At 39.5% G+C, this 132,620-nt stretch overlaps 1 protein-coding gene and 1 long non-coding RNA gene across 6 annotated transcripts; one reads left to right on the top strand and one right to left on the bottom strand.

Annotated features, from left to right (window-relative positions):
- Positions 1 to 25,899: 25,899 nt before the first annotated feature.
- On the bottom strand, positions 25,900 to 53,651 carry LOC116568029. Its single transcript, XR_004276479.1, has 3 exons — positions 53,398 to 53,651; positions 52,873 to 53,008; positions 25,900 to 28,696 (listed from the first exon to the last, which is right to left on the bottom strand). It is a non-coding gene; the product is annotated as an uncharacterized LOC116568029 (long non-coding RNA).
- Positions 53,652 to 53,718: 67 nt separating this feature from the next.
- On the top strand, positions 53,719 to 132,339 carry RAP1A (RAP1A, member of RAS oncogene family). Of its 5 annotated transcripts, XM_032303462.1 has the most exons (10): positions 53,719 to 53,849; positions 60,974 to 61,067; positions 67,264 to 67,333; positions 112,136 to 112,219; positions 116,620 to 116,688; positions 118,702 to 118,758; positions 121,079 to 121,219; positions 122,994 to 123,137; positions 128,763 to 128,878; positions 131,647 to 132,339. In XM_032303462.1, exons 4-9 carry the CDS (start codon positions 112,163 to 112,165, stop codon positions 128,847 to 128,849), a joined length of 555 nt encoding a protein of 184 aa, XP_032159353.1. In that variant the 5' UTR covers positions 53,719 to 53,849; positions 60,974 to 61,067; positions 67,264 to 67,333; positions 112,136 to 112,162; the 3' UTR covers positions 128,850 to 128,878; positions 131,647 to 132,339. The 5 variants fall into 5 exon arrangements, with proteins under 5 accessions (XP_032159353.1, XP_032159354.1, XP_032159351.1 ...); XM_032303463.1 differs by lacking the exon at positions 67,264 to 67,333 and having other exon boundaries at positions 60,974 to 61,063; XM_032303460.1 differs by lacking the exon at positions 67,264 to 67,333.
- Positions 132,340 to 132,620: the final 281 nt, after the last annotated feature.

Raw genomic sequence — 132,620 nt, 5'->3', positions numbered from 1 at the left:
TCGGGAACTCTGCTTCTGAGTGCCTGGTTATCTTTTCTCCTCACCTGAGTTCCCCTGCGATCGACAGTCTAACCATCCTGCGATCCGCAAGTATTTACTGAACTCCTATGGGGTGTCAGGGACTGTTCCAGGTTCTGGAAATACATCACCAGACAACACAGGAAAGGGCATGCTCTCGTGAAACCTGCATTCTAGTCAACAGCATGCCAGGTGGTGAAGGGCAGTGTCATGAGAAACGAACTTCAGGGGTTAGGAAATGACTGGCAGAATAGGGTCTATTTCTGAAAGCGTGGCCGGAAAAAGCAGCTTCGATGAGGTGCTTGAATGCTTTGTGGTAGCAAGTGAAGTTCATTGGCTCTGCAGGGGAAAGGCCATCCAGGCTCAGGGAACATAGCGCTGAAGGTCTGAGGTTAGCACATCTGCAGGACTTCCATTAATGGCCAAGAGCCGGATGGCTACAGCCGAGTAATCAAACGGAGGGGAGGAGGGAGGCGAGGCCCAAGAGTAGGTCAGGGACCAGATTCTGCTGTGCCCTGAAGGCCCAGAGAAGACTGTGGCTGTTGAGGCATCCAGTCTCGTTCAAACAAACACCCTGAGCAGCTGTTGGAGCCCAGGATTGCTGGGTGCAGAAAAGACGAAGATGAATAAGACAAAGTCCCCACTATCAAGAGGCATAGACTCTAAAGGAAAACAGAGACAAGCAAGCAGGCAACTCTATCACCATGCAATAGGGACTGTGATGGGATTAAGCCCCAAATCCTATAGCAACATGGCGGGGGGAGGGGTGCCCAGTGCAAGCCGGGGATGCCAGGGAAACTGACGTCTACATTGTAATTAACACGCTGGCCACTTGCCACATGAGATTATGAAGCACTTCAAGCGTGACCAGTGTGACTGAAGAAATGGACTTCTAACTTGACTAAATTTTCATTAATTTAAATGTAAAAACTGAAGCAGTGTGAAACATTGTCCCATTAAACAAAACTATTGTGTTGGCGGGACCACATTCTATCCTTGGATTTATATCACCAACGCTATTACGGGCTGGAGTGTTCGCCTACTTTCCACTTTTTAAAAAGAAATGTGGCTACTCGAAAATTTACAATGCAGTAAACATGTGGCTCCTGCAGTGTTTGTATTGGAGAGCGTGAATCTAAACTGAAAGTGGGAGAGATGAGTCAGGGCAAAGCAGAAGCAGAAGCCTCCAGGCAGAGGGCCACGTGTGCCAAAGCCAGATGGTAGCGAGAGCTTAGTACCTTCGAGGAATTACGAGTAACTCATTGTGATGGGCCCTGAGGTGACAGCGAAGAGCGGGGAAGATAGGAAGGGAAGATGAGCAGCAGCCGGGTCCTGAGGGCTTGGGGCAGTGTACCAAAGAATCTGAGCTTCACACTGAGGGCCTCAGGTAGCTAACGAGGGCTTTAGGCATGGAAGCTCCACGACCAGCTTGGAACTGTAGAAAAGGTCACTCCGGCTATCGTGTGAAGGCTGAATTGAAGGGGACAGGAATGGAATGTGGAAGAGCAGTTAGTGCCAGTCGCATAATCAGGCAGGAGTCCGAGACAGGGACAGTGGAGGCAGAGACAGAAATGGGCTCACGTGGGACACCACTGAGTCGTCAGGTTGGCTCAACTCTCCATCGAGCAAGCATGAGGAGCAGAGGACTACTGCCCTCAAGGCTGAGCATCCAGGCAAATGGCTGAACCCCTCAAGGATCACCAGGTTTGAGGCCTGAACCTTCTGGCTGTGCTTCCCCTCTGAGCCATGGCGATGAGTAATAGTTGGTGGGAAGAAAACTCTTCTGGAGTCGCACTCAGGGCATCTGACTTAGCCCTTAATGAGTATGATTTTTGGAAGTCGGTGTATTCTATGCTTTCAGGCACACAGCTCAAGCATTTTCATTTCCTTTGATCAAAAGATGGCTGAGTGACAAGATTATAGCTCTCAAAAATAGTCTTGGAAAAAGACCCGTATTGTGAGGTGCATCCCTCCCTTCCGGTGGCCAACAGGGAAGGGAAAAAATATTAAATATAGCAGAGAGCCACACCTCACCTTAGCAATACACCCAGGTTTTCTGGAGCCTAAAATTTATATAGATTTTTTTGAGGGTTGGGATATTTTTAAAGAAAAGAATACTAAATCGTGACTTCGAAACTGCCAGGTAGGTCCTCCTGCAAATGAAGGGCTCTGATGCTTAAACTTCATTAGCTCCATGGTATACTGGCTTCAGTATTAACAGCTTTCAGACGCCATTTTGTTTACCCATCAGAGGCTTATCAAATATCTAACGTGTTATTGGCATTGAGCAGGGCACTGGGGATATAAACGGAATGAACACAGGCTCTGCCCTCAAGAAATCCATCCTTTTTGTGGGAGAGAGTGTTAAAAAAGTCATCGTAGCAGTGCATCAGGAATGCAGGGATATAAAGTCTATCCATTGGGTATCGTGGGTACAGAGGAAAGAGGCCCCTGTCTCACCGGAAGGGTGGTCTGGGTGTCTTCCTGGGGGGTGTGGGTAATCGTTTGTGTCCAGTGAAGCTGCAAAATTTGCCAACCCAAAGTAGAAGGGTCTCGAATGGCAAACTCAGTTCTCACTAAAAGACTCATCACTACCAAGATGAATGGTTTACTGAGAACTTGAGATCCTCCCCCCAAGATAAAATGACAGCCTGTTATGAGCTGAACTGAGTCCTTCCTAACCCTCAATTGTGACTGCATTTGGAGATAGGCTGTTTAAGGAGGTAATTAAGGTTTCATGAGGTCAAAAGCATGGGGCCTTGATCTGATAGGACTGATATTCTTATAAGGAAGAGACACTATCAGAAGGAAAAAAGGAAAATAAATTGTTTAAAAAAGAGAAGTAACAGCGAAAAACACAAAAATTTGTAAAAAGATTAAAATTAATTAATTAAAAAAATTTGAAAAAGAGATACTAGGTCCATCTCTCCCCTCCCCCCACCCCACCAACCTCCTTGCTTCTTTCTTTCCCTTCTTCTCTGGCACACCAGGAAGAGAGGCCTCACCAGAAACTGAATTGTGCTATATCTTGTTCTTGGACATGTGACCTCCATAACTGGGAGAAGGTTTAAGAAGGTTAAGAAGGTCTAAGTTGCCCAGTCTGTGGTAACTTTGTCATGGGAGCCTGAGCAGACAAGACAGACCTCTAGAGCCATGTGGTCAGTTTCCCAATATGCCAGGTCCCCGGATGAGAAAGCCAGGAGCTGCTGGCCTTTCATGTCTCTCTCCACATTCCCAGGGGAAATGCAAGAACTGTGACTGGTGTCCCCTTGCCCCCCTGGGCTCTACTCCTTCTTCCTGACACCTTAGCCTCTCTAGGGTTTTAGGATCATCCCCCAAGAGTCATGTTCATAGCTAGCAATTGATTCTCTGCTCATGGATTAAAGGAGGTAGCCTCATAGTGCCTAATGATACTTAGCAATAGTCCAGATTGGCCACTGTCTAAGGTCCAGGGCCTCAGGCAAATCAAGTCCTGACTCTCAGTTGTGAAATGAGGGGTGGGCTAAGTCATCCCTAAGCTCCCAGATTTTAAGCTGCATTTTTCCAGGGTTCACTTTCAAGGGACTCTAAGGCCTGAAATGTTTCCAGGTCCCACAGAAACGAATCATTCTCTAAGATGGGGAGGTACTTTTGGCTAAGAGACAGTATTCAAATCAGCCTTGGGTTCACAGGTGACTGTACTACCCCTGCGAAAGTCTCAGAGTCCCCTGCTTTTTGTCACTTTTGGAGCCACAAATGTATTTTGGGAGTTGGGAATTCAGAGGTCTCTCTGGAAGGTTCTGATTAACAAGAAATATCAGAGGCTTTTCAGAGTTAGAGAAGGAGCCTCTGTGGTGTTCCTTCCACTTGGAAAAAATATAAAAACCAAGCATAAAATGTCAGGGAGGAAACTGCTGAGTGCTGTGTCCTGAGCATGTGATATGGGGAAGCTTCTTAATTTCCCAGAGGACATGCAAAAGTTCGCCAGCCTAACCTTCATTTTGGCATGGAGACTCAAATGCTCTACGAGCAAACAATGGCTAGACCCCTGGCTCTCGTGTCGCTGCTGTGTTGTGGCTGGTCAGTGTGGCTGGCTCCTGAGAGGCAGGCTGCAAAACCACGGGCCCTGTGGAGGGAGGAACCATCCCCTGCCCCATGCTCTTCTCTTCTAGACCTATAGTCACGCACCCTAGAATGTACATGAATTAAACCCAGTGACGTTGAAAGGGATTCCAAGGTCAAATGAAGACCCAGGGAGTTATAGCAGTTCACTCACTGGGCACTTATAAAAATGGCTTTGAATTGTGCATTTTTTCATGTGCATTGGAACCCCCAACTGATTGTAAACTTGAATGACCACGTATTACTTCTGTGTGTCCTTTGTGCTTAGTATATTCATTGCTCAGTAATGTTTCCTGACACCCAGTATGTGGGAGTTTCCCCATAATGCTCCACTTCTTCAGCACCACCCAACTGGGTGTCCAACAACTCAGTTCTGACTTTCACTCCTGGAGTTAGCATCAGACCCCCTGGGTAACGGGTATAGCTGCTTCCACTTAAGAGTCCGGCTGAAAATAGTGTGCTCAGGTATCCACACTTATGCTTAGTGAGCTACAAGTTCAGGTTCCCACACCACCACCATGCCCTTGCCCAGTTCCATAATAGGCTAGGAAAACTCAGAGAATTCAGGAAAGCATTCTGCTTAGATTTTTCAGTTTATTACAAAGGATGTAACTCAGGAACAGCCAAATGGAAGAGACATGTGAGGCAAGGTATGAGGAGGTTGGGAGGAGGGGGACATCCTGTGCTCTCTGGGCACACCACCCTCCCAACACATCCGCATGTTCTCCAACCTGGAAGACCCTGGGTCACCGTCTCCGGCCCTCTCCTCTCTCCAGTGGTCAGGAAGTAGGGCTGAAATTCCTGGGGTATTCCTGGGGACCAACCTTCACCATGAAGCTACCTAGAGGTCCCACCCCGCGTAGACTCGTTAACGAAAACACGGTAAGGTCCAAAGGGGCTCTTTAGGAATAACAAAAGACATTCCTATCCCTCAGGAAATTCCAAAGGTTTTAAGAATCTGAGACAAAGTTTAATATATTTTTTATTATGCCACAATTGCACACAGTAGGCTCTTAGTTAAACCCATATCAATTAATGCCTTGACTAACATGGAACGCAAGAAGCATAATAAGGGACTAAACATGGCCAAGAGATCCCCTTTCCCTGAAGTCAGAAAAATAATAGGAGACCCTTGTTTTTGTGATAGTCCCAATTTTTTCTGCCTCTACCAGTTCCATTTATAACCCTGAATTTGGTGAGAGAATGGATAAAATAACATTCATTTTGGCGATTTTTGGTGGTGGCTATTTGGGAGTTTCTATAATGTAACTAATTGTGAGGATCCCTGAACTAGTCTTTACTTCCTGACCCCTTCGATGGAGCATTGAGGGCAAACAGAATAACAAAAAGCAATGGCTGGAGCACAGTGCCCTCAGCACCCCTGCTGCGGAGTGGCTTACCACTGCCATATTGCAGGAGCTCGCCTGAAGCTGCATCTAAGGGAGCTGCCAAGAGACCGTGAGCCAGAGATGCTCCACCACCAGCGAAGGAGCAGAGCAGGTCAGCAGGGCTGTGCTGAGACAATTGTGCTATAGGATTTGGCTGCCTTTCAGAAGCTCCTGTCCCCACATTCTAAGGCCTCTAGCGTTTAGACAGGGCAGCCTTCCCTGTTCTCCCCCAAGAAGACCGACTCAAGAGAGGGTGTCCTGGGCACCCACAGCTCCCCACTGTTCGATTTTCACACATGCTGTTAACTGAAATGGAGAGTTTATCCAAGGAGGGGTGGCAGGGTTTTTGGAACTTGGGAATTCCTAAGTCCTGAGCTGAGGAATCTCGAGAAATTATTTTGTTAATTCACGGAGCTCCTGCTTCCATCAAGAATAGCCATGCTGACGTGTGTCCTCTAGGTCAGTTCCCATCAGAGGAGGCAGTGGGCGGCCCCAGATTATTTCTACTTCAGCTACTAGGGAGCCACCCCGGGTGAAGCTGAAGCTTCATTGGCCCACCAGTCCTTCTCGATCTGGAAAGTGGGTTCCATCATGTGATGTCTCCTCCTTCCTCATCCTCTGTCCCAGCAGGGCACTAGTTGGGGAATAGTAGGGTGACCAAAGATGATGGTTTGTCTGAGACAGAAGAGGTTCTCTGGGGGGACGCAGGACCCTCAGTGCTGAAACCAGGGAAGTTCCAGTCCTGGGCAAACAAAGATGAGTTGGTCACGGTAGGAAATGGCCAGGACTGATCTGAAACAATTATAGTCCCAGACAGATGGTGATGAGGCTAGATTCAGGGCCCAGTTTTGTTTGGAAGGTTGCTGTATTATTCACTTGAATTTGGTGATAAATAATGGTGTGAAGTTGCACAAAAATGGATCTCTACAGCAGTAGGGGGGAAGCCCATAGACTCTAGAATAGAAGATAATCCACAAAAATGTAAAGTTTATGAGACCAAAACCCATGATTTCTGTATCCCTATCACATATTAGCTTGCACAGCACATAGTAGATATCTAGTAAATATTTGCAGAACAAACAAGTAAACAAACTCATGAGTAAACAAACAATTCCCCTTTTGGCTCTGTCATTACTAATTGTGTGACATCAATCAGTTAATGAACTGTTTAAGCCTCTGTTCCTTCATCTGTAAAATGGGGATGATAATTATCCACTTTACAGTCATTGTGATCTGAACTGTGTCTTGCCAAAACTTATACGAGGTCCTAACCCCTAGTACCTCAGGCTATAACCATATTTGGAAATAAGGACTTTAAAGAGGTAATTAAGTTAAAATGAAGGCATCAGGGAAGCCTGGGTGGCCCAGTCGGTGAAGCATCTGCCTTCGACTCAGGTCATGATCTCAGGGTCCTGGGATCGAGCCCCACATCAGGCTCCTGCTTCTCTCCTTCTGCCTGGCGCTGCCCCTTTTTCTGTCTCTCTTACAAATAAATAAGTAAATAAAATCTTAAAAAAAAAAAAAAAAAACAACTGTAGTCATCAGGGTGGGTCCTAATCTGATCTGAATTCTAAGAAGAGGAAATCCCAACAGAGAGATAGGACACGGGCCTACACAGAGGAAAGACCACATGAAGACACAATGAGAAGTCCCTGTAAGCCAAGGAGAGAGGTCTCAGAAGAAACCAAACCTGCTGACACTTCATCTTGGACTTCTAGCCTCCAGAATTGTGAGAAAATAAATTTCTGTTTTACCAGCCACCCAATCTGTGGGACTCCGTTATGGCAAACTGATCAAATTAAAATAATCATAATTAAACAAAATAACACATGTATATCACCTCGCACGTGAATGCTCAGTAAATACTTCTTGTTACTGTTCACTATTAATTAAAATACTGGTCAGGGCTCTGGAAAAGTATAAAGAGTGCAAAAATGTACAAAAAGGATAAGTAGAGTTATTGTTCATGCAGGACGATCTTGGGGGAATAGAGAAAATGGACCCCTTGGAGGGGGACAGAGAAAATGCACCCTAGAGTGTACGGACGGACCACCGTGCTGGGATCACAGGAGGGTCTGTGTCTGTAAACAGCATGGTAGCCCAGAGTTTTCTCAAAACTTAAGGCACATGTGAATCACCTGAGGATCTTGTCAAAATGCAGACTCCAGTGGGTGTGAGGGGGACTCGCGAGTGGACACGTCTAACAAGCTCCAAGCTGATCTTGTGCTCCTGGTTGGAGAACCCCACTGAGCAACACTGAAGAAATACGCTGCTTGGTCCCAAGAGGAGGTATACACTATTTGGAAGCACAAGACACAAACAGTGGCTAGAAAACCCTTGCTCAATGGCGTCCTGTATCTGTATCTGATGCTGAGAGATCGCAGAACCATTTAAGGAGATGTATAATTTGGAGCCATAGGGGTAAGGTGCTGAAGCAAGTGATGTTATTTGGAGAATTCCTGGAGGAAGAGAAGGTCCATGATTCAGCAAGGGAGATGAAAGCCTTCTCTGTAGGAGAACCTCTCCGGGCTAAAGCAACCTTTACTAGTCCAAGGGAGGTCATCTTCAGGTCTTTATTTCCCCATCCAAGTAAGGACAGAAGTGTCATTTTGCTGCCCCTTTGAAGGGGTGAGGAGAGGAAGGTGTGGGTGTGTTTATGGCCCTGTTTGCTACCAACCAGCTAATGTTTGGTTTCCTTATCTTTGGTGAGTATAATGGATGCTGGTGCCAGCTCGGAGGTCACCTGATCTCAATCAGTCACTAAAGTCATTCACAAATTGACCGGGAGGTAGACTTCCCTGGGGACCGGCAGCCAGAGCTCTGGAAAGAGGACGCGTGGAGGAGGAAGAGCGGACTGGACCTTGGGTGGTGAGGTCACCTGGGACGAACATCTCAGACAGACAGGCGCTCATCAGGACACGCCGTGCCCACAGTGCCCCCAGGACCCCCTTCCCGGTACCAACCACACCTAGGGCGGATTCTCCTAGTCCCTGGAGACCCACGGGTTTCCCTGGGGGTGGGCAGATGTGGAGCCAGAAACTCAGGGAAGCTTGGGCTTTTAGTGCTTCTCTAGAGTTGGCTGCGTGAAGGTGAGTGGAGGAGTAGCGGAAATGTCAACCTCTGAAAATCTGGAGTGACCAGGCGCTGGCAGGGCATGCTTCTGCAGGAATCCAGCTTTCTTGTGAGGTAAGCGGTCAAGATGGCCCCAATGGTAATTTCTCCCGGCAGAGTTCTTTGAGGATTTCATTCAAATATAGGATCCAATGTGTTACCGTATTCAGATGAGGAGTTCGGATTTTGGAAGCTTACTAGCTGCTTGGTCAGGTCACTTCACCTCATTTAAGCCTCAGCTTCTCATATTTACAAAATAATGGTACATATTTCCAAGGAAATCATGCACTAAATGAGAAAGAAAGCATATACCGTGTTTCGCTGTTGATATAATCTCTTCTTTCCTGACCTCACTTGACAACGTTCGTTTCCATGATACAGTTGTGAGCCCCAAGCGTCCCTCCCTCTTCTCACCCTAACTAAGGTTTCCTGCAGATTTCTCAGATAAAATTGAAATGAGCTTCTCCTCCCTGCCAAATAAAGACCCAGCGCTTGCCCTTAAGGAATACACAGTCCTTAGAGGGGGACAGATGAATCAACAAAGAGGTATAATCCACTATTGTTTGTTAGGTGCCCTAACAAACGTCCAAATGGGCCAAGAGTGACAAAGCGGAGGGTGTTTACTTGTAGTTTGGAAGAGCTAAGGAGGAGTTCGGGAGCTTCTTGGGTTGACAAGCACAAAATTTGGGGAGAGTGCTGCCTAGCCATCTCTCCCAATGAGCTGCTAATAAACCAGTAATCTAGGCTCCTGGCTCTGTCCTTTACCAGGGCCCCACCAGCCCCCAAAGTCTTGGCTATGCCTGAGACTGGGCTCCAGTGGCAGCCATGCCCAGACAAACTGATCTGACAGACAGACATTAATAATTATCTGTTCGCTCCAGGAACCACCACAACTATCTCTCTGGATCCATTGCACTTTTTGTCATCAACCTGCACTGAAATCAAACTGGTCCAGCCTCTCGGGGGCAAGCCCGCGCACCAGTATTTACTGTAGCCCAATGGACTAGAGGCTCTGAAGGCCAGTCCTCTCTTTAACAGTGATAATGGAAGGTATTGGAGGGTCCCACCAGCAGAGTCAGAACTCCCAGAGGGTTGATGGAGTGGAACTCAGCAAGCATTCATTTGAACTACTATCACAGGCCAGAAGGCAGAGAGCCACCATAAAAATTAAAAATGAGAAACAATACCATCTAGCAGGCAAAATGATTCTAGTGCCCAGATAAAATAAAGTGGAGAAGGGCGCATACTTAAAAAAAAAAAAAGTTTCAGAGCGGATGTGTTTGGATCGCACTTTGAGAAGCAAGAATTGTCCAGGTGTCCCAGAGTGTGTGTCTGACAGTGGACTTGAACATGGACACAGGATGGGAAGGAAGGGGATTGGGGCATGAGTCAGTCACCCAGCAGAGGGGGAATCCTATGCAGAGACAAGCAACAGCCAAGCTGAGATTTGGAGGGGCCTGCATGTGTCGTGTTGGGCGAGGTGGTAGAGGGTGAGATAAGGTGCCAATGCTAGGTCAAGGCCAAATCACAGAGACCCCTGTAAGCCATGCTGAGAGGTTTGGACCTGACCATGAGGGCAACGAACAGCCATAAAGAAGAGTGGTGTGACCAGGTTTTCCCGTAAGAGTGTTTTAGTAAGACTTTCCTCCTGAGCTGCAAAAATAATTTCAACGGGAAAAAGATGAGAGAACACAAAAGAAAAATCACTTATAATCTCACCCCACTAAACCACTCTTAATGTTGAGGAGTGCGTCTTCTAAAAGAAAATATCAGGGAAAGGAAACTAAGAGGTACTGAGCACCTATACTCTACCGAGGTTATGGCATTTCATGTAATACTAAGGGTGGTTGTTTTATCTTTTTTTTAAAAGATTATTTATTTATTTATTTGAGAGAGAGAGTGAGAGAGAGAGAGAGCATGAAAGGAGAGAAGGTCAGAGGGAGAAGCAGACTCCCCATGGAGCTGGGAGCCCAATGTGGGACTCGATCCCGGGACTCCGGGATCATGACCTGAGCCGAAGGCAGTCGCTCAACCAACTGAGCCACCCAGGCACCCCAGGGTGGTTGTTTTAATTGGGCAACAGCCAGAAGGTTCTGGGCAGGGCCTGGGCGGGAGAGGAACTGACTCGGCCTTGCATGACGAAGTTTTCTAAGAGGGACATCTTTACAACAGGGCCCAGTATCTGCCTCACCAGGGCCTAAGGCTCCCACTGGGCTCCACTGGGTGGATGAGATAGGGCATGGAAAGATGGGAAGAGAAACAACTCTGGGACGAAGAGATAAAGGAGATAAAGATACTAAGTTCTCATAAAGAGATCTTTATGAGACACAGAAGTGGGTATGAAGGTTTGGGACTCAGGAGAAGAGAGCTGGCCTGAAACTAAACATTTCAGAGTCGATGTTTATCCTAAAATGAAAGACTTTTTTTCTTTCTTTAAGACTTTATTTATTTATTTATTTGCAAGAAAGAGAGAGAGCACAAGCAGGGGGGAGCAGCAGGCAGAGGGAGAGGGAGAAGAAGACTCCCCACTGAGCAGGGAAGCCCTTGTAGGGCTTGATCCCAGGACCCCAGATCATGACCTGAGGCTTAACCAACTGAGCCACCGAGGCACCCTTAAAATGAAAGCCTTGAGGGAGAAGAGAGAAGACCAAGATCAGAGCCTGGGGGAAAGACAGACCTTAAGAGGCAGAGCAAGGGACATCACACTAGAGTTTATGACAGAGAGTCAGGAAAGAATCAGGAAAGAAAGACATGCTGGAATGTATCGAGTGTCAGATGTCACAGAGGCTAAGGCAAGACGAGAGCGGCGGAAAGAGAACATGGGTTACGCCTTCTCTCAGCAGGAGTATGACCAGAGCCGTTCCTGAAGTGAGGTGAGGGGAGCTTGGCCGCAGCAGGTGGAATGGATACCAAGGGACAATGAACACACACTCTGCTTTGGAGAGTTTCACCATGAAGGGAAAGGGTTTGGGTCTTGATTCATTTGTTTTGAGAGACTGGAGAAAAGACATTTTTAAGAGATAACTGTGCCAGGAGAGGCTGAGCACAGAGCCAAGAGAGGGGGAATCACCAAGAAAGCAAAGTTCTAGAGTTGTTCTTCCCAACCAAGGGCAGTCAGTGTCCGGAGACATTTTGGGTCATCACATCCGGGTTGTGGGAGTTGTTGGGGGCTTGTGGAGACGATCGGGGACAGCGATGCTGCTCAACATCCCACAATGCACAGGGACACCCCCCCCCCCCTTGTCGTAACAAAGAATGATGTGGCCCAATGTCGATAGTGTCAAAGAAACCCTATTCTAAAGGAAGAAAAAACATATCAAGAACACAAGTGAGGGGCTTGCCTGGGTGCTCAGTCGGTTAGATGTCTGCACTTGGCTCAGGTCATGATCTCAGAGTTCTGGGATTGAGCCCCTCATCGGGCTCCCTGCTCAGCGGGGAACCTGCTTCTCCCTCTGCCTGCCATCACCATGCTTATGCTCTCTCTCGCTCGCTCGCTTTCTCACTCTCTCAAATAAACAAATAAAATCTTTAAAAAAACCCAACCCACAAGCGAGAGGATTAGCTGCCATCTGATACCATTAAATAAATATTTGTTGAATAAGTAAATGAATTAAAATTCCATCTGGAAACCTTATAATTTAAGCATGTCACGAAGAATTGAATACTAGGTAGAAACTACAGACTGAGAGATAAAACACAGACATACGCTTAGGTTTTGAGTAAAATGATGCTGCCTGGAGAATTAAGAAATGAGTGGAAAATGGGCATGGCAAAAGGAAATTGATATTTGTTGAGTGTCTACTGTATGCCAAGCACCGTCTATAGTTGTGTGAATTCACTATAAGCCAATGAGTAAGGTATTATTAGCTCCATTAACCACAGAGGAAACAGACTCACAGAGGTCAAGCCAACTTGTCCAAGGTCACCCATCTAGTGAAAACAATGGTATTAAGATTTAAACCCAGATTCATCTTACTCTGAAGTCCAAGTTCTTTCCACTATGCTATGCTGTCTATATGATATGACCAATTAGAGGGATGTCTCAGCCTTGAAAGTTGAGCAAGAATTTGCCGAAGAGGAGAGAGACGAGGAATAGGGCCATTCTAGGTGTTGTAGAGCACATGTAAAGGTCACGTGGTGTGAAATGGCCTAGTTGGTAGGGCTGTGTGTGAAACAAATGGGACATGGACAGGGCAGTGGGCAGACGTGGAACCTGGCACAAGGGGTAGGTGGGTAGTGTGGCCGCCATCCGGCTAGGTCTTTTCTAGAAGTCAGCAGTCCTTAATTTTAGCCTATCCTGAAGCTAGTCAGCCAACTAGAGCCTGCTTGTCCTCTGTTTCTCATGGTTTGCCTTCTACCCAGTAATAAAATTTCCATATTCCAAGCACAGAGGTATCTAAATATTGGTTTAGGGTTTAGTAAATCTTTTCCTCTTCTATGACAGCAAACACGAGCTACGTAACTTACAACTCCCTTGCCTGAGCGAGACACTCATTTTATGAGGCAAAATGAGTTATAGATGAATTTGGGAATATTTAAGCACCTGTTAAACAGCAGTGGGCACACAATTGCCCAGAACATAAAACCTGGGTTGTCAGGGAGCGGTGCTAGCTTGTTAACTGTAATGTCAGTTAAATGTCATGTTCTGCTCAGGCTTTTTAATGGTTTCTTTAAAAAATAAAAATAAGAAGTGCTCAGTTGTGCTTCCTAAGGCATTTCCTGTTTACAGGGTGTGTATTCTGACAGCTGTGTTAGAAAGCGTGACCTAAAGGCTTTTGGGTCCACTCGTCCTTTGAAGCTACGAGGTGCCAAACGAGGGGATTACTCCCACCCAGGCCAGAGCCGGGTCTCCTGGCCCTGATCCTGGCTGTTCGGTTTCCCAACTCCTCCGTCCATACAGTCCTGTCATGACTACAGGAGGAAGGGTGCTTGGAGGCCTGGCGTCCACTGTGCTCCCACGGAATGGATCGTTCCATTGGAAAGGCAGGACAGAGCGATGTTCACAAAGGATTTTGCAGAGATTCCTGTTCTTGGTGACAGAGCAGAGGTAACCAGGGCCAGATCACTGCTGATTTTCTCTATTCTTCCCTCTAAACTACTCCCAGTGTATTTCCTTGTTCTGGAAAAGGGCAAAAGGGCGGACTATGTCCCAGGCTGCTGGATGTATGCCCAATTATTCTCTGGGACAAGGGTCCACCCCTGACAGTGATAAGAAAAGGTACAGGCTTATAAAACAAACAAAAAACCTTCTTCTTAAATACAAGCAAGTTAAACACAATTGATCACTTTTAGGCCACTAATTCACAAATTAACATTTCAGTATATTAAGAAATACCCAGCCAACCTGAAAGAGGTGACTGTCATTTCACACAGAAAGAGATGAATGCAAAAAGATGTTTATCACATCATTATCTGCAATAGCAAAAACCCAAAAACACACTAACTGTATAATCATGGGAGAATGGAGCAAATTTTAAAAGTGTGATATTTTCACAGTGGAATATTATGCAAATACTTACACTTAAGAGAGTCAGTAACGAACAGCAGCACCTGGGTGGCTCAGTCAGTTAAGCATTGGACTCGATCTCAGCTCAGGTCCTGATCTCAGATCGTGAGTTCAAGCCCCACATAGGGCTCCACGCTGGGCATGAAGCCTATTAAAAAAAAAAAAAAAAAAAGGAATATCATAAGAGAATGCTTATGCGATAATGCTGAACAAGCAAAATAAGCTACATGATTATATATATGACAGATACTTGAACTGGGAAGAACATGTACAGACAAGGGATCTGCAAGCTTGGTGCCGTCCTTTGGATCCATTTTCATCAGTTCTTACACTTGCCTGCCAAGAGGCCTTGAGCAGTGCATGAGATAGACTCACAGCAGTGCTTCTCAGCAGTGAGCTTCTCCACCCTGCCAAAGGAGCAAGGCTTTCTGTCATTCCCTCTAAAAAGTGGGAATTCCTTAAAGTTGAAGGAGATATGGATGACCGTCTGGACATTGCTTCAGAGTATCAAGTCAATGGATGCCAACCTTCCAGTTTTTTAAAAAGGGACAAGAGGTGGGTGAATTTTCTGGAACTAATAGGGAAAAACTTGAAGCCACCATTAATGGATTAATCTAATCACATCTTCTGAAGCCGTAACCAGCCATCAGCTGTTTAAAGTTCATTGTTTTATTGGAAAAAAATTTCGGAAAGGATTTTTATTTAGTTATTTGACAAGGAAAGAGGGGACAAACATAAAGAATGGCAGGCAGAGGGAGAAGCAGGCTTCCTGCTGAGCAAGGAGCCTGATGCGAGGCTTGATCCCTGGACCCTGAGATCATGACCTGAGTGAAGGCAGATGCTTAACTCACTGAGCCACCCAGGCGTCCCAGACCAATTTATTTCTAAATAGGCATTAATTGACTAGTGTGGCTACTGACCAGAATGCCATTATATAGTAAGAGTAGAAACAGTAGCAGCTAATATAACCAAAATTAAAAAAACAAAAAACAAATTTGAGTTTTTTTCAGTTGAGATACTGGACCTAAGAAAATGAACTGCTCACCATAAAATCTCACCCTGAGAGTCTGCAGCTTTCTGCTGCAAACTAGAGAATGAAGTATCCTTCATCCTTATGTTCACACTTTGCTGTAGTTGGTTACTAATATTAGGAGCTGCGGACAGCAGAAAAAAGAGATTACTCCTATGATATCATGAGCCAGGAGGACAGGGGTAGGAGGAGCTACCCCTCTCTGGTTACCCCACCACTGTCCTTGCTTTAATCCGCCCTTTCAAGTTGGGACATCTGCTTTCCTTATCGATCCCAGAGCTGGGGAAGGACTAACAGTGAAGCGACGTTGCGTCTTCAGTACTGAAAACATATCAAATAATAGATTGCTGTCCATCATTTTTTTTAAAAAGACATCTATTTATTTATTTGACAGAGAGAAAGAGAGATCACAAGTAGGCAGAGAGGCAGGCAGAGAGAGAGGAGTAAGCAGGCTCCCCGCCAAGCAGAGAGCCCCATGTGGGGCTCGAACCCAGGACCCTGAGACCATGACCTGAGCCGAAGGGGCTTTAACCCACAGCCACTTAGGTGCCCCTGTCCATATCATTTTTAAGACTACCTTATGTGTCTTGAAAACATCTTGAGAGAAATAAAGAGGACCCTGAAACTGTATGCTCTATGAAGCATTGAAACTATAAGGCCTGCAAGGCTTGTGATAAAGGAGATGAAATGGATATTGATGGTGGGTGTAAATTGAAAGCATGTTGTCAAAGATTAGTAGTTACTAAACCTGTTTAGTGTCCTTCCAATGGGGGGAAATAAGGGATCATAGGATTTTTAATGGAGGTCTGAGCCATTAAGCCATTATGTAATTGTTATCTTTTCTGGTTCCTTTTGCCAGAAGGCACAGCAATATCCTCTATAGTAAATTAATTTCTTCTGCCTCCAACGTGCTATCAGGTGCAATTCTGGGTCAGCCGCTATCTCTTGGGACTCAGTTTCCTTATTTGGAAAGGAGGGACTTGGTTCTTACGGGTCTGACATCTATGTTTCTTCAAAAGAAACTATTTAAAGAATTTTAGGACATGAATCATCATATATCATCCATTCTAAGCCACATTTAATTGCAAGACACACCACTATTTTATTTATCACTAAGATAGGGGAAAAAAATCCCACCAACTAAATTATGACTCAATGCCTTACACATAACACCGGGACACAGAGTTAGTCACATCAGCCTCTCACAGTTTTAAAATGTGGGACAATTCTCCTTGCCTTCAGTTGCATTGCTTGGCTTTTCTTAGGCAATTACTTTGTGTATATATCAGTAACAAAATGTAAAGCAATTTTTATTTGTCTGTGGGTCCCCTAAAACACGTGGCTGTTGTGTTTTTGTTGTTGTTGTTGTTCATGAGAATATATGGAACTGTGATGATTTCTCCAAAATAAGTATTTGCTTCTCTAACATCAGATTCATCCCCACTATTTCCACGCCTTCCACAAGTACAATAACTTTTCATTTCAATGCCAAATGATAGTGTAAGTTTTGCAATTTCAACAACAAGAGAGCTCAACGTGTTATTACGAATGGTGTGCTTAACTCGACTGAAGTCCTGACCACATGAAGAGCTACGACGACCTTTGAGCCCGGGCAGACCACGACAACCACACCTTGACGGCAGCCTGGCTGACCTCAGCAGAAACAAGCATCCCAGCTGAGTTCAGAGACGTGAAACAATTTTGGGCTGGCGTGGGGTGCGCATTCCAGAACTGATGGATGGAGACAGGCCTTGCTCCCCTCCAGCCACGGGAGTCTGGCACAGAGTGAACGTTCAGGAAGTACTTCCAGGTTGTCGAAGGACCGGAAGGGAAGTGGAGGTGAAGTCACGCGTGAACAAAGCAACAAGCAGCTAACTGGGAAGGCAGGAGGGCCAGCTCTCTGCCTTCTGTCAGGCTTTCCTGTTGGGTGGTGACCTAACCTGCAGTCTTGGACCACCGGAGTAGGCTGGAATCCCAAGGCTCCCAGACGTCGTGGAGGACTTGGCATCCAGTCTGCCTTCCTTTTCCCACCTGTCCTTCCTCACTACCTCTTAGGCCTGTACCAGTCACGCCAATATCCACATGGAAGACTCGTGTCCCGTGGTCTTACAGTCCCCTGGTTCCTCAAGGCCAGTGGCCTGGCCCTCTTCTCTGCAGCGGCCCCCACCAACCTTATTCCCCCTTGACCTTGTAGTTCAGTCACTATAACATTCCGGCCTTGATCTTGGACAGTCCTGCCTTTTGGGTTTGGGCCCCCCTCGGTTGCTACCAGCCATCCCACACATTCATGTGTCCCAGGTTCAGGTGACACTCAGGCTGTGTTAACCTGTTCTTCTGCCATTCCCAGCAGCCCGTCCACCCCTCCCCTCTTCCCTCCAACCCCCAACATCTCCACTTTCAGCAAAACTGTCTTCCTTTCTACACGAGAAAAGGAAAACCCCCCTATTGGAAGCCCCTGGGCTCCCTTCCCGGCACCTAAACATGGAAACCTCTGATTCCATCTTTCCCTCCTCACCTGTTCCATGGTGACTTTTTCTCCAGGTCAAGGCTAATCCCTCCATGTGGCCTCTGCCTCCTCCTCAGGAAACGCTTGCTCTATTAATCATCCCATCTACCTCCTTCACTCCGAGCTTCCCTCCACTTGATCTTTCCTGACAGCATGTAAATATTTTCATCTCTGCTCTCTTAAAAAACAGCCTCCTCCGCTCCACAGTATGCTCTCTCCTAGCAATAGCCCCTTCCCTCTCCTCCAAAGCCAAGTTTGTAAAGTTGACCCATTCCCGTTGTCTCTGCTTTCAGTTCCCATTCACCTGAAGGTCTACTGCAATCTGGCAAACATCCTCAGCAGGCCAAGAAAATTGTTCTCCAAGGTCACTAGTGACTTCCACGTAGCCAGTGGGCATTTCCCTTCATCTCCAGATGGCACGCAATGCTATCGAATCTCCCTCCTTGATACGGCTTCCCTTTTTCCCACTGTGTCCTTTTGCACATCATTCTCTGTATTCTTTGACCAGACAGAAGCAAGCTCTCTCTTCAGCCCTTGGTTCTCCCAGTCTACATATGACCTCTATTTGGTGGTCTTCAATCCAACATCCAGCTGCAGCTTCCACCTATGACCTCAGCCCCAAATCTGTTCCAAATCTGTTGAACTCAAACTTCTCTCTGCAGAGATGAGAATGGAGCTCCATTAAACCCGTCATCTTCCCCCGCCATAAACCTGGTCCTCCTCCTGCCTTAGTGATGAGCATCGCCATCTACACAATTGTCAAGCTGGAGATGTGGCTACCCCCATGTTCTCATCCCTTTCTTGCCTGTCCCGCTGATCAGTTACTTAGGCTTCTAGAACCTTCTCCTATCTTCTCATGAATCCAATTCCACCACTTTTACTTTAGTGAGGGCTTCGTCATCCATCACCAAGATCATTAGAGTGGTCTGCTAATTTCTTCTTCTCCAATCTACCTCCCACATTACTGCCAGAATAATCTTTCTAAAATGCAAATCAGATCATGTTATTTCCCTGCTTAAAATACTTTGATGGCTCCCCAGTAGCTTTCAAGATAAAATTAAAACCCCTTAAACACCTAATCCTTCATAATGTGCCCCTGCCTACATGTCTGGCCTTTATTCCACTAAGCACCCCAACACTTTCCTTTTTCTAGTCATACTTACCACATGCATGGGCTGTTTCATGCCCCTGGGCCCCCTCCTCGGATGCTCTCCTAATCTCTCTCAGTGGTCCAGCTGACTAACTACTAAGTATCCTCCTCAAACATCTCTTCCTCTAGGAAGCCTTCCTTACCTCCCCGATTAACTGCTTCTCCTCTGTTCCACGAGGCCCTCCTATGCACACCTTTATCACCACTGTCATCATAGCTAATGGATTCATATGTCTGGTACTAGAAAATATGCTCCAAGAAAGCCAAGACCAGGTATTATTTGGCTTAAGCTGTTATAAATATTAGTAGAAGGAAATGAATGAACAAATGAGTCACTGAGCCTTCAAAAACAAGTCCAAGTGAATAAAAAGTTGTTTTATACTCAAGACGGGGGCAGAGTGTGGATAAATTAAGTAGTGACAACAGTGGAAGAAGTACGAAAAAAGCAACACATTAAATTAGAGATCTTCACACACTTAACATCTTTCCCTAAGATGTATCATTCCCAGGGTGCCTGGGTGGCTCAGTTGGTTAAGCGTCTGCCTTCGGCTTAGGTCATGATGCCGGGGGTCCTGGGACCAAGGTCCGAGTCAGACTCCGTGCTCAGTGGGGCAGTCTGCTTCTCCTTCTTCTACCCCTCCTCTTGCCCTGCTCGTTCTCTCTCTCTCAAATAAATAAATAATCTTTAAAAATAAACAAATAGAATATATTATTCCCTTAAATATGTGTTAAAACAGTTGGTATTAATGTTTTAATGTCTTACTGATACTCTCATTTTTAAGTGAAAAAAAACAAAACAAAAACAAAAACAAAACCTAAATCATTAGAATACCTTAACCTGATCTCCCAAGGGAATAAATTCAAGGGGGGCCTAAGTACAGAGCAGAAATCCAGGCACCACAAGACATCTCAGACATTTTGGTTTTCTTGCCCAGCACTTTAACTTGGATTTAAATATCTCCAGGATCTTCTCCCAAACTGTTTCTCACCCCTCCCCTGTTCTCAGCCTATATTCCAATCAAATTGCTCTTCTAAATTTCAACACTCCACATTTTCTTGGCGCTGTATTTCCCCCACCTCGGCCTTGTTCCTTCCATCAAGAATCTCTTCACTCCATTTCCAACTACTTAAATACTAAGTGCAGCTTCAGGTGTGAGCACTTCTCTGATTCCTTTTGGAGAGATTAATGTCTTCTTTCTCGGGACTCTCATACCATTTTGTACCTGCTAGCATATCGAATTTAACTTTTTAAACTTTCGTATAGCAAAAATTACAATAAGTTATGATATGTGACTTTATGTTAAAATTTTTATTTAACATGTTTCCGCCCTTCGAAGACAGTACAAATATAACTCTTTTAATGACATAGTCCAAACAAATATATTTTAATACAGAGATTCATATGATGTACTGATACATGACTGTTCTAACTCATGCATGTTTACTGGCATACATTATTCCACTGTGTAAACATTCTACAACCGATTCATCTGTCCTCTTCCGACTTGCTGCTACTTTGAAACAAGAGGCGTACTTGGCCATGATCTCCTGACCACACATAAAAGGGGTTTCCTACAATGCCTTCCTAAGAATCATATTCTTTGAATGGACAGGTTTGTTTCTTTTGTTTGTTTTAAGATTTTATTTATTTGACTATGAGAGAGAGCAGGAGCAGGGGAAGGGCAGAGGGAGAAGCAGGCTCCCTGCTGAGCAAGGAGCCCGATGATGCGATGTGGGATGACTGAACCACCCAGGCATCCCAGAGTAAAGTTACATAACATGCATCTTCAACTCCACCAGTGCTTGCTGTCGCCTCTCGGAAGTTCTAGCACTGTTCCAGGCACTGGGGAGCACACCTGGGAACAGAAGGAAGTTCTGTTCTCTCTGTTCTGTTCTCTCAGAGAGCCCCGCTCTCTGGGGCTCACGGTCTATTCAGGAGAGGGGGACACAAACAGCAAGCTGTCGCCAAATGCACTCCCACATCCTCACCAGCACTCAGATGTGTTTTTTTCCCCTTAATTTTACTCATCTGACAGATTTAAAATGACACCTGGTTGCGTTGATTTATCTCTGATTATAAAATGCTTGGCCGTTTTCCCTTATGTGTACTCACGAGTTTTAATGTTTCTTTCTGTATCTGTTCAAGTCTTAAGCCCATTTTTCTCCCTGTGAATTGTCTTCTTCTCCTTAATTTGTGATATATATCATTTATAATGCTAATTTTAGGGACATCTATATATTGTCTATATACTGCTAGCTGCTGGCTTGACTTCTCACTTTCAGTCTTTCTGGTGTAAAGAAGTTTTAATTTTAGCATAATAAAGTATACCAGTCTGGACCTTTATGACTTGTGCTTTTTGTATCTTTTTTTAAAAAAGATTTTATTTCTTTATTTATTTGACAGGCAGAGATCACAAGTAGGCAGAGAGGCAGGCAGAGAGAGAGAGAGAGGGAAGCAGGCTCCCCGCTCAGCAGAGAACCCGATGTGGGACTCAATCCCACAACCCCAAGATCATGACCTGAGACGAAGGCAGAGGCTTAACCCACAGAGCCACCCAGGCACCCTGCATTTTGTATCTTGTTTTAAAAGTCATTTCCTTTCCTAGGATCATGAATATATTCTCCCATATATTCTTCTTAACATCTTAAAGTTTGTCTTTGACATTTAGGAATCTAATCCACCTAGAATTAATTTTTGCACATGGTATGTGCTAACTGCGTAATTTTATTTTATTTTTCTCTGTGGATGCTAACTGTCTTAGCCCCATACTTTAGGTGATATGTAACACCACCCACTTGTCATACAATAAGTTTCCATACACATTTGGCACAGTTTCTGGGCTTTTCATTATGTTTCATTGATGGCTTGCCCATCCTTTGGTCAATGGCACAATATTTTTTTCTTTTAAAACGAGACTCTATTTTTTTTTTTTTAACTTTGTTAGTTAACGTATAGTGTAATATTGGTTTCTGGAGTAGAATTCAGTGATTTATCCCTACATACAACACCCAGTGCTCATCATAAGTGCCTCCTAAATACCATCCCTTGCCCGCCTCCCTCCATCAACCCTTAGTTTGTTCTCTGTCATTAAGAGTCACTTATGGTGGGGATGCCTGGGTGGCTCAGTAGGCTGTGTTTGACTTTTGACTTTGGCTCAGGTCATGACTTCATGGTCGTGGGATTGAGCCCCATGTTGATTTCTGTGCTCAACTAGGAGTCTGCTTCTTTCTCCATCTCCCACTGCTCCTCCCTGGCTCTCACTCTCTAAAATAAATAAATAAATCTTAAAGAAAAAAAAAAAGAGTCACTTATGTCTTTTTCCCTCTCTCCCTTTTTCTTTTCCCCCTTACCATATGTTCACCTTGTTTTCTTTCTTAAATTCCACATGTGAGTGAGATCATATGGTATTTGTCTTTCTCTGAGTTATTTCACTTAGCATAATGCACTCTAGCTCTATCCATGCCATTGCAAATGGCAAGATTGATTCTTTTTGATGGACAAGTAATATTCCATTGTATATGTATTCCACATCTTCTTTATCCATTCTTCAGTCGATGGACACTTGGGCTCTCTCCATAGTTTGACTATTGTTTATAATGCTGCTATAAACATTGGGGGCATGTAACCCCTTCAAATCTGTATTTTTGTATCCTTTGGGTAAATACATAGTAGCGCAATTGCTCAATCATATAGGGTAGTTCTAGTTTTAACTTTTTGAGGAAGCTCCAAACTGTTCTCCAGAGTAGCTGCACCAGCTTCCCACCAACAGTGTAAGAGGGTTCCCCTTTCTCTTCATTCTTGCCAATACCTGTTGTCTCCTGTGTTGTTAATTTTAGCCATTCTGATAGGTGTGAGGTGGTATCTGATTGTGGTTTTGATTTGTATTTCCCTAAAGATGAGTGATGTTGAACATCTTTTTATGTGTCTGTTGGCCATCTGGATGTCTTCTCTGGAAAAGAGTCTATTCAAGTCTTCTGCCCATTTCTTAACTGGCTTATTTGCTTGTTAGGTGTTGAGTTTGGTGAGTTCTTTATAGATTTTGAATACTAACCCTTTATCAAATATGTCACTTGCAAATATCTTCTCCCATTCCATAGCCTGCCTTTTAGTTTTATTGATTGTTTCCTTTGCTGTGCAGAAGATTTTTGTCTTGATAAAGTCCCAATAGTCCATTTTTTTTTGCTTTCCCCCCTTTCCTCAGCGACAAACGGCACAGCATCTTGTATTGATTTACACTAACTTGATATGTAGTAAGGCAAATGCTCCAAAACTTGTTTTTCTTCAAAATTGTGTTGCCTATTTATGACCTTCTGAATACACTACCTTCTTAATTTAGATTGAGCTTATCAAGTGCCATTCAAAAAATAAAATAAAACAAGCCAAAACAACACTTGGGGATTTTGATTGGAATTGCACCAAATGTATAAATAGCCTTGGGAAGAAGTGACATCTTTACTGGATCTTCTTTTGACAAAATACAGTACCTCTCGGTAACTATTGAGGTATTCTTTTATGTAAAACACTATTATTTAATATCTGCTTCCACAATTATTTTATATATCCTTTGATTAGAGTCAATATATATATATATATATTTTGCTGCTAGGAAATGTCATTTTAAAATTACAGTTTCTTTTTTTTTTTTTTAAGATTTTATTTATTTATTTGACAGAGAGATTACAAGTAGGCAGAGAGGCAGGCAGAGAGAGAGAGAGGAGGAAGCAGGCTCCCTGCTGAGCAGAGAGCCCGATGTGGGACTCGATCCCAGGACCCTGAGATCATGACCTGAGCCAAGGCAGCAGCTTAACCCACTGAGCCACCCAGGAGCCCCTGGATTCTCTTATTTTAATAGTTTGTAGATTATCTCACATTTCCTGTATAATACATATATTGGGAGTAACAATGGTTTGTTTTTCTTTTCAAATCCTTACACATTTAATTTCTTTTTATCTTAAGGTTGCTTGCTAGGCTCTCCAGTACTCAATTTTTTCCCCCAGTACTCAATTTAATAGAAGTAGTGATGGTAGACATGCTTGTTTCATTTCTGACTTTAAAGGGAATGCTTCTAACAAACATTATTGTTTGCAATAAATTTTGGGTGGACACCTTTTATCAAGTTAAAGAAGTTCCTTCCATAATGAATTGGTTAAGAATTTCTACCATGAATTAAATGTTACCAAATGTTTTCTCTGCCTCCATTATGATGATAATTTGGTTGTTTTCTCCTTTAATATATAAATGTAGCTAATTACAGTGAAAACTTTTTTAAAGATACTATTTATTTATTTGATACAGAGAGCGATTTTACCTTCTTCTAATGCCTTTAGAGCAATTTATTTATATTTAAGGATTTTTATTTATTTATTTGACAGAAAGAGAGAGCACAAACATGGGGAGCAGCAGGCAGAAGGAGAGGGAGAAGAATGCTCCCTGGGAAGAGAGGCTTAATCCCAGGACTCTGGGATCATAACCTGAGCTGAAGGCAGAAGCTTAAACTGAGCCACCCAGGCTCCCCTATTAATACTTTTCTAATGTTCTAGTATTGTATTCTGGGATATACCCAAACAGATCATAAATATTAATTCCAGTGTGTTGCTGAATTTAATTTTCTACTAGATAATTAGGATTATTTTCATCTGTATTTATGAGAGGTCGATTATTTTCCTTCTCTAGCTATCCTTGTCTGGTTTTGATATCAAAATTCTGTCAGCATTCTATAATGAGTTGTAGTCATCTTTTCTTTTTCTGTTCTCTGAAACAGATTGCCTGGGATTATGCTTCTCTTTTTCATAAGTGACAAATCTCTGTCAGATTTGCTTATAAACTGCTCTAGCCCTTTTGTATTTTGTTTCACTTTTGTAGGTAGATTTTAAACCACCATTTCAACTGTTAAAAAATAGCTATAGCTCTCTAATTAGATTTTCTATTTCTTCTTGAGTCAGTTCTGGTCAGTTTCATTTTTGTAGAGAACTGGACATTTCATCTAACTGTTCAAATTTAGTTGAATGACATTTTAACATTCTCTTTTTTTTGAAAAAAAAATTTCTACTACATATGTAGTGATTTTCCCCCTTTTAATCTGTCAATTTTATTAGTCTTTCAAAGCACTAGCTTTCTTTTTTTTAACGTTTATTTATTTAAGAGAGGGACAGAGAGTACAAGCATTTGGGGAGGGGCAGAGGGAGAGAATCTTTTTTTTTTTTTTTTTAAGAATTTATTTATTTGACAGAGAGTGAGAGAAGGAGAGAGAGCACAAGCAGCGGGAGCAGCAGAGAGGGAGGGGGAAGCAGGCTTACTGCTGAGCAGGGAGCCCGATACAGGACTCAATCTCAGGACGCTGAGATCATGACCTGAGCCAAAGGCAGAGGCTTAACCCACTGAACCACCCAGGTGCCCCAGAGGGAGAGAATCTTAAGCAGACTCTGCACTGCCAAAACCAAAAGTCAGACGCTTAACTGACTGTACCACCCCAGTGTCCTTCAAAGCAATAGCTTTCTGTTTTCTTGATCATTTCCATTTTAACTTAGTTTTCTATTTAATTTTTTTTGAAAGATTTTATTTATTTATTTGAGAGAGAGAGAGCACAAGAAGGGGGAGGGTCAGAGGGAGAAGAAGACTCCCCACTGAGCAAAGAATCTGACTCAGGACCCTATCCCAGGACTCTGGGATCATGACCTGAGCCAAAGGCAGACATTCAACTGTCTGAGCCACCCAGGTGTCTCTGTTTCCTATTTAATAAATTTCTCCTCCATATTATTTCTTTTCTTCTACTTCCTTTGTGTGTATGCTATTGTTCCTTTTACCAATGTCCTGAGTTGGACCCATGGCTCATTAATTCTAGACTTTTTTCTTTTCTAAGTAAGCTTTTTAAGGCTTTTGTAGTTTCTCTCTGTAATTGCTCTGTAGCTTTTCCTGCATCAAACAAGTCTTGAAATATATTTTATTTTGCTTCTGTATTACCTAATCTTAGTTATATATAAGATGCTATAAATATGTATTTCTTTAAACCATTAGTTATGATTTATTCCTAATGTTTTTAAAAAGTATTGTAAAATTTCCTAATTTATGAAAATGAAAGTAAGGGTTTTTAAAGAGTAACTTTTAAAGTAAGTTTTCTTGTAGTTCAGAGGATGTGATCTATATGATACTGATTTGCTGTCGTCTGGGCTGAAACAAGATGGCTTCACGATGCCATCGGAGATCAGCATCCTTCCGTCTTTCTCTGTTGTCCTGATACAGCACTTCTATCACATAGCTTCTTTGTACTTCTCACTGTTTCCAGGAAGATGGTTTGCACGTAGCAGCTGTGGTACAACGTACCGTTGTTGCATAAGAAAGACTCGACAGCCCAGACTGAACAATCATGAGATTTGTCATGAAATCCATGAAGCTGTCCTCTCCCTCTGCTCATCAGCTTCTTCCTCCCAGCTGGAGTTCGGAAGCTTGGGCTCTATCTCATGCCCCAGCTCTGGACCTCAAGGCCTGCCTCCAACATTAAGCATTTAGGCAATATTTGTCAAAGTCAAAAATGAATAATTAAAAAGGAATGAGAACACTCAGCAGGCTCCTCTTGCAAGCCCCAAACCAGAAACGGATGGCAAATGTTGCAAACAGCAATTCAATAGTCTTACTGAAGCTGCGGGGACTAGAACACGAGTGACTTACAGTCCAGGCAGAAGCGTTGTGTACGGCATGGGCTGAGGCCAGGGAGACAATTAATTTCTAAACAACGACTTTCTGGAAGTCTCTCAACATATACATTCATGGATCTTCCGGCTGACCTGTCCCACGTGATTTTTCCATTGTTCACATCAGCCTCGCCTACTCAGGACACCAGCAACTCCCCACGGCTATTGTCCACAAAGCAGATCTAGATGATTGAGCCAAAGGCACATGGGTATTGGGGAGGGGGAGACTGAGGCTTGGGGCAAATGATTCGATTGTATTTTGCAGGTGGTGTTTGGCTGTCCCCCAGCTGCCCCCTTCCACCTTGCACTGGCCAAGTGGACACAGTTTGGGTGTGGTTGTTCATAGATATTCCCAAAGAGCAATGACGATTCTTTTGGATTCCTGACCACACCATCTCTGTTGTGGGAGAACTACCGGGTGTGTGTTCAGGCCTCTCAATGAAGTTCTAATCAAAGCACTGTTTCCTTCCCGTTGTTGCTTTTGGAATGGCCTCGTTCTGAGTCCAGGCTTTGACCACAGCACCTCAGCTGAATTTTTCCATAGCAGCTTTGGATTTCTGCCCCACCCCCCACCCCCATCTGCACGCCCCCATTTCCTCCCTTCTCTGTTTTGGCTCAGTGTGGTTCTTGGTAAAGTGGCTGAGAAGTAACAAACCCAAAATACCTTAAGTAACAAATGAGTCACCACACTTGAACCCGCAGAGCTCTGAAGATCGGCTGGGTATGTTAGGAGATAAATAGCAGAGGGGGTGGCTGCCCAGAGAAAGAGAGGGAGAAAAATAGAAACTAAAGGAACAAGTTGGCAGAGGTGGCTGACAGCCGCTGAGTGGGTGGAGGGGGCGGGGAACTTGGTTGGCTTGCAAAGGTGAGATCAGCCCTGTGGCTTGTCACACCCTGGCTGACTCAGGCTCAGAGCAGGCCCCTCAGGAACTGCTAATACTGGGCTGTCTGGTATAACTCAGCTGGATAAGTCACCTGACTGCTCTCCTCTTCTGTTTACAAGTTCTGGGTCCTGGGGCTTGGAATTCTTTGTTCAGGTTGCTGCAAGGCTGCTAATCAGGGACACAGTGATGTTGCTCCAGGGACATTCCCTTTCTGGTCATGTGGTATCTGGGTGACAAGAGTCAGGGTGTAACCCAAATGACTTCTTGGTACTTTTTGGTCGGTCGGGATTTTTTAGAATGCATTATTTTCCTAAGCCCTGATCTTGAAGTGTAAGAGTGGAGCTGGATGCCGGCCCAAGGCTAAGGCGGCGAGCAGAATGGGGGTGACCACGATGGCCGATGGCCGAAGCTGGCAGACGCTGCTCCACCAGGATGGGCTTCGCTAAGATGCCACAGGGGCATGTGTCCTGGTTAGGACATGACTCCTACTTTTTGACACTTATCTAAGTGGAAAAAAAGGAGAGGAGGCTGAGCCCTCGGAACATGTCTAATGGTCTGATTTCACAGGGATCTGGCTGGCCAGCCCATAATCCTTCTCGAAGACTCTCAAACTGTCTCAAGAAGCCAGAAAGAAAAACCACGTGCACAAGGAACAAGGGCCAAGAGGCACGCAGTACTGCTAATGTGAGACTCCAGAAGGATCTTTTTGGAAAAAGAAAAAAAAAATGTATAAAATGTCCTCTGAGATAGGCTGTCTCAGATTAGGGGGATGACAGGATTTGCTCACAAGTTGTCTGGTTCTCGTTTTAGGACAAAACCAGGAAGTTTGTAGAGACTAGCTGAAGAACAGAGGAAAACAAATTAAGTTGATTTGGGTTTTTTAATGCCTGCAGCCAAGTTCCGCTTCAGTTGACCCTGCAGGGGGGCCTGCCTCGGCCTTGGGTTTCATCTCCCGCAGCACTCCTGCCCCTATCCCGCATAAGTGCACAACCAGATGCCAGGACTTGGAAAGAGCAAAGCCTGATCTCAGAGGAAGTAGGGAGACTTAAAGCTAGGGACGCTTGGCAGCCAAAGAGAAAACAAACGCAGTCCCTGTAAAAAAAGACCAGAACTCAAGAGTTGATCAGGGCAAACTTTCTGATTCCCTTTAAGTTCCTAAAAAGTGTGATCTCTGCTCACTTTGACCTTCACCCAGCTGAGGCAAGGGGTGAATTACTGAATATCCTTCTTAGAAATGATGCAGGCAAATCGCCTCCGGGAAGTCCATATTCTTGGCCTCAGAAGTCTTCATTTCAAAACGCTTTTTTAAGATGCTATAATATAAACAATATATGCTCGTTATAAAAATAAACATAGACACAAAAAATTAGCCACAGTTCCAACACTCAAATGCTGAAGTGCTTCCTTCCAGCTTTTTTACAGGCATAGATTTATTCTTTTAACACAGTCACTCTCATTCCATATATAGAATTTTGTACACCGCTGTTTGCTAAATATATCTTACTGGCTTTTTTCCTGCTTTCATATGGAAAATTATGTTATTATTAATTACTATTATATATATATATATAACTCTGTTATATACATATGTAACTCTGTTATAGATGTAATATATATAATAACTCTATTATTATTAAAATTATTAATTATGGTTACATAACTTTCCTTGTATATATAAAATTAACTTAACCCATAGAGTTAATTTAATCACCCACTCTGTTTAGGACATTCTATTTATTTCCTGTTTTTAAGACTGAGTGTTTATTTAATTAATGTACATAATTTAGAGATTTCCCCATCAGCCCATCACTTAGCCATGCAGTAAATTCTTCCAGTGTCTGGCTCTGTCACCTGAGAGCTTGAGGAGGTCCCTGTAGGACAAGACAACCTGTAGGAGCTGCCCGTCAGACTCGATGGCAGATCTCCCCTGTCTTGAGCTGTAAGGCTCATGGATTTCTGGTACAGGGGTCTTGAAGGATGTAGAAATTGCTTCAGGCAATGTCACTAGTATCTAGCTGTATATTTCCCTGCCAGATGTGGCCACGGTTCCATCTCCAGCTCCATATTTTCCTGCATCTTGGCAATAACAAAAAATACTTCCAGTAAATGGAAAGAAGAGTAAAATGGAGGATGGGGGCTACACTTGGTGTGACAAAGCTGAGGATCTCGTTTAAAAAAACACAGAGTGTCTGTCTCTTATTCTAACTTCTTACTGGAACATTCTGATTTCTTTGGGGCTTTCCTGGTGGGGCCACTTCCTGAAGAGGTACAGTTTGAGCACCAGAGTTGGGGCGACAGAAGCAGAAAGAGTTGGCAGCATTCGGGATGGACAGAGTCAGCTGTGGGTCTAATTTACCATTTACCAAATAGCTCACGCTTGTGTATGGTTGTCATTAAATATTTCACGCAAATGCTGTATTCTTTCAAAGGCAAGACCTGTGTCATATAGAATATAGTTCCCGAGCATCATGGAGGAGAACATGCTGCATAGCAAGCACTTCCTAGTGATTATTTCACTTAGGAATGTGAACAATCCCCAGCTAAGTGCTATTTTCCCCATTTTGCATGAGGCAAATAAACCGCAAAAAAGTGAAATAATCGTCCCAAGGGAAAATGGCTAATAAATGTTTGAGCCAAGATTAGAACCCAGGGCTAACTTCAGAGTCTGTGGCCTTTGCATTATATCATGCCACCTCCCTTGTTAAACCTAATAGATAAACATGAAAGATGAGTTTACACTCATTGATTAAAGATGGGGCTTTCCCTGAGTTCCGGAAGTCATCATTATGGACGGGTAGGATCCTTCCTAGCATTTTCTTGAGGCCCCAAGGACAACCCATGAAGACCAGGGGTCAGCCAAATCAACCGTGGATTAGGAGTTCATCCATCAGGGGATTTTTTTTTTTTTTTTTTAAGATTTTATGTATTTATTTGAGAGACAGAGAGTGCGGGCATGACTGCTGTTTTACACACATTATTTTATTTAACTCTGACAGCTTTCTTATGATATGATCATGGTTGTTTTTCAGAACCAGTATCACAGTGGCCAAATAATTTGCTTGACATCATATAACTTAGCCTATTTTGAAAATCTACGCTCTTTCTCCTCTATCATACATAAGAAGCTTCTAAGGCTTAAAATCTCCCACTGAGTAGAAAAGCTGATGCGGGGCTCAATCCTGAGATCGTGACCTGAGATCATGACCTGAGCAGAAGGCAGACACTTAACTGACTGAGCCATCCAGGCGCCCCCATAAGGTGGTTTTAATGACCCTTGGGGCCTCTGACAACGGGAGCCCACAGGGAGCTTCTTCCTCCCATATTTTTTCCCAGGCCGGTCCTTGAGACTTATTATGTTGACAGAAATGGAAACAATTGATTTACTGTGCTTTTTAATACCTTTATAACAGAATGATTAGATCATAATGTGTTTTCCCACTAGACTTGAGTTTTGTAAAGTCAAGGACCATACCTGTCATCTTCACTGCTATATTCTCACTCCTAATACAGTGCTTCAACCACAGTAAATTCTCAATAAAATTTATTAAATGGATGAATGAATATAATATCTTACCAAGTCTGAGTCAAAGGTGTTGACCGGAGTTCAGGATGTTCAGGACCGGAGTTCAGGATGTTGACCAGGTATAGATGCGTTTCTTAGTATGTATCATCTGAATTGAGGTGGATTGATCAGGGAGGGTGTGCAATCAGCTTCTATTTTTTTAAATATTCATAATAAAGTCTTGGCTGGGAAGCATGTAGCTATCTGATTTGGGAAGTGAGGAGTTTGCTTTCGCCCCTGCTCTTGCAGCATGGAGTGAAGATAAACATTCTCCTTTTCTCTTGTCCTTGATTCCTCAATCAAACTGGATTTATGCTAGGCTGAGGGAGAGAATCCCTCCTGCAGAGAGTGCTTACAGCATCCTGCTTCCTCCCCAGAGGGGAAATTTGGGCTGAAAGTATACATTAACTGTCTTCATTAAACAATTAATATTGTGCCCAAGAAACAAAAAACAAGAACATTACAAGTGGATTTTGTCATAATCCTGCATCTCCCAAATGTGTAAACTCCAGGAAAGTCCAGATCTCCAGCAGGAATCCATCTGCTGTATTTCTGGTGTGATACTCTTCTGTTTATATTTGCTCATTTCTCTCACAGAGTGCCAGGAAAGAAAAAGTGATATTTAAAAAATTCATCTGCTAGTATTTATGCAAACACATTTCTCTCCAAGTGTGGGTTGAGCAATGTGAGTGGAGCAGACGTAAATGCCTCCAAGGGACCATAGTGTCACTTTAATAAAGAGAAGATAAAAATACCTGTAAGAGTTAAAGATCAGAAGACAGGCACTGTCCTCTGAGCGGCCACACTCAATGGGGAGAAACCTTGGGTCTTCAGCCCTAGATCTGAAGGCTCATTTGAATCTGTCAGTGAGTCCACAGAACTTCTCTGTGCTGGAAGTTAGGAGATTATAAAAGCTTAAAATTCCTGATTGAGGATGTAACAGTAAATAATTATAAGAGAACATGTCCCTGACATGAGAAAGGGGAAGAAACTTCGGTTGAGCCTCAATTGTGTGCCAAACTTTTTTTTTTTTTTTTAAAGATTTTATTTATTTATTTGACAGAAAGAGATCACAAGTAGGCAGAGAGACAGGCAGAGAGAGAAGGGGAAGCAGGCTCCCTGCTGAGCAGAGAGCCTGATGCGGGGCTTGATCCCAGGACCCTGGAATCATGACCTGAACTGAAGGCAGAGGCTTAACCCACTGAGCCACCCAGGTGCTCCATACCAAAATTTTTGCTAAGTGTTTCAGGCACATTATTTCATTTAATTCCGACAGCTTTCTTTTTTCTTTCTTTTTCTTTTTCAAAAAGATTTTATTTATTTATTTGACAGAAAGAGATCACAAGTAGGCAGAGAGGCAGGCAGAGAGAGAGGGGAAGCAGGCTCCCCGCTGAGCAGAGAACCCGATGCAGGGCTTGATCCCAGGACCCTGAGATCATAACCTGAGCCGAAGGCAGAGGTTTAACCCACTGAGCCACCCAGGCACCCTTCCGACAGCTTTCTTATGATACGATCATCCTCGTTTTTCAGAACCAGTATCACGGTGGCCAAATAATTAGCTTGATATCATATAATTCAGGTTATTTTGAAAATCCAACCTCTTTCCCTATATCATACATAAGAAGCTTCTACGGCTTAAAATCTATTATAGGTGTTTGTTATCTAAATACTTAGCATTTTGGGGGGGGGGGCCTCGGTGGCTCAGTCAGTTGAGGGTCTACATTCAGCAATGACCATGGTCCCAGAGTCCTGGGATTGAGCCCTGTGTTGGGCTCCCTAACCCTCTGCCGTTTGGCCTACAGCTCCCCCACCTCTGCTTGTGCACGCACTCTCTCAAATAAATAAAATCTTTAAAAAAATAAATAGCTAGCATTAGGAGATAGGTGAAAGTCAGAGTTTTCTTCATAATGGTAACTTTGTAACCATCCTATGAGGTAGATGTTGCTATTATCTAATCCTCCATTTTAAGGATGGGGAAACTGAGTTTCCAAACAAATAAACTTGTCCAAATTAGAAGGAAATAGCAGAACCCAGTCTGGACCCCAAGTCTATACATTTATAAACACTGGACTACACTGCCCCTCCTTTGAGGAGCCCTTCTAAGCACATTCTAGAATCCCACTCTCCCCTTCACCACCCCAAGCTTACATTGATATATTACAGATAATATCCAGGAAACACAGCATTTCAATCCCTCTTAATCCCTCTTACAGCTCACATCCCAGAGGCCTGCCTGGAGGCGTCATGCCTCAGGCTGGTCAGGACTGTTACCACAAACTTGAAAAACAACCTCCGTCTTCTACACTCTTGAGGAGTTCAAGAACCAAGCACTCTGACTTCAGAGTTTCCCTCTTAGTACAAAAACAGATTCCTCTGCTTGTGATAGAAGCTGGCAGGCCTCCTCTTCCAGCCACCAGATGCCAGGAGGAGTGGCAGGCCGCATGCCAGGCCTGGAGTCCCCTTACCCTTTCCTGACCTCTCCCATCCGGATCTCTGCCTGAAGGAGAATGAAATAAATTAGGAGAATCAAAGCAAGACAGCTCTTTCCCATTCCCTGTGAAATCCCTTGTTAGGGCACCATGTTTAAAATAGCGTAGCAGCCACGAGAGCGGGCCTGGGGTCTGGTCTCCCAACCACAAACCCCACTTAGAGAGAAGCAAGCACAAGATGGGAAGAAACTGAAAGACTGCACCTTAACCCAAAGACACAGAGTTAGGCCTAAAGAAACTGTTTAAATCACTGAATGACTACATTTTAAAACCTATTGAACTAAAATTAGTTTTTTCCCTCTTGCTACCCAGCAGGTGCAGGCTCGTAAGAGATATCAGAGTGATTCAGAGAGAAAAGAAACTATGTGTTCTTTACACATCTGAGTGGAGTGAGTAATTGCGAATCCTGGTTTACACATGAAAGGGTAAGCAGATGTGAGTTTCAGCAGTCAAAATCAAAAGCAGAGAGGCTCCTATGGCTTCATTCCCTCCCTTCTCCATAGAGGAGCGGGGTGGGATCCCCGAGACCTTTCTTTGAAGGTCTGGTCTCTCCCCAGTGAGGTCCATGTACTTATATTTAGGGAATAAAAGAACACGTTCGATGGGGTGCCTGGCTGTCTCAGTTGGTAGAGCATTCTACTCTTGACCACAGGGTCATGGGTTTGAGCCCACGTTGAGTGCAGAGATTCCTGGGGGTGGTGGCGGGGGGGGGGAAGAGCACATTCACTAACCTCAACCACCATGTTCAGTGTGGGTAAACTGCCTGTCCGTTTCTGGTGAGGTCAGCGGTGATGGTGGCATCCTCTGGGTCCAAAAGGAATAGAATGGCAGCCACTTTGTGGCTACCACAGGGGTAAAACCCCCAACTGAGAATGAAGACCCGAGGTTTGAAGTGCCCCTCGTTCCCATCACAAGAGGAAGGTGCTGAAGACCCCCCTGAGGAGGAGGAAAGAGAGGAGCAAAGCTGTCGGGAATGGCTGAGGAGTTAGTCTCAGTTGGCCTCTCGAGGGTTAACACATCTAGCGGGTAGAAGGACCTAGTGCTCTTTGTGCAAGAAGTTTGCCGTTACTCTATACATGGAAAATGTGAAAAAAAGTCTCTTCTTCTCCAGGTTCCAGAATGAGCCTTCCTATCTCTGCCCATCTTCCCTGATGATAGGCAGCAGAAAGTGTAGTTGATAGACCCCCAGGTTGGGAAGTTCAAATCCCAGTTTTGTCACTTCCTTCCTGTGTAACCTTGGGCCAGTTACTTAACCTCTCTGAACACCTTACATGTGTACTTTCATCTATAGAATGGAGAAACTAATAGTACCTTCCTCATAGGATTGTTAGAGAAATAAACAATACATATAAAGCCTAAAGAACAGTTCTTGGCACAGAGTAGGCTCTCATTCAATTTGGTGATGATTACTTTTCTGGCAAGGGTAAAACTAGTATGATTTTGCAGGTTCTTCTAGTTTAGGGCATCCCTTTCTTTATCGACAAGTGATGTGGGTAAACTCTAAGAGGATTTTTCAACAAACAAGTCGTAGACTATCTCCCTCCATAGGCCAATGACTTTTGCAGGGACCTGCAGCCCACACCCTGGAAAAAAAGGTGTTCATTGAGACCCTTCAGTGAAAGAGGGTTTCAAAATGAGTTTGACATCCTGACCATTCATGTCATTGGACGTTCTGATAACCCTATTGTGTCAGAAGAGGGTATAGGATGATTGTCCTTTTCCTGCTGAAGGCTGAGTTCAGGACCGGGCCAGTCTTCATTCAAAATGGGCGCATCAGCAAAACAACAGTACTCACAGAAGGAATGTGGAGTCAGTTTTAAATGCTGGGTTTTAAATTTTGGTCTCTTGGCTTCCTAACAAGAGTGGAAGAGGGCTGTCTTTAAAAAATAGGGGGGTAGGAGGGCAGGCACCTGGGTGGCTCAGTGGGTTAAGCCACTGCCTTCGGCTCAGATCATGATCTCAGAGTCCTGGGATCCAGCTCCGCAGTGGGCTCTCTGCTCGGCGGGGAGCCTGCTTCCCTCTCGCTCTCTCTGCCTGCCTCTCTGCCTACTTGTGATCTCTGTCAAATAAATAAATAAAATCTTAAAAAAAAAATAGGGGTGTAGGGTTGGGGGATGGGGTAGCTGGGTGATAGGCATTACGGAGGGCATTTGAGGGGCACCTGGGTGGCTCAGTCCTTTAAGCATCTACCTTCCGCTCAGGTCATGATCCCAGGCCATGGGATGGAGCCCTGTGTCAGAATCCCTGCTGGGTGGGGAGCCTGCTTTTCTCTCTTCCTCTGCCTGCCACTCTGCCTACTTGTTCTCTCTATCTCTGTATCAAATAAAGAAATAAAATCTTTTTTTAAAAAAGCAAAAAAGAGGGCACTTGATGGAATGAGCCCTGGGTGTTTTATGCAATTGATGAATCACTAAATTCTACCTCCAAAACTAATAATATACTATATGTTAATTAATTGAATTTAAATTAAACAAATTTTTAACAATATGGGGCTAATAATAGCTACATAGTAGGCTACAGTGAGGGAGAATGAAATGATTTCTATAAAGTGACGAGCATAGAGCTGGCATTCAATGTCAGTTCCCACTTCCTCTTCTTCCACTTCCTGCTGAGATACAGTCAGCCTACTACGTGAGGAGGGGGCAGTCATCAAATAATGCGTCAGTTTATTTTCCTCCCACTTTTCTGCGGCAAGAAATCATGAAGATGGGAGGAAACAAGCACCCATGCTTCTAATCTTTTCTATCTGGTGAAAATTGTCCACCTTTCTCTTCCAGTACTTAAAAAAAAAATCCAAGTCCAGCTGATACTGAATTTATCTAGCTACTCTAAGATCATCCTGTGCAAAAGTGTCCTGTGGCTCTCCATTAAGGTGGAAACAAATAAGGCCTCAAGAAAATCTACCCCAGTATGGCCCCTCCCAAATTCTGCAGGATATGCACAAATCCAAAAGGCCTGGACAGGTGAGGCCAGGGGTCAGTCTCGGCCTCAGCACCATGATGCTTCCTTATCAAGGGAAGAGGTCATACATGGCCTGCTAGCTTCTTCCAAGAGTTTGAGGACAAAGCTGAGTGGGTCACTAGTCCCCTCCAGCTGCATTAATTCACAATCATAGAGCCCTTTGTCCCTCCTCGGATCCATTCAAGCACCCAATCACCAAACTCACTAGCGTTCCACCCTATTTCCCCACATGCTCCATTTTCTTCGGTTGAATTTTTCTGAGGTGGAGCAGAGGCCAAACACCCGGGACACCTGGGACAAGAGTCATCTTAGCTGCCGACACACGTGGGACCTGACATGGAAAAGTAACAGCTGCTGAGTGCAGAAGCCACTTCCCAGAGAGGACAGAGGTACCCAATGCTGGGTTCCTGGACTACCACTGATCTGGCCCAGAACCTGGAAGCCTTCCATGCCTGTTTCCCAGCATGTGGGAAGGATAATGATAGCAAAGGAAAATTGCTACCTACTACCCCACCTGTCATCACTCTTAAGTGTGACTGACTTGACCAACTTCAGAATGCTGTGGAGATTAAAGAGTATTTACCGTGTATTCTGAGATAAAAGGTGACGAAATTACCTCGTAGGGCTGAGGCAAGCCATAGGATGTTAGCTGGAGAGCCGTGAAGATTTGACAGACTGTTCCTTTATCTGGTCGACTGAACTTAAAATTTTTGTCTAGGTAGAATATTTTAGATAACAATTATCTTCTTCTATCCTGTGTGAAACACCTCCACCTCACTCCTTCCAAGTTGGGGGCGTGAACAGCTGTGTTGGAATACAAAGCCCGTTCCTCCCAGTTGAACTGTTGAGGACTGCGATTTAAAAACACAGTGAACATCTTCTCGACTCGTCTTCATCCCATGCCTACCTACTAAGGGGAGAGTATCTAGCTTCTTTCTTTTCTGGCCTTCTCTTTTTAATGAAACAAGTAAAATTTGCAGGGTTGAGACTCTCCTCAGCTTTTGGCCTGAAAGTTGCCTTTGCTTTTCTCAGCTGGGCTCTTTCACGCTCATTTCGGAAATGTGGCTGTTTATTTGCTAGGGGGCCCCTTGGCTGCCTCTCCACTCAAACTTCAAGAGCACAACGGAAAAGAAGGCAACGATCATTTGCAATCGGCCATCCCAAAGCTGGGTGTGGGTCAGAGAGGGGGAAGCAGGCGAGAGGAGGCCTTGGGTGCTGGGCTCACAAGAGCTGCGCTAAGAAGAGGAAGTGGGAAGAGGCCCGGTGGCTGCGGTGGAGACTATCAGCCAAGTCAGCACCTACAGACGGGTGAGGACAGCCAAGAAGCGTGTGCCTGGTGCCCCACAGGGAAACTGCCACAGCAGTCAGTATCAGGGGCCAACGAACCGAATTTCTGCACGCTGTCTGCATTCCTGGACACTGTCAGAACGACCCCAGACATTTGGGGTCAGAAGTCGGTTCTCATGGGTCTGAAATCTCTGCCTTGTTCTCTATTCCACGCTCCCCCTCAGTGCAGCGCTTGGATCCATAGTCTTCTTTGGGTCCCTGGTACATGCTGTTCCCTAGGGGTCAGGATGTCCACCGTTTAGCCTCTACCCTTAAGTCATTTTGATTTTTTGACTTGTTTACAGCATCACTGTTCCTACATACCCATCTTGCATTGTTGCTTGCTGTCTTTGGTATCCTTTTCCTTCTTCCTCCTTTTGGGCCAACCCATGGATGACCATTCCACAAAAAGGTTGAGCAGTGAGTTTCTGGTCTGATAAACTTAGCCTTAAAACAAGTTTAGTTGCAACAATCTTGGGCCCTATGTCAAAAGTGAGGAGCAGTGTGCGTTGAAACATCCAGACCTGTCGCCTCTCTGAACAGACCTCGGGCCATCTTTATCTCGTTCTGTGACTCATCATCCTCTCTGACTCTGGTCTCCATGCTGTGAGGTTTGCCGTGGGGTTAGTTGTGAGAGGAAGACCTACTGACAGAGGTTCAAGTTAGCAGTGATAATACTCCATTAAACCTCAGACAGAAGGCTGACGTGGTTTCTTACCTGCCAGTAATCAGTAACCACAAGACAGAAGTGATTTCCAAGATTTGGGATTTGCTAGGTGGCTGTCATAGCTAGCAACCTACAGGGGAAAGGGGATACCCCAAATGAGGCTATTCTATAATGTGTTGGGCACGGTTGGTCTGCTAAGCATGGTGGCTTGCACATTTTTATGGTTTTGCCATCGTTTTGGCAGGATAAAAATCTCTAAGGGCCAATTTACCCAACTGGCCACCACCTACCCATGCAAAAACAAACAAGTTTGTTTACTGAGAAGAAAACCAAAGCTTTGGCAGAGGACAGGGACAATGTCTTTGGATCCCCAGGACCTCATGGTCTCAAAATATATTTATTGAGGTCATTTGATTATTCTGAGGGTTAATCATATGTGATTTTCCAATCCTTTCAGTTTCAGCATGGTCCTTGGAGGGTAAATCTCTGTCCTGGAGTACAGCCAGGTAATAGATCGTGGGCAGACTAAATTCTCAATTTTTATAAAACATGGAAGGAGAGGAAGAAGAGCAGTAGGAGCCTGAGCCTCTCCAATGCTTAGAATTAATTAACTGATTAGTCCACTGATGATTTTTAAAGCTATTTCCCTCTAAAAATTGGTGGGGAGATGCAGGTGGGTCCAAAGTAGTCGCCAAGATGGCCAGAAACCCAAAAACTGTTACGGGCAAAAGTCTTGGCCTAAGAGCAAAGAAAACTGGGCCATAGCATTGGACTGTGTGTTTCTGAGGTCATGTCAGCAGTCTCCTGGGCCTCGGCTTTTGCCTGCTCAGAATGCAATTTGTTCAGACAGTACAGCTGAGGGCAGCAGGGCTTCGGGGACAAAAGCCTCGGCTGGTGAGAGAAAATCAAAATAATCCCCATTAAGTTCCCATTATCTTAAAAATTAGAAACCCTAATGAGAGGCTTCCAGAGCGAGTGGAGCAGCAGGAGGGCACCTCTGATGAATGCTGTCTTCTGTGAGGATGTCACTGGCATGGTGGGCAGGCTGAGGGCTGGAGCTCCTCAGAGCAGTTTCCCAGGAAGCAGCCAAGATGGATTGGGCCCCTCCCCACCCCCAACTCAGAAGCCATGAACAGATAGAGAAGCACCCAGAAGCGAGGCCAACACCCCGAAGGAGACCCCTGGGCCTGAGGGGTGATTGTCTTTAACCCTGCATATCTTTAACTCTTCCTCAGACACTGAACAAATTTAACTTGGAAGGTCCCAGATTCTCAGTGTGGTACCAACTGAAGGCAGGTAAAATGCCCACAAAGGTTCTCAGTCTGGGTTCCCCTCAGATTTCAGGTAGGGGAGCCTCTGACATATGAGAAAGTAGCTGGGGACCCTTCCTCTGCTGGCAGTGAGCTACTATGGAAGCACCACTCACAGACCTGGCAAATGGCCTTCAGGGTATTCTGTCCAAACACTACATCTCCTCCCCAGCTCTGCATCCCATCTTGAAACTCATCTAGATGTGTCTCCTCATCTGGTGGCATGGGGCCAGGAGCATGCCCAAAGGGCCTAGCACCATACAGGGGCTGCTCGGGGCCTGCTAGCTCCCCCGACCCCCGCACCCCTATTGGAGCATCAGAGATTATCAGGCAGCAAGTCGTGGTGTTGTTATTATTACCCTGATGTGTAATAATAAATCTACATGGTGCCATAAATTAAGGCAAGGCTCTGTTCTCACTTTACACACTGCCAATAGTTTTATTGTAACAGCTCGAAGATGTGAGTTTTCCTTTTTAGGCAGAACAGAGGAAGCTGTGAAATGTGAAGAGAGAACAAAAGGAGATGAATGCAGTTCGCAAGACAGCTTTGGGCCACCTGACGGCTCCTCAGGACATCCAACACCTAACATGTTTGCGCTGAATGGTATCACGGAACTGGAAGGCCTTACAATGCCTACGAGCATTCATTTGAATTTATACTTTCCTGTCAGTGTATCTGCATTCCGCGGAGCTGGCTTCCCTAACGAGACTCACAGCCCTTTCTCTCAGGGGTGAACCTGAGCCAACTGTAAGATCACAGATTGGTTTGGGAACTCATTAAAGTCAGCAAATGAGCATTAGGGAGAGTTTGTGTAGGCTGAGATTGTGATAATCTGTTCATTTTGGTAGTTACAGTTCAGGGGATGAAGAGAGGGGTGGCAGGACCCTATAACTGCGCCCCCCCCCCAGCAAGATTATGATTTGTTTCAGACGCTTGTCCAGAGATGCACATGCTCTGGCTTTTCCTTCCTTGCAACCATTCACTTCAGTTCTACAGGAGGCAAGGGAAGGCCTTGAGATAGGGAAAAGCCATCGAAAGAGTACAAAGTTCAGAAAGGCCTCCAATCATGCCTCCCCAACCCCCACCACCTGACACGTCAGGAATTTTGTCAGGCATCCTGTTCCTTGGTAGCAAATTGTTAGTCAGTAAAATATTTCTTTTTTTTTTTTTTTTAAGATTTTATATATTTATAGGACAGAGAGAGAGAGAGAGCACACATCGGGGAGGGAGAGAGGGAGAAGCAGGTTTCCCACTGAGCAAGGAGCCCGATGTGGGGCTTAATCCCAGAACCCCAGGATCAGGACGTGAGCTAAAGGCAGATGCTTAATGACTGAGCCACCCAGACATCCTTCATTCAAGATTTTTTAACCTGCTGGTTCTAGAGCCTTCCTTTTATCTTCTTCCTCTTTAGTTCTCACCTGTCTGTGCTTTACGTGTCACTGTACCCCTGAAAGCTTATTAAGCTGTTGAACACATAGTTGATACTTAACATATAAATATTGATTAGTTGACTTTCAAAATAGTCATCTAGCTCATTCTACAACTACCAGCTCTATCCCCCTGGTTTACCATCATCCTGGTATTATTCTTAATGACCTTCCAGTCCAGAACAACTGACTCCCTTGGTACTCCCCTTGGCAAAATCCTAATGCTCACCCCTTTACTCCTCCTTAGAAAATTCTATACTCCTTCACTGTAGTCTCACCGACAGGAAATTTCATTCTCTGAGCTTGGATGGTCTCATGAATTTTATTTTTCTCTCCTAGGTTTTCCCCTAATACTTTCTACCTCTGGTTAATCTGTAACAACCCTAATCAGTACAAACTCTGGAAAAGCTGAGGTCATAGCTTCTGAATCTGGTTTGAATTTGGGATTTGCTCCTGCAAGTCAAGATTAATATTATAAATTTACTGGAAGCATGTTTCCTACTTTCTGGCCTCAAACTAGTATTTTTTACACACAAAGATTGGTATCTGGTTCAACTTATTTTTTTTTTTTAAGATTTTATTTATTTGACACAGAGAGAGAGAGAGAGAGAGATAGCAGAGAAGGAATACAAGCAGGGGGAGTGGGGGAGGGAGAAGCAGGCTTCCCCCTGAGCAGGGAGCTGGATATCATGACCTGAGCCAAAGGCAGAGGCAGATGCTTAACTACTGAGCCACCCAGACACTCCTCAAGTTATTTATTAAATGAAAAAGAAATTTCCAACTCCTTCCCTGGCCTTTCCCTATCTCACCACTGCCCACTTCCCACACCCCCCACTTCCCCACCCTCTCCCATGTGGAGTTACTAGCGAAGGGAAAGATGCAGTCCTGGCTTGAATTCCCCTTAGGTTGTATCATTGTTTGGAAGTTATTGGTTCTCATCCAGAAGCATACAGGGACAAAGCAAGGAGTTACTGTTTTAGCTCAGCCATATAAGGTAGCAAGGGCCACCTGGCTGGCTCAGTCAGTTGAGCGTCTGACTCTTGATCTCAGCTCAGGTCTTAATCTCAGGGTCCTGAGTTCAAGCCCATGCCCAACGAGTGTTAACAAATATTTATCAGGCACTTCTGTTGTTCCCAGTACTGTATTGTCCATTATATAATCTCATTTAACTTAATTCTTGCCCTTTCAGGTAATAATTGATGTTTTCATTTTATAAATGAGGAAGCAAATGTTTCAAAGTGCTACGAAGGTGACTTGTGTTGAGTGGTAGAACCAGATTTTTGGATACAAGGTCTACTGTTCTTTGCATTTCATCATGTTTCCTTTTGTTTGCTCCCTAACTATATGCTAATAGAATCCTATATGCAGGGGCACCTGGGTGGCTCAGTGGGTTAAAGCCTCTGCCTTTGGCTCAGGTCATGATCCCGGCGTCCTGGGATTGAGCCCCACATCGGGCTCTCTGCTCAGTGGGGAACCTGCTTCCCCCTCTCTCTCTGCCTGCCTCTCTGCCTATTTGTGATCTCAGGTTGTCAAATAAATAAAATCTAAAAAAAAAAAAAAAGAATCCCATATGCAAGAACTGGAATCTGTACAAGATGGTGGCTCTTAAGGAACCCACAGAATACCAAAATCCATTTACGGCAAATACCATTCTGACACAACCCCATTCCAGAGCTGGCACTGGCTCCTGGCTTTCATCTAGTAAATACTCAAGTGATACTTCATGAAAAGTTAATACAAATTTCTTAGTGGAAATTTGGCATTTAGGACATCTTTAAGATTGGGTCCAAGTGTCAGGCAAAGAAACAGGAAGCCTGATAGTAAGATGCTGGTTGCATGCTCCTTTATGCTAATAGATTCTAAAAGTTATCCTCACTTAATTGGTTGTAAACAAAATTGAAAGTACCATGAAAGTACTATGAAAATAGTACCTTTAAAAAGTTACCTGGAATCATAATGTCAACTCAAGAAAAACTGGGAGGTAGTAAATAACCATTTATGTGTCCTACAAAAGTAGCAAATGAATATGTTTCTTAGCATTGACTACGTGTAATCACCATTATGAATTTTTACATATTATTTCATCTTCACAACAATTCAATGAGGTAAATGTTATTTTCATTTTATAGTCAGAGAAACTCGGGCTCAGAGAGGTTAAGTAACATGACCAAGGTCACAGAGCTGAAAGAGGAGCAGGACTAGAATTTGAACTCACTCACACAGGATGATTCCAGAGCCTACATGTTTAATCACACTTAGAGTTGCCAGATAAAATACAGAATGTCCTGAATTTCAGATAAACAAACTCCAAATATTTCATGGAGCATATTTATACTAAAAGCATATCTGTTGTTTATCTGAAATTCAAATTTAGCTGGACATCTTTTCTTTTTGCTCAGTAAATCTAGTGAACGTAAGCACACTCTTCTGCCTTCTATAAATTTCTATCTATATCCAGGCTGCTTAATTCAGAGCTTTACATACGCTTGAATTTTATTACAGAATAAATAACATTAACTCATATCCCCAAAGTTGTGGCAAGCCCTCTTGGATTCCTTTTCCCTCCATTTACTGATGGCTGGGGACAGCCGTCTCCTTGATATGGCAGTTCAGCGCAAGCTTTCCTCTTCTGATAAGAAAAAATTTTGCTTACTGTTGGCGCATTCTGGCCTCCTGCCTACATTGGGCTTTCCTCCAGTGGCCAGCAGTGTCCTCTCTGGGCTCATCCTTATCCAACTTCCCTGCGGCAGAAATCCTTGATTCTTTCTAGGAGTTACAGTGCCGCGTGGCTGTGTAGCTGCTCCCTTCCTGATGATAGTGTTCCCAGAAGGTAATGGAAAAGAAGGAGCTGGCTACAGTTTAGCAGAAACGGGCCCTGCATATAAAGTCTGTCATATAAAACATGCAAACAGGTAGTGCACACATCCCCAAATAAACAACCCTTGCTTATCTGTGTGTTCACTCTCCTCTCCAGAGTAGTTTCCTGCAATGCACGACATGCACCTGACTGACTCCTGTTACCACCCAAATGACCTGAGCTGCAGAAATAGGAATTGCTTTAATGGCCACTTAGGAGACACAGGGATTGTTCTTCAGATCAAAAATGCATTAAAAAACAAATATAAAGGGCTTTGGAATTAGCTCATTTTTTTAATCTTTTAATAATGTGAATAATTGAAAAGTGACCCACGTATTTACAAACTTGGGTAGATACAGAAACCACCCTGATCATCCAGGTTTTTAAAATCTTTCAAATGGTGTGAATTTTTATGAGCCCAGGATGAAATACTGATAGATAATATTTATTATAACATCTTGTTATTATGTCGACAGGCTCCGTGACAGCACTGTAAATGCCCAATCAGATAATTTTTACCAAAACCCTGTGAAATTCTGTACTTTTATTATATTACAGATAAGAACACAGAGGCTGCAAGAGGTTAAGCAATTTGCCCAAGGTTGCACAGAACCTTGTCATTGGTCAATGACAGAACCTGCATTTAAACCCATGAAGTCTCACTCCAGAGACCATATGCTTAATTACTGAGCAATAATGCCTCCATGACATAAGATCAGTAACTATAACTTCAGTGGTGAAAAAGCAGTTTTGGTTTAGTTTTTAATTTCAAATCTGTTGTTAACTCTTTCATTCCAGAGGTTCTCTTTCTGAAAAAGTAAAGGATATCCAGGAGGAGAAGAAGGTGGGGGGCAAGTAGCCAAGCTGGTTAGGATTAAATTAGATGACTACATCCATAGAAACATACAACCTACTAAGACTGAATCATGAAGAAACAGCAAATCTGAACAGACCAATTACTAGTAAGGAGACTGCATCAGTAATCAAAAACCTCCCAATGAACAAAAGTCCAAGACCGGAGGGCTACCCTGGTGAACTCTACCAAACTATTCAAAGAATTAATACCAATCCTTCTCAAACTCTTCAAAAAAAAAAAAAAATAGAAGAGGGAGGAACACTTCCAAACTCATTTTACCAGGATGGCATTACCCTGATACCGAGATCAGACAAGGAAGCCACAGGAAAAGAAAATGACAAGCCAATATTCCCGAAGAATATAGATGAATATAGATGTAAAAATTCTCAATAAAACATCAGCAAACTGAATTCAACAACACATTAAAAGGATCATACGCCATGATCAAGTAGGATTTGTTCTAGGGATGCGAAGCTGGTTCAACGTCTAGAAATCCGTCAACATAATACACCACATTGACAAAATCAATAGATGCAGGAAAAGTCCTTGACAGTATTCAACACCCATTTATGATAAAAACAAAGAGGATAGAGAAGGAAAGGACCTTAACAAAGGCTACATAGGACAATTCCACAGCTAGTATCATACCCAGTGGTGAAAAATCTGAAAAGCTCTTCCTCTAAAATCAGTAAGAAAACAAGGATGCCCACTTTCATCAATTTTATTTAATACAGTTTGGAAGTCCTAGGTAGAGCAATTAGGTAAGAAATGGAAAAAAGGTATCCAAGTTGAAAAGGAAGAAGTAAAATTATCAGTATTTGCAGATGACATGATATTACATATAGAAAACCCTAAAGAGTACAATCGAAAAATTATTAGGATAATTGAATCCAGTAATGTTGCAGAATACAAAATCAATACACACCCACAAAAATCTCTATACTTTCACCCCGCCTCCAAAAAGGAGAAAACATAGAAGGTAAGCTCCTTCACAGAGGTCTGGTGATGATTTTTCTAAATCTGACACCAAAGATAAAAGCAACAAAAGCAAAAATAAACAAGTGGGATTACATTGAACTAAAATATTTCTGCACATAAAGGGAAACCATCAACAAAATAAGAAGGCAAACTACTTACTCAGAGAAAAGATTTGTAAATCCTACATCTGAAAGGGGTTATTATCCAGACTATATAAAGAACTCAAGCAACTCAATAGCAAAACAACAACAACAAACCAAACAATCTGATTAAAAAATGGACAGAAGATCTAAATAGACATTGTTCCAAAGAACAATGACAAGACAGACAGATGACCAACAGGTACATGAAAGATGTTCAACATCACTCATCATCAGGAAAATACATGCTAGAACCACAATGAGATATCATCTCACACCTGTCAGAATGGCTATTAGAACAAAAACAATAAGAAACAAGTGTTGATGAGGATATGGAGAAAAGGGAACCCTGTGCCCTGTCGGTGGGAATGTCTACTGGTGCAGACACTATGGGAAACAGTATGGAGGTTCCTCAAAAATGAAAAACACAACTATCATATGATACAGTAATTCCAAGACTATTAATCCAAAGTCAATGGAAACCTGCCTCAGAAGGATACCTGCAACCCCATGGTCACTGCAGCATTATTCACAATAGCCAAGATATGGAAGCAATTTAAATGTCCGTGGATGGATTAATGGATAAAGAAATTTACACACACACACACACACACACACACAAACACTCATGAAATAAGTCAGAGAAATACAAATACTATAAAATCTCTCATATTTGGAATCTAAAAAAAAACAAAACAAAACCCAAGCTCATAGATACAGAGAACAAATTGGTGATTGCCAGAGGTGGGGGTAGGAGAGTAGAAGCAGGTGAAGAGGGTCAGAAGGTTAAAAAGCAAACTGGATGCTGTATGACTAGTACCCAACTCACAGCACACGTGACTCACCACACGAGTCAGTCAGGCAACACCTGTACTGGTTTCTGCCCTGCGCAACTGGACAAGTCTACTGATCAATCACTCACTCGGTTGTATGTCACAGCGATCTCAAGTTGCCACAAAGGATTCTAAATGCTTACTCTTGTTTTTGCTGTACTTAATGTCAACTGCTGCTATGATCTGAATGTTTGTATCCCCGTACAATTCATATGTTGAAATCCTCATCCCCAAAGATGATGGTATTAGGAGGTGGGGACTTGGGAGGGGCTTAGGTCAAAAGGATAGAGTTCTCATGAATGGGACTGGGGCCCTTATAAAAAAGGTTCCAAAGAGATCTTTAGCCCCTTCCACCAGGTGAGGACACAACAAGAAGGCACCACTGCAAACCAGAAAGCAGGCCCTAACCAGAATATGACCTTGCTGATGCTTTGATCTCAAGCCTTTCAGCCTCTGGAACTTGAGAAATAAATTTCTGTTGTGGACAAGCTACCCAGTCTGTAGTATCTTGTGACAACAGCCCGAATGAACTAAGACAATTGGTAATAAAAAATCTTGTGGACCAGTTTGTGAACCATACTTAAATAGCACTAATAAAGAAAAGATCAGCTTAGCATATAATTAATTAAAATACAAATATGTTAACGAATTGGATGGTTGGCTTATCTTCTCTTCCTAGCCCTCCCTCTACAACACACACACACACACACACACATATTCCTGAAATATTTATTGAAAACCTACAATATGTCTCGTGTATTTCAGGTTCTGAGACTATAGTAATGAACAAAACAGATCAAGTCTGTGCCCTCAAGGAACTTATATTCTAATCCAACCAATGTTTTGTTTTGTTTTTTCCCAACCAATGTTTTGACACACAAAGGTCTGGGTTCCACTTTGAGATCTTGCCAATTAATAGCTCTGTGCTTCTGTGCAATTCATTTAATTCCTTTGAGCAAGTTTTCCCCTCTGCAAAGTGAGACTTATAGCTACTTTAATGATACTGTTGGTAGGATTAAATTAGGTCCTGTGGAGTCATTCTGGAAACTGTAAAATGGTAAACCAATACCAGGTACTTTGTATCTTTTGCAACAGCATAAAGAAGCAAACACTCAGTTAAGATCTGTGACTAAATGTTAAGGGCCTCTATGTGTGAGGTATATTTTTTGTGTAAAATATGCCAGCTCTTCAAATCCTTAAAACCACTGCACCAATAGGAAAAGTGTATTAGGTATTATGGGGCATACTACTCTTCAGTTACACGTTTCCAGGAATCCTGGTCTAAAAACACATTTTCCAAACATGATTGGATGGAAGCTTCTTTTTATGGATTTGTATCACAACCTGAATGCTTTAAGGGCCCTGTTCATAAACTGACTGTTGGAGTAGCGAGCTATGTTAGTCCTGCTAGTTCTAAGCATGCCTGAGCTCTCTAGGATTATGAGATAGAACTGGGTTGGAAAAGTGCTCTAAGTCTGGGAAGCCTTTGGAAGAACTTCTCAGCAAACCTAGCATGAAAAGAAGTATAGCTCGTCTGTTTCTTCAAAAGTTTGAATTTCATGGTAGGAAATGTCATGGATATATTGTTGTTTGAATTTTAAAGTAAGTTCATTAAGCCCAATGATGAAAACTATCAAAAGAATATGCTCCTGGGGTGTCTGGGTGGCTAAGCCGTTAAGGGTCTGCCTTTGGCTCAGGTCATGATCCCAGGGTCCTGGGATCGAGCCCCACATCCGGCTCCCTGCTCTGCGGGAAGCCTGCTTCTCCCTCTCCTTCTGCTGCTCCTGCTTGTGTTCCCTCTCTCGCTATATCTCTCTGTGTCAAATAAATAAAATAAAATCTCAAAAAAAATGCTCCTGAAAATGATTTTTTCTTAGAAAAAAAGAAAGGCAAATCAGCACCCTCTCAGCACAGCATCACCAAAGATACTGTGGCAGTCCAACTCTAGAGACAGGAAGATCCATTCACCAGTACAGTCACTCTCTGGGTCAGCGGGATCGTAGGTGAGATCGTTGTCACATGCAGCTCCAGGGACATCCATCTCCTGGAGCAAAGACTCCTCTACCTCCATGCTATTTCTAGCATCCTCCAAGAACTGCCTCTCAGTTGTGTCATGATTATGATCTGTTTCAAAAGCTGTTCCACACTTCACTTTTCCCCTGTTGATTCTTCTTCTTTCATTCATTGCTTCTAAATTTCTAAGAGCGCTGCCCCAAACCTGGCGTTCAGACTTAAGAAATTCTCAATTGTAACAGGAGTGCCATGAAATAATTGCTTTTCAGTTTCTTCTGCTTCTTGCCCTTTTCTGTTTCTCCCAGGATATAAGGACATTCTCTTTGAGAGTTGGTGATGGCACTCAGAGATAGAGGCATAAATGCTCTTCAGATTCCATGAAAGTGTACAACTCAATCCACTGGCTGGTTGAGGAGTATCTCATATGTATGAGCTGCAAGGCTGACCGGAGCACTAATGTAATTAACATACAGTAATCTACAGGAAGGGATATTTAGTAATGGGTATAAAAAGGCTGCACAAAACATAGGGCAAGGCAGCACGTCAGTGTCACAGGTGAGGTGAAAAAAGAAACTATGGGATTTCAGAGGAGAAGGAAAATCAGAAAAGGTTCCAGGATTTCAACAGAGTTGGGGTCTGCAAGAGGGGGTGTGGGGAAGGCATTGCTCCAGGTAGAGACAATATAGGCCAAAGGGTTGGCTCCTTTGTGAGAAGTCTGTAGGAACTACAGCCAGTAGTTCAAGTTTGCTTGAGAACCAGCTCTTTCTAAATAAGGGTGTCCAGCAAGGTGAGGCCGGAAAAGTGGGATGGAGCCACATTCCTGGGCAAACGCCAGTTTGAAATTGATGGAGAAACGGGGATAATTTTAAAAATAGGGTGGAGTCCTGATTTGGCCACTGCTTTAGAAAGGTGGTTCTGGCAAGAACACAGGATGGATGTAGGGGGAAGGAACTAAGCAGGAGGCCAAAGAGGAGATTACAGGAAAAGTCTGTACTGGGGGGTAATCAGTCATGGCAGCAGAGGGAGAGAGGAGCGGGAGGTGGAAGAGACGTTGTATAGGAAGGACCTTGACCCATCTGTCCAATACAGGAGCCCCCAGTCATATGTGCCTATTTCAGTCTAATTTAAATTTGTTCAAGTTAAATAAGATTGAAGATCCAGGGGTACCTGGGTGGCTCAGTAGGTTAAAGCCTCTGCCTTCAGCTCAGGCCATGATCCCTGGGTCCTGGGATTGAGCCCCATATCGGGCTCTCTGCTCAGCAGAGAGTCTGCCTCCCCCCCCCACCCCCCACGCTGCCTGCCTCTCTGCCTACTTGTGATCTCTCTCTGTCAAATAAATAAATAAAATCTTAAAAAAAAAAAAGATTGAAGATCCATTTCCTCAGTTATGTTAGCCCCATTTCAAGGGCTCCATAGCCATGGAGCTAGTGCACCAGACTACATAAAGAACATGGCAGAATGTTCCATAGGATGGTGCAGACTGTTACACTTTGGGGACTGACGGGGCACAGGGATGGGGAAGATTGCAGGCGGCTGAGGCTTGGTGGCTGAGTAACTGAGAAAGGTAGTGTCATGATGAGAAAAGGGGAAATCAGGAGAAGGATTTAGGAGCAAAGATGTCATTTAGTTTCTGTCAAACACCAGGTAGAATAAAGGGTGGACACAAATGCATGGGTGTTCTTGGTGGGAGGAAAAAAAGAAAGGTAAAGTAAAAAGCCTCAGTGGGCTCTCCTAAGGCTTGTAGAGAGGCCCTAGCAGGGTCCAGTTGGCTTATCCCCCGCTGCGTTTAGTTTCTCTCCAGCTCATGCAGCTCCCTCAACCTCCCCCAGACCAACGGCTCAAGAATGCTGTGACAAGGGCAAGAGCCCGAAGGCCCCGCTGGTTCCTCAGTTCCACGGCTCCTCCCTGAACCCATTTTTCTCATAGATGCCTTGGCTTCCTCTTTCCCAACCACCTCACTCACCCTTCCCCATGCTTGATCCTTGGAAAGTCCCCTTTCCCCACTTATTTGACTTCTTCCTCCTGAACTATTCTTTCTCACAGGCAACACCAAACCATTGACCCCCCCATAGCTTTTTTACTTGCCTCTCTCCCATCCCAGTTGAGATTCCAAGGTCTGCCACTATAACCACTCCCTGGTGGAGACTCCCTTACCCCCTCATTGACTTTCATCAGCAAACCCAGCCCTGGTCAAGTCCAACCCTCCTACAGTCCCCCAAGAAACAGCATGTGGCTGGAGAATAGCACACAACCTTACTGAATGGTCTCACTTTTACCATAGGGCCACCAGCTGAAGAAAGCCCTCAGTGCTGTCCATACTGTACTTCTCTAGTAACTCTTCCACTTCTCAGGGGAATTCTTGCTCAAAGGCTTCTAGCTCCTTAAATAGCCAACAGCCCCTCCCCATTCACAGTTCTTCATGCATAGAGTACAGGAAAGCACACAGCCCAGCTCTGTCTCCTCAGACCCAGTGAGGTAGTCAGCACATACAGTACTCTGTACAATCTGGGAAAATGTGCAGTGTGTGTATGTGTAGGAGGGTTGGGAAGATGGCTAAAAGGCACCACTCCTCCAGGGAGTAATTACAAAAGGTCCCCCCCACTTCCTCTAGGTGGATGTAGCTCACAGCTGGGTGGGGAGAACAGGGGATGGATTTTAGCTCCCACCTGTCTGTCCCCTTCTGCTCCACAGTGGCCTGAGCATGCCGTCACCAAATGCACCATCTGACCTACCTGCTTATGCACCCTCAGACTTTGCCTTCTGCTCCCAAATAGTGTGTGAACATACTGTCCTTGGCTCCTATCCAAGGTCACCCCCTTCACTTATATGCTAGGTATCACTGTTTCTCATCTTCTTGAGGACAATCTTTCTCCACTCGTTTCCTCTTGCCTTCTGTTCCAACACATTTACCACTCTAAATTGGTCCAACATACCAACAAAGGAACATCTCCCATTTTAAAATACTCTCCCTTGGGGTGCCTGGGTGGCTCAGTTGGTTAAGCCTCTGCCTTCAGCTCAGGTCATGATCCTGGGGTCCCGGAATCGAGTCCCGCATCGGGCTCCCTGGTTGGTGGGGAATCTTCTTCTCCCTCTGACCTCTTCCCTCTCATGCTCTCTTTCTCATTGTCTCTCTCTCTCTCAAATAGATAAATAAAGTCTTCAAAAAATAAAAGAAATAAAATACTCTCTCTCGATCCCAAATACTCCTGGGACTACTACCCTTTTCTCAGTTGCTCTTTACAGCAAATCTCAAGAGATGTTTAGACTTGCTATAAACGCTCTCTCTTCCTCACTTCCCATGCTCTTGTTAACACACCCTAATCAGACTTTCTCCCCGACGACACCATTGAAACTGCTTTCATCAAGGACATCGGTCACCTTCATTTGGCCAAATCCAGTGTTCAAACTGTCCTCAGCTTAGTAGTTTCGGCAGTATTTGATAAGAGTGATGACTCCCACCATCCAGAAACAATTCTCTTATCTTCAGTCACTCACCCTTTCCTAGTAGTCCTTTGATCTGACTGGTAGCTCCTCCTCCTCCTTTTCTACTTAATCTCCCGAGTGTTGGATTCCTCTTAGTCCTCTCCTCCAGCTACTCTCCCTCCTTAAGAGCTTTTATGTAGACTTCAGGCTTAAAAAGCATCTATGGGCGGATGAATCCCAAATTTATACCCAACTATGGTTGGATATAAAACGTTGTACTCAACATTCCATGTAGATGTATAACATGTACAAAACAGAACTCCTGATTTCCCCATCCCCAAATTTCTGTTTGAGTCTTCCCCATCTTTTGTAACAGCACCACCATTAACCCATCCTTCAGGACCTGAATCTAAGAATCATACATGATGTTTGTTCCTTCCCACGCTTTCTGCCAAATCCATTCCAATTCAAAATGTATCTGAATAGCCGCCTCACTCCTTTAATGCCATCCTATTCCAAATTATCACCAACAACATCCTTTGTGGTCTTCTTGTGGATATTTGTGCTTCCCTATTGTGTATTTTACACATATTAGCACGAATAACTTCTAAAAATGTGAATCAGATGTGGTCATTCCTGTGCTCACCCTCCCACGGCTTTCAGTGGCTCTTAGGACAGGCCACGAGGCTCCACAGGATTTAGTCCTTCCACACCTCTCAGCTTCACTACCGCCGCTCTCTGGCTAGCTGGTTCCATTCAGCCATACTGGCCTTTTGCTGTTCCTGCAATCTAGCACATGTATTATTCTCACCACTCAATTTATGGGTGATTATCTTTCAGCTTGGAAAGTCTGTCCCCACCAACCACCCCCCTACTATCTGTCCCGTCACCAACACACACACCCTAGGTATTTGCTAGGCTCATTCCTTCCTATCATACGTATTTGATAGGTGCTGAAAGGTCTCCTCTGCGGGGCAGTATCTGGCCAGCTATAAAGTCACCCCATTCCTGGCTTTATTTTTCTTCACACAACTTATCACTACCTGAAATTCTTGTTTACTTGTTTGTTCTCTGTCTCTTCTCTCCCACCCCACCAGAATACAAGCGTCAGGAGGACCTCTGCTTGCCTATGGGGTTATCCCCTGAACCTAGAACAGCGTCTGGCACTTACTAGGTGCTCAATTAGCACTTGTTGAATGATTTCATTCCCTCCAAAATTTTATTCCTCCAGAATTTTCGGAACCTTCCTCATTTCGTTTCTCGCCTTAGGCAACCTCCCACCCAGCCCTCCGCAAGGCCCCCAAACCCCGCTCCTCCTACAAGGTTCTCAGCTCTCACCAACCCTCTTTTGCGCGGCTCCTTTAAGCGGACTCCGGAAAGCCGCAGGGAAGGCGGGGCCGAAGGCTCGCCAGCGCGGACTCGAAGGGGCGGGGCGGAGCTGGAGGCGGAGCTTGCGTGCTGCGTGCGTGCGCGTTCTGGAGGCGCCGCCGCCGCCGCCGCCGCTCTCGAGGCCGCCGCAGCCGCTGCCGCCGCCGCCGTCGCCGCGCAGAGCCGGAGCAGGAGCCACGGCCGAGAGGCGGGAGGAGGTGGAGGAGGAGGTGGAGGAGGCGCCGGACCGGGGGGGTGAGTGAGGGGCGGGGAGCCCGAGTCGGCCCCAGAGGGAGCTGGGGGCGCGGGTCGGCCGAGCCAGGGTTGAGGCGGCTCATGTCGCCGGTCAGTCCCCTGGCTCCCCCTTCCTCCTCCGCGTTCCCTCGGTGTCCGGGGCGGCGGCCCGGGGGCCTGGCCGGCGGGAGGGGCCGGGGCTCCGGGAGGCCCTGTCGCCGCCGCCAGGGCCAGAGCCAACCACGCTCGCGGACCGAGCCGGTCGACTGTGGCTGGGCCTGCGGGAGACGGACGGGAGGGGCCCGGGCCGGGTGTGGGAGAGAAAGAGGACATTGTGTCCCCCCACCCTCCCAACTCCCCGAGGTGTCATGGCACAAGCCCGTTTCCCTCGCCGTCTCCTCGGACACAGTGCCCTCGCCACTCACTGCCCGAGAGATGCAGAGGACTGGACATCGCTGCCTTTTCCCCCTTCTTGCATGTCCCCAGACTAGGGTCAGACCTTCCCGCAAACCCAGCTCTCCCCTTGAGGGTCACGCGAAGAGGGTTTGGAGGGGTGGGTGAATTTTCTGCTCTCCTGCGCTAGAGAAGGTGCGGGTAGACGGGAGGGTTGCTCTCTCTGCGTTCACTTCTGTCAGGGTCAGGGTCTCCCTCTCCTTCCTTTATTCCCCCGGTGCAGAGGGCTGACATCTCTACATACCACTCCACCTCCCAGCCCCTTTCCCGCCCTCTTTCCCTCACGTCTTCCGTAGCTTGCCATGTGTTCGCCTTTCCAGCGTTGCTCTTCTTGGGTCTCTGCTGCTTCCCTGAATTTTGTTAGGGAAGGGGTCACCGTGTGATTCTTGGCTTCCTTCAGACCGGGGCTGGTAGGAGTGTCGCTTGTCCCCTCAGGAAGTTAAGGACCGTGTCTTCGGCGGAATTGTGTAATCTACTGCTACCGGGAGAAGGTGAGGGAAGACACTTGTGCCCGAAAAAATGGGATCTTCTCACAGGGCTAAGTGCCAGGAGTTTGGACGACCTTTTAACCTCTTGGAAAAAAGAACTAACGTTGAGTTATGTATTCCTTTTTTGGGAGGGAAGATGGTTTTTGTCACTGCTTTGAAGGGAGGAGAAAAAAGGGAGTATCAGGGCAGGAGGTTAATGGGCCACAGCCTTACAGGTGGCCACAGTTTTCTGCTTCCTGGGTGTGGGATGATGATTCTTTCTGTTTTTATCACAGTAAGAGTAAAGTAGCAGCTCATAGTTTTAACGTGGGGCGCCTACCTTCAAAAGCATTCTGCAGGCCCAGTCTCAGAAGGGATGCTGCTGGAAACAGGATTTGGAAACTTTCTTCTGGTTTCCTGTCAGTGTGTGGAGGCGGGCATGCGTATGTGTAGTTTTTCTTTCCTTTTGATGTAATTGAGATCTGCAGTATTTTGACATAATAAACACTAAATGAGGCCTGGAGCCCCTTTCTGTCTTTACTATGATTTCTTGTAACACTTTCTGTTTCGAAATTATATTTGCCTTGGTTGAAATTACATTTTAGTCTGGTGTTTCACTGAACCTTGTTTCCTTGGTATTTTCAATTATGTACTGCAAAATATGATTAGATGTAAGGTATTGAGGATCACACCTGCCTGGCACAAGGTAGGCAGTTGATATTTTGTGGATGAATTGAGTGATTAGGAAGATGTGGCTAGATACTATGTATCTTCTGTCCTTTTGAGAGGTGGCTTATATTAGAATATTCTACTTTACTTCCAATATAAAATAGTAATTCTTAACCTTTTCTAGGCCACTGACACCTTTGAGATTATGATGAAATATGTAGTCTCTCTCCTCAGGAAAAAAAAAAGTAATAGACTTTTATGCACGAAATTTTGCATTCAGTTTCAGGATCGCTCTGAAGCCAAGCATAGATACCTGTTTCAAAAGGAAACTGGAATCCCTGAGTATTATTCAGTTCCATATTAAAACTGTTTAAAAGCCTTTGTTCACTTTCTGTGTGGCCTCAAGAATAACAGTGTCAATACTTAACAGACTAAACTTTGGGTCTTTAGGAACAAGATTTAAGAATAATTGTTACTACAATTTAATGAGGAAAACTTGTCACTAATAACTACTACCAGCCAGTTTTAAGCTAATATACTAATGGCTTCCAAGGAAATAAAATTGTTGTAGTTACTTTTGGCAGCCCAAAATCATAATCACAACAGACTTGGAATTTTTATTGTACAAACTCCTCAGTAATATGATCAGCTTGAAAACATTCACAAATCAAACTATTCATTTTTCCTGTTCTCTTCTGAGGTTGTTTATATGCATGATTTTTCATGTAGTTAATAATTATTGTATCAGCATTTAATACTAATTCAACAAATGCTTTTTGAATGCCTATTGTGTGAATAAAATCAAGTTCTTGTCAGAGAGCTTATATTCTCATCAGGAGAGGTGAGCCATAACCAAATAAATGCAGAATATGTTAGATGGTAAAGTAGGGTGAGGGGAAAGAGAGAAGCAGTGGCTGGGAAGACATGTGACTGGAGCAGGGACCTGAAGGAAGTGAGTTAGGTGTATGTCTCTGCAGAAGGTGAGTTAGGTGTGCTCTCTTGGGAAAGATTATAGGCAGAGGGGACTGCAAGTGCAAAGATCCCCTCCGAGTACTTTGCCTTTTGAGAAGATAGTAAGCAAGAAGAAGTGAGAGAGCTTTAGGTTAGAGAAGTCACCGAGCCTCGTAGGTCATGGTAAGAACTTTGAATTTTACTTCGAATGAAATTACCAATCAACTATTGGAAGATTTTAAGTAGAAGAGTTTGTGAGAATCCTTCTGGCTGCTCTGTAGAAATCAACTTGGTGGGGAGTTGGGGTGGGCAAGAGTGTAAGCAGGAAGACCAATTAGGAGGCTAATCTTTATGTTAAGCCATTTTCGGATGTTGCAAAATAGTCCATCTACCTGTTGCTGGGCTTTTAGGTAGTTTCTGTATCCCCTACTAAAATTACAATGAAATGAATACTTTTGTGTATGCAACATAATGTTTTGGCATATTTTCTTGGGATTGATTTCCAGAGGAAGGACTGCTGAATCAAAGTGTATGAATTTACTTGTCTTCTTGATGTATCTGTGAATTCCTTCAATGAGGTATGTTTTACTAGTTAAAGTGATAGCCACAGTTTTTGATCTAGCTTAAGGCAGTGTGACTTGAGTATTATTTAATACTTGAAGAAATTATTTGAGTTATAAAAGAAAAACCTTCTAGATTGTTGGGTTGAATTTTCCAGTTGCTTGAATTTAGAGTTCATATGTTAGTTCACCTCTCCAACATTTAAAAATAGAGTGCTAATTGTTGGGGATACAGAGATGAATTAGACAGGCTTTTTGTCCTCAGGAACTTTTACATTCTGTCCTAATTCAGAATCTTATAGTCAAATAACTTTACAACCTTGCCCAAGTTTACTACCGTCCATGAACTTTGTTATTATATGACTGATGATCTTTTGTATAAAATAGATATTCCAATCAAGCATCTAATTTTTCATATTGATAATTACTTTTCTTTTTTTCACAAAGGAATTTTAAAATCATATTTGTAATTTATTTTATTTCTGTTTTGTATGTCTTTAGAATCTTACAACTGACAGACCCATGTTTTGTTCTTTGGAATAAATTATGCAACTAATTACTTAGTTGAATTTTGTTGTAATTCTTTATAATTATTCAAAACACGGGGACTATTGTTAAATAAGGTTAGCATTGCATCTTTGACATTTTATTAAGTTTGTAAGGGAGAATGATACAGGTCTGTTTTGATAGAAATTTCACTACTGTAAGGGCATTGCTCAGCATTTCTGGTTCTGAAATTTAGATGGCTTGATTTGGCAGGAGCAGGGAACTCCACCATCTCTAAAGTGAGTGAGTTGAATAATTGAGTTACCTGCAAGCACCTAGCACTGTGTCTGACACATGCTAGGGATCCAGCAGATGTTCACTGAACCTCAAATAACCTCTAAGTTCCCAGTTGTAAAATTCTCTTATTTTAGAAATTCAGTTTAAAAATTTGTATAAAACGTTTATATATTAATGTTGTGGTGAGTTTAAATTTGTGAACATCATTGTACTTCCTCCTGATGCTCCTTTTCAGATTAAAACTCATTAATTTTAAAAAGAGTTATGGCATATTTCCAAGTATTTTCTGTCCGTTCTGATGTCATATATTGCTGCATGACTTAATGCCAAATTCACATCCTGTGGAAGTGATTAGTGTTAAACATAAATATATTTAAGCTTTCTTATGTTGCTGAGATGAAGCATCCATTACCCCCCACCCCTTTTTCTGTGCATGAAATTTGGGGATTACAAGTGGTAGTTTTCTTATGCTTTTCGGTCTTTCATGTACAAAGATAATGTTGCCCCATTCAGGTTATGAATTTTTTTAATAGTGATTAAGGACACTGAATGATTCATATACTCTTTACAGTCCCCTTCTCACAGTTTTGAGATGAGTGGTTAAGAGGCCAGTTTGTTTCAAAGTAAAAATGATCCAGAAGAGCATTGGACCTATAAGCTTAGCTTATGATGTACTGATCAACAAAGTAGTTCAGCAGAGAACTATGCCATGCTCTCATTTACACTTGAAAATAGGCCTTTTAGATGTAGAAGGTACGTGCATGCACCAATAAGAAAAGGAAAATTGTGTGTGATGATTAAGGTGGAGTTGAAACAAAAGATAATGTACTTTTGTAAATGGTCTTAATGGTTTTAATATGCTTCAGAAATACATGATACGCGCAGAGAGGATTAAGTGTGTTTCATGAAATAAACTTCAGTTAGTAGACAAGTTAATTTTTTTTTTTTTAATAAAGGTACAGATGACTTATTTATTTAGGCTAATTCCAGATAAATCTGGAAAAAAATTTCTTGCATATCCAGTTTTCTGTCTCTAGCCTATGTAGTCTCCATTGCTAGAGATTGGTTCAAAGTGTAGAATGATAAAGTCAACCAAATTTGGAATTAAATACGTAACTCTGTGTTTGGTTTTAGAATATATTTAAGTTAGTCCATATTTTATAAGAATAGAATATGCTAAACTATACACTGTAATTGGTAAAAGATACTGTTCTATTAAGTAAAGCATGAAGTAACTTACTTTGAATTCACAAGGATATATACCTATAACATTCATGGTTGTTTGCAGTGCTGTGCTATACACATTTATTCTGGTTATGAGAAATAGCTTTGCTCAGGATAGAACTGTGGCTTAGTTATCAACCACAGAAGTGTAAAAGTAAGAGAGGCACAAAGAACTGGGTGCAGTTGTTTCTTTGGCCAAATCCCAAATGCAGCTTGTAAGATTCTAAGTTAGGAGTAGGAAATTATCTCCTATTGCAGACTGAACATTTCAGATCAGTCAGATGTATAATCTGAAGAGTAAATGCATACACTGTATTTTCAGTGATATTTAAAAATTCATTTATAAACGGGATCATTCTGTTCTAGACAAGTTGGCTGTATTATAAAACATTAAGCAAGCAACCATAACTTTTATTGTTTTAGCAGTTGAAATTTAACACTAATCTTTGGATTTTATGTAGCTTTCAGTATCTATCCCAAATCTTTGATGTCTTTTGATCTACCTTTTCCATTTCATTGAATGCATGTAAAAACTTTGCATGATTTTATTAATAGATTTCAGATTCAGTCATTGAACAGATGTTCGCATGACCCAATATTAGGTTCTTTGATGGAAACTGAGATGTGAGACTGCAGCTTCTATTATAAGGAATTTATAGTCTAGTAATTTATTTTGTTTGCCAGAACCTGACATATGTTTTATAAATAAATGTTGTATTTTCATGGTAGAATGGAAATAGAATGATACTCATTTTCTAAGTAACATCAATGTAATACTTTAAATTTTCTCTTAGTTACTCAACGACTATTTCTGTGATACTATTTTCTCACCCCCTCTATTTTCTCACCCCCACCCCCCATGGCTTTATTTTCTAACAGCATTTTAGTATTACAAGCAAACAAGTTTCCCGGTTTAAAATACAGTAAAATAAGAATTTTTTTGCTTAATGCTCGTTTGACTTCAATTCGAGACTTGTTTTTGCTTTTGTTTTTGTTTGGCAAATTGCTGTTCTGCATATATGCCAAAGGTAGGGATTTTTTCCCCCCACCTGGTTCAGCTGGCAATTTTAGTTCTGTGTTTAATATAAGAAGGTTTCTTTGTTGTGCTTTTGTTTTTTCATAGAACAGCTTAATCTTTTTTCCTACGCTGATAAAAATCATCTTTTGCCACTAAAGTTAACTCTGCCCTAGAACAGAAATGTGCATGTAGAAAAAAATGCATCTATGTGCATTTTTAGTGAATATTGGTAGCTTGCCAGCTTTATTTTCAAGTTACTCCCCACTCCAGACCTAACTATGCTGGGCTTATAAGGCAACAACAGTATACATAGTTAATTTGCAGAACAAGAATAGTTTTTCTGGTTTTTCCCCTTTGCATGTTTTAAGTTAGGATTAATTGATATTTATTATTCTCAATAGACATACAATAAAACAATTTATTTAACTGTGGTGCTTTCTTTTGAAGCATTGGCTGACTTTTAGATAGTGAGCATTGTGCAATTTCATGAATACCACTGAATTTTGGGTAACATTCTTTACACAGTCTAAAAGTAAGTGTGAGCTAACAGGTTGTGGAAACGAAACAGGTTTGACATTTTCTTTGCACTGGGAAATGTTTCTTTTCCAAGTAACATGCCTTTATAGGTTCAGGATCATTTTCAGTGACTATAGCTGCTTACTTTTTTTTTTTTTCTTGTTTAAAGTAATTCATGTTCCATTGTGGCAAATTTTGAAAAGAAAATAAATGTAAAGAAGAAATTGAAAATCATCTATAAACCTATCACCCAGAAATAATTACTACTGACATCTTAATGTACATTTTCTAGTTGTTTCCTTGCATGTACAAATTTTTTTTAATGGAATTGTACTTTTATATATACTGTTTTGTGCCTGCGTTTTTCTCTAAACAGGATATTGGTCTCCTAGTTTGGGACTTTTAGGTTGATTCTTTATAAATTGCTATTTTAAATAACACTGGGGCAAACATTTTTGTACATTTATCTTTGATTGCATCTCTGTTTTTTTTTTCTTCCTTTAGGATAGATTCCCAGAAGTGGGATAACTGGATCAGAGGGTGGTTACCCTGTGTATAAGAGTGTGTGTCTCACTGCACCTTCAATGGCATTGAGTAGGTCAGTTTTTACAATCTTTGCCAATTTGATAGATATCTGTTACAATACATGGGTGGTAATCGCAAAATTCTCTTATTATTAATAATCTGTAAAACCATCATAGTGTATGATTGGTAATTTGCAGTCATCTTTGAAAAAGTTGGTTGGAATGAATTTCTTTGAAAATATTTTAGGTGAAAATAATCTTTGTGACAAAAAAAGACATTCCTTGAAGTTGCAATTTGAGCACTGTTCTTTTATTGGAAAGAAGTAGCATTTTAATGTTCTTCCTTTACTAAACTGGCAAACATGAGAAAGCTTATTGTTTAGTATGTGGTAAGTGGAGATATCGTGTAAAACTAAATGATTTCAGATAGATGAAGGGGGTAGTCACATAGTTCAGACCAAAACAAAACAAAACAAAACAAAACCAACCAACATAGGGTTTAGAGCAATGGCTCTGGACTTAGGCAGCCTAGGTTCAAATCCATGTTTGCCATTTACTAAGTCTATGATTTGAGGCAACATACTGAGTATATAATGTGAGATGACTTTCTAAATATAATATTTGATGTTTCTGAACTTTGGCTTTCTCATCTTTACAAAGAGAATAATAATACCTACTTCATGATTTTTTTGAGAGGATTAGAAATAATATGTAAAACTGACTGCTTGGCACATAGTAGGCATTTAATAAGAGCCAGTTATTGTAAATTTGGGTGGGGGTTGCCCTTATTGGGGGGTAGGGCAGATATCATTTGTGTGTCCTTGTTTACATGAATAAATGCAGAGATGCAAAAGGCAATGAACAGTGGCAGCTGGAGGGGAGTGGTAGACATTCCTTATGGTAGGAATGGCATGAGCCAAGATAGAAAGTTCAGGACAAGTTGGAGGACAGGGGATTGATTTGACAGAAGCCTGAACTTGTATAATTAGAAAATACGGTGATAAGACTATAAAGATTTGTTGGGCTAGACTGTAGAAGTCATTGAATGCTAGGTTGAGAAGTATAGACTTTTATTCAAGAGCACAAGAAGTTTTGACATGAGGAAAATGACCCAGTCAGAGCATTCATCTTTTTGAAGATGAATTTGGCTACAAAGTACTGAGTGAATTGAGGAAGAAAGAGACTGAGGGCAAGGAGGCTGGCTTAATAACAAAGGTAAAGCAAATCTGAGGTTTAATGGAAAACAAGAGGGTAGGTTTTGGGGAGAGTTTCTGGGAGTCATTGTCAAAGTCTCTGGGTCTTCAAGTGTACTCAGTTTGGAGATGAAATTCAAAAGAAATAATCTGAGCCTAAGGGATAGGCTACATGGAGTTAGGAACCACTGAGAATAACTGTCCTTTGGTTGTTGCTACTTTTTTTTTAATTGAAGGGTAAAAAATTCCTATTATTTGATCTGTGAAAAATGTGTGCTTATGCTCTTCGACAAATGCATAGTCTGCAGAAATGTTATTTATTTAGCATTTTGAGTCGCTAGTTAACAAAGACTCCTCAGTTTTAGACATTCTATTTCTGGAGGTATTATCTTAAAATACTTCACTGTAAGGTTAAATTCTGCATGTCTTTTTGAGCATTTGTCCATGCACTGGACTTCGGAAGCATCAGTTATGTGAGCAGAAGTGATGAAAAGTGAAATATAGGCTTCTTGTTAAGCAGCTTAGAATATTGCCAGTGAAATGTGGAGCAATGAAAAATAGAAAATTGAGTATGTGATCTTTAGAGGAAATCCTACGTTTAATACTTCTCTCCTCTTTAATTTCTTAATTAAAAAAAAGAAGTTTACATGTGCCATTCTTAGTCATTTTGGTACCTGGCTCTAGCTGTGTGCTAAATTGTACTTTCCACTTGGCTGAATAATAAGTAAGCAGGTTACTCTACAGACTGATATTAATGTTTCTTTGTGTCTGGTAAGTAAACTCACATGGGCTGTGAATTTTCTGGTTGCTGTCTTCCTTTAATACTACCAGTTGAGAAAAGAATCAACACCCGATTTTTAAAAAGTATACGTGGGTTTGTGATACTTTCAAGGTATTTGCATTTTTTAAACTAGTGAGTTGTTTTATCTTTCTTTAATGTTTCTTTTAGTTTTCAATTATTTTCCAAACTCAGAAATAAAGTCTTTATTATTAGTTATTTTCATTTAAATCTCTTCTTTTAAAAGTATTCTTAGAAATATTTTTAAGTTAGTAAGCAAATGTAGCACATAGTATTGGGGTTGTGTGTGTTACTTACTACAAATACTGTGCTTTTCTTATGTGAAACTGCAAAAGCCCCTATCTTGTCAACTGAATGCTATTTCATTTGCTAAAGAGACCTCAGGTATTCAAAACAGTTATTTAATGTCTTGAACTCTAAGATTCTAGTTGAATCTCTTTTGATTTGGTTTGAAGATATTTCTGTTTGTTAACAGGAATCAGAGCTACAGTTATTCCCCTAGGTCTGATCATTCTGTTGTTCCCTCATTCCCCTCATAGCTGAGAGCAAGAGCTTCCCTGGTTTGGGCCATTCTGGCACTGTCACTGTTACTGCAACTCTGGCCTTCCCAGTCTGTATGTTTTACATTCTTAGAAGCTGTCCAGCTTGCATCTTGGCAGGAAAAATAAGTTATTAGATTGAGTGGCTGTTAGTCCATGGCATACGATTATAAGAAAATTCACAATTTTATACATTACATACTTCAGTAAAACTGAAATAAAAAATTCATTTTCTTTTTATATGAGGTGACACGTGAAGTGTGTGAAACATTAATAGATATTCATAGTCTATCCAAAAGGATAGAAATAAAAGAAAATGAAGTTCGCTTGTTGAATAGAATGTTATATACATTTTTCTTATTCTTTTTTTTTTTTTTAAAGATTTTATTTATTTATTTGACAGAGATCACAAGTAGGCAGAGTCAGGCAGAGAGAGAGAGGAGGAAGCAGGCTCCCTGCTGAGCAGAGAGCCCGATGTGGGACTCGATCCCAGGATCCTGGGATCATGACCTGAGCTGAAGGCAGAGGCTTTAACCCACTGAGCCACCCAGGCGCCCCGATTTTTCTTATTCTTTTAGTCAAAAACATTTTTTCTTACTTCCTTTGGGTTAGCAATTTTGAATGCTGAATATAAGTTGTTGACTAAGAAATCGATTTTTCCCCAAAACATTCTTAAAACATTTTGGTTAGTGATCCAACAAATAGTTATTGCTTGATTATTGGGTGCCTCGTACCGTTTTAGGAACTAGAGATAAAGCAATGAATAAGACTTGCTGTCATGGAACTCTTTATACAAGTGGGGTTTGGTGGTGGTAGAGAGATGGTAAATAAGTGAGCAAGATAATTTCAGAGGTTACAAATGCCATGAAGAAGCTTTAGATTGAGTGTTGAGGGAAGACTCAGCTGTTAATACTTATTTTGAGACCTGAATGACAAAAAGCTAGATGTGATGATCTGCAGGAAGAGTGAACCAGGCAGCGGGCCCAGTTAGTACAAAAGCCCTTAAGTGAGAAGCCCCACGGTATAGGTGAGAAAGCCATCCTGATAAGCTGAGAGACTGGTAAATGGGGTTGCCTGGAGACAAATCAACATAGGTCTTTGGTGAAGCACTTGGATTTTGTTCTTATACATACAAAAGGAAGACACAGGATATCACTCCATACTTACCTTTATGGATAAATAACGTGTAACTTTGGAATTTAAAGTTGGTGTTACTGGTGATACTGGCTTAAATCAGTAGGGTAAACAGTAGTTTCTCTAGACATAGAAAATCACTAACATGATATATAAATTATGTTTCTCTCAGTGGTCTGCAGAGAAAGGAATTAATTATTCTCAGTATTGTAAAAAGCCTAATGAAAATTATATATGTTCTCACAATAGATTTAAACAGGTAAAATACTATATATCTTTGCTTTGACCAATAATTATATCAACTCAGATCTTTGTGGCTAATTATCACAAATCATTATCATATATTGTGATTTGCAAGCTATTAATGAAATAAGACATCACACTGGTACCTCATGAACCTAACATTGAGTTTCATTAATATCTATGTCTTTGACAGTTTTGAGACTTCTGATTAGCTCTTCTTATCCACTTAATTAAATGTCAGGGCAACTAATAGACAAAAGTCTATAAAGATGTGGAATCTGTGGAGAAAAGAGATTTTTCGTAGTAAGGTTGAAAACCACTGATCAGTGTCCTAATCTGTAGAGGGACCTACAGAGAGAAGGGAAGTAATATTTTTTTGAAAATGAAGTTACTACATCTTATTTAATCTGTACAGCAAATCAGAAAAATAGATATTGTTCATTTTTTGCAGATGATAAAACTCAAAGTAATTATATAATTTAAAAAAATTAACAAACTCTAATGGTAAAAGATAATGCTGACACCAAACTTCCAGAAGGGACTGCCGCATTACAAAGCACACAATAGGTGGTCAATAAATATTTGTATCTTGCTTATATCCAAACATGAATGAGTAGCTGAAATCCCTATATCCTTATAATCATTTCTTCAATGTAACACATCATTTTTCTTCTAAATGTGTCTAGAAAATTACTCAGAAATAATTGGCTTCACTTTTTTTCCCCTGTAAAACTCACCCCTCTACCACCCATGAGGTGTAAGTCATTTAAATCAATCACAGAGTACAAATCCTGAGGGAAATAAAAGACCACAAACTTGGAAAGTATAATTTTCAGTTAGATATTAACTGACAGTTTGTAATGTTTTTAGATTTTTAAACAGTCGAGATACCATCTCTTGTATTCACATTCAAGATACCATCTTTTGGTTCTGTGTCTCTTAATTTTTTTTTAACTTAAAAATTTATAATGGTTTTCTGAACTGAGGTGGTGGAAAAACAGTAGTGAAAATGTTTATGTAGCCAACATAAGTTGTCCACCTAATCTCGGACTGTTTCAGTGGTGTGGGAGGGCATGCTTAGGCAGTATGAGATCTCTGAATTACTTATTTATAAAGGTTCTTCTAATCCTTCAAATGAATTAATATCCTAATAAATTTAAGTTTAGAGTTCTTTCAAATGCATACCTAATAAGAATGGATGCCTAAGGGTTGAAAGCAGATGCAGGAAATCTAAAGAGTAAAAGAAGCTATTTTAGTGGAAGGTTTCAAAAGGGAAAGGATTATGATACAGGATTAACTGTAGGAGAATGGGTAATACATGGAAGTTGCTATATAGACTGGAAAAGAAACTTATTTTCACAAAAAAAAATGAAATTGATGAAGTATGGGCTATGAGATAAATTAATGTTGAACAAGTAAAAAGAACACTTGGGTCAGATATGGTGGCCTACAGGACCTTCAGAGAGTATATGATGAATCTTACCATGTGTGGCAGTATCATTATTTCATGGAATATGGGATCTCTGTCTTGTTGGTTTGGGTTGGGAGTACAGTACAGTAAATCTAAATAGAATGAACAGGGTTGTTTTTGTGAAGAAGGAACATATTTTAAAATATGTTTCCAGTTGTCTGAGACTAAGGTTGTGAAAGGTGTATAAAAGGTAAGTTTGTATGATATTTTGGTTCTTGGTATCCTTGAAATGCTTTTTGTTATTTTGGAATTTTTTTTTTGCTATATTCCTATATGACAACTTTTAGACTGCTTTACTGTACATTCTGCTGCTCTTTAATCCAGTCATATAGTTGGTTTAGTAAGGGTATACATGACTCCTGGACTGACATTTTCATGCTTTAGGAAATTGTTTTGTGTATAAAGTCAAGTAACAGATCTATAGATGTGTATATCTGAACATTATGGGTGAAACATTTATTAATTTAATTATTTGAGAATATCAGATTAAGAAAAACGATGGGCAAATGAGCTTAGAAAGTGAATCTTATGTCTCAGACCCACCTTTGTTTAGAATTTCAGATGGTAGGTTATTTTGATGGTGTCTCTTTTACATTCAAATGGTAAGGTTGAAATTTGAGTAACTCAAAATTGGTCAAATAGTATTCTCTTTTAGAAAACATTTTGTGTATTTTGAGTAGAGTTTCACATTTAGGACAAATGCCATTGTAAAACATCCCTTTGAATTTTAAATAAATATACATTGACTTCTTATAGTACTCCAGTATCATAATTTTCACACTGGAATATGACAGCATTATAATTCTAAGAACCAACCAAATCTGCAAGTGAAACCATGAGTAGAGGGGTTTTAGATGATGTATTCATTCTGCTATTCCCATTATGCTTTAGACTTGGACTACTGTCGTCAGCAGAACAAGCTTGAGATTGTGTCACTACTCAGTACCATCTGCTTGCATGGGTATGTAAGCAATAGGCCTTCAACACTGGATATAAAGAATCATCGCTTTGTCGTTGTGTTTTTAGCTGGCTCTGCTTAGGTTCCATGTACTGGGTTTTGATCTTTTGTAGCCATAACACTTCCATAACCATGTTTTTGATGTTTTGATGTGCTGAAGATGGATGTGTGAAGTTTTTCAGTAACGAAAAGAAAATGCTTATTTAATCAGTGAAATTTAAAAATGATTTTTTAAAAATAATCAAATACTTGGAAGAGAGAGAGCTCTTTCTATCAAGGACTAGCCATTTCCTCTCCCCCACGGTTAATTTTCTCAGTATAACAAACTACTTTTTAAGTCCAGTAAGCCCAAATGTTTTGTACAAAATCAATCATAACTGTATTTGTCTGTACTATTTTTAAGAAGTGCTGTATTGTTAAGAGAGAAATAAACATTACTAATGTTTATATAATATCACTTCTTAGTTTTACAGAATGCTTATTCATATATAGGCTAAAAGGAAATACCGAAAGACTAAAGTTGTTACCTTGAATTTGGGATTATAGGTGATCTTTATTTTCTGAATTTTTATACATCATGCATATATTTTATAATTTAAATGAGTTCATTATAAATTTGAAATGAAATTTTTATTTTTTATTTATTTTTTATTGTTTAAAGATTTTATTTATTTACTTGACAGAGAGAGCACAAGCAGGGGGAGCCGCAGAGGGAGAGGGAGAAGCCTCCCTCTCAGGGAGCCCAATGTGGGGCTTGATCCCAGGACCCTGAGCCAAAGGAGATGCTCAACCATCTGAGCCACCCAGGCGCCCCGAAATTTAATGAAATTTTTAAAGATGAAGAGTCTTAAGGGATAAAATTAGTTTAAAGGCTTTACAAATAAATTAATAAACAGGAAGCATTCTGAGATGGAATTGTGTATAATGATAAAATCTGTACTTTAAAACAAGCAAAATTAAGTTGTCATTTTTTGGGTGTAAGGAGTAAGAAAAAAAACTGGAAAAGCATTGTACTATTTGATATGACTTAGAAAATTTTTTGTTCCATTCTTCTAACTCAGGTTTGCTTCAGTTACATTCATTTTTATGCTCTTTTATGGATAGTTATTTAATTATAAGATTTTAATTTATTCATACAGATGATGTGCCAAATCTCACAGAATATTTGGCAAAACACTCAGTGAAAGATAGCCCATAGTACCTACTAGTTCCTACTCTTATTTCTCAGTCTTTTCATCTGTAAAATGGAAAAAGAACAGTACCTATTTCTTAGACATATTTGAGGACTAAATAAGTGTATGTGGCATACAAAAAGTGCTTAAATATTATTGCTGCCACTATAAGGATTATTACCACCACCAAAAGGTGGCATTGATGTCCGGAAGAATTTGGAGAAGATTTTTATGGCCTGGAGCAGTATCTGACACTTTGTATCCACTGCTTTGACTATATTCTCTGTGTATTCTCCTTTCCATAAATAGAACTATTAGCTATGCACTTAGGTAGTTTCATTATTTATGTATGCAATAAATCTTGGTATTGGTGGCTTAATGTTTTAAGCCATAGTATTTAACATAGGAGATGTTTAATTTGGTCCCGGCAAAATTTTGAATTCTGGGTATTTCAAGGCTGATGTGCCAACAAAGTATATTAACTAGAGAATTGAGTGTAGCTGACTGCATCCTAGTTATTATTATCCAACAGTGACTTTTGTTCCTTATTGGTTTAGTTTGCATCATAAGATTAGAAACTGTTTCTTTGTGACTGATGGTGCCTTGAGAAAGCCAGTGGTTAATGCTGGTTTTTGCATATTTAACTAAAGTGAGTTTATTTTAGTGGCAAAATTTACAAATACTACTTTTTTCTTTTATATTCTTCACAGTGCTTTGTACCCAGTAGAGACAGTGAGTAATAGGGTGTTTGATAGTTTGTGAAGAAATGTGAATCTTCCAAGTTCCTTATAGGAAAAGAGTTTAGTAGGGATTCCTAGATTTCCAGGCTCTTAGTTTATTTTAATTTTATCACTTCAGTACATAATTTTAAAAATCCCTTAGGCCAAGTTAAAACATATCGGTATTACATATTTCCATGGGAGCAGTATGATGATACAAATATGCCTCATTGGATAAAAGCCACTAGCCCCATTCATAGAAATTTTGATTTTATTAGGTCTGTAGTAATGTAGATTACTTTTTAGTAAAGGTAGTTTACTTGTCAGTTGATTTAGTTTACTGCAGAATCTGTAGTTTACTTCTCCAAGTGATCCCAGATGATTCTGATGCAGTATGTTCTCATTTTCTTTATATTTTCATTTTAGTATTATATTTAACAAATAGTCTGCATTGTGTTTTTAAAGATTTAAAGGACTATAGAATAAATTTGATATTTAAAAATGAAAATTAATGCTGTGTCTTAACTTTCATTGTATATTCCTTTATAATTAGTTCATTGTATATATATAACTATCCAAACTCACATAATACTGGGACACCTGGGTGACTCAGTTGGTTAAGCACCTGCCTTCAGCTCAGGGCTTGATCCGGAGTCCCAAATCTGGCTCCTTGCTCAGCAGGGAGCCTACTTCTACCTCTGCCTGCCACTCCCCCATTATTGTGCTCCCATGTCCCCGGCTGCTCTGCTTGCTCGCGCTCTTGCTCTCTTTCTCTCTCTCTTTTGCTCTCTCTCTGACAAATACATAGAATCTTTAAAAAAAAAAAACAAAAACTCAAGTAATATCAAGTTCATTATAGAAAAATTGAGAGTACTAATGAAGAAGTATTTGTCAAACTTTTAGCATTATTGCCTGCTTACCCTGCCCCAGTCTTTAGCAATTTTTTCTTAATTGTACCCCTGTGAAATTTTAATAGCACAGATATACTCTATGTTTAGGCATTGTTTGTTAATTTGTGCTTTATATGCTAAGAGTTTTCATTTTCTTTTTTTCTTTCTTTCTTCTTCTTCTTCTTTTTTTATTTTGCCCCTCAGCCAATTTTCACCCGCATGGGGGTAACATTGCCCTGATGAGAATATATGCAATAAGCTTAAAAAAATTCTTTTTACCCCTTAGCCTATTAATATTTTGGTATACAACCTTCACAGGGGTTTTCAATGCATACTTATTTTTTCTTTTAAAAAATGAGATCAGATGCATAATATTTCATCTCCCTTTGAAAAAGTATATTGTGAATTTTTTGTGAAAATGAGCATACTTTAATAATATTTAAAGATAATTATCAGTGCGTCTCCCATTACATGAATTTGCCATCATTTCTTTAAGTGATTACTTGTACTTTTAAGGATTTTTTTTTTTTTTTAATTACCAAAGCTCTGATCTATCATTGCAGTTGAATTGTTCCATGCATTCTCAGTTATTTCCTTAGGATAAATTCCAAGAAGTAGAATTATATTATTCTGTACATTTAAATATTTTTTGGTATGTATAGCTTAGAGTATGAAAGCCCCTTTTCCAAGGACAACCACCATTAATGATGTGCAGTAATTTATCCATTCTTCTATTGAAAGACCTTTTGTTTCCTGGTTTTTGGTTTTTTGCTTTTGGCATACATCTTTGTTTGCTTGTATTTTTCTGTATCGTAAATTTCTGTTTGTGTGAGAATTGTTGGGGTCATTTTAGAATTGGAATAGTAGGGCACCTGGTGGCTCATTTGGTTGGGCAACTGCCTTCAGCTCAGGTCATGATCCTGGAGTCCTGGGATCGAGTTCCGCATTGGGCTCCCTCGTACATGGGGAGTCTGCATCTTCCTCTGACCTTCTCCCCTCATGCTCTCACTCACTCACTCTCAAATAAATAAATAAAATCTTTAAAAGAAAATAAAATTAGGGGCGCCTGGGTGGCTCAGTGGTTTAAGCCGCTGCCTTCGGCTCAGGTCATGATCTCAGGGTCCTGGGATCGAGTCCCGCATCGGGCTCTCTGCTCAGCAGGGAGCCTGCTTCCCTCTCTCTCTCTGCCTGCCTCTCCATCTACTTGTGATTTCTCTCTGTCAAATAAATAAATAAAATCTTTAAAAAAAAAATTCACTTTAAAAAAAAAAAGAAAATAAAATTAAAAAAAGAATTGGAATACTTTACATGCTTTTTTTTTTTTTTTTAAGGCTTTCCCTATTTGCCTATTCTGATGTTGCTACTATATTTTGGTTACTGTAACTTTGTACTGTTGTGCTTTTATATCTGGAAATATAAAATGTTCCATTAAGTAAGTAAGTGTGTCTGTATATTTTTCTGATTACAAGTTACAGTTAAGTTTGGCTGGGTTTTTTTTTTTTTTTTTCTTTGTTTTTTAGAAGACAAGCATAGGTATTTTAACTAGACTAGAATAATACAGATTTTTGAGGAGTTACAATTTAGGCTTGAGAACTTTTAGTGCCTAGGAGTGATTCGGAACTCTAAAAGCACTTCACAGTTTTAAAGTAAAGAAAAAAAGCTATTGGGCTGTGAGCTTTCTGGAATATTTGGAACCACAACATTTCTGTCAAATATGCCTTTTAATCTTTGGTTTATTGATTGCAGTATCTTGGACATACACTCTGTTTGCAATCTAACTTTTTGTCCTTTTAAAATATATTCTCCTTCTCTTTTTACGTTTCTGGTAAGTACTTATTTTAGGTATGCTCTACTATGTTGTTTCTGCTTGTTTTTATAGAATTCCTTTATATATTGTCTTTAGAGTTATTTATACATTTTTCTGAGTCTTAGAATCTCATAAAGTTCAAAATATATCAGAATAGTTATTATATTAGGCAATATCTGTGAATTAGCACCTGATTTTTACAGAATCTTAATCTAGTGTTTTTGCTAGATTGAAGCAGGTTTCCTTATGGAAAACCATTAAACATTGCAAAAGTATTGTGCTTTGGTTTTCAAAGTAGAAATATTTTTGTTTTTTAAAAATAGAGCTAATTTTGGGATTCCTGGAAGGTTCAGTTAGTTAAGTGTCTGCCTTCGGCTCAGGTCATGATCCCAGGATCCTGGGAACCAATCCCTCATTGGGCTCCTTTCTTGGCGGGGAGCCTGTTTCTCCCTCTGCCTGCTGTTCCCTCTGTTTGTGCCCTCTTTCTCTGACAAATAAATAAACTCTTTAAAAAAAAAATAGGGCTAGCTTTTCTTAGGTAGTTTCACCTTTAAATTTAAGTGCTCACACCATTACTAAAATCTTTAAATGTTGATTCTGACCCTACTATAATTATATGAGCTAGTTTTCTTTTTTAAGACACACTCTTGAGTGAGACTTTCAAATGCTCTAAGTGTTCTGGAAGAGTTTATTTACCTTTATAATGAAAAATCCCTCCTGAGAGTACTACACTCACCACTAGGGTGAAGGCTAATCATAATAAATATAATAAACGGTACTCTACCTAGGCAGTTCAAACAGGTCTGTTTTCTAGGAGTAGCCTCTCTTGGAGTTGAGTAGTCCCCACAGTTAACTTAGGCTCATTGCAGAGGTTCCCTGTGCTTTGGGTCGTGGTTTTTTATTTAGTGATTTGAAAAACCATTTGCTTTCCCTCATGGTAATATTCTTTTTTTTTTTTTTTTGGATGGTATGTTTTGAAAAATTAGCATCTCAAATGTGATTTTATCTGTTGAGGCTTACCATTTAACCAGGTTGGAAATTTTATTCTGTGGTACAGAATTTAAACACTTTCTGAATATACACGAAACTGTGTTCTTTACTCAGAATCACAGCAGCAAACACATGACAACATGTGTTTGAGCATTAACTCGTTATGACTTTAGACCTTTGGTCAAGCTGTATAATGGCTTGGGTACTGCCTTACCACCCACCCTGCTTTGTTTTCTGAACCCTGAAGCCATATGAAAAACTTAGAATTAATTTAAATGTATAGTCCATCTAAGGAGGATATTTTGTTTTAATTAAATGTTATATGAGATTACTATAAATGATTGTAAAAATTAGAGTGTGATAGACTTTTGTGTTTGTAAAACTTCAAAATATTTCCATTTTATTCTTATTTAAACTATTTTCTCCTCACACTAAGTATTGTGATAAATTAGTACCAGTAAGACTTTAATTAGTAATAACCATCTGGTGGAGAAGATTTGTCAATAGATTTGTCAGGATATAGATCTCCACTGAAGAGAGAAGTAGGGAGATTCTAGTTTTGTGCCCTGACAGTAAACTGCTTTTCAGGAAAGCATTAAGTAATTTTTACTAGTTTTTTATATAATTATTTTTCTATTCAAAATATAATTAAAGTAATCCTTGAATATCTTTCTAGTCATGCTGTTTTTAAAAAACTCATTGTTTTGGGGTGCCTGGGTGGCTCAGTGGGTTGAAGCCTCTGCCTTCAGCTTGGGTCATGATCCCAGCGTACTGGAATCAAGCCCCCCGTCAGGCTCTCTGCTAAGGAGGGAACCTGCTTTCTCCTCCCTCCCTCTCTCTCTCTCTCTCTCTCTCTGCCTACTTGTGATCTCTGTCAAATAAACAAATAAAATCTTAAAAAAAAAAAAAAGAACTCCTTGTTTTTAACTAAACAAGTAATACATTATAAAAAGAAATAACAGGTCACATAAAAAAATACAGCTCAAGTAAAAAATATAGATAAGGCAAAAATAATAGTTACCAGTTCGCTAAAATTCCTGTGTAAACATGTTCATGTATGAATATTGTTTTGTTTTCCTATCTGCTTTTTTTTTTTTTTTTAAATTTTCAGATAGGTGAAACATGAAGACTAGAAATGTTCTTTACCATGATGCTGTGATACTAAATAAAAATTCCATTCTTCAGAGACAGGTTTTGTCAAGTTCCCCATCTCTGCCCTTGCTCTTCCCCTCACCTGGATTCTTTTTTCATCATCACTCTTCTTCTTGAAAGGAGAGTGGTATACTGATGTGGTGTGTCTCCATTCTGGCTGGGCTGTGCATTAAAATTAAAAGAGGAGCTTTGAGAAATAACCACATCCTGACTCCACTATGCAAAGATTCTTATTTAATTGGTCATGATGAGGCAAGACGTGTGGGAGGAGAATGTGTTTTATCTTAGTCTGCATATGGAAGCTTGCTGGAGTTTTTGAGTTCTAGTTTGGGAGCGGGGAAAGCAATGATTGAGTCCAAGGAGTGTCCTCCTCAGTTTCCTGTCTTTAAGAAGGGTGATAGGCATTGATCTTTATAATCCCTAAGTTCTCAGAGGAATGCACTGCCCAAACTTCTTCACTTATTCCAGTACTGGTTCATCTACAGTTTGTAATACTTGAATTCTAAGGAAAATCAACTCATTAATGCAGCGAAGATGAGGTAGACAAGGTTAGTGGTGAAGCAGTGTAGTGTTGTGGGTAAGTGCACAGATGATAGAGTTTTAATCCCGGTTCTGTAATTTGTATCTGCTGAGTTTAGGCGAGTTTGTTTTAGCCTCTCTAACTCATCGATAAAATGGGAATAATAGTTTATACCTCATAGGGATATTGTGAATATTAGAAATATTAATATAGGGGCGCCTGGGTGGCTCAGTGGGTTAAGCCGCTGCCTTCGGCTCAGGTCATGATCTCAGGGTCCTGGGATCGAGTCCCGCATTGGGCTCTCTGCTCAGCAGGGAGCCTGCTTCCTCCTCTCTCTCTCTCTGCCTGCCTCTCTGCCTACTTGTGATCTCTCTCTGTCAAATAAATAAATAAAATCTTTAAAAAAAAAAAAAAGAAAAAGAAATATTAATATATAAAGTACTTAAAACAGTATTTTATATGGTAACTACTCAATAAATAGTACAATTAATGTATTCCTTTTCTTGTGTCTTCTTTTCTAACAAGGTTACCCTTTTCTTGCCCACTCCTGGCGATAAATTAATGCTTTCTTTAGTAAACTAGAGCAGGGGTCAGCAAATTTTTTTCTGTAAAGGGCCAGATAAGAAATGTTTGTGGTTTGTAGGGCCATATGGTCTCTGTTGCAGTACTGCAGGGCAAAAGCAGCCCATTGACCATGTGTAAACAAACGAGCAGGGCTGTGTCTACTTTATTTAGGGACACTAAAGTTTGCATTTCATCTAATTTTCACATGTCATGAAGTACTGATTTTCTTTTGATTTAAAGAAAAGACATTTAAGATCGTAAAAACCGTTTTTAGTATACAGGTCACACAGAAATAGGCAGTGGGCCCTTTTTGGCATATAGGTCATAGTTTGCTGATTCCTGAACTAGAGTAAAGGAAGCCACACATTCTGACTATTTTAGACACCCTTTCTTTCTTAAGCATGCCTTCATTCTTTAATTTCCCTGTACTAGGAGTCTAGAAAATTATTTTTATTGCCATCAGGTTTAGAATTGAAAAATTCTATTTTGAGCTCTGATCTTAAATGATAAGTACATGTGTGAAGGGGGGACCTCTTTGTGAGCTTTCCTCTCCTCAGTGACACATATAATAGTACTTAGGGTTCTTGGGTTGCAGGCAACAGAAACAGATTTTGTATTGTTCTCAGCACCATAGTAGGTGTTTATATTAGGGTTCTCCAAAGAAACAGATCAGTAGGATACATACACACACAACTAGTGTACATACACAATTTGTATGTATGTGTGTATAGTGAGAGATTTATTTCAAGAAATTGGCTTAAATTGTTTTGGGGCCTACCAAGTCCAAAATTGATAGGGCAGGGCTGCTGGAAACTCTCTGGCAGCCTTGTGTAGAATTTCTTCTTCATGAAACCTCAGTTTGGCCCTTAAGGGCCTTCAGCTGATTGGATGGAGCCTCCCCCACCTTCACTTAAAGTGGATTGATGATAGGTGTTAACCACATTTACATAATACCTTCATAGCAACACCTAGATTTTTGTGTTTGAATAACTGGGTACTACTATATCCTAGCCAAGTGACATACAACTAACCATCACATAGTTCAATAAATATTTTTCCATTAAAAGGTTGAACAAATGGCTAAGATGGTTAATTGAAGCAGAAGAAGACAGTATTTGAAGGATGTTGAATAACAGAATTTAAGAAGTAAGCATTCAGGGGCACCTGGGTGGCTCAGTGGGTTAAAGCCTCTGCCTTCGGCTCAGGTAATGATCCCAGGGCCCTGGGACCAAGCCCTGCATCCCTCTCTCTGCTCAGCAGGGAGGCTGCTTCCCCCTCTCTCTGTGCCTGCCTCTCTGCCTACTTGTGATCTCTGTCAAATAAATAAACAAAATCTTTAAAAAAAAAAAAAAAAAAAAGGAAATAAGCATTCAGGCCGAAGGAAGCCCCAGGAAGCACTGGGAGAGTTTAAAGGGGTTGAGACCTAGGTAGCAGGAATAGACAGTGTCTTTAGTTTAGCACAGTCAGAATGAATCTGCACTAACCATTTCCCATCCTCATGTCATTCTGCTCAAGATTCAGCTTCTTAAGAGATTCTGCCTGATTGGCCTGTCTTGAGTTTGGGTAAGAGATCTTCTTTGCCCAGTAGAGGGTGGGACATCTTGATTGACATTTCCACCAAAACTACAGTGAGGGGATGAGGTTATTTCCCAACAGAGAGTCAGGATGCTGTTAACAAAAGGAGGAGGAAGGGATACTAGACTAATGCAAAAATACCAGATGTCTACTTCACCAATTCTTTATATCTGCCCACATAGAAGGACAGCTGGTAAGGCTGGCACGGACTGGGGCCAGATCATGGAAAACTTTATAGGCCTTAGGAATCCACTTGGGCCTTAATCCTGTAGAAGAAGGAACTTTTCTGGAGTCTCTACTCTAAAGAAAATTTGAAATTTTGGGGCCAAATTTTGGACCATCTTCCTTTCTTCAGAAAATTATACTTAGGACCCAAGAAAGGTTTGTTTTTTGAGCACCTGGGTGGCTCAGTTGGTTAAGCATCTGACTCTTGATTTCAGCTCCGATGATGAACTCAGGGTTGTAAGATGGAGCCCCACATTGGGCTATGTGCTCGGTGTGGAACCTGCTCAAGATTTTCTCTCTCCCTCTGTCTCCCCGCTCCCCGCCCCTTGCACTTGTTCTCTCTCTCTAAGAAAAGGTTGGGGGGGGGGTTGTTTTTGTTTTTTGTTTTGCATAGCATTTCAAAAGATTCTCCTACTGTGGTTGGTGGGAAGAAGGGCCAGTCTCTTAACCTGAATGGTTAAGAACTAATAGGGAGAGCGTGGTATATACTGCATAAGGATTTTAGGCATGGGAACCACAGTAGAGTTGCATTTTAAATAAATCATACAGACTTGAATTGGAGGGTGGATTCGAGGGGTATAAGGCGGGGTGGAGGCTGAAAAGCAATCAGAAAATTACCTTTCTTCCCTCAGCTACCAGTAGTTGCAATTTTTTCTATTCTCCTTAAATTGATTGCTCATGGAAAGATTTGGTTAAGGGATGTTGAGGGTTTCAATTAATAAAGACATAATGGGGATGAAAGGGAAACAATTTTAAGAAATATTTAGGAGATAAAATTTGCAGGACTTAGCTATTGATCATATTTGGGGAACAGATTGTCTGTGGCCATGTATGTTTCTAGCTTGCATGACAGAAAATTGCTGAGAGAATTAGTAGAAAGCAGATAGAGGGATTGACCTTAAATGTGAGGAGGGGCTTTATCCCCTGAATGGGACTTGAGGAAAAAAGATGACTGTGGAACCAAAAAAGACCTCGAATAGCCAAAGGAATATTGAAAAAGAAAGCCAAAGTTGGTGGCATCACAATTCCGGACTTCAAGCTCTATTACAAAGCTGTCATCATCAAGACAGCATGGTACTGGCCCAAAAACAGACACATAGGTCAGTGGAACAGAATAGAGAACCCAGAAATAGACCCTCAACTCTATGGTCAACTAATCTTCGACAAAGCAGGAAAGAATGTCCAATGGAAAAAAGACAGCCTCTTCAACAAATGGTGTTGGGAAAATTGGACAGCCACATGCAGAAAAATGAAATTGGACCATTTCCTTACACCACACACAAAAATAGACTCAAAATGGATGAAGGACCTCACTGTGCGAAAGGAATCCATCAAAATCCTTGAGGAGAACACAGGCAGCAACCTTTTCGACCTCAGCTGCACCAACATCTTCCTAGGAACATCGCCAAAGGCAAGGGAAGCAAGGGCAAAAATGAACTATTGGGATTTTATCAAGATCAAAAGCTTTTGCACAGCAAAGGAAACAGTTAACAAAACCAAAAGACAACTGACAGAATGGGAGAAGGTATTTGCAAACAACATATCAGATAAAGGGCTAGTGTCCAAAATCTATAAAGAACTTAGCAAACTCAACATCCAAGGAACAAATAATCCAATCAAGAAATGGGCAGAAGACACGAACAGACATTTCTGCAAAGAAGACATCCAGGTGGCCAACAGACACATGAAAAAGTGCTCCACATCACTCGGCATCAGGGAAATACAAATCAAAACCACAATGAGATATCACCTCACACCAGTCAGAATGGCTAAAATGAACAAGTCAGGAAATGATAGATGCTGGCGAGGATGTGGAGAAAAGGGAGCCCTCCTGCACTCTTGGTGGGAATGCAAGCTGCTGCTACCACTCTGGAAAACAACATGGAGGTTCCTCAAAATGTTCAAAATAGAACTACCCTATGACCCAGCAATTGCACTACTGGGTATTTACCCTAAAGATACAAACGTAGTGATCCGAAGGGGCATGTGCACCCAAATGTTTATAGCAGCAATGTCTACAATAGCCAAACTACGGAAAGAACCTAGATATCCATCAACAGATGAATGGATCAAGAAGATGTGGTATATATACACAATGGAATACTGTGCAGCCATCAAAAGAAATGAAATCTTGCCATTTGTAGCGACGTGGATGGAACTAGAGGGTATCATGCTTAGCGAAATAAGTCGCAGAGAAAGACAACTATCATATGATCTCCCTGATATGAGGAAGTGGAGATGCAACATGGGGGGTTAAGGAGTAGGAGAAGAATGAATGAAACAAGATGGGATTGGGAGGAGACAAACCATAAGTGACTCTTAATCTCACAAAACAAACTGAGGGTTGTTGGGGGGAGGGGGTTTGGGAGAGGGGATGGGGTTATGGACATTGGGGAGGGTATGTGCTATGGTGAGTGCTGTGAAGTGTGTAAACCTGGCGATTCACAAACCTGTACCCCTGGGGATAAAAATACATTATATGTTTATTTAAAAGAAAAAGATGTAATGACTAGACTTGATAAGTTTACCATTGAGGTGGAGGGAATGAGGGAGGAAGTAAAGCAATGATTGGTAAAAACATGATGTGCAGTACCGAAGGTCCAAGTGAGATTTCAGACCAGGAATTTGTAGTAGTGACTTGAGTTACATAGTGGTCTTTTCTCCAGCAATAAAGAGAGACTTTTAAGATCCATTCATGGTTGGGGCACATGGGTGGCTCAGTCGATGAAGCATCTGACTCTTGATTTCGTCTCAGGTCATAATCAGGGTCTGAGATTGATCCCTGCATCAGGCTCTGTGCTTAGTGGGAGAGATGAAACTGAAACACAGAGAGGTTAAGACATTGCCTGGGATTACAGAGCAAGTTAGTAATGGAGCTGGACTTCAGACTCAAAATTTAGTTTCCAAAGTCTATACTTAGCTAGTAAGGTACATTGATGCTCACTCTTGGAATCCAGGTTTGGGAGAAGAGAGATGATAGGCAGGAAGATGGTAAAGGGATCAGTGTCTGAAATTTTAGTGCAGCGGAAAACTTGTGCTTAGGGTTTTCCTCAGATTACGGATACAAACACACACCATTTATACTAGGCCAGGTATTGCAAAAAAGGAAATTAATTTAGACATTTACTAGTAATTCTTAATGATCAGGAGCCTTTTTCATGAATTATATTTGGACTACACAGTTCTTTGCTTCGTTTTTACGTGCTGATAGTAAGATATTCTTGCAAAAGTAAACCTCTCTGTTGCCTTTTGTATGCTTCATCACCCCAGTTTTGACAGAACCTTAGTAAATGACCAGATTTTTTTCAACTCTTTCTCTTTGCTCTCATAAATTAATTTGGCAGGCTTTTTCAGTTTAGTGTATTTATATGCACTGTACTGCTGCTTAGGTAGGGGAGCCCTGCCAGTTAAAGCTAGAGATGTTTTGTTCTAATTTGGAGAGACAGCATGTGTCTCTCTAAGTTCTCCATCAGATTTCCTTATCTTTCCTTTTTTTCCCATCTTTTAACTTGGTATCCAGTTTGTAAATACAGTTCTGCAAATGCAGACTAAAGGAATAAAAAATGAATGCATCCCTCAGAGGGGAGTACATTTTCAACATAGAACTAGTTTCCTTTTTCAAAAAATGTTTGGCTTTTTCCAATGGTGTTGTTACCTAAAAGCGATATAAGTAAGTGATAAACTAATCAAATTAACACTTTGAGGAAAGACATTATAATATTTTTATCTTACAAAATATGAGCAACTGGTTTTATTTTCCTTTATCTCTCACTGCCTTGTATTCTTAGTAGATCAACATAATGGGTATTTGTGGCATTAGGGACCACTGTAATGCTGTTGTTCTTTTCCCCTGTGTTAATCTAGATACCGAGTTAAATTTGATGTTTGGTGCTTGGTATGCTTTACAGATTGATTTGGGCTAATAATTTCAATTATTTGCTTCTAGCCAATGAGAGTCATTGTTAAAAACAGGACTAGATCTAGATGTTGAGATTTTAGCCTCTAGAAAATTTAATCATATATGGTTAATTGTAGTATTGGCCTTTGAAACCTGACCCTCAAGGCTTTAGTAATCAAGTTTTTCCTGTAGTCAGGTGGCTTTCAATTTGACTGTAAATACTTTTTCCCATTTAACAAGCTTAGTTCAAATCTAGGCCTCAAAGTAAACTCTTTATACTTACAGAGAATTGGGGGGGAATTTGGGGTGCCTGGGTGGCTCAGTTCGTTAAGTGTCTGCCTTCATTCAGCTCAGGTCATGAACCTAGGGTCCTGGGATCCAGCCCCACATCCAGTTCCCTGCTCAGTGGAGAGCCTGCTTCTCCCTTTCTCTCTGCCTGCCACTCTGCCTACTTGTGCGCGCGCGCGCTCTCTCTCTCTCTCTCTCTCTCTCTGTCAAGTTAAATCAATCAATCAATCAATCAATAAATCTTTATACTTACAGAGAATTTTAATAGTTATTATTGATTGGTATCTTTTAACTTATGTGAAGTTATTTAAATTGGTAAATTGTGATCAACAAAATATTGTAGTAATTCATTTTTGTAGAATTTTGAGGATTATGTGAGTCCAAAAGTATTAGACTGAAGGCACAGTGTTAAGAGTAGGTTAGTTCATAATTAATTTGTATGTAGCATTGTTCAGATTTCATAGTTTACATATGCTGTTATTTGATACTTTCATACATACCAAAGGATTGAGATACGTCTAGAAACTGAAAAATTTCTAATCAATGTGAATGTGTATGAATGTTGTAGATAACCTATCAATCTTTTAGTTTGTACTATATTGAGAATTTATTCTTGAGTGAAAATAGCTGGTATACTGGTTGTCAAGAATTCTACATAGAAATTCCTTTGTAATAATATTTTCAGGTGTTTTATAACAGAATTACTGCTCACCTGTGCTGTGTAATTTTTTTGTGGTATTTTGTGTATGTGGTTACTTGGAAATTTTATCATCTATCATGGAAATATTTCTTTTGTGACAATTTAAAGATTGCTCTCATACCCCTACATTTTATTTTTGTATTTTTAATTATTTTATTAAATGTTGGGGGGAGTTGGGCAGTTTTTTTAATCTCCTTAAATGTTTCCAGGTTTGTGACCCTTGGTCACTGTCTTTTAACATTCTGATTTCAAATACAAGTTTTGGGATTATTTACCCCTTATACGATGTTTTTTAGATAAAAGAAAGATACAGTTCATTCAGATAGGGATGCCTGGGTGGCTCAGTGGGTTGAGTCTCTGCCTTTGGCTGGGATCGTGATCTCAGGGTCCTGGGATGGAGCCCTGCTTCGGGCCCTCTGCTCAGCAGGGAGCCTGCTCCCCACCCCCCTCTGCCTGCCTCTCTGCCTACTTGTGAGCTCTGTCTGTCAAATAAATAAATTAAATCTTTTAAAAAACCAACAATTCATTCAGACATAACTTTAAAAAATAGAATTAGATACTGTTATTGAGCAGGTATTTTGCAGGATTAATATTCTTTCTAGTTAGAATTTTCCTGGCAAAAATGTTGTAATTTTCAGAGTGGAAAGTATTTTAAAACATTGGTCAGAATTGCATGTTCAGTTGTAAATAGTGGTTTCTTAAAACATGCAGACTCATTAGGTACCAGACCTTACATTGATGTATACGTAAGTTAAAATGGGAGTAGGGAAAGAGGAGTTGGGATTTGTTGGTTATGCTGATGGAATGTAGGTGGACCTGGATGATGACAAGTATTTCCTGGTGATCCTTTCGGTCGACAAATAGTATTTGAAATACTGTTTTCTGAGGCAGGTAGTCTAGCACATTTCAGCCACAGTAACTTAGACTTACAGTCATTGGAATGGGTTTTCTTAAAAGAATGTAGCCACTGTGAGCAATGTAATCCATTAAACAAGGCTTAATTTTGAATTAAAAAAAAAACTAAATAGAAGCCAATATTAAAATAAGTATATATAGAATTGTTATCTCAGCCCTTCATTCATCACCCTATTTTGTCTTATAGGCTTCTGGGCCATTAACTACTTTTAATCAGTTTTGTAGTAGTTGGACGAGGAAAGAAAATGGGATGAAACACAAAGCTAGAAATTTTCTTTCTTTTTTATGTTGTTTTGCTTTTACTGTAGAAAATAAAATCTGATAAACAATTTAGGAAGAGAGCATAGAGTTTTGGTTAAGAATGTGGGCACTGGCGTCATATTACCTGAATTCTGATTCCAGCAGTGCAAATTACTGTGCGCAATCTTTGATTAAGATACTTTTCTTAGCCTCATCTTCTTTAGCTGTAATGGGACAATTGTAACAATAGCCCTGCTTTATAGTCATGAAAATCAAATGGTATGGTCCATATGAAGCACTTAGCATTGAATATTAGATATTATCATTGTTTTATTATGCCTTTTTGTTGATCAAAACTTTACTATGGACTCTGACTTGATTTTTGAGGTTACTCTTTGATTCCCATTGAATTTTTACCAGGCAGTTTAGTGTTTAAAGGACTGTTTAGTACATTTCTCCTTTTAAATGGAATAAGCTAAAGATGCAAAAGATTGAATGTTGTCTTAGATTCCTAAGACCTGGAGAACCGGTCTGAATACTTTTACGCACTTGGTTAACCTTTATGCCATTCAGAATGTGAGACCAGTTTGTGCCAATTTCCATTCCTCTGTTAGTCTTAAAACACGAATCACCAAAATGTTCAATGATGTCATTAGGACCATTAGGAAAAATACCTGTTATAACTATGAAGATCCAGAGAACTCATATTCATACTTACCTTAATAATGAAAGCTTGGTTTTGGTTATTTCTTCTAACAGTCTATTAATAATGTTATTAGTAGAGTGATTTTTATAGACTTTCATAAACTTTGTCTCATTTGATCTTCACAATTTTGTGGAAAAGGTAGGACAAATGGAATCACTCCTACTTTTAAAGATGAGAAATCTGGACTTAAGAGAAGTTCAGTGACTTGCCCAGAGATAGTGATGTCTGCTGTCTCTTACATTAGTTTTCATTCTGCTGTATCAAAGAGTTTCTATGCAGAACCAATTCCTTCTATATGAGCAACCTATAATTTATAGAATGTAAAACTCGAATTGTTGAAATTACTGGATTTTCACATTTGCCAGAAGTATGTACCTTTTGTTTTGTTTTTTTGTTTTGTTGGCTATATATCAAGTTAGAATAATAAATATCAAGTTCTGCCATAATTTACTATATATATATTTATTATATATAATTTACTATATATATATAAATTACTATAATTTTAATCTTATTTAAGCTGTAGGATTTAGAGATACTTGATGTGGAAGTATATCCTTAAACTGCATTTGGTGCTGGAAAGTTATTTTAATAAGTTAATTAACTCTCAATATAATTTTGATTCTGAGGGGATTGTGAAAGGTTTTTTTTCTCAGATTCTTAACAATATTCTTAGTCAAGTTGCCCAGTTTCAAAAGAAAAATGACTTTTTACTTTCAGCGATCATTTTAAAAACTAGTAGTACACTTTATATTGTGTAAATACCAATGGGGAGATGCATATTTCTTTTGACTGGGGACATTCTTTGAGAAGTTCAGCTAAAGTATTTTTAGATCCTCTGCTCTTGTATTCATGGGCTCTATGCACATCACTATGAAGGAGTGTGAAATAGTCCTTACCTTGCTTTAACAAAGTTGAAGCATTGATAGAGAAGGCAAAGCTAATTATGACACAAAGTAGAGTCCACAATACTATAATATAAGGCCTGATTTTATATGGCAATTAAGCGAAGATGGTATTTGCTTTTGTTGTTTTAAGAAAACAAACGGGAGAATATGTAACATAGACCATATATGGTCTGCAAAGCAAAAAGATATTAACTGGCTCTTTACAGAAAAGGTTTGTTGACTGTGAATTAGAGGCATGTGTATCACATAAGATAAAGTATAGTTAGAAACATTAAGGAATGCAAGCCAAAAACACAATGAGATACCATTTCATACCCATTGGGATAGCTGTAATTAAAAAATGGACAGTAACAAGTGTTGACAAGGATGTGGAGAGATTGGAATTCTCATGCACTGCTGGTGGGAATGTAAAATGATAAAGCCACTGTAGAAAATAGTCTGGCAGTTCCTCAAAAAAGTTAAACATGGTTACCATATGACCCAGCAATTCCATTGTAGGTATAAACCCAAGAGAATTAGATAGAAACATGTGTTCCATTAAAAACTTGTTCATAATATTATTAGTCACAATAGTCAATGAGTCCATCAGCTGATAAATGAATAACCAATATGTGGTACAGCCATGCAATGGAATATTACTCATCCATAAAAAGAAATGAAGCACTAATACATGCTACAACATAGGTGGGCCTTGCATTATGTGTGAAAGAAGCCAGACACTAAGGACCACAAATTCTGTTATTCCATTTATAAAAATGTCTATCTAGAATAGGCAAGTCTATAGAGACAGAAAGTAGATTAGTGGTTGCCAGAGGCTGGGGAGGGGAAATTGGGAGTGACTAGTATTGGATGTAGGGTTTCTTTTTAGGGCAATGAAAATATTCTGGAATTAGTGGTGGTGATTGTACAGCTAGCTTTGTGAGTATAATATAAACCACTGGATTATACACTTTAAAATGATGAACTTTATGGAATGTGAATTATGTCTCAACAAAAGAAAATGTAACCAGAGACTAAGTAGTTTTATAAAAGAAGTAATGAGAGGTCAGGTAAAGAAGGCATGCATTGATTGATACAGACTTATTTGGGGCTTGAAATGTACCTCAGAGGGCCTGGAGAATTTGGATAGAAAAAGAGGAAGTAGGTAGGTATAGCATTACAGATCTTAGGAGTGGGTGTAAACTAAAATTTTGGCACTTCACAGGAGAGGAAGAAGTGGCAAGACTAAGGAAGAAAGACAAGCTGAATTTATTTCCATGAGATACCTAAACTGGCATATTTAACGGATTTGTCCTGCTAGGGAATCATGCTTTGCACTACCATTTTTATGGAATAAATTGTGTATTCTAGGCCAAAGCAGGAATTTTTTATTCCAGCCAGAAAGCAAGAGCCACGTACTTTTAACAGGTTATTGTAAGGATTTTAGTTCTCAGTATATGCTTTGAGGAATTTGCTACCATCTTTTTTCTTCTTTTTCAAGTTTTTACTTGAATTCCAATTAGCTAACATATAATGTAATATTAGTTTCAGATGTAGAAATCAGTGATTCATCACTTAAATATAACACCCAATGCTCATCACAAATGCCCTCCTTAATACCCATCACCTGTTTAGCCTACCCCCCCCCTTAACCTCCCCTCCCGCAACATTCAGTTTGTTCTCTCTTGTTAAGACTCTGTTTTCTGATTTGCCCTCTTTTTTTCTTTTTTCCTTTATGTTCATCCTTTTTGTTTCTTAAATTCCACATAGGAGTGAAATCATATGGTATTTGTTTTTCTCTGTTACCCTTTACATAATACTCTAGCTCTGTCCACGTCATTGCAAATGGCAAGATTTCATTCTTTTTGATGGCTGAGTAATATTCCTGTGTGTGTTTATACACACTACATCTTTACCCATCCTTCAGTGGATAAACATTTGGGCTCTTCATACTTTTGGCTATTGTTGATAATGCTGCTATAAATATCAACATCAGGTGCATGTATCTCTTTGAATTAGTTTTATTTGTATCCTTGGGGTGAATGCCTAGTCATGCAGTTGCTGGGTTGCAGGGTAGTTCTATTTTTAACTTTTTAAGGAAACACCATACTGTTTTCCAGAGTGGCCACACCAGTTTGCGTTCCTACCAACAGTGTAAAGAGGCTTCTCCTTTTTTGCTTTGTTTTGTATTTAACCAATTTTAAGTCATACAAGTATTTTCTGATTTTTTTGTTGTTATTCAGAACAAAAATCCTTAATAATATGGTTCATTATACTTGCCACTGTACACTTTGTGAAGTTTTCTTGTATATTGCCTCATTTAATCCTCTCACCACACCCGTGAGATAGATGGTATTGTTCCCATTTTAAAGGTGCAAGAGGCCATATGATAAAGTGATTTGAGGTAGGATGGGGCCACTGGAGTCACAATGCCTAGGTGGGAATACTGGTTTTGCCATTTACTAATTATGTATGAGTTTTGAGTTACTCTAACCTCTGTAGGTTATAAGTTTTATGCAAAATGGTGATTATAATATCGTAAGTTGTATTTAAATAGCTTATAGAAGTAAAACTCTTAGAATCATGCTTGATGCATAGAGTTAGCACTCAGTGTTCTGCTATTATTTATAGATCATAAGAATTGAGTGAGACTAAAAAGTCCAAAGTCTTCCAGCTAATAAGCAGTAGAGCTAGCACTTAATTACAGGTATTCTTAATCCAAGTCTGTTTTTTTTTTTTAGTTGCTTTTACCAGATTTTATTATATACTTATTTATTAGCCATACATTTATAAACTTTCTAAAATTTCCATTTCATGGAAACCAGACAATAAATGGAATATTAATAACACAGGAGATTTTCTATCCTCTTTACAATAGAACTTTCATTCCTAAACCCAGTTTTTTGCTTTAATCCACTGATATCCAGTCCTTAGCTGTTATAAACCAAATTATGAACCTTGGAGGAAAATTGATAAAGCAAAATAATAGATTTAATCACAGTTAACAGTTAACTTGAATATGATAAAATGTACAATTAAAAACAAATAATACCAAGAAAAGATACCTGGGATAATCAAAAGGATGGCTGTCCTTAATAAATAAGCAGAAAAGACTGATTGATAAGAAAAACAACTTTTTTTAAAGACGAGTGAGAAAAGAATAGGCAGTTTGCAAAAGAGAAAAGATATGACTGATAAATACCTGAGAAACAGTTTAACTTCACAAGTTAGTCAGAGAAATTTAAGTTTAGAATAATACAGTTTTGATGATACAATTAAACCAAGGGTATTTAAGTTACAATTTAAAAAATTTAAGTTGAGGGGCGCCTGGGTGGCTCAGTGGGTTAAAGCCTCTGCCTTCGACTCAGGTCATGATCCCAGGGTCCTGGAATCAAGTCCCGCATCGGGCTCTCTGCTCAGCAGGGAGCCTGCTTCCTCCTCTGTCTCTGCCTGCCTCTCTGCCTACTTGTGATCTCTGTCAAATAAATAAATAAAATCCTAATAAATAAATAAATAAATAAATAAATAAATTAAAGTTGAAACTCTGTGCTGTTAGGGATATAGTGAAATAGGATCATATATTCCTGATAAGAATATAAATTAATAAACCTAGTAGTCTCCATGAAAAACCTTAAGAATGATCCTACTCTTAGACCTAGTAATGATCCATCTGAGAATGTAACCCAGAAAAAAATGATAAGTTTGGATAGTAATTTATATACAAAGATTTATTACAGCATTATCTATAATAGAGAACATCTGGACATATCTGGCCAAAAGAATAGTTAAATTATTGTACATTTATTGCAGTATTATTTGTTGAACAGTTTTCATTAAAAATTTTAATGCCCGTGAGAAAAGATGAGATAATGTTTGGGGGATGGAAGCAAGATTCAAAATTACAGCACTAACATCTGTGTCAAGTGGTAAACTGAAGTCTTGAGAAGCAGTAGTTCATTCGGGACAAAATTTTTTTTTTTTTAAGATTTTATTTATTTGACAGACAGAGATCACAGGTAGGCAGAGAGGCAGGCAGAGAGAGAGGGGGAAGCAGGCTCCCTGCTGAGCAGAGGGCCCGATGCGGGGCTCTATCCCAGGACCTTGAGATCACGACCTGAGCTGAAGGCAGAGAGGCTTTAACCCACTGAGCCACCCAGGCGCCCCTGGACAAACATTTATTGAGTAGCTCTTAAATGTTTAACGTACTGAATATCTACCCATTATAAAAAGAGTAAATAGCACAAAATACCTCTTGAACCCCAAACCTCTTTCCATTGTAGTAGTGAACACTCTTTCCTCTGTTCTTTAAGTAATCTCCTCAAAAAATTTTCTACCATTCTGTTTCCACTTTCTCACTCTTTTCCTGAATTCAGTCAGGCTTTTGTCTCTAGGTTAGTCCACTGAAATGAGCTCCTCAAGTCTCCAGTGACCCCCAGTGGTCAATTTCCAGTCCGCCTGTTACTGGTCATCTGGAGCATTTAGCAGTTGATCACTTATTTCAGATGTTTTCTTCTCTGTCTTCCAAGAAGCCACACACATGGTTTTCTCCCTTCCTCACCTGCTTCTTATCCTCCTTTGCCGACTGCTCTACCTATGATTTTTTTTAAATTAATATGATGAAATATATGTTTTTAAAAATTGTGGTAAAATACACATAAATTTACCATTGAACCATTTTTAAATATATAATTCAGTGGAATTAAGTACTTTTACATTTTTGTGAAACTCTTTCCACCATACATGTCTAGAATTTGTTTCATCTTCCCCAACTGAAACTCTCTATACATTAAACATTTAACTTCCCATTCCCCCTCTCTTCCAAGGCCCTAACAGCCACCATTCTACTTCCTGTCTTATGAATTTGACTATCGACTACTCTAGGTATTTTATGTACCTTGGAATCATACAGTATTTGCCTTTTTATGACTGGCTTATTTCAGTTAATACAGTATTTTCAGGACTCATCCATGTTGTGGCCTGTGTAAGAATTTCCTGCCTTTTAAGGCTGAATATTCCATTTATGTATATACCACATTTTGTCTGTTCATCTATTGATGGACACTTGAGTTGCTTCCACTTTTGACTACTGTGAATAATGCTGCTATAAACACAGATATACTACAAATACATGTTTGGGTCCCGCTTTCAGTTCTCTTGGGTATATACCCAGAAGTAGAACTGCTGGATCATGTGGTAATTCTGTAAGTAATCTTTTGAGGAACTGCCATACTGTTTTCCACGTTCTCATTAGCCGTGCACAAGCGTTCTAATTCCTCCACATTCTTACCAATACTTGTTATTTGCTGGTTTCCTCATTTGTTTGTTTCGTTTGTTTTGTTTTAGCAGTGATGTGAAGTGGTATCTAATTAGGGCTTTGATTTGCATTTCACTGATGATTAATGATGTTCAGTATCTTTTCCATGTGGTAAAATACACATAAATTTACCATTGAAACCATTATTGGCCATTTGTGATTTTCATATTTTCTTTGAAAAAATGTCTATTCAAGTCCTTTGCCCATTTTTTAATTGTGTTGTTTGGTTTTTTTGTTGTTGTAGGAGTTCTTTATATATTCTGGATATTAACCCCTTGTCAGATGTATGACTTGTAAATATTTTCTCCCATTCCATCAGTTGCCATTTTACATTATTGGTTGTGTCCTTTGATTCACAGAAGTTTTCAGTTTTGATGTAGTCTAATTTATCTATTTTTTCTTTTGGAGCTTGTGCTTTTAATGTCCTATCCAGGAGATCATTGCCAAGTCTAATGACATGAAGCTTTCCCTTATGTTTTCTTTTAAGAGTTTTATACTTTTGTTCTTACATTTAGGTCTTTGACTCATTTTGAATTAATTTTGTATAAACTGTAAGGTAAGGATTCACCTTAATTCTTTTGCATGTGAATACCCAGTTCCCCACTTTGTTGAAAAGACTGTCCTTTCCTCATTGAATGGCACTAGCTAGCACCCTTCTCATGTCATTTGACCATTTATTTAAGGGTGTATTTCTGGGCTCTCTATCCTACGAATTTTGTTACATTGTATTTTCATTTTCATTCTCTTCAAAATACTAATTTCCATTTTTGTTTCTTTGAATCATGGATTTTTAGAGACATGTTATTTTGTTTCCAAATATTTGGGGATTTTCTTGATGTCCTTTTCTGATTTCTAGGCTAATTCCATTGTGGTCAGAAAACATACTGTAAATGGTTTAAATTCCTTTAGATTTATTGAGACGTATAGTCTAGATTATAGTCTATTTTGGTAAATGTTCCATATGCCCTTGAAAAGAATGTGTATTTTGTTGTTGAAGTATTTTATAAGTACCAGTTTGATCCAATTGATTGACTGTATTGTTCAGCTCAGATATGTCAGATCTGTCAATGACTGGATCTGTCAGTTACTGATAAAGGGGTGTTGAAGTCTCCAGCTATAATAGCAGATTAATCTATTTCTCCTTGCTGTTCTATTTTTTGTCTTGTGTATTTTGATGCTCTGTTGTCCAGCACATACACATTAAGGATTGTTAGGTCTTGGAGAATCGACTCCTTTATCGTTATATAATGTCACTCTTTACCCCTGATAATTTTCCTTGCTCTGAAATCTGCTTTATCTGAAATTATAGAGCTACTTCAACTTTTTTTTTTTTTTTAAGCGTTAGCATGGTATATTTTACTCCATTTACTTGCTCCTTTACTTTTAATCTGTCTGTTTTTATATTCAAAATGGGTATCATATAGACAACATATAGTTGGATTTTGGGTCTTGGTCCACTAGGCAGTCTTTCTTTTAATTGCTGTATTTAGACGATATTTCAAGTGATTTTTGATACGTTGAATTAATAGCTACCATAGTTGTTACTGTTTTCTATTCATTGCCCTTATTATTTCTTTTTTGTCATCTGCTCCTTTTTCTGCTGCCTTCTGGTTTTAACTGAACTTTTATATACTTTCATTTTTCTCCTCTCTTACCACATCAATTATACTTTTTTTAGTAGTTGCCTTTGAATTTAAAATATACCTTTACAGCTAACCCAAGTCCACTTTCGTACAACACCATACCACCTTACAAGGTTGTACATGTACATCATAGCAGTATTTCCAGTTCCTCCCACCAGTCTCTTACAACTTTGGTGTCATTCATTTCACTTATCCATAAGCTATAGTCGCCTAATACATTGTTAATATTATTCCAGAACGAGATCAGGCACATTCTGGGTAGAATGGCCATAGACTGTTATTATTATTATTCCAAACAAACTACTATCTGTTAGATCTGTTAATGATAAGAAAAATAAAAGTTTTTATTTTACCTTCTATACATTCATATTTAAGTCCAAGGACCAGCCTTAAATCATTTTCCTTCTTTCTAAAGAACTTCTAACTCTTCTTGCAGGGCAGGTCTACTGGCAACAAATTCTCTGAATTTTTGTGTGAGAAAGTCTGTATTTATCTTTCTTCTGAAGGATAATTCTGCTGAATACAGAACTGTATCTTAGTGGACTTTTTCTTTCAACACCTTAAATATTTCACTTCCCTCTCGTTATGCTTGTGTAACTTCTGAAGAGAAATTGGATGTAATTCTCCTCCTTACTCCTCTGTAAGTAGGGTGTTGTTTCCCTCTGGCTTCTTTCAACATTTTCTCTCTGTTTTTGATTTTCTGCAGCTTGAATATATGCCTAGGTGTAGATTTTTTTGGTATTATTCTGCTTGATGTTCTCTGAACATCATGGTTCTGTGATTTGGTACCTTCTGTTTATTATTATTGTCTTTTGATTATTATTTATTAATTACCAATTATTTTTTTCCTCCCAACTCCTCATTCCCTTTGGCCCTGAATTCAAAGTATATCTGGAAGATAACTAATTCTTAACCACTCCACCACTACTACTTTGGTCCATGTTACCATCTTTTGAATTGTTTCATTTGCTTTCACATAGTTCTCCTTACCTCTGCCCTTCACTTCCTCCTTCCTTTGACCACAGAACAGTGGGATATCTGTTTAAAATTTCAGTGGGAACCTGTCATCCTTTGCTCACAATGGTCCAGTCACTTACCATCTCAGACCAAGTAAAAGCTGAAACTTACCATGGCTTGAAAGCCTGCATTTAGCTGTCTCTTACCTTATCTTCGACTATCACACCGTACTCCAGTTAGGGTGCCCTTTGGAAGTCAGCATACATCTCAGAGGTTGCATAACTCTTGTCTAACTTCCCATTGCTGTTAGGTGCTCATTCAAATACCAGTTTTTCAGCTTATAAGTCTCCATGCCCCATGAACTCCCTGTCTTCCTTTCCTGCCTAATTTTTTTCCAGAACACTTTTACCAGCTGACCCGTGTGTTTGACAGGAGAGAACATGGCACATTAGAGAAAATTAAAGAAAACCAGTTGGCTATAGCACTGAGAATGAGAGAGACAGATTGTGAGGTGAAACTGGAGTAGGAGTTAGGGACCAAATTGTGCAGACCCTTGTAGGCCATCTTAACATTGTTGATCTTTATTTAAAAATAGTGGGGAAAGCACTGAAATACCTTAACTGGAGGGATTTGGGAGGAGGGTCAATAACATGATTAAATTTGTCTTTTTGTAATGATCATTCCGGCTTCATTGTGGAGAAAAGATTGGAGGGAGAAAACTGGATGTGGGGAAACCAGATGAGAGGCTGTCACAGTAATCCAGGTATAAGCTGATGGTAGCTCATCTGACCGGGGCTGGTGGCCATATGGAAAAGAATGTTTGGAATTGTTTGATTCTTATGAAAGAGTCTACTTACAAACATATTTGGTCAGCAGTTTATAACTCCTGATTGGCAGATTTAACAGCTCCCGTTTACATGATCTCCATTGGATTCCATTTTGAGAAAATAAAATTGTTCACCCAGTGTAACTCTTTAAAGTAGATCCTAGAAAATCAATAGTTTTATATCTTTTTATATATTTCTTTGTGGTAGGCACAAAATCAAAGATCCCTAATTAAGTTATTTATTCCTATTTTAATGGCCGATTTCTAGACCCAATCAAATTGATTTCTCTGTCATGAAAACAAGGCTTTAAGTAATTTTATTATATTTTTTCTGACCACCTCTCATCTCAAAAATCAAGAAGCTGATTAGGACTAAGATTGTTCTCAACGGGATTTTTAAGAGACTAGGATGATTGTCTGTGGTATTTCTTGTCATGAATCCAGTCACCTCGGGCAACAGGAACCTGAGTAGAACTTCAGAGTTTATGAAAATCAGAAACTCAGGACAACTCTAGCCGTGCTAAGATAGATTTAAAGATCTTTAAGCAAGCAAACTAGCAAACCAGGATCCTAACAGTAGTTTTCTAATGTGGCAGTATTTTCATCAACCAAAATTTTGGTCCTATATTTGTTCCACTTTTAAGAGGGAAAAGCATTTAACTTCTCCCATGCAAGGCATTTTATTTTATATGTGCCTGAAATATGTTGTATTGTTTAATTAGCAGAAACAAGCCATCTGAATCCAGCTTTCTTTTGTTAATAAGAAAATTGCATATTAATGAGGGCAGTTAATTTGTCCAGTCTCATGCAATTTTTATAGAGTTGGTTTTGGATCCAGATATGCCGGCAGAAAGATCTTTCATTTCAATCAGGTGTGTTAATTTGGGTTCCTTCGGCTCTACTACCCTTATGTGTTTATGGTTTTGAAAGAGCTGTGGGACCCTGAATTCAAAGGTTCAGAATCAATAAATTTTATTAATCTGTCTCCTGATTTGGGATTCCTAATCTGACAGTGCTATGCACTCTTGGCCTCTATTACCTTTCCACAATTCTTGTCAAAATACCGGTAACACTCTAGATACAGTAATAAAGCAGTGATGGTAGTTATTTTTTAGTGGATAATATTTGCCAGGCATTATACTAAGGGCTGTATATATATTATCTTATTTGGTGTCCACAGCACCATTGCTGAGCTATGTCCTTTACTTTAAGATTAACCCTCTTTCTGTTTCAAATCCCAACCCTATTCCCTGCTTTCCTAACTGATCTCTCTGCTCCAATTTCTCATTCCTTTGTTCCAACCTACACAGTTCTCATAGAGCTTTATTTATTTTTTTTTCTTTTCTCAAATTCTGTTCTCAAAAGCCTTAGGTGGCTTTCCCCCACTGTTAGGAAAGGTTCAAGTTCTTAGAATATCAAACAGGGCCTTCGGTAGCTTGCTAGCTTACTGTTTAATGTCTGTACTCATTCCTTTCCCATTGCCTTTCACTGAAAATATTCAAGCCACCCAGCCTTTTTTCTAAATCATTTTTTCTATTAGACTCTTCATTTTATTGAGTCTGCCTTTTTATATGGTATTCCATGTTTATAATACTGCTTATGTCTCTACCCTCTTCCTCTGCCTCACCTTCAAGAAATAACATGCAGGGCATGCAGTGAAAAATCTCCCTTCTTTCCATGTCCCCTCATTCCTCAATTTTCTTCTAAAGGTAGTCTGTGCATTTACAAGTTTCCGTGTACATGCATGAGTTAGAAGGAAGTTTGCAAGTTGATTAGAGAACGTGAACTCTGGAACCAGGCTGCCTAAGGTTGAATGATGGCAGCTCTTCCTAGGTTTATGGTTTGGGCAAAGTACTACCTCATAAGCTCTTTGTGAGGATTTCTTACAACAGTGCATGGCATGTGCTAAGCTGTCAGTAAATGTATGCTATTATTTATTGTTGTGTTGTTGTTTTATAACAGAGCACAATATATTGAAAGAGAATGGCATTTAAAATCAGGAGACATCAGTTTGAATATAACCTCTTAGTTATTTTGTGCCTGAGTCATTTAACCGGAGTTAAACCTTGCATGATTTCCTCATCTTCATAATTAGGATAATGATACACAGTTTTGATTTGGTGAACTCAACAATAAAAAGAAAGAGCTTTGTAAATAATAAAATGGTGTATAAAGTTTAGTTGCTACTGGTCACATCATCTTGTTTTCTAGGAAAGGTCACATTTCAGCTGATGCTAAGAAGTGAAATAATATTTAAAGGATAGAGATATCAGAAATTTAGTGACAGTTACGCTGTTTTGCTTTACAAATTATTCTAAATTCATACTTTTTTATTAGGTGTGGTTTGTTTTCATATTAGTCTTACATCTTAAATTATGATTATATAATTTATATGTCAGTGCCATTAAGGGGAAAATGTTAGAGTAAATTTGTCTATTTGTGCAACTGTATCAATATTTCAGAGTTGGTATAATTAGCTATACTTAGCATAAATTAGTAAACCTAATTTGGTAAACCTTATCTTTAAGGAAAAAATTATTTGTCAACCTAGAAAATATTAGTCACGGCCTGTAACATTTTTTTTTTTCATGGTTTGCAATTGTGTTATTTGCCTGTGGTGATAACAGTTGCTGAAGAATATTCATTTTACTAAGTAGATGGTCATACATGTAAAAAGAGGTTCCCTTTGATGCATTTTTTTTTGATGATTTATGCTGCTCTCAAAAATAGCCAGAGAGAGAAAATAGATTGTTTTTAAAAGATCTGTAGTTAATACCTTTAAGAGTATAGGTAGTTTAAAGTTTTCAGTTAATAATAACTGAGAGACTTTACTACCAATAGAACATCTAAGACAACTTCAAAAAGGCATACTTTAGGTAGAAGGAAAATGATCCCTGATGGAGGGTTTGAGATATTAATTAGAAAAGAAGAAAGGCTGAAAATTAAAGAGCCTTTTTTTTTTTTTTTTTGATAAATCCTGGATTCCACAGTGTATATCAGCACCCAAAGACACAGAGAATGGCATATTTTTGAGTACTGTGATATTCTCCCTTCCTTTCTTAATGAGAGGCATTTCCAATATCCAGTGTTTAGGAGAAAAAAAATGTAGTCAGGTCAGTAGTAGGTAGAGCAGAATTCTAGCCAGGCAATATGGAACCTGAGTTCAGGCTTTAAACATTTCCCTGTATTGCTTATGAGAATGAGATTACAAAAAATTACTAGTAGATAAAGGGAGGGGGAGATTTCTAGAAATAATATAAATTTTAAAAAATGGTAGGCTTAATGGATAGCTTTAACAACAGATTAGCTTAAAGAATTAGAAGTCAGAGACCATCTGAAAAGTAAATTAACCATAATAAAGAGACGGGTGGGAGGTAGGTAAGAGAAGAAAAGAGAAATAGTAATTTCTAGTTTTCTTTAATTACTATCTCTAAGTAATGGATGGATTGGTTGGATGCTTTGCTGTGCCACTACAGCTTCCACCTCACTGCCTTTCTGATATTGAAGTTTGACTACATGACAGGGTTTGGGCAGTTTAGATGGAAATGGAAGGTATGCATGCCTAGGTTTTAACCTTATAGATTATGCCTATAAAAGGAAAGAGATATACCTTTTCCTTCCTGTGGACTGGAATGCGTACATGGTAGTGAACTATTTTTAGCTTGTGGAAGAGGGCAGTATTCCAAAGACAACAGAGCAATGAGATGTAAGAACTTAGCTCTCTGACTGCTAAGCTGCCCCCTGGACTATATCCCTTCTGACTGTCATACGAGAGAGGGAAGAAACTTGAATTTTGTTTAAGCCCTCTTATTACAGTAGGGTCTCTTATTATAGTAGCCTAGTCTGTGTCCTAACTAATATAAGAGGAGCATGAGAAAAATCTAACAAATCTAAGCAGAATCTAGATAGGAAGAAAAATGAAATAGAAAGAATGTTTGAGGAGATTATGATTGAGAATTTCTAAAACTGCAAAAAGACACAAATTCAAGAAGTCAAATAAAAGATAAATAAAAATATAATTTGCACACAATGAGTGATCTCAAAAATAGCCAGAGAGAGAAAATAGATTGTTTTTAAAAGATCTGTAGTTAATACCTTTAAGAGTATAGGTAGTTTAAAGTTTTCAGTTAATAATAACTGAGAGACTTTACTACCAATAGAACATCTAAGACAACTTCAAAAAGGCATACTTTAGGTAGAAGGAAAATGATCCCTGATGGAGGGTTTGAGATATTAATTAGAAAAGAAGAAAGGCTGAAAATTAAAGAGCCAAGCATCCAAGCTAAATTGGAAAAAGAACAGAATAAAGAAGGGGATGAAGAAGTAGACATAAAAGCCGATATTAAAGAAATAAAAAAACAAGTTTATAGTAAAGGATCAACAAAGCCAAAGTTGATTCCCTGAAAAAGACAAACCTGGTAAGATCAATCAAAAAACAAAATAAAACAAAACCCAAAACCCAGACATAAACAATAAGAATGAAAAAGGAACCACAACCACAGATGCTATAGGATTATTATAAAAAAGTATACCTAAGTAACTTTTTGTTTAAGGAATAATTTCAAATGATAGATTATTGCATGCATTGCCATAAGAGTATATTAAGCTTTTTAAGACCACTTGTCAAGGGGCGCCTGGGTGGCTCAGTGGGTTAAGCCGCTGCCTTCGGCTTGGGTCATGATCTCAGGGTCCTGGGATGGAGTCCCATGCGGGCTCTCTGCTCAGTGGGGAGCCTGCTTCCCCTCTCTCTCTCTCTGCCTGCCTCTCTGTCTACTGTGATCTCTCTCTGTCAAATAAATAAATAAAATCTTTTAAAAAAAAAAAAAAAGACCACTTGTCAAATTTGCTTTCCTGAATAAGAGGTTTGGATTAAATATTTTATTTTATTTTATTTTAAAGATTTTATTTATTTATTTGACAGAGAGAGATCACAGGTAGGTAGAGAGGCTGGCAGAGAGAGAGAGAGAGAGAGGGAAGCAGGCTCCCTGCTGAGCAGAGAGCCCGATGTGGGACTCGATCCCAGGACCCTGAGATCATGACCTGAGCCAAAGGCAGCGGCTTAACCCACTGAGCCACCCAGGCACCCCTGGATTAAATATTTTAATCCTTCACTTGAATTTTTGGAAAATTTCAAGGGTGCAGTGAATGGGATGATTGCCTTAGTCAAACTTAAGTCGTACAGTATTAAGATTTTGGTAAAGATTTGTTTGGGGATAATTGACAGATGAACTTTTTTTTAAAACAGTAGAATTTGTCTCCCTTTCTAATATATAAAAAAAATGGGGACGTGTCACTCAGTAAGGAAATGCAAGAACGTAAGAAACTGTAGAAGCCTTGTGTTCTTAAAAATTTTTTTTTTTTTAAGTGTTACTGGGGCGCCTGGGTGGCTCAGTTGGTTATGCCTCCAACTTGTGATTTTGGCTTAGGTCATGATCTCACGGGTCCTGAGTTTGAGCCCCATGGTGGCTTCTCACTCAGTAGGGAGTCTGCTTGAGATTTTCTTCCTCTGCTGCACAGCACCACCACAACCACCTCCCGACTCAATCATGTGCTTTTTCTCTCTCAAATAAATCATTTTTAAAAAAGAAAAGAAATATGGAAGAGAACACTCAAGCTAGAAGTTTGAAATAGCTGTTGTAAGTTAAAGAGGATACAGTGACTGCTTTTTTTTTTTTAATTTTAAGCTCTTTAGTAATGCCTGCTAATAGTACTAATTAGCACATACTACTTTTAAGAAAGAGTAAGAATTAAAGCTTTTGCAGAAGAGACCAAAATGATTATAGAATTTGGAACTTTACCATTTGAAAAAGGAAATAGGACTGCTTATTGAAAAAGAGGATGGGGGGTGGAATAACTGTCTTCAAATATTTGAGGGATATAGACTTACAAAGAGGAATTCTTTTTATTCTGTTTAGCATCAGAGGACAGACCCAGTAAGTGTCCACTACAAAGAAATAGAGCGGTGTAAAGAACATTGTAACGATTAGGTTACCCAGAAATGGAATGGACTATTTTGTGAAGGTGAAGTTCAAAGAGCTTAGATGACCATATCTAGAGATATTTTTACACTGAATTTCCAGAAAAGAAACACCTACTACAATTCAGGTATCTGTTGTTGAATACTGACTTCACTATTTAAAACAAGACAAGACAAAACCAGCTATTTGTACAACATGACATAAGATTTGCTACATGGAAGTTAAGTGTATCTTTTTAACAAGTCTTTTATATTTGTCATCCTAGACTTCATAAAATAAGCTTTTATCATTTGTGGTTTGCAGATTTAGGATTTAGGACTTCTTTTTATTGTTTTAGGACTGCTAATCTGTTTTATTCCTGTTATCTTTTGTTTACCTTTCCTATTGTTTATTTTTCATTTTCTAACTCTTGGTTGAATTGGTCAAGTGTTCTTTGCCTGTTTTTCCTCTAGTGATTTTTAAATTGTATGTAATCTCATTGTTTACATTGCATTTTTCACCTGTCTAGATTTACATTTTTTCGATGTATAAAGAGATTTGGTATCTTTTATTTTTCCCCCTAAGTAAGGGAAAAACTTCAACATGCCTTTACTTTCCTTCCTAACTCCTCTCAAACCAATGTGGAGATAATCACAGACTTTTATTTCTAAGTTTTTGTACTTGTTTTACAGCAATAATTAGATTTCTAGCCACAATTTTTAATGATTTATCTGCTTGGCATGATTTCTTATTCTTATACCTTTTCTTGAATCATTTTCCCTTTTTTTGTTGGCATACCTAAATAAGTTTTGATTTTTTTTTGTCATTTAGTTCTAATTGCTTACTTTCCATTTTGATTTCTTCTTTGACCAGTGTATTATTTAGAATTGTATTTAACTTACAAATATTCTGTGTTTATGTAGTTATATTTTTGTATTGATTTCTAGTTTGATTGCATTATGGTTAGAATACTCTGTGTGATTTCAGTTCTTTGAAATTAGTTGAGCCCAGCATGGCCTTACTAGTAAATGGTCCAGGGACACCAGGCTGGCTCAGACGGTAGAGTGTGTGACTCTTGATCTTGGGGTTATAAGTTGGAGCCCCACATTGGGTGTGGAGACTACTTAAAAATAAAATCTTGGGAAAATTAAAAATAAAAAATATGGGGTGCCTGAGTGGCTCATTTGGTTAAGCATTTCACTCTTGGTTTCGGCTCAGGTCATGATCTCAGGGTCCTGGATTGAGCCTTGCTTCCGGGCTCAGCAGGGAGCCTTTTTGAGGATTCTCTCCCTCTCCTTCTGCCCTTCCTGCTGCTCACGGATGCATGCACTCTCTGTCTCTAAAATAAATAGACCTTTTTGAAAAATTAAAAAATAAAAATAAATGATCCACGTACACTTGAAACATGTGTTGGGGCACCTGGGTGGCTCAGTGGATTAAGCCTCTGCCTTTGGCTCAGGTTGTGGTCTCAGGGTCCTGGGATCGAGCCCCACATGGGTCTCTGTGTTCAACAGGAGCCTGCTTCTGCCTCTCTCTGCCTGCATCATTGCCTGCTTGTGATCTCTCCTGTCAAATAAATAAACAAAATCTTTAAAGAAAAAAAAGAAAGAAAGAAAAAAATGTGTCATTTGCAGTTGTTAGGTATAGTGTTCTATATATATATGACTCGGGTTAAGTTGATTCATTATTTGGTCAAATGTTATATGTATTATTACTGATTTTTTCTTCCTTTTCTGTCAGTTGCTGGAAGTTGTGTTAAAATCTAATCATGGCTGTGCATTTCTCTAGTTTTCCCTTTAGTTGTGTCACTTTTACATTATCTATTTTGCTTTGTGTTTTAATTTTCTTCCCTATTGAATATTTATTAATGTAATTACTGATACATTTGCATTGTGTGACATCTTTCCATTTATTTTCAGTTTTTCCATCTGTTCTTTGTTCCTTTATATTATATTTTCTTCCTGCTATATTTTGTTATTAAACCATTTCAAACTATAGTGGCTTAAAGCAGTAACCATGTATTATCACCCATCAATTTTCTAGAGTGTGGAAGTAAGGAGTGGCTCCGCTGGGTGGATCTGGCCTAAGGTTTCTTCTCAAGGTATTGCAGTCAGATGGTGGCTGTCTGTGATCGTCTTAAATCTTTCTTATTCACAGATCTGTGGGTACTGAAACTGTGAGGGCTTCTCACATAATTCTTTCTCTCCCGTTGGTCTCTCCAGAGTGGTGGCTTCAGGGCATTCTGACAGCTCTGGGCCCCATGGCATGGCTCCCAAAAGAGAGATCCAGGAGGAGGTTCTGGCCACCCTTCCTAGCATCAGAAGTCAGACAACATCACTTCTGCTATAATATGTTTAATAAATCTGCCCCTGATGTCATGAACACTGGGTGTTAATACGCAACCAATGAATCACTGAACTCTGCATCTGAAACTAATAATACACTATGTTAGTTAATTGAATTTAAAATTAAAAAAAAATAATCTTACCCATATTCAAAGGGAGGGGAATATATTTTTCTCTCTAGAAGCTTTTTAGGATTTTTGCCTTTACTTTCAGTTGTTTGAAATTTCAGCTCCTCTATGTCCAGTCGTGAATATCTTTTGTTGTTGTCATTATGTGTGGCATTCATTGAGCACTTTAAATCTGAAGATTACTAATTTTTTTAGTTTACCTTGGGAAATGTCTTTCTGTTATTTGGTTATTTTTCTATTATTTTTATTTTTTCTATTATTTCTTTTCTATTTCTATTATTTCTTCAATTTTTCTGTTTCTAGATATCCTGTCAGATAGCTGAGATTTATCCTTCTTCTTTCTTTCATACATTTCCATCTCTCTGTCCTTTTGTTCTGTACTCTTCGGTTAGGTTCAGTATATTGCTTCACTGACTTGCTTTTTAGCTATATCCATTTTTTACTTCACGCCATACACTGATTTCTTTTCTGGTGATCATATATTTTATTTTCTAAATTTCTAGTGTATCTTTTGCATAGACTTGATAACTTCATACATTTCTTTAGGGATATTAATTTATTTTACAGTGCTTTATAGGTCCTCTTAACTGTTTTCTTTGGGTTTTGTTCTTGTTTGTTGAATTCATTGCTTCTGTCAAATTGTTTTCCTCAAATCTGTGGTGGTTCTTCTTGAGAATCCCTGTTGACCTCTTACCTGTTTAAGAACTTATCTCCTTTCATTATGGGAAGGCATAGGAATGCTGTTGGGCAGAATGTGCCTTGTTTTAGACTGTGAAGACTAATTTATAAACTTCATTTGCAAGGATGTGATGTCTGATCACTTTATATACATCCTAAAGTATATCTTGAGAAGAACAAGTGCTAATCTTGAGAAGAACAAAAGAAGAAAGTGTCAAGGAAGAGATTCTTGCAATGAGACAATAATATGATTTCATGTGACAAAAAAAATTGAATCAGGGTCCTGGGATCTAGCCCCATATCTGGCTCTTTGCTCAGCAGGGAGCCTGCTTTCCCCCCACTTTTCTTCCTGGCTCTCTGCCTACTTGTGATCTCTCTCTCTCTCTCTCTGTCAAATAAATAATCTTTAAAAAGTTGAATTTCTATTATGATGTATTATGAGAACACTGTTCTTTATTTTATTTTAAAAGATTTTATTTATTTATTGGACAGACAGAGATCACAAGTAGGCAGAGAGGCAGGCAGAGAGAGGAGGAAGCAGACTCCCTGCTAAGCAGAGAGCCCGATGTGGGGCTCTGGGGCTCCATCCCAGACCCTGGGATCATGACCTGAGCCTAAGGCAAAGGCTTTAACCCACTGAGCCACCCAGGTGCCCCTTTTGTTCTTTATTTTAAAAGATTAAATCTTACCATTATTTCTGTATTTACTGAACCACCACATCAGCATGTATGGTCAGTTATCAGTTTTAAAATATTCATGGCTTCTGGGGTGCTGGGTGGCTTAGTTGTTTGAGTGTCTGACTTGGTTTCAGCTTAGGTCCTGATCTTGGGGTCATGAAATAGAGCTCTGTTGGGCTTCAAGTTCAGAGGGGAGTCTGCCTCCTCTCTCCCTCCCTCCTTCTCTAAAATGTGTAAATAACTCTTTAAGACAAAATAAAATATTTATGGCTTCTGTAAGTATAATCAACAGTATAACTGCTTGTTAAGAAACTACCTTCAGTGTTCCTTAATGTAAAAAATTTTTTCTCCGAAATTTCTCATCACCACCAAATTTCCTTAAATGAATTTTGTTTTGTAGGTTCACTTGTGTAGGAGAAACTAATTCATCTTGTAATTAATTAGTTTACATATTTAAAAACTGAAACAACAAAATTGGGATTGATTTGTGTCATAAAGGCAATTGTGTTATTTTGTGAAATTTAGAAGTAGTTTTCCTTGAAGGAAGAATGAAAAAATTGTATTATAGCTCAGACTATAATGTTAGGAACTGAAAATTGACTTAAAATTTAAACATAGTGTAATGTTTATTCTTGTCCTCCTTATTTGTCAGGGAATCTTAACCAGAGTGAGAAATTTTCTGGTGCTGTGTTGGGAGTGCAGGGCATAAGAGATTTCCATAAAAAGGCATGGGATTTGCTTGGAAGAACATAGTAGTTTTCTAACTTGGCAGTAATGAGTTAGAACTAACTCCTTTCAAAAGAAAATATTAATCCACATTATTCCTTTTTGGGTATTTGTGTGTGTGTGTGTGTGTGTGTGTGTGTGTTTTCTTATCTGAGCTATATTATTTTTATATTTGCATGTATCTGTATGTGTATACATTCATGACCCAATGGTATTTGTCAGTTATGAAGAAAATAATTTTCTGTACATATAGTATATATGAAAAAGCTTTGAGATTTGAATATCTTACTACTTGAGTTGAGGAACAGAGGCCAAATAGTTTGTTGTTGCAGAATACCCAAAATAATTTGGCAGTATCTGAGTGCTTTTCCCAAATTCTGTTGACCAAAGAGGCAATTTGGGGAATATAAATGAGCCTTGCTATATTAGGATTCCCTCATGAAAGATACACCTTTTTGGATTAGATGATACATTTACATCTTGTTAAAATGGCAGTGGTCCCCAGCTGAGAATCACCAGGGACCTGAGAACAAGATTACAGATGACATAGATCTGTCTATATATGTGTGTGTGTGTGTGTGTGTGTGTGTGTGTGTATGTATGCTCTTGTGTTTAATAATCAAGGTGTGTGTTTGTTTTTATTTTGTTTCCGTGGAAATAAGAGAACCACCTGATACAGATAGAGGTATAGTGTCCAGCACAAATCTCTCCCAAGTCACATTTTCCTCTGGTTTCCTGTCCATCTACATTGCAAAAATGTGGTCTTTTCTCAGGGCTCGATTCTTAGCTTTCTTCTGTTTTCACTGAATAAATTCTTGGTTGATCTCATCTGCTGTGGTTCCAACTCCTAACACTTCTTACAACAACTCCTAAGTCTGTACCCTCTAGCCCTTTGGTTTCTGCTGAGCTTCCAGACTTAAAGAGTTTTAAATACGGCATACTACCTACTTTTCCCGTAGGAATTTCAGACTTAATTTTGGGCAAGAAAATTAACTTTATTTTTTTTTAATTTTTTTATTAACATAATGTATTATTAGCCCCATGGGTCAAGGTCTGTGAATTGCCAGGTTTACACACTTCACAGCACTCACCATAGCACATAACTTCCCCAGTGTCCATAACCCCACCACCCTCTCCCTCCCCCCCTCCCCCCGGCAACCCTCAGTTTGTTTTGTGAGATTAAGAGTCTCTTATGGTTTGTCTTCCTCCCGATCCCATCTTGTTTCATTTATTCTTTTCCTACCCCCAAACCCCCCACGTTGCATCTCCACTTCCTCATATCAGGGAGATCATATGATAGTTGTCTTTCTCTGATTGACTTATTTCGCTAAGCATAATATCCTCTAGTTCCATCCATGTCGTCGCAAATGGCAAGGTTTCATTTCTTTTGATGGCTGCATAGTATTCCATTAAACACACACACACACACACACACACACACACACACACACACACACATCTTCTTTATCCATTCATCTTTGATGGACGTCTAGGTTCTTTCTATAGTTTGGCTATTGTAGACATTGCTGCTATAAACATTCGGGTGCACCTGCCCCTTCGGATCACTACATTTGTATCTTTAGGGTAAATACCCAGTAGTGAGACTGCTGGGTCGTAGGGTAGCTCTATTTTCAACTTTTTTGAGGAACCTCCATGTTTTCCAGAGTGGTTGCACCAGCTCGCATTCCCACCAACAGTGTAAGAGAGTTCCCCTTTCTCCACATCCTCGCCAGCATCTGTCATTTCCTAACTTGTTTATTTTAGCCATTCTGACTGGTGTGAGGTGGTATCTCATTGTGGTTTTGATTTGTATTTCCCTGATTAACTTTCTTTTTAAGCCTCCTTTTAGCCACCTAATTTGCCCTGAGTAGATACTTAGGGAGTTATCCTTTATTCCTCTTCATTCCCCTAAATAATAATCTGTAACTAGCTATAGAGGCCTGTCAGTTTTACCTTCAGAAAACCACAGTCCCCTAATCAGTCCTAGTGCTGCTGCACAGGCCTGTGTCATCTTCCACCCGAGCTATTTCAGTAGCTTCCTGACTATTCTCCCTGCCTCTGGTCTCTCCTCCAGTCCATTTTATATACTATGAACAGTTGTCGTTCCAGAATATACACCTGACTGTAGTACTTAAAAAACAAAAAAACAAACAAAAAGAACACTGTTTTCAGAACTCCTGGGTGGCTTAGTTGATTAAGTGTCTGTCTTTGGCTCAGGTCAGGATCCCAGGAAAGACCTTTATCCGGTTCTCTGCTTAGTGGGGAACCTGCTTCTCCCTCTCCCTTGCCTGCTACTCCCCCTGCTTGTGCTATCTCTCTCTGTCAAATAAATACATAAAATCTTTTTAAAAAGTCACTGTTTTCTCCCCCATTGCTTACTAGATAAATTATAGACTCTTTTACATGGTAAGTGCCTTTGCAGGCATAACCCAGTCTCCGACCCCTGCTCTGTTTTTCCATACCTTGCTTTTTAAACCCTGTTTTCTGGCCACACCCGGCTTTGTGGTAGTCCCTTGATCTTGTGAATTTAATGATCTAGAGTATTTCTTCAAGCTGTTTTCTCTGTTTCATGCCTTTTCCTCCTTACCTGGAAAATTCCTGTTCAGTTTTTCATTTAGTTCTTAGGTAACCTCCATGAAAAACTAAATCTGCTCTCTCCTCTGTTTCTTCTTCCTTCCCCAACCCTTTAATCTCTGCTCTGTAAAAGCTTTGTTCACATAATATTGTAATTACTTAGTTTTGCCTCCAACTGGAGCTCAGGGAAGATGGGAAACATACTTTCCATTTTTGTGTCCCTTGCACCTAATACAGAGCTGGTACCTGGGAGATACTTTGTAATTGTTTTTTGTTTTGTTTTGCTTTGGTTTTATTTATTTATTTTTAAAAAGATTTTATTTATTTATTCGACAGACACAAGTAGGCAGAGAGGCAGGCAGAGAGAGAGGAGGAAGCAGGCTCCCTGCCGAGCAGAGAGCCCGATGCGGGGCTCGATCCCAGGACCCTAGGATCATGACCTGAGCCAAAAGCAGAGGCTTTAACCCACTGAGCCACCCAGGCGCCCCTGTAATTGTTTTTTGATTCAGAATACCAGTCATACCTGCAGCCATGTCTGTTGGATAGTCTGCTATAATTCATCCTTACTATGTTTCTTAGCCAATAAATGCTGCTGGAACAAATTACCATAGACTGGGTGGCTTAAACAACAGACTGACTTCTCATAGTTCTAGAGGCTGGAAAGTCCAAGATCAAGCACTGGAAAATCAGGGGTCTGAGAAGGACCTGCTTCTTGACTTATAAGTAGGTGTCTATATCTTTACTTGGTGGAGAGTGAGAGAAGTAAGCTCTTGAACTCTTACAAGGGCACTAATCCAGTCATCTAATCTTCAACTAATCCTAATTATCTCCCACAGGCCCCACCTATTAATATCATCACACTGAGGGAACACAATCAGTTTATAAGATTATATATGTAACTGGTATTCTAAGAAATTTCCCTTTTTCCCCCATTGGATTTTCTTAAATTAATTCTATTGAACTACAGTTTACCTGTAATAAAATGTCCCTTTTTCCTTCTTAAGCTTTAAAATTTTATTTATTTTTAAATTTTAATTCCAGTATAACATACAGAGCTGTATTAGTTTCCAGGTGTATAATGTAGTGATTCAGCAATTCTGTACATTCTGTGCTTATTTTGATAAGTGTACTCTTAATCTCCTTTCCCTATTTCCCCCATCCTCCCACCTACCTCCCCTTGGAAACACCAGTTATCTGTATTTAAGAGTCTAGTTTGTTTTTTTTCTTTGTTCATTTATTTTGTTTTCTTAAATTCTACATATGAGTGAAATCATATGGTATTTCTCTTTCTCTGACTGGACTTATTTCACTTAGCATTATACTTTCTAGATCCATTCATGTTGTTGGAAATGGCAAGATTTCATTCTTTTTTAAGACTAATATTCCATTCTCTACATATACCACATCTTCTGTATCCATTTATCTGTTGATGGACACTTCGATTGCTTCCATAATTTGGTTGTTGTAAATAATGCTGCCATAAACATGAGGGTGCACGTATCTTTTTGCGTTGGTGTTTTCATATTCTTTGGGTAAATACCCAGTAATGGAATTATGGTAATTTTGTTTTTAATTTTTTTGAAGAACCTCCATGTTGTTTTCCAGAGTGACTGCACCAGTTTTCATTCCCACTGAAAGTACATGAGGATTCCTAAAATGTACTTATTTTAAATGTGCAATTCATAAAGGAGGCTCCTGGGAGACTTGGTCAGTGAAGCATCTGCCTTCAGCTCAAGTCATGTTCTCAGGGTCCTGTGATGGAGTACCACGTCTGGCTCATTGATCAGTGAGGAGTCTGCTTTTCCCTCTGTCTGTCCCCTGCCCACCCCCTGCTTGTGTGCTCTCTCTCTCTCTCAAGTAAATAAATGAAAAATCTCCCAAAAAATATACAATTCAGTAAAATTTGATAAATGGAAATACCCATGTAACCAACACCATAGTCAAAGTACAGATCACTTCCATCACCCAGAAGAATTCCTTTCTGCTCCTCTGTAGTCATCCCTGCCCCACCACTGGCCCCAAGTAACTTTCTGGCACTGTAACTTAGTTTTGTCTTTTCTAGAGTTACATTATATAAGTGGAATCATATAGTGCTCCCTTTTTTGTGTATTTTGCTGAGTGGTTTTTGGGGATGTATTATCTTGTTGAATCTGTCAGTAGTTTATTCTTTTTCTTTAAATTAATGAGTATTAGTCCCTTGATTGCATATACCACAATTTATCCATTCATTTCTTGGTGGATACTTGGGTTGTTTTTAAATTTTGGCTATTATGAACAAAAATAAGAGTTGAAGTTCATTTTTCTTCTCGATTGAGTTGTTAAAAAAACCTGTCTTTTACATACTGAATTACTTTTGCCCTCTCTTAAACAGTCCATTCCTGTGTAACAGATTAACACAACTCTTTCTGGACTTAAAGCAACATTCATCATTTATTGTCAGTTTCTGTGGACCAGCCTTTTGGGAGTGGCTTGCCTGGAAGGTTCTGGCTCATGGTCCCAGGAGACTGTAGTCCTCTGAATTAAAAGCTTGACTAATGAGCGCCTGGGTAGCCTCAGTTGGTTAAGCGACTGCCTTCAGCTCAGGTCATGATCCTGGAGTCCCAGGATCGGGTCCCACATTGGGCTCCCAGCTCCATGGGGAGTGTGCTTCTCCCTCTGACCTTCTCTCCTTTCATGCTCTCTCTCACTCTCTCTCTCAAATAAGTAAATAAAATCTTTAAAAAAAAAAAAAAAGCTTAACTAATATACTTCTGAAGGGGGCTTATTCACATGTTTGGTAAAGTGTGCCAGCTGTTGGTAGGAGTCCTCAGTTCCTCCCCAGTTGGGCCTCTCTGAAGGGCTGCTGTTTAGATGTTCTCATGACATGGGGAGTGGCCGAGTGATACCAGAAACCATGGTACAAGCTGCAGTGCCTTTTAAAGGAGGTCACATATGGTCACTTTGCCATATTCTATTGGGATATGTGGTCACACACCCAATCTTAGGAAGAAACTACACAAGATATATGAAAACTGAGAGTGAACAGTATAAGTTATGAATACCAGGAGATCAGGATCCTTGGGGGGTTATCTTGAAGGATGGGTATGACAGTCGCTTTATCAAAATTGAACCAAAGATATATATGTGGTTTTATTTCTGGATTTAATTTGGTGTCACTGATCTGTTTGCCTTTTTGACAGTATAACAGTATCTTTATTACTGTAGGGCACTTGGGTGGCTCAGTGGGTTTAAACCTCTGCCTTTGGCTCAGGTCATGATCTCAGGGTCCTGGGATCTAGCCCCGCATCAGGCTCTCTGCTCGGCAGGGAGCCTGCTTCCTCCTCTCTCTCTCTGCCTACTTGTGATCTCTGTCAAATAAAAAAATAAATTCTTAAAAAAAATATATCTTTATTACTGTAGTTTTATGTCTTAAAATCAGGTAGTGTAACACTTTTTCTTTTTCAGAACTCTATACTAAGTTATTTGCATTTTCAAAAAATGTTAGTCATCTTGTCAATTTTTACAAAAAGGAATCCTTCTGATTAGGATTGCATTGAATTGAAATGTTGGAATATTGTAATAGATGGTTTACATTTAATGTGATGGTGTGGTTGCCTTTTAATTCTGCTCCCCTGCTCTTTCTTCTTTTTTGCTTTGCTTTTCTATTTTTTCTGCTGGTTTGTTTTTGGTTTTTTGGGGGTGTTTTTGCTTGTTTGTTTTGTTTTTGTTTTTTTGATGAATCAGTCTTTTTTCACTGGCTGCTCTGGGTTTTATACCATGCATCTTCAGCATCTGACAGTTTATCTTCAAATAATATTATACTACTCCAAATACACTGTAAGAACCTTGAGCAACAGGCTTCCAGTCCCCTTCCTTTTCTGTGCTATTATTGTGCTGTTACTTGTTTGTGGTGTAAAACCTTGTAGAACATTATTATTAGTTTTGCTTTAAGTAGTCAAAAGCTCTTGAAGATTTACTCTCATTTACCATTTCTGGTACTTTTTATTCCTTTTGTAATCGTCATTCCTTTATGTAGATCCAAGTTTCCATCTGTTATCATTTTCTTCCACCTGAAGAACTTACTTTGTTTTTTTTTAAATGGTACTGATGAAATTTTTTTCTAGCTTTTCCATCTTCCTCCCTTCTTTCCTTCTTCTGTTTCCTTTTCCTCCCTCCCTCCCTTTCTTTTCTATCTGAAAGAAAGCTTTATTTCACTTTCATTTTGGAAGGATAGATTCATTGTATTTAGCATTCTAGATTGACCATTTTTTTCTTTAAGCATTTTTTTGGGGAAAAATTTTATTTATGAGAGAGAGCATGCACGAGCATGCATGAGAGGTGGGGGGCGGGTGGAGCAGAAGGAGAGGGAGGAACAGACTCCACAGTGAGCACAGAGCCCAACACAGGGCTCAATCTTAAGACCCTGAGATCATGACCTTAACAGAAATGGGAGTCTGATGCTTAGCCAACTGAGCCACGCAGGCACCCCTTCTTTAAGCATTAAAGATACTCCATTTCCTTCTGTCTTGCATAGCTTCTCAAGAATTCTGAATCTTCTGGGATTTCAAGAAAATTGCCTGTTTTTCAACAAGGGGAACTTTCTTGACCAAATTTCCAATATTTCTCAGCACCCTAGAATTGTTCAGCTTATAGATCCCTACTTAGTCTTTGCCTTTATGTCATGGAGTCTCATCCTGCATGTTCTGCTTAATGTTTGGCCAGAGACTCAAGTGAACGTCTGTGCAGATTTCTGGAATTTTCTGTGCTTAACTGCCTCTTCTCTGATGCACATTTTGGTCTCTGCTTGAGTTCTTCCTCCCTATACCACAGTCTGAAAAGTTCCTCTAAACATAAAGGCACGGCAGATGTAGGCCTCACTTCATCTTGTTACAACACTCAGAGATCATAGTCCTCCTATACTGCTTATTGTCAGATGTCTGAAAACAGTTGTTTCACGTATTTTTTTCTGGTGTTTTAGCTGTTTACTGTGGAATAGAAAGTCCATTCTTACTTATTCCATCATGGCCTTTGGAAATTCTTACCTGCCGTATTAGCTTTTAAGATAACTATGGAGATAAAAAATAAAGTTTATATTTCTTTTTTTCTTTTTTTTGCCTTTCTAGCAATTTGGGCCTTATGGAGCATATTGCTAATCCCTACTTATAGAGTTTTAGCAGTTTCATTAATATCCCTTTCATATCCTAATAATTTTCAAGTAACATTTTACATGGTTCAGCTATAATAGAATAATGAACAAAATAATATATAATTACTATATGTTATTTTAAGTAAATAAAATAGCATATACATTAATGCTAATGAGCGAACTTTTCAAAAAAGTGTGTTAAGTCATTTAAACAACAGCTTTGTAAAGAATTAGGTTCATGATTGTTGTTATAAGACAACTACTAGTTTTAACCCACTGAGCCACCCAGGCACCCCAAGACAAGTACTAGTTTTAATCACCTTATTTTCTGGTCAAACACTCTGACAAGTAACATGAAAAGGCCCTAAGGATGACTGATGCCTAGTCAAAGGTGATCTTTAATGAATTAAAATGCCTGGCAGTGGTTCTGTAAACTTAGCTTAGAATCTGCATGGTTTTACTGTGTTCCTCTGTTCCCTTTAATAGCCTTAAGGGAAAAAACAAACAAAAAACAAAATACATCATATATTTCATGTAACAGTTGCACATTCTTAGGCTATTCTTGGCAAGTTTATTAATCTTTAGATTTTTGTTTTTTTTTCCCCAGATTGTCAGTATTTAAACAGACCACATCATGCGTGAGTACAAGCTAGTGGTCCTTGGTTCAGGAGGCGTGGGGAAGTCTGCTCTGGTAAGTTAGCCACCTAACTCTAACTTAATTAGTATAATACAAGAAGAACATTGATATTTGCTTGTCTTGGACTTTTAGTCATTAGTGAGAAAAGGTGGCAGTATTTTTTATATGCCTAGTATTTGGCCCACAGGGGACAAAGATTCATTCAGTAACCACAGATGTGTAGCTTACAATGGTGCCTCATTCAGTCTTTCCCTTAAGCAAATATTTACTGACTGCCTACCATGTGCTTAGCACTCTATGACTGTAATTCAAAGAGGAATAAGATTGTTCTCATTTTTTAAGGAACTTATATTCCAGTGGGGGAATACTGATTATTTCAGATACTAGTGAAGTAAGTCCTACCCTACTTCCACCCTAGACTTAAGTGAAATGAAGTTATTTTTTGTAGACATGCTGTATTTATTTAGCAGATATTCATTGAGCTTCTATACTGTCAGACTTTAGGGTGACAATAATGAACAAAAACAGTCACAGTCCCTCAGAGCTTACCATGTAGTGGAAGAGATATAATAATTACAAAGTTAAATGAAGAACTACCTCATTATAATTGTGAAAGAGATACTTTGAAAGAAAAGTACAGACTGTTAAGAGAGACTGCTATGACAAATGAACCTCAGTTCGCATTTGAACAACTAAGAATGGGTCCCAGGTGCTGTGGCATGAGTGAACTGGAAGGCAAGTAGAGGGAAATGAAGTGAGAAGCAGGGACCACATCATGACTTGAAGGCCATATAAGAACTTGACACTTACTCCTAATGTTGTGAGAACCCATTGAAAGTGTTTTTGTTTTTGTTTTTTTTCAGGGGCTGAGAGGTGGGAGGGGTGTTGACAGGATTAGACACATGTTTTAAAGAGAATACTTTGTTCAGTGTGGAGTGATTTAGAAGAGAAACTGAGTGGACACGGGAGACCAGTTGGGAGTTAATGCTGAACCCCAGATTATTGTTTGTGGAACCTTATATTGGGCCTGTGGCAGTGAAGGAGAGAAGAGTAGATGTTTTGAGAATTAAATAACTTGGTGCTGGATTGGTGTGAGGACCAGGAGAGAAGGAGTTGTTGAGGATGATTCCCAAAGTTCTAGTTGTTGAACTACTAATTTTATGGATGGATCATTTAAGTAAAAGCGAAATAGTGGAGAATGAGCAGATCTGAAAGTAAAAATCAAAAGTCTTGTCAAATTTGGTTATGTGAGATGTTAAAGTAAATACATCAAATAAGTCATTAGTTCCTCAAGATAATAACCTTAAAAGAGACTTACATGATTTGGGGCACCATGTATATATCAGCAGTATTTAATTTCATGAGAATTATGTTACTTTTAAATTTAGTACCTGTAAATTAGTACCTCTGTGGTGAATGAGAATATCTGTCATTTTAGATGCATATATTCAGGGCACCTGGCTGGCTCAGTTGGAAGAGCATGTGACTCTTGATCTTGGGGTTGTGAGTTTGAGCCCCACACTGGGTATACAGATTACTTAAATTAAAAAAAAAAAAAAAAAACTTAAAAAACTAAATGTATATAACTTTAATTCAGCAAGTCTCTTGAAATTTCACATAAAAGTTCATATATACAGAATAACATGGTCAAGATTATCGATTGCAACATTCCTTACAGTGGTAAGAGTTTGGAAACAACCTAAATGTCTACCAGTAAGGGTTGGTTAAAAGTAAGTTTTTAATACATATTTTGAGTAGAATAATATATGACTATTAAAAAGAATGCAGCAGCTCTGTATATACTGATATATAGTGATATCTAAGATGTATTATTTAGGAGGCAAGAAGGTACCACACAGTGCAGATGATCATTTGATAACAAAGAAGAAGGGAGGGTGAGAAGTAAGATAGTATAAAATGTAGATAGAGACCATCTCTGCAAGGTTAAATAAACTATACTGGTTACTTGGGGGTAGAATTGGATAATTGGGAACAAAGGTGATAGATAGGTAGGGTTGGTTACCATTGCATACTCTTCTGTGTCTTTTGTATTTTATCCTGTGCCTATGGTATTAACTTAAAAAAAAAAAAAAAAAACCAAAACCATAGGAATAAGTGAAGTTGTCAAGGGAGAGATTAGAGAAAGAACAACTCAGGACTGAGCTCTGAATACCTCTCAACCTTTAAAGAGTAGATAGGATTGAAGGATCCAGCATAGAAGAGTACATCTTATACTTGAATGTAAGGAAAGCATCTTTACTTGACTGCCCAGGAGTCAGGTAAAGGAGAGAGGAAAGAGATGATACAGAAACACAGAGGTAGCTGGATTTGATCAAAGCAAGCTTCAGTAAGGCGATAGTGCCATAACTGTGCTGGGGTAGGTTGTGTAGTGAGTGAGTGCTGAAGAAACAGAACCATGATTGAGACAGGTAAAGTCTGATTATCAGAGGGAGCAGAGAGAGGGGGGTGAAGCTGGAGGAGTAGTGGAGTTAAGGGAAATTTTTATTTCTGGGTGGGAGATGGTAGAGCAAATGTTTGTGTGCTGGAGGCAGTAATCCCCTGGAAAGGGCAGTGGTGATCATTGGAGAGGAAGGGAGTAATTGTTACAGTTGTCAAAAGTTCAAGAAATAACAGAAGTAAAATTAAAGAGTCATTGAAGTAACAATCAGTAAGTTCATTGTGCACACACCAGAAAGACAGTTTGCAAACCGGGAACCTTCAAATCAGAACATGGAATGAGTCTCAGGGGTATATTGTTATAATAAAGCAGCTTATAAAGTGAGAAAGCAGTGACTCTTCAGTGACTGGTTATCATGATAGAATTTTCTTTAAATGATAGAGAATTGGTTAGTGGTTACCTCTTATCAACCTTGGCAAACTGTGTGTTTTGCTTTTGATTTCCAGAGGCATAAGCAAGAAATGACCTCCAGGTCAATTTAGCGTTGCTAAATAAGCTAAATTAAGCTTTGTTTACATGACTAAACTGGTTTTATCTGCTCAGGGAATTTTCAGACTTGTCTCTGATTTTGATTTTAACACGGAAAGGACCAGTAGGTAAAGAAGGTAAAGGAGGACTTTTATAAAATAAAAGTCGGTATCATTGAATGAGATGTCCCTGAGAACTGAGATGAGATTCAGAGAAATAATGAAAGCTTGCTTTATGAAGAAGGAAGTGAAAGGTGGGAGATTGTTTTTTATTTGTGCTAGTCTCTAACAACGGGCTTATAGAAAGCACTGAGATTCTCATACCAGCTTCTGCATCTAGTGTCTAGCTAGCTATAGCATATGTTATATACCCTTTGGAAAAACACAGTAAATTTATGAGGAAAGCAACTATGTCATGGTATAATGAGGACAGTAGGTTTTTTCCTAAATATCTGCTCTGGACCACATTTTGAGAACCTCTGTTCTGGTATAAGCATATTAGGAAATTTTCTACGATCGAATTCTACATAGTACTAAGATGATGAGGTGATAAAATGCTTGATAAAAATAATGAATAAAGTTTTTGGTATAATTATATCCTGAGTCCCCTTTGAAGAATAGGAGCTTAGTAAGAGGAAGAAGTTTGAAGTTTACTATATTCCAGTTAATGTGTTTAGCTCAAGCTAAAATAGTGCATAATTTAAGTGTTGGTGACCTCAGGCCACATTCTTACCCTTCCTTCCTTTTATGTGGCAGTGTACCAGACCCTATTTTAAAGTTGTCCAGGCAGTATTTCACAACCATCTTCAGTACTTCTTTTTATTTACCAAATGATAAGATACCTAGTGTGAAGTCTGTGTTTTTAGAAATCTTAGAGGGAGAAGTAGGTAATCTGGAAAAGATGAGTAAGCAGTATTTCCAATGAAAAAAGTAAAGCTTCGGAAGCAAAAAGGTTGTATATTTGGAATCTCAGCTGGCAGATGGGAAAAATAACTATTTCTAGGGAAAACATAGAACTTGGATATGACTATAAATTTAGTAAATTCGGTACTTTTAAATTTCCTTTTCTCTTTTCCCCCACAATGAGACTGTTTTAAGATTTTGGAAGATTTAGAACCTTTTGTCTCATTCCTTTAAAAGCATGAAATAAAAGTTACTATGGATACATAAAGAGGTATTAGGAGTTTAAATACTAGTAAATTTTCATTTTTTTCAGTAATTAGGATCTGTGACCTTATTTGTATCTTTGTTGTGTTTTGAAACAGTATAGTAATTATTTCACAGTGGGAGTTGGCTGCAGCATTGCTGACAGCCTTTAACATGACCATCTCCTTTCTCAATGTGCCCACTTAGGTATGGGTGTATCCTTGTATTGAAAAATAATGAGACCATACATCTGCATATTTACCCAGAATTTTCACGTAATTTCATTTAGTCTTTATCATTTTATAATGGTATAAGTAGCATTATGGAAGAGTTGATTTTTCTTTTAAGTACTTAACTTTTCTTTGCTCTTTTTTTTTTTCTAGACAGTTCAGTTTGTTCAGGGAATTTTTGTTGAAAAATATGACCCAACGATAGAAGATTCTTACAGAAAGGTAAAATGTGAAACTTGTGTACACGTGCTTACAAATAGTTCCTTAGGACTTTAAAACTTGATCCACAGAATTGCTTTTTAAAAATCTTTTTTTGCAAAGTGATATAAATCTTCTGTAACTGTTTTTAAAAGTTTTACCAGGACAGAATATTTCTCATAAAATACTACTTAGCTACAGAGAGCTCTGTGTTCTGTTACTGATTAGTAATCTGTTCTTTAGTGTACACATTGTCCTGGTAGAGGGTATTTTTAATATAGACTAGGTATATTTTTGACAACTCTTTTTGTGAAAATTAAGATCGTTTTTATGCTTGAAGTTAACCAGTGACCAAAAGTTCTTATTTTGGTTTAGTTTTATAATAACTTCAAGAGATTTTAGACTATATATCTTAAGACAATAAGAAATTTGATATTGGGTTCTGTATGATACTATAATGGTAGATACATGTCATTACACATTTTCCCAACCCATAGAATATACAACACCAAGAGTAAACCCATAAAGTAGACTATGGGCTTTGCATAATAATGATGTTTCTACGTAGGTTCGCTAAGTGTAATACATGTACCAGTCTGGTGTAGGAGGCTGATGGTAGGAGAGGCTAGTGGCGAGTAGGAGAAGGGTATATGGAAACACTGTATTTTCTGTTCAGTTTTATTGTGACTCTAATACCAGAGTTCTAAAACATAAAGATTATTCAAAGGAAAAAAATTAGTCTGGACCAAAAATACTATTTTATTTCATTTTAGTCTAGCATTATGGGGAATTTTCATAATTTTATTTCCCAAGTATGTTAAGGAGGGAAGCAGAGAATTAAACCTTTCAACAAATAGGAAAGGATTACTTTGTTAGATGTTGTAGAATTTACCTTTAGTGGTGTCATAAGTTTTGTTAAATTATATAAGCTCATCTAGCCATACTGGCAGAGCAGTTTTGCTATCTGCAAATTGGAAATAAAATTGTGTTCTAGGTACATGGAGAAACTACAGACCTAACTCATTATTCATTTGAGCATGCGCACTTCCTGATTGATTGCGCAGGTCCCCACAGGAGTCCTGTAAGTGGTGCCACAGTGGCTTTGTAGCACTGCCCATGGTGCTTCTCAGCAATCCCTGAGCTGACACAGAAGCATTGAAAATAGGCCTTATGTCAATATGTTTATTTTTAGAAGGCAATGTTTCAGTACTAAAATTGCCCCCCAAGACGCTGCTGGCTAAGCTGTAACTACAAACGGATCTGTACCTAGAATGTTGGAGATTGGACACTTTTCTTGGTTACTTCTTTATTTAAAATGTTCAACAAGGTTCATAGTTGATACTTTCTTTAGGCCAACCTTCTCTTACTTTATAAAACACTGAGGAGATACACTTTCAGTATAATATAAATTTAGAATATAAAATTTCACCTAATGCACATAGCTCTTCCAAAGGCATACCTTTTTTTTAAAGTCTCATTGAGGACTGTGTGAGTTCAGTGTTAACTCATTTTAGCACCTCTGCATTCCCCTTATCTCTTAAAATTTTTCTGTGTATTTAATCTGGGGCATATTTTGGTAAAACTTTAGTAGTTGGAACGTGATAAATTGGCAGAATTTTCTTTAAAATCTTGTCTGCATTTTGAGCTAGTTAATACATTTGTGCTTTGTTTTCTTTGAAGATAATATATACATAATTTTCTACATTTTTAAATTTCTGTTAGAACTGTTGCAGTTTTTCTTAAATGAGAGGATATGACTATTGCCTTATAATAGCAAAAATCATTACTCAGTTTATAGTGGTCAGAAAATATCTAAACTCAGCATTAACAGTCCTGGCTTCTGTAGTATTAATAGAACATGCTTGAGACCTCCTGTTCTTTATTATAGTACCAAGTTAAATCTCAGCCAGTATAGCAAACTCCTAGAGAAAAGGCTTTGTAGTTGTTAATAGGTACTTGGAGTGAAGAGGTGGCAGGAAATTAGACTGACGTTTTGATTTTGATATTACTCTTTATTTTTCCTTCCTTCCCCAACAGCAAGTTGAAGTAGATTGCCAACAGTGTATGCTCGAAATCCTGGACACAGCAGGAACAGTAAGGATGTTTTCTCTTTTTCTGATAGATTTTAGTTGGTGAGCAGGTTTTATCATCTGAATAATTCCTCTGAGTAAAAGTAATTGTTCTGATTAAGAACTAATTATCTAAAAGTAGGGTTTCTTAAATTTTCTTATGTGCTTCCAGCCATCTGTGCTGTACTTCATACCCACATACTACTCTTAACATTGTGTTGAGTTCACCTACAGAATGTGTACATTGCTTATCTTCTCTCTATATTGAGGTAAAGGATTACCCTATCACTGCTTTTTTAAAAAAGGGGAGGGATATTTTAAATCCAGAATTTTAGTTAAAATAGGTATTTCTCTGAACTTCTATAAGATTTTGTCTCTTGGCACCATAGTCATTAATTTTTATCAAAATTGGTTTTGCTTTTTATTAGTGTTTTAACATCTCAAGGGGCTGTTGACAGATACATGTTTTCTGACAAAAATCTTTAGGATTATTTTGAGCCTCATTTTTCTCAACTTTAAATGACTGCTGTATGATGACACTAGTATTTCATAGGGTTCTTCTGATGATCAAATGAGATAGTGATTATAAATCCCTTGGCACAAGTGATATATAGTTATATATATGAGCTCCAAGTGTTTTCATTGCCTTCATTTGTCATCTCCTTGATAATTTTGTTATTAATTACTGATGATTTCCTGTTATACTGCCATAAATGCACATGTTAAGTGATTTTTCTTTTTTTTCCATATATGTAGACTTCACCTATTAGGCAGTTCTCAGCTTTAGAATAGATGGTATTCTTTAATGTTGTAAGTTGTTAAAAATTTAGCACAAATTTTCCATGTAATTTTATAAGAAATAATGAGAATGTTTCATGTCATTAGGAAAAGCCTTTAAGTAGATTGGAGCAGTTGTAGTGCTAATGATACTGTATTTTTCCATTCTTTTGTGGGAAAATGGATCTTGATTCCAGTAGGAAGCTTGGGGTCATTAGAACTACATCTTTCTTATATCTGTTGACTCAAAATATCTCCCCCTTTTGCCATTCCAACCCCCCTATTTCCTTAGCTTCTGAATCAGCAGTCATTCCCCTCCGTTTCCAGATATGCCAAGAGTTAAAGAGCACTTTTCTCCTTTTTCCATTCATCATCTCCACAAGTGTGAAGGAGGGCTTTGTTCTTCTTGTCCAAATTAAGGAATTTCTTCCCTACCATAGAGATCTTTCCTTTGGGCCCTTAAATATCTTGTCATTCTCCCATCCCAGTGCTCAATGTTCTGGGTCATAGTTGCCTGTTCAGTTGTCTGTGTCCCCAGGGCCTTCCATAAAGCTTGGAAAGTAGTTGATCCTCACTAATTGTGTCCCAGATCACTCCTTATTCCTTGAAGATTTTTGCTCATTCTCTTCATCACTGCTTCAGTCAGAATTCTTGGCGATTTTAGTATTCAAATAAAATCTGTATGGATATTATAGATGATCCATTTGCTCAGCCTACCAGTTTATTGACCTCCATACTGCTTCATCCATTCCTGCCCATGGTCTTACGTAGACTATATGATTACCAATAACAGACTGTATGAATACTACCTTCATCTTACTTTTAGGTGTGCTATTCTCCACCTCTTGTTGGTTTTATCTCACTTCCTTTTATACTTTAAGCTTCGCTGGAACCTTCAGTCCATGTATCCCACCATCTCTGATTGTCCTCATATCCTAACCCCCTCTTTACATAGCTTCAAATCCATGGCCTGATCATTATGATCAGTCCTCTGAATGTATCCTCAACTCCCTGGGACTTTTCAGCAACCTCCAACTCAGTTGATCACTATCCTCTATAAAAATTGTATTCTTTTGGCTTCCAGGAACCAACATTTGCTTGGTTTTCTCCATCATTGGTTATTCCTAAATCTCCTTTCCTGATTTGTCTTCATCTTTCCAACCCCTTAATGTTGGAGGGCCTCAGGATTCAGTACTTGGATTTCTCTTTTCTAACAGTACTTTCTTGGAGGTCATCTTTAGTAGCATCAGAATAATTTAATTAGGATCTATATGTAAAAAGGAATTATATACAGTTTTCTAAACCACACAGAAACCATGGTATAACATGATAAGGTGGTTAAGATCTCCCTTCTAATTCCGTAGTTCATTGTCATTGCTTCTAGTTGTGTTAAGTAGGGAACAGGAACATCTACCTTAAAGTTTCTAAAAACTGTGTAATAGGTCTTAAATTCTTGTCATGAGAACGTGTAAGAAAAAATTCAGTAGCTTATATATGATTATTCAGATTTAAATTGTTCATTGTACATTCAAGAAATCATACTTATAATTGTTCATTTTTTATTATAGGAACAATTTACAGCAATGAGGGATTTGTATATGAAGAATGGCCAAGGGTTTGCACTAGTATATTCTATTACAGCTCAGTCCACGTTTAATGACTTACAGGACCTGAGGGAACAGATTTTACGGGTTAAGGACACAGAAGATGTAAGTATTTTTCTATTTGTTTTAAAGATTGTATTTATTTATTTGAGAGAGAAAGAAAGAGAGCACAAGCAGAGGGGGAAAGGGAAAAATCAGACTCCCTGCTGAGCAGGGAGCCCATGGGGTTCGATCCCAGGACCCCAAGATTATAACTTGAGCCAAAGGCAGATGCTCAACCGACCAAGCCACCCAGGTGCCCCTATTTTTCTCACTGTAAGACATACTGCTATCTCTCTGTGTCCAAATGAAAAGTGTCTCGTTTTCTATTAAGAGGATTTGGAGGGTAGCTACCACATATCTAAAGTTGTGATCAAAAAAATTTTACAACTTTCTAAATTTACCTACAAATTATATGCTAAGATAGAGGGCATGTATGATAAAGTGTTCATTGTGCTGTTTGTTAATAAGTGCAGTAGGGAAGGAAGAGGAGTCAGAGTACTTGGTAGAAGTGGGACTTGAGTTGAGCTTTGAAAGGTGGTAGTTATGTTTCAGAAACAGTGTTCAAAGAACATTAGTAAGAGCCATAATGGTATTTTCCACTTCTATAATTCTCTTGGTATAGTTTATACTTACAGTTTTTTTCCTTTGAATTATTTTGAAGATTTTAATTCACTGGGTTTTGTATTTTTTAATTTTATTTTTGTTGCAGAATTCTGGTCTTATTTAATGAATAACATCATTGCTGTTGTGCTTTTTTGCAAGGATGAAATTATATTTTACATGTTTACCTCACTTTTGAACTACAGAGTTCCTTTTCAGTTGTATAAATTGGGATATAAAATTTCATTTGTACCTTTCTTTCTGTTTTTTATTTTCTTTCTCATTATTAATGGGAACATATGTATCTGCTCAGGACCTTAACTTTGGGTAATCCTGTAGGCAGGAGAGATTTCTATCAAATGACTCAAGATCATCCATAACCTAGTGAATACTTCTTTTCCTTCCCATGAGTAATTTATCAAAGAGACTTCTGTTTTCATAGGCAATTACATGCAAATCACTGAACTCTGATAATGTTAATGTCTTCATCTCGTGTCATAATTTAAAAAGATGGACTTGTAGATGTCTAGTATGCCATCTAACATAATTGCCTGGTTTAAGTACAAGATCCACCATGTCCCTTAAATCCTTTCTTTGTGTATAGTGCCCATCACCTCACAAATGACTGTTCTGTGGACACCTTTTATCTAAGGATGTTACACAGTTTGTTAGCAACTTGTTTTATTGCAAGTAGGGGCCACATTTCTGATACGGGGGTAAAGGGAAGGCATAGCTGCTTTGTGGCTCTATTTTAATTGTTATTGCTTCTTAATATCTCACCTAAACTGGTCTTCAGATCTAATGTCAAATATAGAAGTAGAGCTTGTTGCCTTGTTGGTCTTGCCAACTACTTTTGGAACCTGTTGGACCTGGGAGATGAAGTACAGTTAGGCCCAATGAATACATTCTTCTCTCCATTGCAGGAGGTTCCTTTTCCTTCAGATTTTTGTACTTGGAATTCAACTATATTATTAGTAGTCCACATGAGAATTATACCATTATATCCTTAAAATAATTTAGCTACTGAACATAGTAGCATCTCTTCCATACTTTTTCTGTCTCTTCCTGTTCTATCTACTTTCTTTCTCGCAATATGTGTACATAGAATTTTTTAAGCACTTGGTGAAGCTTATTGTCCTAACTAATAGATTTCAGTTGGTGACAGGTAGTTACTTACTTAAAAGTTCCTAAGGAACAAGTATGCTAGTGCTCATATTGTGTTTTTTCCTTCCCACAGGTTCCAATGATTTTGGTTGGCAATAAATGTGACCTGGAAGATGAACGAGTAGTTGGCAAAGAACAGGGTCAGAACTTAGCAAGACAGTGGTGTAACTGTGCCTTTTTAGAATCTTCTGCAAAGTCAAAGATCAACGTTAATGAGGTAACCTACAGCTGCTAGACAGCACAAATAAGTGCCTTTTTAGTTATCTTTCTTTTAAGGTAATAGTCAAAACCAAATTTTTTGAAGAAAAAAAATTGTTCTTCTAATTGGTCTTGAATCTATCAGTGTACAGAGAACACTAAGTAACTCCTAGAAACCATATTTCCTCACTACGTAAAATCACTTTGATGGTTGTGATGAAGACGCTCATATTTACCTTACTGCAAGAGCAAGTTTAAGTTAAACAATGTGTTTGAAGTCCTGCTAAGCTTCTGAATGATATGCCGGAAGGTAGTGTGTGCAGATTGTTCTATCACCCTTGCACAGTTACCTATGCACATGTGTGTAAATAGGTTGTAAAGTCAAGTAGGAAAATACGAAAATCAAAGTAGTTATTGAGCTTATGAACTTAGGTTATATAGAAAGATATATGAGGTAATACCTCATGGGTATCCCAGAATTTGGTGTCTTGAGTCGGGCCTTCCTTTGGTTTCTGACTCATGGGAGGAATCTGAGCATAGACATGGAACTAGAATTCACCCACTCTTTGAGGCCTGATGAGGCAGGTGCTCAAGGCTTTTTTCATCTCTGACTTAAGCCTTCCAACCATCTTGAGAATGTAGCTCTGACAGGACATGCGTAATCAGCATGCCCACTGCCTGAGTGTCAGTCCAGTACCCTCCTGGATCCCTGAAGATCTGTGCAGTTCCAACTAGCACCAGCAACCGACCAAAACCTCAAGAGGTTCTCTTTGCTTTTGTTAATTTTAACATATTTAACATAACCTTTTTAAAACAATGAACCAACCCATCAGAGGAGGCTTCTTTCCTTTCCCTGTAATGCATAAGTCTTCACTGGCCTGTTTGCTTGTCATTTGTGGCATCACAGGTAATCCGTCAGCTCAGCTCACTCATAACATATGTGAGAGTTATAAGGGCCTTAGGTTATCAGCATCCTGTGTTTTTGTTTGCTGTTCCTCTCTGGCCTTTGGGTCTGTAGGTCACTTTTCCTTGACTTAATATTATGGTGGTAGGCTGTTGTTTGACTTTCAAAATGATTAAGTTACCTTAAACATCTGACGGGCAAAAAATTGAGCTTGTTAAACATCCTCTCTTTTTAAATAACCAAGAATGTTAAAGCTTGCTTTGTTAGGTAAAACCAATTTTTGTAAGTACATAAAACATTCATAAATTTCATTATTTAGCAGATACTAATTGTGTGCCTGTGTGTCTGGCAGTGTGTCGGGCACTGGGGTAACAGTGATCCAGACAGACACTTGTTTCTGCCCTAGAGAAGTTTACATCCTAGTGGGGAACAAGTCCTACTGAGATCTTCAGCAGTCATTTCTTTTTCATTGCCAAGTAAATGAAAGGAAGTATGATATGTTTTTAGCTTTAGCTTTCTCTGTTGTGAAATTACAGTTTTATAGATGTTATTTTGAAAAATGTGACTAATGATAAAATTTTAAGTATTTTTTTTTTAATTTTATTTATTTGAGAGAGCGCTCATACAAGGTGGGGGGACAGCGGGAGAGGGAGAAGCAGACTCCCTTCTGAGCGGGGAGCCTGATACAGGGCTCCATCCCAGGACCCCAGGATCATGACCTGAGCTGAAGGCAGATGCTCAACCAACTGAGCCTCTAAAATTTTAAGTTTTCATACAGTCTTTTTTCAAAAAAGGAAGGAAGGAAGAAAAAGAAAAGGAAAATGGAGATAAAAAGCATTGGGAGGGGGCTTATGCATCCTTGCATGCTCGCTGTCTCACAAATAAATAAATCTTGGGGGGAAAAAGCATTAGGATGATGCATGAGGTTGGCTAGGGAAACAGTAGTTCAGGGTCACCACTGTAGGATGATTGACCTTAGGGATCTGGTTCCTTGCTATTCCTGTTCTCACCCTCACTGGTACCTGCCCACCAGGTTCACTGGAGATGGCTCTGCTGGGGCTGGGTGGGGTCAGGATCCACTGAGCACCATGGGTTGGTGGTGTTCCTTACTTTTAAAGCATTAAATAAATGTTTGTGGGAACTCCTCTGCTACTTGCTAAGCCTCCTGGATTATAGTTTCCAGTGCCCCAGGGCTCTGTTTTCACAGCAGTGTTGTTAAACCTTGATGTGAAGATTTATTAAATGTGGAGAACAGTAAAACAGTATGGAATAAGTTAGCTGTTTAAGGCTCTTTACTCTTGTGAGGGAAATACAAACTTTAAAGTAGCGTATAATATTTGAGTTTCTTTTAATGTTTCTCTATAGCCTGATAATCCAGCTACAGAGTTCCTTTGATAGTTAATAGTTCCTCAGACAGCTAATGCTTTGTGAATATACATGTGATTTCTGTTGGATTCAAATTTCAGATCACACAGGGACATACTGCTTGGCTAAATAGCCCTCTAGTTCCTGCTACCTGTAGCAGAATATACATGTTAAACTCTTATGCACGCCATTTTTGCTGTGTTCTGAAATTGGAATCACAATTCTTTGCTGAGGCTAGAATCAGAATTGGAATCAAGACATCCCAGTTGAGTAATGGCAGAAGGATTGGGAAAGTATTCTTTGTTCCCTTTAGATTTTCCTGTGGATCAGAGAGATGAGGAAGAACCTAGGTGGAGGCCTCTGAGTATGTCTAACCAAATACTTACTATTGCTTGAACTTGCCTTCATCACTGAACCAGCTGTTGCAGTGAGGTAGGCCTCGTTTGCCAAAGAAGTCATTGAGGATATCACTGCGAAATCAGTCAGTGTAGTACAGAAACCCCAAACTGGCTGGCATGAAGAAACATGTGGCTTTGATTCTTTGACTATTTTAGTTTATCCTTTTAATTTTTTATCTTACAGTTTATGCATTAAGGCTGGGGAACAAATGAGAACTTGTTCGTGGCTGTGCATATTAAGTTCTTAGAGGGTTTCAGAATTGTGAAACAGACTGCTGTTTTGTTTTCAAATCCAGTGTTTTCAGCTTTCTTATAAATACCATAATAGAGAACTTAAATGGTTTGAAGAAGATGGCAGTGGAAGGATAGAGCAAAAAGAAAGGAATATAAATGAATCACTTAAAGCTTTGAGACAAATCACTCAATAGTGGCTTTTTTTTTCCTTTTTAATAATTAGCCTTTTAATCTTAGGACCATTTTTTTTATTTTTATTTTTTTTTTAAAGATTTTTTATTTATTTGACAGAGAGAGATCACAAGTAGATGGAGAGGCAGGCAGAGAGAGAGAGAGAGAGGGAAGCAGGCTCCCTGCTGAGCAGAGAGCCCGATGCGGGACTCGATCCCAGTACCCTGAGATCATGACCTGAGCTGAAGGCAGCGGCTTAACCCACTGAGCCACCCAGGCGCCCTAATCTTAGGAGCATTTTAAAAAATACATGAAATGGTTTTATCTGAGGATTATCTTAAAAATGATTTTAAAAATTATTTTACTTTTAAAATTTACTGAAATTATTTAAGAACAATAAGAATTTGTTTACTCTTCATTCAGATTCACCAGTTAACATTCTGTCAGTGTTTATGTATCACATTCCTTTACTCCCAAATATGTTAATGTATGTACCATTATATAAAGACATTTTCTTACGCAACCACAACGCAGTTACTAAAATCAAGAAAATTGTTATTTGCACAGTCCCTGTTCAGTGCATATTCAGATTTTGTTGTTTGTCCCTATAACTTTTTATATACTTTTTTTTTTTTTTAAGATTTTACTTATTTATTTATTTGACAGAGAGAGGGAGAGAGACAGAGATCACAAGCAGGCAGAGAGGTAGGCAGAGGCAGAGAGAGAAGCAGGCTCCCCACTGAGCAAGGAGCCTGATGTGGGGCTTGATCCCAGGACACTGAGATCATGACCTGAGCTAAAGGCAGCGGCTTAACCTACTGAGCCACCCAGGTGCCCCACTTTTGATATACTTTTATAAAGCACTATTTATTACAGATTAGTAATAGTAAAGAGTTTCTGTGATATTTGCTTCTCAGGTCATTAGTAAGTAAGTATTTGCATTTCATAGCAAAGAACCAAATTCATCTTCTCTGTTGTTTAATTGTTCCAATATTTGGGCATACTTAGCACTATGAAACATATAAACATGTCAGAATTAAAATAATCTGCTTCTGTGAAATAAATACTATTGTATTTGTGTCTTTGATGCCTTGGATTTTTCATCCAAAATGAATCAAAAAGATGTATTGAGATTGTCACTTCAGATGGGGTCACACACTTTTTCTCTTTTTCACTTTAGCCAAAATTAATAGCACCAGAAACAGCAAACAGAAATCGTATGCTTTTACATGTGGTATCTTGAGAGGAACGTGGTATCTCTTCTGTCCTGTTCTAGCCAAAAATATACATAAATCTTAGCATGAGGAAAGATCAAACCCAAACTGAGGGAAATTATATAAAGTTACTAACCATCTGTTTTCAGAAATGACAATGTCATGAAAGACAAAGACTGAAGAACTATTCCAGATTTTAAGAGATTAAAGTGACCGAAAATTAAATGCAGTATGTGATCCTAGATGGATCCTTTGAGGGTGGGGAGCAGGAATTCTATAGAGGACATCATTGGGGTAACTGATAAAATTGGGATCTGCACTGTAGATGACACAAAGTAACATATCAGTGCTTAAATGTATTCAATGTATAACTGTAACATGGTTATGGAAGAATATCCTTGCTCTTAGAAGATATACACTCAACCACTAAGGGCCCTGTTGTATGCAGACTACTCTCTGATGATTTAGAAAATAAGAATGTATTTAGAGAAAAATGATAAAGTACATATGGCTTAATGTTACTAATTGGTGAATTTGGGTAAAGAATATAAACCAGTCCTTAGTATTCTTGCAACTTCTCTGTAAGTTTGAAGTTTTTTATTTTCATTTAAAGATTTACTTAAGAGAGAGAAAGCAAGCACACATGAGAGCGAGGGGAGGAGCAGAGGGAGAGGGAGACCAGCAGACTTCGTGCTGAGCAGGAAGCCAGTCATGGGGCTTGATCCCAGGATATTGAGATCCTGTCCTGAGCTGAAATCAAGAGTCAGACACTTAACCAGCTGAGCCACCAAGGCACCCCAAGTTTGAAGTTTTTAAAAAATAAAAATAAATGTGTTCATATTCAAGTTGAGTATCAACTCTTCCCTTAATCATTATGTTTTGAAGCATATAAGATTCCATGAGGAATAAAACGTCACTACCTTGTTTTTCACTACTTATTTTTTTCTTGTTAATATTGAGTATTTAAGAGCAAGTTTTTAACCTTGTTTTTCACTACCTTGTTTTTCACTACTAATTTTTTTCTTGTTAATATTGAGTATTTAAGAGCAAGTTTTTAACCTTGTTTTTCACTACCTTGTTTTTCACTACTAATTTTTTTTCTTAAGTCGATATTGAATATCTAAGAGCAAGTTTTTTCCCTCGTGGTAAGTTGATAAGTCTTGCTTTACCCTGACCGAGAGCCACGTTTTAAGAAACCTGCTGTTAGAGCAGCAAAATACAGGTCCAAGAGCAGAATAACATTTAACAGAACCAAGGTGGTTTTGTAGAGCAAGAGCTCAATTGTTTGTTGAATAAGACTTTTTTTTCTTGTGTGTGTGTGTGTGTGTGTGTTTTTGTTTTTGTTTTTGTTTTTTTAGATATTTTATGACCTGGTCAGACAGATAAATAGAAAAACACCAGTGGAAAAGAAGAAGCCTAAAAAGAAATCATGTCTGCTGCTTTAGACCCACAGTAAGCAGCAGCTCTGAGCCAGGTAAGATACTGAAAACAGAACAAATGCCTTGCTCATGCTCTTACTTTGGGCTTTCCCCAACCCTAACCACTTCCCATTTCACTTGTTAGGGTATTTCCAGGTTTCTGCATCTTGTAAATGTGATATATAGCTTGTAGCTATTTCAAAGTGAACACACCTTTGTGTATCAGTAATAGTCATTCCTCTCCCTGTAACCCCTTCCCTGATTCCCAACACCATCATTGGTTTTGCTTCTCTTTGAACTTAACATTAACAAAAACAGGTATTATGTCTGGCTGCTTCTACTCAAAAATATGTTTTTGAAAATTATCTTAATAAAGATGCAGCTGCAGTACCGTATGGCAGTAGCTCATTTTTATTGTGTGACTGTACTAGCAGTCTGTTTATGTATTTTGCTATTGATGGACAATTACATTTTTGAGAACTATATGGATAATTCTGTGCAGTCTTGCTTGAGTCTTTATGCTCACGTGCATCATTTCTATTTGGTGTGTACCTAGGGACAAAATGGCCAGACTATACACTTCTATATAGGGCCAGCTTTAGTAGATACTGCTCAAAGGTTTTTCAAGGCAATTAGACCAATTTATACACTTGCTAGCAGCGGATGAGTTCCACGTCCTCCCCAGAGTTGGTATTGTCAGTCTTTTTAACTCAAGACATTCTGCTGGCTGTCTGATGCTGTGTTTTGGTAGTCATTTCCTCTCGGGTCTAGGTTGACTTCTTTGAAATGTTTTGTCTGTAGACTTCTAAGTATAGTTGACTTTAGTACCATTTAAGTTTTCATTAAAGTGAACCCAATGGAGAGAAATTAGTGCCAGCATTGAAGCTGCCTGTCAAGTGAAAAACCACGCCCTGCAGGAACCATGTGTTTTTCTCTAATTATATATATGAAATCCCCTGAACAGTGTCTACTTATCTTCATGAACTCTACAAACTATACCGTAATGGAATGTTTTTCATGAAGTGATTTTGTGAGGTCAGTTGATGCTGGTTATGTGCACATTACTAATCTAGGTCCAGTTAGAGGAACGTCTACTGTTCCCACTTGAGAGTTGGTTACACTTAGTCTTGTTAGTCTCTTGGGTCCATCAAGCAGATTACCTATTCCAGAGCACCAAATTAATGAATATATGCTTCCTTAGAGACCTAGGTGAATCTCTCTCTTCAGGGAAACACTGTGTAATTGTACCCCCCTTTAATTTAGTTTAATTTTCTTGGTACCCTCCCCTCCTAAATGAAGGTCAAGGAAAATGGGGAGAAAGGAGGGAACAGCATGGGATTGCTTCTGGTTGGATTTAAGAAAGACAGATTCTGGTCAGGTGTTTGCTTTACGCTTTAAGTGAAATCTTGACTCAATAACTATAAATCATTAGCTCCCTGAAGGTGATTATTTTAAACTTTGCTGGTGTTTGTTTAGGTAAGGGTGCAAAGGTAAGGAAAATAGGACTCCAGTTCCTATTCTGAGCTATATCACCTCACCTAACTCTCTTAAGTCAACTATAGTTGATTGACTTGCTGTTGCCATTACCTTAGCTGACCCTAGTGTAATTTCCAGTTCTCTAAAAAATGTTCTAGCTTATGTTTAAAGGAAGAGGTGCCATCTCCTGGCCTGTTACGAAAATTCATTCATATACACCCTGCAGTGTATTGTGTTTTACCTGAGAGAAGAGAAATCTTGTCCTACATCTAGAAATAAGATTTTCATCCTGGTTGTATAAATTCTTAGGCTCTGATATGTAACTCGGCCTAACAATATATTTAATAAGTCACCTGAGATCTCCGTGAGTGTTTGAAAATACCAAATGATGGGTCAGTTAGCAGTCAGAATACTTGGCAGAGCAAAGAAATCACAGAGTGATTATAGACTGGAAGTGCCATGTTGATTCCACTTGAAAAGTACCAAGATAAGGGGTAAATTTAAGTAGCTATGTATGTTTTTAGTAAGAGTACATGAACCATAAGGGCAGTGTATCTGACCTTGCCCTTTAAGCAAGATTGTATTGAAACATGTTAATCTCTTTTTAGTATGTCCCACTTCTAAAGACACGAAGAGGAAATTCTTCCTTTAACCTAGTTCTTTTCTGCTGAGCAGTACAACTAATGTGGAGCCTTCTGCCCTTGCATATGGGGGTCAGCTCTTTCTGTGTCATCTCTTCTGGTCCTAATCTGTATTAGAAGTGCTAATCCTAGGGACACCTGCATGGCTCAGTCGGTTAAGCATCTGACTCTTGGTTTCAGCTCAGGTCATGATCTCAGGGTCATGAAATTGAGCCCCTCCGACGAGCCCTAGCATCAGGCACTCCATGCTCAGCATGGAGTGTGCTTAAGGGATTCTCTCTCTCCCTCCCCACCCCTCCTCCCATCCGTGTGCACACTCGCTCCCTCACTCTCTAAAATAAATAAAATCTTTAAAAAAAAAAAAAAAGTGGTAATCCTAATACTCTATAGTCCTGAAATGATTGGATAAAGAAATTTTATACTTAGGTGTTATTTCCTTTTTGGAAAAAAAAAAAGATGATAATGGGATAGAAATAAAATAATGACTGTTTTCCTTTTTACATACAGGACTGTCATATGGTGAAATTAATAAAACTAAAATGGCCCCGTTACTGTAGCTGTTCAGTATAATTTAGTTGTCTAGTAACAATCAGCCCATATCTGTTTCTTTCTATATGATTATCTGCTTGTTCACTACCATCTTCTGACATTAAGAGGTTAGCCATATGTATGTATATATATAAATACATATCTGTTCAATGTTCTAGATTACAGGAATGAAGAACTGTTGCCTAATTGGGAAGTGCCAGCATTCCAGACTTCAAAAATTAAATCTGAAGAGGCTTCTCCTGTTTTATATATTATGTGAAGAATTTAAATCTTATATTGGTTTGCACAAATTCCCTGGAGAAAAAAAAAATTGCTCTGTGTATATCTCTTGGAAAATAAGACAATAGTATTTCTCCTTTGCAATAGCAGTTATAACAGATGTGAAAATAAATATACTTGACTCTAATATGATTATACAAAAGAGCATGGATGCATTTCAAATGTTAGATATTGCTACTATAATCAGATGATTTCATATTGACCTTTTTATCATGATTCTTCCCTGTCAAGCACTAAAAGTTGAACCATTATACTTTATATCTGTAATGATATAGATTATGAAATTTCCCCTCAAACTCATTGCAGCAGATAACTTTTTGAGTCATTGACTTCATTTTATATTTAAAAATTATGAAATATCATTCTGTCATTATATTCTAATTAAAATTGTTTGTGCATAATGCTTTGGAAAAATGGGTCTTTTATAGGAAAAAAACCTGGGATAACTGATTTCTATGGCTTTCAAAGCTAAAATATATAATATACTAAACCAACTCTAATATTGCTTCTTGTGTTTTACTGTCAGATTAAATTACAGCTTTTATGGATGATTAAATTTTAGTACATTTTCATTTGGTTTGTGTGTTTTTGTTATTGGTTATAGATTTAAGGCTTTTATTTTATAATGGCCACATTGTTTTAAATGCAGTAGTTCCTTTCTGCCTGTACCTACAGAACACTTGGCTTTAAACCCCTAAGTCATTAGTAATTTCTCTAAGAACAGACCTCACACTTTCTGTTCTAGATGTATTTATTCCTCCTATACAGCAAACTACATCAGACTACATAGAATAGTTTTGTATATTCTCTCTTGATCTTAAAGATTGTATCTTATTGAATAAGATATCCCACT

The sequence above is a fragment of the Mustela erminea genome, chromosome 10, assembly GCF_009829155.1.
Source record: "Mustela erminea isolate mMusErm1 chromosome 10, mMusErm1.Pri, whole genome shotgun sequence".
Taxonomy (NCBI): domain Eukaryota; kingdom Metazoa; phylum Chordata; class Mammalia; order Carnivora; family Mustelidae; genus Mustela; species Mustela erminea.
This window is presented reverse-complemented; position numbering and strand designations above follow the sequence as displayed.

What these genes read in the sequence shown, in the direction of transcription:
- RAP1A (XM_032303464.1), top strand. Translation starts at nt 112,163, where the DNA reads ATGCGTGAGTACAAGCTAGTGGTCCTTGGTTCAGGAGGCGTGGGGAAG. An exon ending in GCGTGGGGAAGTCTGCTCTG is followed by an intron (nt 112,220 to 116,619) that starts GTAAGTTAGCCA and finishes TTTTTTTTCTAG; the next exon opens with ACAGTTCAGTTTGTTCAGGG. An exon ending in GGGTTAAGGACACAGAAGAT is followed by an intron (nt 121,220 to 122,993) that starts GTAAGTATTTTT and finishes TCCTTCCCACAG; the next exon opens with GTTCCAATGATTTTGGTTGG.